The sequence below is a fragment of the Diabrotica undecimpunctata genome, chromosome 2 (assembly GCF_040954645.1).
Source record: "Diabrotica undecimpunctata isolate CICGRU chromosome 2, icDiaUnde3, whole genome shotgun sequence".
Taxonomy (NCBI): Eukaryota; Metazoa; Arthropoda; class Insecta; order Coleoptera; family Chrysomelidae; genus Diabrotica; species Diabrotica undecimpunctata.
This window is the reverse complement of record NC_092804.1, coordinates 26,323,070-26,449,424: the sequence shown is the minus strand read 5'-3', so window position 1 is coordinate 26,449,424 and position 126,355 is coordinate 26,323,070. Positions and strand designations below refer to the sequence as shown.

General features: G+C 33.3%; 1 long non-coding RNA gene across 1 annotated transcript; it reads left to right on the top strand.

The window, feature by feature from the left end:
- The first annotated feature begins 10,141 nt into the window (after positions 1-10,141).
- LOC140433250 (uncharacterized) lies at positions 10,142-121,618 on the top strand. The gene is made up of 4 exons (XR_011949899.1): positions 10,142-10,241; positions 100,331-100,537; positions 116,601-116,749; positions 121,222-121,618. It is a non-coding gene; the product is annotated as an uncharacterized lncRNA (long non-coding RNA).
- Positions 121,619-126,355: the final 4,737 nt, after the last annotated feature.

The following is a 126,355-nucleotide window of genomic DNA, read 5'->3' as shown; positions in this document are numbered from 1 at the left end:
CACAGAAGTTGGCAACTGTTTTGGTGGATACGTGGATGCACAACTTTGGGATTATTTTAGTTCTTAATTAAAAAATCAGAGAATAATGCAGAAAACCGATATAAGCCAATAAATCAACGGCGAATGAAAAATATTTTAAATATTTTTGAAAAAAATTTGATCTTGATAAATGTAGAGAAAACAATAGATAGGTATTACGAAGAAACAAATGCTATGACATCTTCCCCCAACATTGCATCTTATTAAAAATATAATTGTTCTTAACAGTTCTTCTCTTCTTTAGATGCCGTCTTCTTAGCGAAGGTTGGCGATGACCTCTGCAAAGTCTTCCCTATTTTGGGCTTTCCTTATTAAACTTTGAAAGTCTAATCCTGTCCAATCTTTGATGTTGCGCAGCCAGGTCATTTGTCGTCTACCCGGGCCGCGTCTGAATTCTATTTTCCCTTCTATAATAAGCTGAAGGAAGTTATACCTGTCGTGTCTAAATATGTGTCCAAGATAAGACGTTTTACACTTCTTGACAATTTCTGTGACAAGTTCTTAACACTTAACTCTAAAATATTATAAGTCAAAAGTTAATTTTGTTTGTATAAGGATTTTGTGAAGGTTGAATTCCAGCTTTATAAAATTGTAAGATTATTAATTCCAACTTTATAATCTCTGCTGTAATTATAAAATTGTAGTATTATGAATTACCCTTAATATAACCTTTTTTTATTCTCTTTTTAAGTCCATAACTCTTGATAATCTTGAACTTAAGATTTGGTGTCGTTCGAGCCTATATCTGTAGCAGTGCCATCTATAAGCTACTAGCTGAATATAGGGCACGGAACTCACATATAGAACACGTATGTGCGATACAACAGGGGATATGGGATTAATTTAAAAATATGCAATAATTTTAACCTAGTCTTCAAATGTTATTGTGTTGATCAAAAATGATTATCAATGGAAGAAACTAAGAATAATAGATAAATATTATTAAAAGTACCTAACAAAAGTACCTAACGGATTTATGGAAAACTAAACATACTGTTAATACTGTTACAAAGAGATGTGACCAAATAGATGAACAATAGTTGAGATGTCTATAAATCGGTAACTTGGAATTAAATTATACAAATTTGCTAATGAAATTAAAAGAAAATGTCAATAAATCGAAGGAAAGCAAGAAGTAAATTAAGAAAATGCTACCAAAAGATAAATTTTTACTCTATTGTCAGGTCGAAAAAGAATATTATCTTATTTCGAAAGTTCGTTTAAATTATATTTTCTATGTTACTTATGATCTAGTTTTTTTATTTAAATCCTATTATGTAATACTGATTTTGCTCTAGTATTCGACTCTGTTTCGGTTGCTCGTTCAGTACCTACTTTAGTTTTTTTTATAATTCATGCTACCTTGTACATTTTTACATTTATGATCTTTGCAAAAGTCTGTATCTGCATTAATATCATCTTAGATATTGCTGATAGCTCGATTTTTATTCTTAGAAATAGTTCTCTTAGAAATAGTTTTTTTACAGTTGAAATTGTGTCTACAGCTACACTTGATTTCATTTTTTACGATCTAGAAGTAAATATTATAATGAAATAATAAATAATTTTAACCTATCTCCTTATAGCAATGTTACGTAATAGTGGAACAATGTGAAAACGCATCTCAAAATAGTTTGGCTTTTTAATCCTTTTAAATATTCATCAGATCGTGTAGGTCGTAGGTAATCCTTCAATTTATTTCACGTATTCCAAATCTTTACCTTGACTAAAATTTATGAGTTTTTGTTTAATATTGAATACAAAAAAAATACGAAAATTATAGAGGATTGAGTGTGACGTCATCTAGTTGAAGACTGCATGAAAGAATTTTAAGATATTGACCAGAAGGTGTAGAACAGCCGAGTAGATTTAGAGCTGTTAGGTCTTGCACACACAACTTCTGTCTCAGACAGCTAATCAGAAAAACTAAAAAATTTGATAATATACTAGACTTAATATTTATTGACCTGGAAAAAGCTTATGGTAGCATACCCCTAAATAAGTTGTGGCTTGCCATAAAACAGGAAAATATATCACTAAACGCCGTTAAAGAATTATATGAAGGCACCTTTAGCTATGTAAGAACACGGAACGGCTGCTCAAAAATGATTTGATTTAACTAAAGGCTAAGACAGGGTTGCTTTATGTCATCAACTCTTTTCAAAATATACGTTAATGCTGCGAATGCAATCCTATGGGCGTTCGAATTGAGATCAGGCAAATGGACACTCTTTTAATTGCGGATGACCAGGTTGGCATTGCTTCAGATGAGAACGATGCAACCTACATGACAAGGAAATTACTAGAAGAATAAGTACTCAAAGTGTGGTCTGGATATTAATGCTAAGGAAACTAAGTATGTCACAATAGGAAAACATGATGCAAAGGGTTAAAGAACTGATGCAGGGATTGGATACAGGATACTTAGGATTTCGGTTAAATGAAGATGGAAAGGATAATGCAGATATATATAAAAAAAGCTGTAACAAGAAAGTTACATTCCCTACTATAAAATAAAAGTTTGTCAAATCAAACCAAGAAAAAGTTGTTTAGATCGTTTGTATAAAGCACTGTAAGATACGGAGCAGAAGTGTGGAGATTATCAGAAAAGAATAAATAAAATTAATACGGTTGAAACAGGTTCTATAGATGTTGTCAAGTTACATTATTAGATCGATAGATACAAATTTATAATTTGGTCCCACAAAGAAGAAGAAGGAGAGGCCAACAAAAAGATCGAAAGAAAGTATCAAAGGTTCTTCTTCCTGGAACGATAAAAAAGAATGGCGTAACGGGTGCTGGAAACGGCCAAGATATCTGATGTAATAAAACTTATACGAACAGATATGGTTATTCCATGATCCTCCTTTATTAAATGCTGTATTCTGTCCTTAGCCGTTAATATTTTTTAATTTATAAAAGAGAGACAGAGAGAGAGAGAGACAGAGAGAGAGAGAGAGAGAGAGAGAGAGAAGAGCTAGTTTGGGCAGAAACAGAGTCCATGACTAGGGTTTTCTGCTCGTTCCCTCTACACTTATTGATTGACCCATTCCTGAGGTCACTCCTGTCCATTTTATTAGTACGAGTCACGACAAAATGCTGTCAGGCACAGTAAAGCAAAAAACCTCACAAACTTGCAAAGGCCATAATCATCTTGATGGCACTACATTGATGAAATTATGGATGAAGCCTCCAAAGCAAAGAGAATTAACATTTATGCAGATAGTCAAGCGGCCGTTCTGGCAGAAAAGAACCCACTAACCCAATCAAAACTGGTGAGGAGCTGCAAAGATCCCCTCAACAACCTGGTTAAAGATAATGAAGTGTCTTTAATATGGGTGCCGGGTCATAAAGGGCTGCATGGGAATGGGCGAGCAGATTTATTGGCAAACCAAGGCTTGAGGGAAACCTTTGTAGGCCAGAACTATTCTGTGTCATCACTAAAGATGCTTCAAAAAACGAGGTTGAGAAATGGCGGTTAAGAAATCATCATAAGAAATGAGGAGCCGCTCACGGGCAAATCCAGACTAAGAAAATAATCAAGATTATTGATAAAAAAATCTGGGACAAGTTGATGAACTTGCTGTTGCTGTTTAAAAAAACACCTATACAAACTAGATAAGGTGAATAGTACATCTTCCAGAAAATACAAAATGAAAGAAGAGACTACCATACACATTCTATGCCATTGCAATGTGCTAAATTATGTGAGGCAGGAATTCACTGGTCAACTGAGGATTGAACCAAAAAATCCTATACTATGAGATGTGTATAAGAGATCTTAAAAGAAAACTAGTGGCCTTTGTTAAGATCTCATTACTTATTACAGTGTAATGAAAAAAAAAACAAAGTATGGTACAAAGGTCTTACGACCAAGTGCCAAAGATTAGCGAGTCCTCTAAGATGAAGAATCCTCCGTAGTTTGTCAGCTCGCTAGTGCATCCTCTGCATACAATGGTGTTGCACCTCTAAATTGGGGAGCGCAGTCATCACCAGACAATCTCACCATGTGATGAGTCACTTGCGTCGCGGCTCTCTATTGATTTGACAATTGAGCTTGGTGTAGGTATGCATGTGGACTCATTTTTATGTACTCTCAGTTGATCTGCGGGTGTTTATCTGATTGTACCTTATTCACACATGTCCTGTGGTTCCATGTATCTGCAGAGCATATTTACTAGTTCTTGGGAGGCTAATAATTATTGTATTGAAGATAAGAACTTCCCCACGCATTCAGTGCTGCGAAGTGTACTCGTAAGGTCAGACTCAGCCTGACACCGACACGGGGGGCAATGCCATAAGTTTTTCCTAGTCAAGTCCAACTGACAGATGACTATATACTGAGAGATGATGGATAACCATTCTAAAATATTAAAGAACGAATAAATTGGTTACTCTAGATCTAGATATTAAAAGCAAACAAAATCAAAACCTCCCAGTCGCAGGGTTAAAGAATTGACTGCTGGTTACAATAAAATAACAAATATACTCTCACAATCTGCAGTAGCATTCTCACAAATATGCAGTAATAGAAGAAAGCATACTACACTAACGTAACATCAAGAATTTCGAAACATCTCAGAGATACCTCTCAGGACTGTTGAAATATGGACGTCCAAGTTACAACGAAATTAATTGTCTTGTCCCTTGTATTTTTTACGTATCACATGGACAGAGTAGAAACCATCATTTTTAATAACCTAAAAGTTGAACAACAACATCAACTTATAACAAAGTGTAGAGAAAAAATAATAAGCAGTTTGCCAAGCAAAATAGATTGCCTTGTTAGAATAAACTTGTTGTTCTCTGTAATAAATGTATGTTCTCCCTTAAAGACTCAGCAGTTTAGGGTCATAAAATTATTTTCCATACAATATTCAACAACACTCCCATGAATTACTTAATTCCATCTTGTAGAAGAATTTTAAAAAGTGCACCTTAATGTACGTGACGGAAGTTAGTTACAATGAATGAGTACGAGTAACGTTGGTTGTCTATCTGTCGGATACGAATGCAGGGCCATGTGGTTTTCCGTGGTCGTCTGTTGGTGAACTCAACTTTACTAAATAACCTTAATCGTTTAAAAGGCGGATCTCACGTTTCGAGTGAGAAGACAACATGTTAAACAATAGGATAGAATTCTTGAATTAAATAGTATAATATTTACATATAACAACAAATTAGAAATTTGTGTATATGATTAGGAGTGTACGGACAAAACTATTTATAAGTATTTAAATAAAATATATAGGTAATAAGATTAGATAATTTTTTTATATTTATGTTAAAGAGTGGATTTGTGTTTTAATATTTTAAAAGCTACTTCATAACAATAGCTGGGAAGATTTGGCAGATGTTTTGACAGAAATAGCTGAAGACAAACTGGGTGAAAAGAGAAACATAGAAAAGACTGGATGTCAGATGAAACCTGGAATCTTATCGAGGAAAGAAAAAAAGCAAAAGAAAGATATTTTGCAAGCAAGAACTGTAGAAGAAAGAGCGAACCGACAACAAGAATATGAAACAATAAATAAAGCAGTCAAAAGGAATGCAAGAAGAGACAAAAGAAGGTGGGCTAAAGAACTGGCAAAACATGCTGAAACAGCTGGACAACCCAACAGAACTAGAGAGCTATACCAAATTACTAGATGACAAAAAAAAAATGGGCGTAACTTTTCAAACATTGTAAGATCCAAGACAGGCGAAGGCGAATTACTTACTACAACAAATGACCAAGTAGAGAGATGGGAAGAGCATTTTCAGGAGATGCTAGGCATGCCCTAAACGCAGATAATAACAGCTATCAAATCTCTGAGAAATAACAAGTCTCCTGGAATCGATAACATTGCTGCCGAAATACTTAAACTGATCTGCATCTAACTGCTGAACTTTTGCTCCCCATAATCCGAGAGGTGTGGGAAACAAACCGCATTTCAGTGGGCTGGAAAAGGGGTAACATTACTAAGATTCCAAAAAAGGGTAACCTCACACTGTGCAAAAATTGGAGAGGAATAATCTTGCTTACCGCAATAAATAAAATCTTCACGACCACCATACTTAAAAAATTAACAAACAAGAATTTCGAGCTGGTCAAGCAGGCTTTAGACCAGAATTGTCCTGCATAGACCACATTAATACTGTGAGGGTAGTAACGGAACAATCGGTTGAATGGAACACACCCCTATACATGGTTTTTGTTGACTTCGAGCGTGCCTTTGACAGCTTATCTCATGCTGCTTTATGGAAAATTTTAGAGCTAAGAAACATCCCGCATAAAATAATTTCCATTATAAAGTCACTGTACACTGAGGCGAAATGCAGCGTGACACACAATGGAATCAACAGCGACGAATTTGACATACTTACTGGAGTCAAACAGGGGTGCGTGCTTTCTCCGTTTATTTTTAATATAACAGTAGACTATGTTCTCTCCAAACTAGACTCCGACATAAGAGTGATGCAATGGACGTTAACCACACGCCTAAGCGATCTGGAATACGCCGACGATATCTGCCTGTTAGGTTCCAAAGGTTCCAAGATGTAGCTGATCAATTGGAAACACTTTCCACTAAAGCCAATAAAGTAGGTTTAAAAATCAATATTTTATCTTTCAATCAATATTATCTTTTTCATTTAACGTGTTACACGTACTACTCTGACTAATACTAACAGAGATACGATATAGTGCCGCTTTGGCAAAGTACTTGCGTTTGTTTTTTATCTTAACATATTCGTTACCACCTCCCCTTTTCATCGATATCCAAAATGAGCCAAAAATTACCAGAATTGACCTTAGCGGTTTCTTATGGGATTTAACATGGGGAAATAGCCAGAACTCTTGTTGCCCCTTTAATGAAGGCACTTAAAGCCGTCGGTCCCGGCTAAGCGGTTGTTAAGTCATCTTTCGCTTGCGCAACCTCAATACGATGGCTGAGGTAGAAGGTTAGTGAAAAATATACAATAAGCCCATTGGCTGTCGTACGACTGGTGTAGACTGATGAGATAGGCAAGACAAATGTGTGATGATGATAGATATTCGTTTGACTCAAGGTAGAAACTTACGAATAAAGATATTTAGGGAAGCCATCCACTTAGGGATAGAGGCAATGAGAATGATAATGATGGAGACATTACGTAATTTAATATAACATTACATAATAAATGAGACTTTATTCGTGCGTTTTGTTGTTTTTATTTTTTCTCCCTGAAACTGTTTTATTGTATTAGGTGTGTTTCATAATTAGGTATAAAAATTCATTACCATACACGACAGGAATAACCATACACTACAGGAAAGTAAACAAGAACAAAATTGAACAGGAGAAGGTAGCAGCTTCCACAAAGATAAGATATAATATTGATAGCCTTAAACAAGAATCAGTACAATTCCTCTACAAACTTAGACTAGCCTCAAAACTAACTCACTTAACTCGAAGAGAAACAGCCGAAAAAGAATATCAAGATATAAAAAATTGCATTCATCAGGCGGCCAAAGAGGCATTGGGGTACGAAGAAGCTGATAAAAGAAAAAATCCTGAGTGGTGGAACGAAGAAGTAGGAAAATTAATTAATGACAAAAAAAAAGCTTATCAAACATGGCTATCCACGAAAGACTCAGAAGACCGCAGAATTTACAGCAGGCTCAACAGGGAAGCAAAGAAGGAAGTCACTAAAAGAAAAAGCGAAATGTGGGAAGAGAAATGCGAAGAGATGGATCGATGCTTAGGAGGAACCAAAGTGACACAAGCTTGGAAATTCATAAAAAGTATTAGAAAAGAAAGAAAAGATGAGGGAAATATAAACCTGATTAAAAAAAAAAAAGTGGAAAAAATATTACGAAACGCTATTAACAGAAAGTAGGCACAAATTTATGGAAAGACCTGACCATATCTCAATGACAGAAAACTCAGAGGTGCATAAGATAAACAAAGAAGAACTGAAAAAAGAATTGAAACAAATGAGAAATGGAAAAACACCCGGGCCTGGAGACATTCCCATCGAGTTGGTGAAACATGGACCGGATGCTCTTTTGGAAAGCTTAGTGAATATTTTTAATAAATGCTTAATTGAAGGCCAAACGATTCCATACGATTGGAATTTGGCCCACATTAGCCCCATTTATAAAAAGGGGGACAGAAAAGAATGCGAAAATTATAGAGGCATTAGCGTAACTAGCTCGCTGGGAAGGTTATATGGTCGTATATTGAAAAGAAGAATAGAAGAGGAGTATAAAGAAATTGAAGAACAAAGCGGCTTCAGAACAGGAAGATCGTGCGTGGACAAGACATTTACCCTTCAACAAGTTTTTGAAAAACGAACAGCTCGAAACCTCCCTACGCATCTGGTATTTATAGATCTGGAGAAGGCTTATGATACAGTTCCTTTAAAACTCTTATTTAGTGTCTTGACGAAAACGGACCTTAGTAAAACATATCTAAAAGCAATACTGAACATCTATAAATGTCCTCAAAGCACTGTAAAAACAGGAAATACTTTCTCAAGGGTATTTACAGTAACGAAAGGCTTGAGACAAGGATGTTGTCTTTTCCCCACCCTATTTAAAATAAATATCCAAGAAGCACTGCACCAGTGGAGACAAAAATGTGCGGGAATGGGGTTGAAGCTTAACAACCATTATCTGACAACGCTTTTCTTTGCAGATGATCAAGTACTAATTGCAAGCTGTGAAGAATATGCAGATTACATGCTTAGAAAGCTCAAAGATGAATACGAAAAATGGGTGATGAGTATGAATATGTCTAAAACAGAATATATGCGAATAGGCAGTGAAGACGAAGACCCGGATTTGGAAATTAGACAAATGAAAAGGTGCTACGAATACAAATATTTGGGAAGTATTATCTGCAGTAAAGGAACAACGGAACGAGATACAGACTATAGAGTGCAACAAGGCAGGAAGAGTGTTCAAATTCTGAATTCGATACTTTGGTCCAACAAAACTACTATGAGATCTAAAATGACTATCTACAAAGTAATTGTAGAGCCCATTCTTACATATGGAGCAGAATGTTGGCAAATGACAGTAACAGGAAAGAAAAAAGTTGACACGGTTGAAATGGACTACCTGAAAAGAGCTTGCCGTATATCAAGAGTAGAACCTATATCTAATTCTGAAATTAGAAGAAAAACAGATAAAGTACATACAACTTCTGAAAGAATAGAAACTAGACAGTTAATATGGTATGGACACGTACAGAGGATGGACGACAACAGATGGCCAAAAAGAGCTATGGAATACAATCCAAGTAATCGAAGAAAACGAGGAAGACCAGCCAAGTCTTGGATACAAGGTGTTATGGAAACGATGAAAGACAGAGCCATTGATGAAGACACTTGGAGAGATAGAAAAAGATGGCGATCGAAATGCGGGAAGCGGCAGAAGCTGTAAGATCCCCGCTTATATATATATATATATATATATATATATATATATATATATATATATATATATATATATATATATATATATATAAATTCATTTACCAAGTAGTGGCCATGTTGCCGACATCATCGCCAAGAACAGTACTTTTTTAAATACGTCATTAATATCGTATTTTTATAAATTGTTAAAAAAATATAAAATAAACATACGCATATCTACATAACCCATATAACTGTAAGAACAGTTACTCTATAAAAAACAAATATAGACAGACAAAACGTCTTAAGGTGGCCATATTATCTGCACATACCTTACATAAATAAGCACTACTTTATTTTTTAAGTGTTTACTATTTTTAAATATATAATAATAGAAAGAGATCGTAAATTAGGTATCCAGATATCCCTAAGTTTTTAAACTAAAAATTTAAAATCAAATGAACAAAACATGTTAAGTGATTTATATATTTTATTTATAAAATTTGTCGTAAATCTTAAACCAAGAACAAAAAATTTTCATTCTTTTTAAAAAATAAAGTATATGGCATTAACAACCCCAGCTACCTGCTAGTGAAAGTTGCTCAAATATATTATGTAACTTTTGAAACTACCTCTAAAGCTCGAGAATAACCAACTTTCTAAAAAACCCTTAGCAGATTCTGTTACGTAAAATAAATCAGTTAAAATTCAGAAACCGAGAAATCACAAAGCAGTCTTACAAATAATACTATTGACAGCTATAAGGGAACCGGGTTAACATGTGTGTGGTGTTTAATTATATAAAAGAAGTTAAAAACTTGGTGAGTAAACAAAATGTTACTTTTATTGATAGATAAATGTTTTTAACGCTTAATCTATGATTGATCGATTGCTTATATTTACTGTGTGTATTTTCTTTAATATTCATAAGATATAATTAATTATTACCCCCTTTATTTTATCCCTGACCATAATCTTCTAATACACAAGGAATCTAAGTTCCTGTAAGGAAATCTTCTAAGTTCTTATTTTTCTTTCTCTTTATAAACAATTCTGCTTATTCATTGGCGAATTAATACCTTTGTGGAAGGTTGTCACTCCATCTTTTGCGCGGTCGTCCAATACTTCTGCCGATTGGTGACCTATCTCTTGTTGTTTTGACGACACGGGTTTCCCCCATTTTGCTTATGTGGTTATTCCATTCTTTTTGTCTATTTAGTGTCCATTCATTTATAAACTGTACGTTACATTTTCTTTTAATATCTTTACTTTTCTTTCGATCTCTCAGCGTATTTCCTGTAATTCTTCTCAGTACTCTCATATCCGCAGATTCCAGTAGCCTTTGTGTTGTGGGTGTGTCGAGTCTTGTTTCTGAGGTATATGTCATTATTGGTCTTACACTGGCTTTATAAATTCTTGACTTAATCTCAGTTTTAATGTGTCTGTTTCGCCATATAGTCTTATTAAGGCAGTCTATTTATTATTATTACTATATTAACCTGCCAGTTTGCAGGCAGGTTAATGCCATGAAGCATTTGAGATTTGGCGATATCGGAGAATACTTAAGATCCCGTGGATTGACCGAGTCACAAATGAGGAGGTCCGCAGAAGAATGAATAAAAACCGAGAGGTAATGACCACCATCAAATCTCGAAAGTTACAATTCTTCGGACAGATTATGCGAAATGAATCCAGATATGCTCTTCTTCAAGCCATCCTTCAAGGAAAAATATTTGGAAAACGAGGTCCAGGAAGAAGAAGAACATCTGGGTTAGACTTCAGAATCTGGTTCAATACAACATCTGTGCACCTTTTCCGCGCTGCTGCAGATAAGATAAAGATTGCCATGATAATCGCCAACATTCGTAACGGATAGGCACATCAAGAAGAAGAACCTGCCAGTCTATTAGCTTTTTGCACTTGATCTCTCACTTCTTTGTCCAGGTCTCCATAGCTGAACAGTGTGATTCCAAGGTATTTTATTTCCATTACTTGCTCAATTCTGATGCCATCAATTTCTTTTACATCTCGTTGTAATGTCATTTCTATTTTTCTTACATATCTTACACAATTGAGTATATGTACTGGCTTTATTGTTCTTAATGCTTGATGTCAGTTGTATAAATAATATTTTTTTAAAATCCACAAATAAAAAATCAGGAAGATTTAGTTGTGGTGAACGAGGGGACCACTTACCAGGACCATAATTTTTAATCCACCGATTATGAAATTTTTCATTTATTTAATTTCCAACGAATTCCGCATTATGGACAGGTGCTCCATCTTGTTCGAATCAAAATGTATTCCTTTGTTAAATATTTCTCATCAACGATGTCATTTAAATTCGTTTCTATAGCAAATATATAGAAGGTATCTATATATCCGGCAGCAGTTAGTTTATCATTAAATACATATGATAAATTATTTTATTATGCTACACGAAACAAATAACGTTAAAACCGAATCTTCCTTGCCTCCTGAGCACCTCAACTAAGTGGCGATTTGATTTTAATATAGTTCGGTCGGTTAAATATTTCTACACTGACTTTTATTATGCTGCACAAAAGAACTAACGTTAAAACCGAATCTTACTTGCATCCTGGTCACTTGAACTAACTGGGGATTTAAGTCATGCCAATATAGTTCATTGTTAAATATTCCTGCTGGATATGCGAGCTTCATCGGTAAATATTACTTTTGAATAAAAATTTGGATTTTAATTACATTTTTCTATATACCATTCTAAAAATTGTATCCTTCTTAAAAATTCCTCAGCTTTTGTCTTTGGAATACCCATTTTCTTCTCAATTTAGCATAACGGAGTTTCATGTTATGCTTGTATCTAACCCAAGGTATTTACAACTCCCGCTTCATTATTTTTTTCATACGGCGACGTCCTTATTTTACGAAACATCCATACTGTAATAAATTTGAATCAACCTTTTTAAAAATCCTCCTGTCTGGTTGCCTACTTTCTGGATATCGTTGAAAATATAATTCGGTTTTATATTTTCAATTTCTATTTTTCATAATTTTTAAAATTCATGTTTTTGTTGACAATACTTTACATCGCAATAGTAGTTGTGACAGATTGCGACAGATAACCCAGGTTTTGTTGTATTATTCATGCTAAAATTACCAAAGTCAAAACATTACAACATATCCTTTTGAAGTTTGGCTCGAAGTGTGAGTCCTGTATCAGTAGCTAACTCACTATCCATTCGTTTTTGACGCCGAATTGTCTTTCGATGGGAATGTCGTAGTCCTCACATTTTTTCGTGACAAAATCTATTACTTCATTATATAATATGAGCACGTTTTTATTCAATATAAAGACGAAGTGCCTCGAATTTGGTCGCTGATTGGTCAACGGTTATGCATTTACTATTCAATTAAGTCTGACAAAAATTGGTTTCTCTTAGTACATCATTCCAAAAGAAAGGATAACAATGAAAGGTGCAATTGCACACAGCGGGTATAAGGTTATGTGCAGCACCTTTGGTGTCTAAATTTTCTTGTTGACGACATAATTCCTTAATTGCAGTAACAACACTATCAAAATGTTCTGCCATTACTTTAACTGAAGCATAGTGAGCACTCCAACCCGTTGTAAAGAGTCTTTTAACATATACTTTGCTGTGTTTAATAAGCACTCCTCAGCGGCTAGTGGAAGCAGAAAAAAAAATAAAAATTTCGGTTTGGTGTGTTTACAAAATTGAGTAAAGTTACAAATTAATGATTAAATCTTTTGTGATTGGGTCTGACCCTGAACGGATAACACCCGGGGCGGACCACACCTCCCGCCCTACCCTAGCTACGCCACTGGGCGGGTATACATTCTTTACAACAAAATCCTGAATATTTTTGAGAACGATTTCCAGAGTAGAAATCGAAATGTCATGTGTTTTGTTGTTAAAAATGTAATTATCAGTAGTAATATCCCTAGGACATTGATAACAGATGAGATAATTTCATGACAATCGAAAACTCGTTCCTTGGTAAGTGCTGTTACCAAGCAACGAGCTTGAGAAATTTGTCATGAAATTATGAGGCATTCATCAATGTCCGGGGGATATTCGGCGGATAATTTTTCGAAAAAAAAAATCGTAACGAAACATTTATTTATTAAAAGTACAGTTAGTGAAAGAACAATTATTAAAATTTAAGTTAACATTAGATTCGTTGCGGTTCTCTACTATAGAAGATCTATTACCACGCATAATATTTATAATCTTGTTGTGGTGTTCTTGATCGAGATTCAAGTATGGTTTTATAGACTTCTGATTGCCATGACCAGTAATTTTTAGCAATTGTTGTTCTTCTACACCACTTTTTGCTAATTCGCTAACAGCAGTTGATCTATTCGAGTGATTTGTTATCTTTTTCTCCTTTACATTCAAGCCAATTGCTTCAGCAGAAGATTTAGTCCATCCATTCATTGTATTTCTTCCAACAGGTACATTATCGTACCATTTGTCAGTTTCATTTTTCCAGTGTCGATTTGGTTTTAAGAACAGTCGTGGTGAGGTAATATTGTCGCCTCGTTTTGATATCAGTTTATGAAAAAGACGTACAGGACATCTTTGTCTCTCACTATTGATAACCAACCATTTACTACTTGCACAGCTTTTAGAACCACCTTGGCACGTTTTACTGAATACCGGATTGTATTCAATGCGATTTGTTGGAGTGCCATCGTTATTTTTCTCGATTTGAAAAAAATCCACCAGACAAGCTGGCAGAAGACAACTGCCTCTCCTCCTCGCCACGCTAATACAGCAGCAATATGGTAAAATTTACGCATAAGACCTTCAGGGGTATCTTCATCCCAAAGCAATATTATTTTGTTAATTTCAGACCAATTTAACGAAACTGAACTGGCCTTACGTTTACATGGATCTGCTTGTAGTTTCTTCCAGATTGCATCGCGGGCATCTCGGGCTGGTTTAAACACTATATTGTTAAACGGGTCAATCATAATATTATAGTCATTATAGTACTTTTCTTGCAATAGTTTGCACGAAACGTTCCACATTGTCTTCACCGTTGCCTCTTTGAATTCGTCCCCGTTTTTCTTTCTCATATTGACGGCCCAATCTTTTAGTATCAACGCCAATTCTTCTAAGCTTCTATGTTCATTCAACTCATATTCTCGTCCGCAGCAAAATTCCATGAATATTCCCCATATTTGTGACTGTAGGTTGTATTTCTGGGAATTTTTTCTTTGATTAGCGCATTTATACTTTGAACATTCTCATTGCCGAAACGTGACATTTTGAAATTTATTTGGATGAAGTTGTCAAACTCGATCGTGTTGTCATAGGGATTGAAAATTGCACTGAATGCAATTATCAGTCTAATGTTGACATGATTGGGTGAAATTGTTCCACATGTTTGTTCCACACAAAATGACGAAATTTGAATGATTGTTAGAACAGTCGAAAAATTATCATTACAATAAATTGTGGCATGATCTCATAAACACAATATTTAAGATCTACAACCCTGTCGTTTTCGACGTATTGTAGTAATCGCCCTTTATCTCGCTAATGTGGGGAACTCTTAATGATTTGATTGGGCAATCGTTACTGTAATGAAAAAGAGGTCATGGCATTTTAACAACTTTTTTTCTATCTCCTCTTCTTCTTCTTCATGTGCCTTGTCCGTTCCGAACGTTGGCAATCAACATGGCTATTCTGACTTTGTTTGCGGCAGATCTGAATAGTTCAGCAGATGACAATCCGAACCAATGCCGCAAGTTTTGGAGCCACGAGTGTCTTCTCCTCCCTGGACCCCTTCTGCTGTCTATTTTCCCTTGGACGATCAGTTGTAGTACTCTATATTTATTATATCTCATAACGTGACCCAAGTATTCCACCTATCTCCTCTAGTTTTCGATATATCCTGCAAAAATTTGGGACACCTTGTACAGTTCAGGATAGGATACAACCTATTTACAAATTTTGTTAGGAATATTTTAACTTAAGGCAGCAAATTAAACACAAAAACTAAATTTATAATAATTCTCATTCAACAAATCACGATGGTAAAGATGTGATGCTGATGAAGTTATTTTTAGCTCCAAAATTAATAGCTTTTACTCTATTGTATCATGCGGTTTAATGGACGTTACAGTGTGTTTTACTCGGAGTGATTAGTCTACTGATTTAAAATTGCCTGTTGTTTACAGCAATCAAGTCTTCATACTTCATAGGTTAAGAACAGTTCATCTATGACATGTTTGCTTAAGAAATAAATGCAAATGGGGTGGTTCCCAAAAGTTTTCGAGAAAAAAAATTTTTTTGCAATAACTAAGAAACCTATAACTAATGAGTATTCTCCTAATTAAATATTATTAATTAAATATTATTTAATTAATAATATTTAAATTAATTATATATTATTAATATATTAATATAAAGATGATTAAAAACTATTGCTTTTTTGAATGAGTAGAATGTTTCTGTTTAGTACTGACTATAACTGAGTAACATAATGGCGTTTGTGAGGTGAATTCATATCAGTTTCTATTTTTATTTGCTTTTTGTTTGACATAAATACTCTTGTTATTAAAAGCCTTTATTAATAAGTGGCTTATGCTTTTATTTTGATCTTGGATATTCTGATTTTATTAATAATTCAGTAAATTTGTACTGTAAAGTGATACTAGTAGGAAAGTTTTGGGGAAGTTCTGATTTTTTCATTCCATATGTGTTTTGGGGTGCTAAATCTGAATCTGAGGTTTGCGGACAAAATTTCGTGACGTAACATTAAAAAAAACTCGAAAACTGTTAACTTTTAGTAAATGGTCTGTTTACAGAAATTAAAGTACTTAAAATTTTGTACAAATGTCACTATTTTGGTTATTGTACATACGAACCGTTCGGTCTCAAGTGCAAGTTGAAAATTGGCAATTTGTACTGATGTTACTGCAAAACTCACTTTTTAGATTTGTATTGAAAGGTTTTCAGATAATTTCCCCTAGTATTTAAGTTAATTAAAATAAAGTGTGAGTGGTTGTGATACTACTTCTGCATTGTTTAATCAAGGGAAACTGAAATTTCTTAAAGTCCTGCAGAAGAAAAAAGATTTGCAATCGGTAATTGAAGCTTTCAAAGGCCCTAATTCAAGTCAAGATGAGATTGCCACAGCAGGAAACATGTTTCTCACGGCTCTATATGAAAAAAAAAGAGACAAAACTAAACGATGTAAGATATAAACAATACGTATCTTCATCATTCAAAAATAAGATCAACATTTCCTCATTGCCCCCAACTGAAGCTGCTGCACGAGAACATTCACTGAGAGTTTACTATCAGGTGCAGCAGTGGTTATCCGGTCAAGCCACACCTAACGAGCAACAAAAAGACCCAAGTGAGTGGGGATGGCAAAAAAACTAGTATTTTCTTGGTTGTTGGTCTTGTGCCAGTACCAACTATTTTGGACCCTGCACCAAACTCAATACTCCGGTACATTTCATGTAAATGTAAAAAGGGCTGTCAACGCAATTGTGGATGCAGGAAGGCGGGACTCCATTGTTCCCCAATATGCGCATCATGCGAAGAACTGTGTAACAATGTTGAGCCCCCAAAAGACAGCTCTGACATAGACGTAGAAGAAACTGAAGAAAGAGAGAGAGGTATGTTGGATCTGACAAGTTATTTTGTAGTCATTCATCACTCCTTGATATATGATATGTGTCTCTCCTCTTTTTATTTTTCAGGAGAACGACTCCCGACGCTGACGATGGAGCAATCAGACTCTGAGCCAGGACCCGATGCCATTAAAGAACCTCAGTACGATGCGGAAGGTATGTTTAATCTCACAATCTATTTTGCAATCTTCATCTCTTCTTGATAAATGACTTAACTTTAAACTTTTATTTTCCAGAACAAGCAGAACCAGGACTCATCGTTATCGAAGAACCTCATCCAGGGCCTTCCATATAAATTTTGCATATTATAATTTATAATCATAATAATATACGATCATAAGTAACGAGATTTTAAGTTTTATTTTGTTACGAGTTCTACCTACCTACTGAATTTGCATAATTTTTGTCTTTTTTCTTTTTAATTACTTGTGTGAAAAACCAGGTGACATTTATCAAATGACAACATCCATAAAAATTAAATATTGAAATGTAAAAAGTGGGTTTTGCATAAACTGCTAAAAATTTACAATTTTCGACTCGCACTAGAAACCGAACGATTCGTCTGAAAAAAAAAATAAATACTGGTGTTTGTAGAAAATTTCAAGTACTTTAATTTCTGTAAACAGACCATTTACCAAAAGTTGATAGTTTTCGAGTTTTAAGCAAAAAACCCAAAAAAAGAAAAAAAAACGGTTTATTCTGTTTTTTTTTAATGTTGCGTCACGAAATTTTGTCGGCAAACTCCAGATTCGGATTAAGCACCCCAAAAAACATATGGAATGAAAAAATCAGAACTACCCCAAAACTCTCCTAGCAAAAATACAATTTACGCAAAATTATATAAAAGTGGTCACAGATTTTGATTACTACATTAAATACAATGACTCTATTAACACTGTATGCTATTTTAATATAAACATGTAATGATAATTTTCAATCTTCAAAATTATTAGTTTGTCAGAATCGATCTAATGAGTTGTTTTCGTAATTAAAATTTGATTATGTTAAAAACAAATAATTGCTTACTATTTTTATTTAATCAACAGTAATTCCTATTCGGTCTAATTTGTTAAATGCTGAGGATGTAATTGAAATTTTTATGGCCTTGTTACTATTAATTTATGTCTTGGATTGGATTTTAATAATTTTTATTTACAAACACTAATTTGTTGATATAATAAAATGGCAAACTATCGATTTGATAGCTACTTTATGACATTTTTATTAATTTTAATAACAAATATTGCAACAGACTCTAGAAACCCATAATTGCCCACATCGTTAAAATAAAAAAATCGTGGTGGTCTTGGTTTATTAATCTATTAATAGCGCCACAGAGCATGATTGAATTAACCGCATAAAGCTCCTTTATATTTAATGAATGTGTTTATAAGTCGGCGATTTAATTTATTAAATCGTAAAAATAATACAAACTGCTTTATGTCCAGTAAAAACACACTTCATTTCGAATAAAAGTTGAAATATTCCAGAATATGCTTTATGACTGGTCTTGATCTCGTTAAAAAAAAATGCGTTACGTTTAAAATGTCTGATTGAGACAGTGGTGTTACCTGCGGGACGTTCAACACATTTTTCTTAAAATTTATAAGGATTTGACATATTACTAAAAATCCAAATTTCTTCTAAATATTTTGTTTCTTCCTATTTACCTTCAAATGGTAAGTTACACAGAAAAATACTGAGATAATAAGAAAAATAAAAGAATTATATACAATACAAATTATCATACCATACTTATTATCTTCTTTTTTTTCTTCTTTTTATATAAACATGACTCTGTCTGTTTTTCATGTCTGTTTTCGTTCCATCGTTTTCGTGGTTTTTCTACTGTTTGTTTCCTATTGGGGAAACGTCTCTTGCTATCTTTACTACTCTATTTGTTGTCATTCGGCTTATATGATCGTTCCATTCTACTCTTCTATTTCTTACCCAATTCTTGATGTCCTCCACCTTGCATCTACGTCGTATATCTGTACTTCTAGCTCTGTCCATAGTGTCTTACCATCAATTTTTCTAAGTGTCTTCATCTCTGCTATTTCTAACATCCTTTTTGTCCTCTCTGTGTCAGGTCTTGTTTTTGCCGCGTATGTCATTATTGGCCTGATGACTGTTTTGTAAATTCATCCTTTCGTTTCTTTCCCGATATTTTTATTTCTCCATATTGTTTCATTTAGGCAGCCTGCGGGTCTGTTTGCTCTATTCACTTGATCTTTCACTTCAGTTTCAAGCTTTTCGTAGCTAGATAATGTGATACCTAGATATTTAAACTCCATCACTTGTTCTATTATCTGACCTTTCAGCTCCAATTTAAATCTTAGTAAATTTGCTTTTGTAACCATGCATTTTGTCTTTTTTGGGGAAATTCACATGTTAAATTTTCTGGCATAAGTCATTAGAATATAACATAGAAACACACCATTTCTTCATTGACTTCAAAGCAGCCTATGACAGTGTGAAAAGAACTGCATTATATAATGCAATGATAGACTTTGGGATCCCACCTAAGTTAGTTAAGTTGACCCACCTAACAATGCAAAACGTAAGCTCATGCGTTAGAATTGAAGGAGAAAACTCTACGTTCTTTGACATTAATAATGGTCTAAGACAGGGGGACGCGTTGGCGTGTCTGCTCTTTAATATTGCCTTGGAAAAGGCAATCAGACAATTAAATATTAGAATGAATGGAACTATTTTTAATAGATCGACGCAAATTCTCGCATTCGCTGACGATATAGTTATAGTGGGCAGAAGTATGAGAGACATGGTGCAGTGTTTTACAAGGCTTGCGGACGCAGCAAGTGAATTAGGACCTGTGGTAAACGAGGAAAAAACCAAATATATGTTGGTTTCTAAAAACTCTCGAAATATCCAACAAAGAATTCAAATTAACAACCATACCTTTGAGCAAGTCAACGAATTTACATATCTTGGATCGCTAGTAAACGCAACAAACACGACAAGCGACGAAATAAAAAGACGCATAGCAATAGCAAACAGAACTGTTCACGGCCTCCAGAGACATTTAAAAAATAAAAATATAAAACGTGCACTAAAGCTTAATATATACAGGACCTTAATAAGACCAGTTTTGATATATGGGGCTGAAACGTGGATCTTATCTCAAAATGATAAAAGACTTCTTGGTATTTTTGAGAGAAAAATTCTTAGAAAGATTTTTGGGGCCGTAAATGAAAATGGGCTATGGCGTCGAAGATACAACTTTGAACTGTATCAGTTATACACCGATCCAGATATTGTGAAATTCGTTAAAGTGCAGAGACTTAGATGGGCTGGACACATTGCTAGGATGTCAGATCACGAATACACGAAGAGATTAACATTTTCAAAACCAGAGGGCACAAGAAGCAGAGGACGACCACGAATGAGATGGATTGATGATGTGGAAGAAGACCTACAGATTCTAGGGGTTAGAAGATGGAGGGAAGTTGCCAGGAATCGACAGGAGTGGCGACTTCTTTGATGATGGTGGCACTTATGATGATGATGAAATTTTCTGGCGGTTATATTAAATTGGTGCAGCATACGTTGTAAATCATCTTCACTTTGAGAGAGTAGTATTGCGTCGTCTGCATAGCAGATTATTTTAAGTTGTTTTTCTCCCATTTGGTATCCTTTTTTAGTTCTTACTTATTTTATTATTTCATCCATAATCAGGTTGAACAATAGAGGACTTAGGGAATCTCCTTGTCTTATCTCATTGCCCAGTGTCGGTCAGTTCTTCTTCTACTTTTACTTTTATTGTGTTGTTTTGATAGATATTTTCGATCGTTTTGATTTTTGTATGATTATTAACGTTTTAATCGTTTTATTATATACTTATTATCATATATATATATATATATATATATATATATATATATATATATATATATATATATTAGTAGTGAAGTGAATAGTGATCAGTGCAGTAGTGTCTTGGGGCTCGGGAGACTGGGGAGACCCTAAATACATATGACAGGTACTTCATAATACTAGAGGTTTAAGTTTATAATTAAAATCTCTGCGAATGCTGCATTTAAAAATTAACTCAATTTATTAAATTATGATACATATTGGAAAGATCTTTGATATCATTACTATTTAAATGGCCACAATTAAAGGTTAAAGTACGTTTCAATTTCCACTTCGGAAATCGTTGAAATTGAAAATCAACGATTTCCGAAGTGGAAATTGAGACGTCAATAAACGTACTTTAACCTTTAATTGTGGCTTACTCCCATTTAAATAATAATTACTCTAACGTGCCACAAGAAAATAGCTTCAGAACAATATCTTTGATATCAGTCTTATTATTGACAGATTTTTGATCTTTTTATAAGTGAATCATCTCCAGTATGCATCCTTTGTTGTAGTTTTGATTTTGTTTAAACAAAATCTGTACTTTTTCAAAATAAAAAGACTGGCTATTTCTAGAAAATGCTTGGCTAGGCTAAGGCTGTATTGTTTAATTTGTTTTTTGTACACTATATTTGTGTGCAACAACCCTTCTATGTAGATATTGGTCTGTTTACCCAATATATGTTGAGTTACAGTCTTTACAATGTATTTTATAAATAACATCCGACTGATGATCTTAACATAACTTTTAAATTTTGAAAAATATTTTCCAGGTGTTTTTGAAAATTTTTGTCCAACATTGATATCATATTTTATTAACAATTTCGACATTTCTTCAGAGAATTAATGTATGGTAAGGATAAATAGTGTTTGTCTGATTTAGTGACATAACTACTTACTTGTGATCTAATTTTTTGAACAGTCTTTTTTTAACTTCCTTTATTTATTGCAATATGTCGCGAATATAGCAATATACAATATGTTTGAAAGACATAGACAAAGTTACACAGTAGGAGCTACACCCAGTGATGTGTACCCATTACCTATATTTGGGTAATGGGACTTTTATACAAATAGTAACTTCTATCTTTTTCTAGCGGTGGAGAGATCTAAAGGATCTAAACGATCCAATCTTTTAAGTCTTTTAAGCAGTAGTGGCGTCAGGAGGTCATTGATGATTGAATTCTCTTAAAGTAGTTTTTACACTGAGTGGCGGTGCTTCTTTAATAGTTTCAACATTCAGGTTATGATGAATAACATCGTTTGGCACATACCATGGGGCATTGCAGAGATTACAAAGGGCTTTGGATCGGAATCTTTGTGGTCTTTGTATATTTGTATTACTGACAGTTCCCCAGATTTGAATACCGTACATCCATACCGGTCGTAGTATTGCCTTAGAGAAGAAGTTAGTTTGTTTGGTGGACACTAAACAGCAGACAAGATTAGTTCTTCATGCCAGTTTGCCAGTTTTCTATTAATATCAAGGTGACCTGTATGTTTAATTCTCTAGTTTTGCTTGTTTCATGGTGACTAATACTATTTCTTATTATTATTGCAGTCCCGCCTGTGCTTTGACTTGTGGATCTTCAGTGGAGTAGGTTTGTCATATTTGTCTCAGAAATCAGCATGACGTCAATGTTGTGTTGGGTAATAAATGTTTTGATTTCTTGACTATGGTTTATCAATCCATTGGCGTTCCAGACTCCAATCTTTATATTTCTAAACATTTAGTTTGGAGATAAGAGTCATCAGGATGTCAATCATTTTGTCCATACGCTCCATCATTCTTTGAATTAGTTGTTTAAAGTTGCCACTGCTTGATTGAGGTAGTTGTAGAGAGGTTCGAAACTGAGGTTGCAACATGGTGACTTGTTAGATGTTTTGTTGTTTTATGGATTGAGTACTTGTTTTTCCAGTTATATAGGTGTTACTTGGTCGTGATTTTGTGCTTGTTGAGATTTCTACTTTTGGCTTGGATGAAGATTTGTCTTGAAGAGTTGGTAACATTTTCTTTTGTAATTCGTTTATACTAGACAGCCTTTGTAATTTTCAGGATGATTTTCAGAACAGTTGATAAATTTTACTTTATTATTTCGACTTTTCTTGGGTACTGGCTGGTGGAGTGATCTCATATACACATGACACAACATGAATTTCTGTTACAGTACTTTTGACATAGTTGATCATAATTTTGACATATTTGACATAAAGGAATATATATCACGTTTAAAATGTGGAGGTTCGATTTTAACTATTGAGTTAGTCAGCTCAGTAATAGTTGTGTCATATCATTTCCGTAAATTTTACTGCCAGGAAATACGTCGTCTTTTTGTTTTTTTTTATTTTTAATTATATGTCCCAAATATTTCAGCTCTTGAGTTTTGATCATCATCAGAATAGCACTTTCATATCCCATTCATATCCCAATATGCACAGGACTTAATTCTGATAACGACTTTAGCACTTCACATAGTTATCATAGTCAATGTTTATACTTTCATCCTGTTTATTATTCCTATCTAATAAACTACTAAAAGCAAAGCGATATCTTGATAGAAAGGTATCTTACGGATATCGTTTGTACTTTTTCGATAAGGTCTATGTGTGTGACGGCTGTTGGTATCCAAATTTAAAAGCCACAATTAAAATGCGGTCTCCACTCCACTATGGTGTTTCCACACAATTATTTTGAATTATGAAGGATAGAATATATGTCTGTAATGTTTTTCCAAAATTGTTCATTTCGCTGTTTCGTACTAAATTAATTCCACTGATACTATAATTATATTTGGTGCTGGTGGTTTTCCTTAAAAAACTTACGACTGAGCATTTCTATATGTTTAATATCATTTTGTTTTGTTTGATTCAAGACACTACATTATTTATATCTTTCTGAAGTAAAATAAAATCTTGGGTAGACAATACAACTTCAAAAAAATAACATCATGTATAAAAAAGCAGACCTAACGATTGAGAAAGGCTGTTATTATACGTGCTCAGTTTCTTCTCTTCCTTTTCTTCTTTTCATAGGGCCCTAATTTGACGTTTTTGCTATCTTATATAGTGTCTATCTGATATCTTATTTGATCTTCTCTTCTGACGTATCCATACCTTATTAAAGGTTTTTTCTTCTCTATTTTCTTTTTTTTTTCTATGTCGCTACGTACGTCTTATTTGAGTGCCATTAGTCTCAAATTACCTAAATTTCCCAGTACCTTTAAATTCTTTATTTTCGCCCACTTGTTCCAGTTTCCATACATTTTGAGCTTTGACTTGGTCAGTTACAACTTTTATTTATTATTGTTCAAATTTGTTAATGCATATTTATTATTATTCTTAACCACAGTTTCTTTTGCTCATATGTTAAAATTGTCTTTTTTAAAATTTTGTTTTTTATTATTAATTTTAATGGAATGTTCATGTTCGGTATATTTTAATGATAATATGGTTGTCAATTAATCACTTTTTTACCGAATCAATAATAATTTGTTACTATTTTGCATATACTTATAAAGAAAAAAAGCACTCACCGTAACAATAGTTGTCCAATTAACATTTTTTTCACATTTACAAGAATGGGTACGTCTTCTAATCCAGACAAATTACGGGTTACATATAAGCAAAAAACAACCATTATTTAAAGTGAATAAAGTCATGCAATAATTTTGTCAGTTCTTCTTAACTGTAATCCTTATATTTATTACATGACGAAGTTGTTTTGTTTTGCAAAAATAATGTGTTGATATAATCATTATTGTTTATTAGATTGTTATGCATTTGATGAAAATTTTGGTACTTTATTTTGGCGGTTTCATATATTTATTTTCTATTTTTTGCTCGGTTATAAATTTGTAATGTGCAAGTTTATTAGGATAAAAAATCAGAAATAGTCGGAATTACCGATTTCTAACATTTTACTATATAAAGAGCACGACAGATAAAATTGGCAGAGTTCTAAGGAAAAATCAAATATAAACTATATTTCCTATATAGAATATATTGAAAATCAAGGAGTATACAAGATCCCTTATGAGGACTGCGGCAAAGTGTACATCGGACAGACCAATCGAAAAATACAGGTTAGACGAGAAGAACATCGAAAGAAAAGAAATGAGGTCATTCCTAACACAGCATGTCTTAAGTATAGGACATAAAATAAACTTAAATAAAACAACGATATTAGCTAGTATAGAAAATAGGACCAAAACTGTCATCAGGGATGCAATAAAAAATTCAAAAACAACCAAATGATGCCCAAATACTTCCAACTGAAAAGTTGGACTTCCAAAGCGCAGCAAAGTATTTAACCCATTAATGCCCAAAATTAAATTTTTATCAAAACGAAATCAAAACTTCAGAAGTAATGTTTTTAATAGCAATGTACAAAATTTACGTTTCTTTTTTTCTTTGTAACTGTCTTTTTTTGATATAATACGTTGGGCAATGAAGGACACAATATTTCATAAAACATTATTTATATTAAAATTTTTACAACGTGATATTTGAAAAAAAATTGCTCGGGATGAAGTCCTACATTACATTTAATGCATCGATTGGTACACTTGCCACATTTGCCGCACCTTCGTTGTTTTTTAATTTTGTCCACCAAATAACCCACATTATCCAAACGAATTTCTTCAGCAACATTTTTTACGGTCCCTATGTGGCGTTGGAATATCCGGAGCTGTCAGCAGGGCCTACATAATTCGCCTGTAAAATATAATAAAGAAATTGCGTCAATGTTGCAGTAAAGAAGCCAGAAGAAATATACTGAATATTGCCTCATTTAGCAAAATCTTAATATCGCCCAATACCATTTTTTAGATCGACTTCGAATTCTATATAAACCTCTTAATTATCGAATAAGTCTACACCCCCCATTCCCTGTGCACAACGTTTGGTTGATGGACCGCTATAATTTTTCTGTCATTTCAGGACCATCTGTTACAGTTTCCTATACATAGTAAATATTTCTGGAGTTGATGTATTAGTTGCCATAATATCTTCATTATTGTCATTCCAGCGAACAAGAGTGAACTGATGTTTTTCTCTATGTAAAACGTGGGCAGTTCCACGAATTTGTTTTTACTATTTCTTTTAATGGGGCTCTTTCAATCCTGTCTCTTCTAATTGTGCCGATAAAGTGTATCTTTTGATCTCTCAACCTTGTCATTAAAGGTAAAGATGAAAAAAAATATCAATATAGATAACAGATTCTTGTGGTAAAAATCTTGTACACTGTTTTTTGTTACAGAACTTCCTTTTATCTCCCCTTCCAGTATTATAGGGATAATTTTGTAAGGTAATCTTTATTGGTCGGAACGCACCAGAATTTATATCCGTAACAGATGGATTTTCCTCGAATAAACTGCTTCATTGAATGATGCACATAATACGGCTCCATGGCTTCGTCCACTTTTCCACTTGTCCACAATGTTTATTTTTTTTTCTGACTAGTAGATAGCGAAATATGTAGCAGTGTGTCGCGTATTACATAAAATATAGTGGGCATTAATGGGTTAAGCGAAGCACACAGTATCCTAGACCTAAGTCCTCTTATAATATTTAAAAGAAATGCAACGAATATACAAAAACTTTGTTGTATGTAAGGCGCTCTACGTCTAAACAGTACAACGTCTGAAAGGTTTTCGTATTTAACTTTGTATACATAAGCATATTATCGCGAATTAGACGTCATTGTCAATGGTCAGACTTATATCTACAACCCTGAGATCATACTCTTGAGATCTACAAGATGCATATGTTCTCACATTATACATATTCTGCTATAAGCGTTTGACAGCTGTACTATATATATATATATATATATATATATATATATATATATATATATATATATATATATTTATATTTATATATATATATATATATATATATATATATATATATATATATTGTTATGATATGTAAAATCAAGAAAATATTGGTTTGATTAAAATATTTCAAAGTTCAAAAACATTAAAATAATTCAGATAAGTAGGAAAATAACCAACAAACATTTCGAAGAAGGAAAGTTATTAAATTCTTGGATTACCTGTACTAAACAAAAAAAGCTATGCATAAATTATTTCTTTGTTATACTTGAGTGACCCGCATAATTTTAAGTGAAATCCAAAGACAATTGAAACGGGTTTTCCGAATACATTAATGCAGTGATTAGAGACAATAGAAGAGATTTTAGAAAGAGGTTTTTGTTAGTTTTTAAGAATTATAGAAAAATATTATTTGTAAATAAGTTTTAGGAAATTTTATAATTATAGGTAAAAATTTGTTTGTTATCGAAATGAAAAAATGGGGAATTGTGACAAGTTTTGATTGGCGGAGATTGAAAACGGTGGGATAGGTATGTAGGAATGAAAGTTTAGCTAGATTTAGGAGAGAGAAAAGATAATCAGTTGGTTTTCCAAGTCTGTAAGACGAACAGTGATTGTTCTCTGGCGGTTCCCGAAATGTAGCAAGCAGTAGTGTTGAATGTTAGTGAGTTTTTGTGGAGTTAGTGTATCTGACAGAAGCTGAAGCACCAAAATATTGTAAGTCATATTTCTCTACTTATATTCCAAGAGTCACTGTTCAGGCCAACGAGAGATTCAGTTTATCGTAAAGAGAAGATATTCCAAGAGTCATTTTTTCACTCGGGCCAACGAGAGATTCAGTTTATCGAGAGGAGAAAGGCTATCATAATTTGAATGATTTGTGCTTTTGAAGGAGATCATTAAGGACGATATACTTGCAACAATCTGATGTAAGATTGCTGATTACATAGGGAGCGGTTGAGAGGAGATAATATAGTCTACAAGGAACAAGGATTTGGACCACTCATCATCAGAGAGAGATATTTTTGTTTCTGCAGTTTTTTCTTTTATTGATAACAAAATTTTACACTTAATTTAGAAAGGATATAGATATTTTGATTAGGAGAGTTAGAATAGTTTGGGATTTTGAGATTTTAATTAATATTGTTTGTACCATTAATTTTGATTGTTCACGTACGGAGAACAAAATTTTGAGAATCCTTATATGAGATTTGTTTATTGAAAACTTTTGAGTGTGAATTATTTCATTATTTTTATTTCAATATATAGTGTTAGATCATATGTGTTTTTTATTATTCCGGTATTCTCTGGACCTTACCTTTCACATGTAATAGCATAGATATTGAAGCACGAATTTAACCCTGAGATAAAAGAATTAAAAATTGTGATAGAGTCATAATCATATCATTTAAATAATTTTAATTAATCAAAAAATTAATTAGCTAATTATTGCTTGGCGCACCAAGACTTTAAATATCACAATAACTGGCTTCCAAAACGTGGGGCTTGAAAATATCGCAGCTTTACATTTGAAGGAAGGGAAAGAGATCTGGAATAAGTACAGGTGATCCAGAGATAAAAACATATAACATTGAGGGAATTTGAATTTGAAAGTATTTTGACAATTTTTCCAGGGAATATAAATTTGATTTATTGATTGATCGTAGTTAGTGGATATTTACTGCTATTGAATTATTTGATTTTATTTTCTTTACCAATCGTACATTTGATATTTATTTTGAATTATTTGAATTTTACTGATTGCATATTTGATATTTGTCGTGAAAATTTAATACATTTGGGGAGAAATATTGTCGTGTTCTGAAACATATAGAGTGTTGTAAAATTTCACATTTGGCGGGGACAAAAACAATAACAAAAAGTAACAACATGTCTGTCACAAGGAGACAAAGTAAAATGCAGGAAAGGAAGGAGGATAACAGAGAAGATGAAACAATTTTGGAAGAAGTATCGGATAATGAAGGAAATGTGACAATAGTTGAGGAGAGAAAAGAACTATCAGGAATAGATAAAATATTACAACTAATGCAACTCCAGTCACAAAAAATGGATGAAATAAAACAAACAATGGCAGAAACAAAACAAACAATGGAAGAAAACCAACGGGAAACAAGACAAGCAATAGAACAAAATAACAGGAATATAGAGCAGCGTCTGGAAAACTATGAACAGGAAATTAAAGGATGTGTTGAGGGGATAAAGAAAGAACTGATACAACAGATAGAAGAAATAACCCTAAAGAATGCAAAACAAGAGACAGAGATTAAAGATATCCAAAATACAATGAAGGAGATACAAAATTGCCAGAGAAAGGAACTAGAGATGCAGAGAGAAGAAATAGAAACTAAAATGAAGGATATTAAGACTGTCCAGAAAAAGGAATTAGAAAAATTAGAAACAAAATTTGAAAACGTGTTACAAGAAGACATGCGAGAAATAGAAAGAAAAATGGAGGAAATCAAAAAGGAACAAAATTCCGGGGAAAGAAGGGAAATGGTCATCCATGGAACAAGCGAGGCGAAAATACAATTTGGCGGGGATATTCGGAAAACACACCCAGTACCGTTTGTTAAAAATTTGAAAACCAAATTACAACATATTAGATATTTTGACGATTGCAAAGAAACAATTAGAAACCATTTGAAAGAAGGAGCAGCGTTATGGTATGAAAGCAAGGAAGATGAGTTTGAAAATTGGACAGATTTTGAAAATAAATTTCTCAACTATTTCTGGGGGAAAAATAAACAGAGAGAAATCAACCAAGAGCTACAGAATGGAAAATATCACGAAAAAATGGGAATATCTGAAGAAAGATATGCTTTGCAGATATATAACAATTCAAAATATCTAGAATACAAATATTCTACCGAACAGCTGGTAGAAATGATCAGCAGACATTTTGAGGAAACGTTGGAAGATCACGTGATTTTGAGAAACTATCAAGATATTGATAGTTTGTGCCAATTCCTTCAATTAAAAGAATCGAAAAGAAAAGAAATGAGAAATAGAAGACAACATGACCAATATAATGGACCGGAAAGAAGGTATTCATCAAATTATGACCAGAGAAACCGACATCCCAGATCAACAAACGAATATAGGCCGAGAAATTACAATAATTACAATAGACAACAAAATTACGATAACCGGAATGATACACAAAATAGAACAAATGAAAATCACAACAGGAATAGAGATGCACAAAATCCTCCGAATAGGAATACTAACGAACAAAGGGATGATAGAAATAACCAGAGCTTCCAACAACAAAATAGAAGGGAGATGAATCATGTAGCAATAGGAAACGAAAGACAAATCTCTAATTCTAATCTAATATTTTTAGATGCATTTATAAAACATAAAGCAATTAAAATTGTGATTGATTCTGGCTCGGAGATATCGCTAATCAATAAAAAACTAGTAAAAGAATTAAATTTGGACAGATTTGTGTATAAGATTCCTAGGGTTGATTTAGTGGGTGCAAACAATAAAAATTTGACGACAGTAAACGAAGGTTTGGGAGTACAGATAAGAGTGGGAAACAAATTCCATATTATGAAATGTGTGGTGATTGAAGATTTAAATCATGATATGATAGCGGGAATTGATGAATTGAGTGAAAAACATATCACCATCAATTTTTCGGAAAATCAACTGGAAATCAGAGCAGAACCAGACAACATAGAAGAAGAAAAGGAAACAGATAGGAAAGCAAATTTTCTGAAAGGATAAATGGACAAGAAAAACATAAAGAAATCAATATGACGGTAGAGGATAAATCGAAAGCTCAAGAAAAAAATCAATCCGAAGAGGAAAAGAGAATAAAAAAAAAGAAGAAGAGTTCGAAAAGAAAGCAGGAAAATAAGATGGAGACCAGAGAAAAACAGGAAATAGAAGGTACAGAAGAATTGTTGGCAACCGACGATAAAACAGAATGGAAGCAGGAAGAAATAAAAGGTATCATCAGAGAAATGAAAGGAATAGAAACATGGTGCTCGGAATACCAAAGGGAATTAGAGGATAAAAAGAAAACAGAAGAAAAAATGGCACTGATGGACGAGAATCCAGAATTTTGTGAAGAAGTATTATGGACAGTGAACACATGTGAACAAACTGAGGATGAAAGAAAAATAAATTGTGGAGAAAACATGGGAAAGAAAATAGAGAAGATTTTAGGAAACCATGGAGATTTTGTTAATGAAGTAAACCGAGTGGCTAAAAATTATGAACTTTCTTTTAAGGGAAAATACTTGAAAATTTTAAAACGAAAATATATCCAATCCCGTATAAAGACAGGCAATATACGGGGTATTTTAACATTCACGACATTTATCAGTATCATAAGTAGATTTTAATAACATAGTGAAATAATTTGATCCTAGAAAACTTTTGTCATTTTTAAAATTTAACAAAGAGTTTTCGGCAGATCAAATGGCGGGGATTTGTTATGATATGTAAAATCAAGAAAATATTGGTTTGATTAAAATATTTCAAAGTTCAAAAACATTAAAATAATTCAGATAAGTAGGAAAATAACCAACAAACATTTCGAAGAAGGAAAGTTATTAAATTCTTGGATTACCTGTACTAAACAAAAAAAGCTATGCATAAATTATTTCTTTGTTATACTTGAGTGACCCGCATAATTTTAAGTGAAATCCAAAGACAATTGAAACGGGTTTTCCGAATACATTAATGCAGTGATTAGAGACAATAGAAGAGATTTTAGAAAGAGGTTTTTGTTAGTTTTTAAGAATTATAGAAAAATATTATTTGTAAATAAGTTTTAGGAAATTTTATAATTATAGGTAAAAATTTGTTTGTTATCGAAATGAAAAAATGGGGAATTGTGACAAGTTTTGATTGGCGGAGATTGAAAACGGTGGGATAGGTATGTAGGAATGAAAGTTTAGCTAGATTTAGGAGAGAGAAAAGATAATCAGTTGGTTTTCCAAGTCTGTAAGACGAACAGTGATTGTTCTCTGGCGGTTCCCGAAATGTAGCAAGCAGTAGTGTTGAATGTTAGTGAGTTTTTGTGGAGTTAGTGTATCTGACAGAAGCTGAAGCACCAAAATATTGTAATTCATATTTCTCTACTTATATTCCAAGAGTCACTGTTCAGGCCAACGAGAGATTCAGTTTATCGTAAAGAGAAGATATTCCAAGAGTCATTTTTTCACTCGGGCCAACGAGAGATTCAGTTTATCGAGAGGAGAAAGGCTATCATAATTTGAATGATTTGTGCTTTTGAAGGAGATCATTAAGGACGATATACTTGCAACAATCTGATGTAAGATTGCTGATTACATAGGGAGCGGTTGAGAGGAGATAATATAGTCTACAAGGAACAAGGATTTGGACCACTCATCATCAGAGAGAGATATTTTTGTTTCTGCAGTTTTTTTCTTTTATTGATAACAAAATTTTACACTTAATTTAGAAAGGATATAGATATTTTGATTAGGAGAGTTAGAATAGTTTGGGATTTTGAGATTTCAATTAATATTGTTTGTACCATTAATTTTGATTGTTCACGTACGGAGAACAAAATTTTGAGAATCCTTATATGAGATTTGTTTATTGAAAACTTTTGAGTGTGAATTATTTCATTATTTTTATTTCAATATATAGTGTTAGATCATATGTGTTTTTTATTATTCCGGTATTCTCTGGACCTTACCTTTCACATGTAATAGCATAGATATTGAAGCACGAATTTAACCCTGAGATAAAAGAATTAAAAATTGTGATAGAGTCATAATCATATCATTTAAATAATTTTAATTAATCAAAAAATTAATTAGCTAATTATTGCTTGGCGTACCAAGACTTTAAATATCACAATAATATATATATATATATATATATATATATATATATATATATATATATATATATATATATATATATATATATATATACAATACAGTTTATTAGGGTTGCAGTCAGAAAATTGGCCGAGATGTTAATGAAACACTCTTTTGACACTCTTATTAATGTTGAGTGTTCAATGCTTTTATAAATAATCTCAACGACTAGTAAGTTGCACTGAAGAATTGTGATATTTTATAAATATTTACATATTTTTCTTATTACAGTGTCTTGAAAAAGGAATAAAACCATTCCGAAAGTTAGACAAAAAGTCAAAAGAGTGTTTCATTAACATCCCGGCCAATTTTCTGACTGCAATCCTAATAAACTGTGTTGTCTGTTTATATCGACAGTCAATAATATCCAGTACTTCTTGTATATATATATATATATATATATATATATATATATATATATATATATATATATACAAAAAATCGAAAAAGGAGTACGACAATTGAATTGAAAAATTTAGATAACCGAGAGTTATCGGTCACAAAAGTGGAGAAGAAAACAAAAGGATATTGCCACTTCATCCTTTAATGAAAACGGTTTGTATATGAATCCATACACATCATCAATTCATCTAAAAGTGAATTAATAAGCCTACACCTATAGAGAAAATTACAAAGAAAATTACAAGAATTTGCGGCTTTTAATTAGATGTTAGTGAAGCATAAAATAAATCTTTCCTATACTGTTGTACGGAGTTGAGTCGTGGACTCTCACAGACGCTACCTGCAAGAAAATTGAGGCTTTTGAAATGTGGCTATATCATCGAATCCTGAAGATATCCTTTACCGACCACGTTACTAACGGACTTTTTATTAAGAATGCAAAAAGGAAAAGAGTTGTTAACCACAATAAAAACAAAGACAAAGGATTTCCTGGTTGAAAAATCTACGTACGTGGTTCAACACAATAATCACAAATATTTTCGGAGCAGCAGTACCAGAAGAAGAAGAAGCATAAAATAGTTCAGATCTAAAACAATGGACGACGTTCAATGTTTTTGAGGAAAAAATAGATCTAACTTTGTTTTAATGTAAGTAACAGAGAAGAGAAGTATTTAAAAAGTGTGTAGATGAACATTTAACTTTCTAACATGGAGTACAAACAGAATCCAAAATCACTGATAGGTATGGTCGTTGAATGTATGGTCTCGAATTCTTGGAAATTATGTCATCGGACCCTACTTTGTCGAGGATCGCGTAAACAGAGAAATGTATCTATATTTTTTGGACAACGAATTGCCGGAATTATTGAGAGTAGTACCGTTGAATATAGGTACGTCAGAGAATGTGGATATTATGACGGCGCTACAGTATCACAATTTTTTGGTGAATGAGCATTTCGATGATAATTTTCCTGGAGGATGGATTGGAAGGGGAGGAGCCAGAAGGTGGCCTCCACGATCTATAGAGTTAAACGCTAGACATTTTTTTCTGACCCTGTATAGGTAGAAAATAAGGTCTATAAAACACCACCTACAACTAAAGAAGATATTGACAAAAGAATTAGAAATGGATGTACGAGATTTAATAAAGTGCACTAAAATAACAGTTCATGACAAAACTAAAATACAGTGTGTTGCATTTAAGAAAAATCAGAAATTACTCATTCCAAGTGTCCACCAATCCTGTATACCAAAATTAAATACTTCGCTATGTTAATAATTTTGGACAATAGAAGACTATATTAAAAATCGTTTGAACATAAATAGATTTTTGATGTCAAATCTCTACAATTCTACATGATGTTAATATTGCTGCCGGCCACCGATGGTTCAATCAAAAAAGTAGCTCAACGATACAATATTTTATTAGAAAATAAAAAATATTCGTTTTTAGGGAAATTACTAATAAATAACTTACCATTTTGAAACAGCTCGGTATTCAAAATCTGAAATAAAAATAAAAGTTTAATAAAACAGTATTTTAATTTATCTTATTACATTGGGTCGGTTCATTACGGACGCGTGCATTGTGTTGCTTTCTTCAAAATTTCATAAATTTTCTTTTTTATTTTTTTCACTGGTTTAAACTCTTCACTACTATGTTTTTCTTGGAAATAAGCCACAATAATCTTAATTAACATTATTTCATATTTTATTCACGTTTCGAAATAATCAACCATAGCTATTGAAGAAAACGTATGGTAAACAGAGAAAGGGTAACAAGCCACTCCCATTTTACCAAATTAAGCAAATTGCATACAAATGGCGCTGGTCAGGCCATATAGCCAGATATAGACACGAAGAATCCTAGAATGATGACCAAGGGGGACGACAAGAATCATGGAAGACCTCAAAGAGATGGATATATGACATAAGAACAGTAGCAGGCAAACAGTGGAGTAAATTGACGCAATATAAAGATGGAAGCAATTGAGAGAGGCCTACATTCAAGAATAGGTGGAAAATGGTTGATGAAGAGGGAGTGAGAGATCTTAGCCAAGTCTTAGTAGAATGGAGCAGGTTCTGGTGACATTTAAAGAATTCGCTATAAAGAAAATACCAACATTGATATGGTAACAAGATATCGAGGATACATCACTTATACTTAAAAAAAAAGTGGTACAGTAGGCGGTTGTAGACTATCAATAAAATTTATCACTTCCATTGACCAGTCACTATAAAAAATTTATTGCTAGAGTTTACTCTTCAAAACATAAAGCATGAAATGTGGATTTTGAGTTTTGGCAACAAATAGGAGATGTTTGAAATGTGCCTAAAAAACGCTGAATTTAAACTTTCATATACAAAGAATTTAAAACATTTAAAACTGCTTCTTTTCGACTGTACCAATACGTTTTCCGAAACTACATAACCTGAGCTACACCGGAAATCATCACAAACAGATTGCTCAAGAACCTGCCAGCGAAAGTGATAGTATATATCACCAACATTATCAACAATAGGTATGCTAAAATTAAGATATTTCCCAGATAGATGGAAAGAGGCTCATGTTATGATGATTGGAAAATCAGGAAAAACGGGACCTCCACACTTTCACAAAATTACAGGCCTATTAGCTTATTATTATCAATAAGCAAAATTGCAGAAAGAGTAATACTAACCAGGCTGAAAAAGGAATCCATAGCAATAGGAACAATACCTGAAGCACAGTTTGGATTCAGAAAATAACACTCTTGTGAACTACAAATACTGCGATTAACTGAATACATAACGAAGAACTTCAATGAAAAGATGTATACAGCTGCTGCCTTTTTAGATGTCAGTAAAGCCTTTGACAGAGTATGGCATGAAGGCCTGCTGTACGAAATGAACGACCATGGATACAGTGAGGCGATGTCTTGTTGCATCGTACCTAGTAAACAGAAGGTTCCGAGTACGGATAGGCTGAACCCTGTCCGGGGTCGGAATCATGGAGGCTGGAGTACCGCAGGGAGCGGTGCTGTCGCCTTATTTGTACACCATCTACACAGCCGACACTCCAACCGACATACCGACATAAATCGCATACAAGCCTGGTGCATAAGATGGAAAGTAGCAATATACCTGGAAAAAACACAGGCCGTCATGTACCAGCACCGAAAAGACAGACAAAATAGGGATCTAACGTTACTTAACACTCCAGTAGAATGGACCAGCAAAGCTAAATACCGAGGCATAACGCTTTACAAAAAGCTGACGTTTACAGAACATGTAAACCAAACGGTCTAGAAAGCCAAGGCATTAAGGAGTCAACTCTCTTCGTTAATTGGAGGATAAGTAAGCTGAGGTTCAACACAAAAATCAGAGTTGCAAATAGCATTATCCTGCCTACATTAGAGGATGCCTCTGCAGCATGAGGACAGATCTGTAAAACAAACAGGAAGAAGATCCAAACAGTCCAAAACTCCATAATGAGAGTAGCGCTGGGAATACCAAATTACGTACCGTTAAGGTTCGTATATAGAGACTCAAATCAAAAGAAGATCCTACGAACAATGGATGAGAGAGCATAGGAGATTTTCACGCACACTTTTTAGCATTTAAGTAAACATATACACGGGGTGTGTGAGAGCACTATACACGGGGTGTGTGAGAACACCTTCAGTCATCACACTAAATTCTCTGTTCAAGTTCGACTACATACTGATGCTCACACTAGAACTAAATGAATAAGTATAAAATGCTCATCAGACCTTTTACACAGCTGCTTAGACGTAGGCCCTTATGGCAGGTCATATAGAGACCCAATCGCGAAACCTGAGCATCGAGACCATATGTGACAAACATGGGCTCGCTGGCCAGGCTACTCGGATGCCCAGCCGAGTGGAAGAACAAAATTTATTTTGCCAAATCAGCAGCTGAGTAACCGAGCACACACAAAGTTCGGACAGAGAGTAATTAACTTAGGTGGGTGGTTCGAACTCTGTTCGAAACACACATCTTTTTGGGGACTCAAGTCCCGAAGTCATGCTAGAGTAACTTTTATATAGAGTCAATAAAGTAAATACGGAGAAAAATCGATATGTGTGCTACCCTACAGATAGGTCTAACTACAGTCATGAGAAACAGGGGGTGTTTTATTATCCAGTGCTCCAGAAGTAACTTTCAAGATCATAAGCCTCCTCACGTAAGTCACACGTTGGGGAGGAGTGGAAGAAAAGCTTGGGGGTCAGATAGGTACCACTTCACCGGTGAGACTACTACCGGTGAACCGGTTTGATATTCGGTTATCTGGATGCCATTATACAATGGTATACACATGTTCCTAGGGGCAGGATTGATCACTATGTGTGGGTGTGTGTTGCCACAACTTAAAATCAAAATTTCATATTATAAGTTTTAAAGATTAGGCTCTAACAATGACAATTCTACAGCGACCGCTAAACGGAAGTGATACATTTTATTGATCTCATGGTAAATCATAAAAAATTGCAAAAACCGCGCAACGTTTATTTGTTTAACAGCTTTATAGAAACTGATTTCATTTTCGGCAAATTACAAAAATCGCATACAAAAGCTGCACTCTTCACCTTTAAAATGTATTATAATTTTTGTCGATAGAACACTCTGATCAGAAGATATCGAATTTTTACGGTCGAGTCGATACAAATTGATGTCGCGCGCGTAACTGACATTCAAAATCGCCGGTCGTTCCAAGCATTATTTTTGAGAGAACGGTTCATTCTACAGAAAAGTTGACAATAAACATTTTTGTTCAAAATTATCTTACTTACATTTCTTATCCGAAACATTTTTTTTCTACAGCGTAGAGAATTTTGGTAAATCGATGTTTACGAATTGGGTTTTAATGGGAAACCTGGGCCCATGTAAGTGGGCCAAATACCAAAATTGATATTCTCTGCAAAATTCAGCTTGTTCATCTTTTTTTTTTAGAGATCAGTTCTCTGACGACTGGTATACTAAGGCAGTTACACTCATCTCTCAGCTTCATATACTGTTTTTGTATTGCATTTGTACCATAAAATCTAAACTTAAAACTTAAGGAAGTCCCAGTGTAGGTATGTTTATTGAAAAGTGACTCTATCACTACCAAGCAAAAGATACAGTAGTGCTGTAGAGAGCATATGGAAAATATTTAAAACATTCGCAATACTACCAATTTTCTGAGCACTTCATACGACAAACATCAATAAAGCGCTTGTACTATACAAACACAACTAAATTTAAATATTCGTTATTTCTGGGTTAACTGCTCAACTCATCTCGGAATTTTTCTGCATGCAGCAAAAATTTATGAAGTTTTTATTTTAGAAAACAACGCCATATCACCACCCAAAACTTTGCCAGAACAGAAATTGCTATACAAACACGTCTCGCTGTCCTAACTTAATTAAACATGACGACGACAGTTCCTTGCAGCAGACGGTATTAGGAATAATTAACTAATTTGGTCTGTGTTCTGTAACGACGCTTGAAACATTTAATATTAACAAATTTCTGTTGGATACGTCTAAGTTGTTGCCAATTTTCAAAGTGTATAACGTTACTTAAAAAAGTTGGATCAAATTTAGACCTATAAACGTCAGTCAACAAATTTTAAATATGTAACATCCTTACTAAGCTTACAAATAGGTATTAAAAGGTAAAGTACTAAAAGGTTAAAAACCGAAGCTAAAGATAAAATACGCAACAGTGAAACAAATGTATACATACAATACAAAATGCAACCAACTAATAAAATAAAGAAAGTAGAAAATAAAATGGGAGATGCCAAGAAAGTTCCTAGCATCCAAAAGAACAGCAAATGAAACATATAGGTGCAAAAAACAAGTTGAGAAATTAGCAAGATGAAGGGATCAAATATATAAAAGTAGTCCTAAAAATAGAAAATGAAACCAGAAAACAAGCAGGAACTCACTCTTTTTGTATTTCTGCAAATAAAGTGATTTGATTCGCTATAAAAACTGAATGAGAAAGATTTTTTGCTTCATTATTGAATAAGTTGTATGTATGGTCATTGGTTGTTTTCGTGTTTTGTCTTTTTCTCTTCTGTTTGGTCTCACCATCCTTTAGGGAGAAGTCATAATTTTTTGGCAATGTTAGGTCCCCTTTATAATTCGCGTTACTAACCGTGACTATAACTTCTATTTTCTTATTAGGGATGCTAATCATTGCACTACATATTCACATGTTTCAAACATTAAAATCAAACATGTTCATAGAATGACTGGATTAGTTCAAAATAATGATATATCCAAAAAAATTCCTAGACAAATGGTAATTGTTAGCTTTGAGGGTAAATTAATTCCCCAGTATATTTACATCAATAACCCAATGTAAGTCAAAAAAAGATGTAAAAAATGTGGTAATGAAGGTAAAATTAGTTGCCCCGATAAATGTAATGCATTTTGCGTTTATTGTAAAAATAATAACCACGTGTCAATTTTTAAAGAATGCCCCGAATACTTGAAACAAAAGAAAACTAAAGAAGCTATGGCTAACTTAAATATTTCGTTTAAAGAAGCTGAAAAAGCTATTGAAAATCCAAGTTATTCCAGTTTTGTTCAAAAAAATAAATTTGCACCCTTTACTACCTCTGACACCGACTTCCCTCCATTAAAAAGCTCTTCTTCTAAGCCTTCGAATTCTAGCACTGCTTACAAAAATAATAATACTCACAAGCATATATCCTCCCCTACAGTTAGTCCCCCCAAAAAAAAGAAAAAATTGTGATACAACTCCTAATTTTCCTCCTATTCGTAGAGAATACCAGACCAGCTTCTGTTCGAGATGTATATTTCAGTTTGGAAACCCTCCTAATGAATTCAATAAGTTTATCAGTCAGCTCAGTGCTTCACTCAAAAATTTGATCCAACAAAGTATCCAGGATTATTGCAATTCTTCCTCAAATATAGAATCTAATCTTAAAATTAACCTATTTTACCGCAATTATTTTACCTTCTAACCGTGACCTAATGTACCTATAATATTCTTGTCCCTAGACAAGAAGCGAGCGACCACGTCTGCATGATTCTACCTGCCATGCTATTAATTTTTAATTTTTTAATTTTTGTTGCAATAAGGCTTATTCTCTCTAATTACTGTGTCTACAGAATGCCAGTGTAAAGTTGTGTGGAACGTTAAAGAAAATAAATAGGTCTATGAAAAAGTCCGTTCAAACTTAGTGTAATAATGTAATAATATTAATTCCAAATTCCCTTCTTAAATTTCACATTATCCTTATCCTTAATCTGTATAATCTGTAACCAACTCAAACAAAAATTAAAAAATATATTTACTCGTAGAAGTATTTTAAAAATTCTTCCCAGTCCAGCAATTCTAAATCTCTGCTGATTAACAAATATCCATCTCCATCGGTTCATGCAGTAATATTCTAATTTCCACAGAATTTCAGAGAATAGACCAGGAGGTAGTGGTAGCTATTGATTTTGTATTCAGCGGTGCACTTTGGGACGCATGTGCATAGTTGTCAGATCTACTTCTACAAGGAGTAGCAAGAATTCCTCTCGGGACACGGATCTATCTCTTCAGATAATCACCGTTCTTTTTAAGTGCACAGAAAATGGAAAAGAATTTATCTTTTTCAAGAAGATCAATAAATATTATTCATGATAAGAAGTAATATAATAAGTATTAAGTATATAACAGAAGAAATATACACTGTAAGTCAATTGAAGTGGACACTACAGACATATTTCCATAAATTTTGTTTTTTATAATTTTTGTCTAGTTCAGTTTTTTACTACACCTTCAAGTGTCTTTAATGTGGTTTTAAGATGATTTTTTTCTGTAGCCTGATTGGTTATAACAACGAAAAAAAAAACGCATTCGCGCAATCTATAATAAATACTTCCATTAGTATTCGGCTTCTTCTTATTATATTTTTTAGTACGAAAATGAAAAGTATTGTGAGCGATGGGCAATCCTTTATTTAACACGTTCCGTGCGGATGCCATACATGTGTGCCACATGCTGCTTTCACCAATGTGCGGACGGCGCACATGTATGCCATTGTTTACACACTGATTGATGTGTTTTTTTTGTCAATAGTACCGAATGATTTAAATTTACTATCAGGTTGTTGGATAAAATATTTTTCACTTATAACGACATTGGTTCGCGAATATATAAACAAACTGAAATATCATACAAACAAATAAAAATAATGGTTGTCCTGGGTAATATTTTAAGAAATATATTTTAAATTATATGAGATTTTAGTATATAATTATCGAACAAATATAAACGCTAAATAATATGCCAAACGAGAGTCCACTTATGATTAGAAAAGGTTGAAACCACTAATGATTTTTGAGTCGACAAAGGGTCTCGGCCAAAAATCGAAAAATTTTGGCAAAATAGAACTATTACACATCTTGCTCGAAAGTGATTATGAAATAGATGAGTTAAACTGAGCGATGTGTCTAACAAACCTAGTAGATACTGCTTCCAAAACAAAAAATAAAATAAAAAAAGAGTTCTGTCATTATATTATCATTGCCTTGTGTCAGGAAAAACCAAGCTTGTGTGTTGAAACATGTTTTGTAAATTTTCACAAGACCTAATAGTATTTTACTTATAATATATTAGCTTTTTTTATTTGTATACGAATATAACAACATATTTTAAAATAATTAATGGGAAAAACCCCGTAGTTGGCTGTATACCATCGTTTAAAAAAACACAGAAGTTAAAACACTTCACACTTGTATTGTGGTATAAAAACATATAGTTAAAACTTTATAAAAAGTGTCGTCAAAATTTAAATACTGGCATAATGTTTTCGATCTGGACAGATCATCCTCAGTGCCTTGTGTAATTGTAGCTAACAATAAAGTTAAATGTGTGACCTCCTATATGGGTTTACATCATTCCGAATGTTACATTTTGTTTATGTTGTGACTCTAGGTCGATGACAATGGATAAACTTTTAAAATACTTTAGGGACTACACGTCTCCCTGCTCGATTTTAAACGCATGGTACTTGTCAGTTAAAACGAGACAGACATATTTTAAATCTTCTCCATAAAACCATTTTACGAAGATCTAATGACAGATTTCTATTATACAGAACTTGTTTCCACGTCATAAATGCCTTACGAGATATTTCAATCATTGTTATTATCTCCTCAGCAGAGTCTTTATTTGTGTTTAACCAGTCGTATCTAGACACGTTCTAGTTTCTTTCCATATGTCCAAATTTGCTGTTGAGCTATATTTATTTTACCAACTGTCATCCATTTTGTTTTCTTGGCACTAATTTTGAGACCTTTCCTTTCGCTTGCTTCATTTACCAAGTTTAACAATGTTTGAAGATCTTCTAAACTTTCTGTAAGAATGACTGTATCATCAGCAAATATAACATTACTTATTGTTTCTCCACCAATTTTTATTCCTTCTGATCTGCCATCCAAAACTTTCTTGAATATTTTCTCGAAATATAAATTAAAAAGATTTGGCTATAATACTCACCCTTGTCATACTCCAGGTAATATGGGCAGTTTCTTGGTGCAGCCGTTTTCAGTTTGGACAGATCTTAGTAGTCTTAAATTATAGTTATCCAATCCTGCCGAACTCGATCAAATTTCTTTTCGTAATAAATGACACAGATATAGACTTCTTGCGAAATTCACAACTTTTTTGATTAGAAAACACACTATCGTATGTTTTCGTAAAATCTAGAAATATCATAAACCGGCTTATCCAGTACTCCTAACTAATTTTTTGTATTTGCCTCAGTAGATCTATTCCATTTTCTACTAATATAGTATTTAATCAAATAACAAATAAGCGTCATCATCGTCATCATCATTCGGCCTTCTGCGTTCACAGTTGAACATGGACTTACCCTAATTTCTTTCAGTTTTGTCAGTCTTAAGCTTCCTGCGGCCAGTTCTTAGCGATTGTCTTGACGTCGGTCGTCTATCCATCGTACTAGTGATCTAACTCTGCTTTTTCTATCTGCTAGTGGTCCCCACACTGTAATTTTTGGGTCAACCCTCTCTCTAAGAGTCAGTGTTACATTCAAAAATGTCCGTACATCAATGTATGAGTTAATATATCATCTGGTGGGTTGATATACTTCAATGTATAGTGGGCTGCATAGCATAAGGCTTTTATTAAATTTCTCTCCCTTTCTTGTGTGTCAAGTTCAAGGTTTCGAATACTGGTAAGTACTTAATTTTGGGTCATTTGTCTTGTTTGGTCACTTGAAGTAATCATATACAGACCACACATTCGTATATCAGCCAGATATAGTTGAGAAGTTTTATGAAATTTCTGGTAAACTGTTTAAATACGGAAATTGATCTAGAAGCAAATTTGAAGCTAAAGCCATAAGCCAAATATATGGCCTAGGAGGACAAATTCGTTTAGCTTCTCGTGCTCGAATCGGTATACATAGAGTGTTATTTCAGTAACAGTGCTTCATCAGACACTTGGGCTGATACAAATTTAAACTCGGAAAGTCCAACGAATGTTTCCCAAATCTTTACCACTGCAGTGGTTAGCGTACAGAGGTGCCATCTACTTTGGTGGCCGATTTAATAATATTATTTTCTGTCCTGTGGGCTATACTAAATGTGTAAAATATTAAATATTTTAGCAAAGCTGCTATCGTTTTGTTGAATTGAATGGCCAAATATATAGGAGGACAAATTCGAGTTTGAATTTTTACCAGCCCGAGTGGCTGATGAAGCAGGGATGCTGAAATGAGTCATTACACTCTATTAATACCAATTCGAGCACGGGAATTTTAACGAATTTGTCCTCCTAGACCATATTATTCAATTCAAAAAAGCGATAGCCGATTTTGCTAAAAGATTGTTTTAAATTTGTGTTGACTTATAAAGTCAAAAATTGGCTATTTTAGTTTATAAAGATTTGGGTTGAAAATATTGTTTCGAAGGCTCTAGCAAAACCCCAGATTCATAAAAAATATGTTTTGGCATGTTTTTTTTTTTAACTAATAATTAAATAAATACCCAGAAAGAAAAAATATGGACTAAGCATCGAAGTTTTTTTTGCTTTCCTAAAAAGATGTAAATTTTGACTTATGAGGTTTTGACATTTAATCATAGATGGGGTCCATCTAGCCCAGCTGGAAAAAATCCATTGCACATGAATGAAAAAATCGCAAAATTTACTGAGAATAGATCATTTTAGGCCAGAGTAGGATGATTCCTACCTTTGCCTTCTAACTCACCTCAGAGAAGTAAAATCTTTAGTTGTTTTTTGTTTTTTTTTCGTTTTGTTTTGAAAGTTAATTGTCACAATCTAAGTTGTTATAATTTATTTTGGCGCCCAACGTGGGACTCAATTTTGTTCTTTTTGTCTGTGAGATAAAAAAAATATGCTTGGTGTGGTATATGATTTATTTTTTGGCATATAAACGTTGCTTTATAAGAGAAATAAGCATAAGAAATGTTTAGTCACAAATTGAACGATGAATTTAAAAAGAATTTTCTTTTTGAAATATCTCAGTGGCGTATTACTTTTTTTTAATTCAGACCATTACCGTATGTGCGCCAATGATAAATATAAAATTCTTAATTGTAAATCAAGAAATGAGCAATAACTACCTCTTAAAACTTATCAAATTTCATTTTTATATCTCAACTGGTTTCACAGTAATAAATAAATTGTAAGAAAAATTGTATTGCACTTATTTACTAACACCCTGTATATGACACACCTTTCGGTTGACCTGTCAGATACTTGTGCTTATCGAAAACGCTTGTCAATTTTTTAAACTTCACAATGAATGAAGTGTAAAAATTTCAAGCTTACAGCAATATGATTTTTTCAAATTTTATCTACACATTCAAAAATATAGGGGTTGATGACATGCAAGGCTGAGCACTATAAAAATTTCTAGCCTTACAGACATACCATTTCTCGGGGAGTTCCCTAGCTCTCCTACTATAAGAGCATTCAGACCAATTCATTCTCAAATTTTCGTGTTGTTCTTACCCCCATTAATTATCCGGAAACGGCGAGATCTAACATTATCGTCTATTACAAGAACGTCTATGTTTTACTGTGGAAATCAAAATAATTGATATAATGACCAGGGCTGTGTACCTTGTGCATTCATTGTCCATCTCACTAAAATTACAATTTCGATTTTCATTCAATTTACCAAAACGAATTCGAGTCCAACATGTAATTGATCCACCTCGGAATGTTATACTAGGATCCATGTATACTTCTAAATATCGTTAGATTGGCTCTTCCCGTACTCGAAATTGCTTATATAAATGAAAAAGACAAACTAGGGACTCATCAGTAAACAGACAATTTCGAAAAGAGTCCGAGACCATTGTTGCGCAGTTTCTCTTTCAATTTTATGCTGCATTGTCAACCTCGAAATTATAGCACGTCTTCTACTTGCCTTTAAATTAAATTGATCAAGGCCACTTCTTGTCGTATAAAGTAAACGTTTATGTTAGTTAACTCTTCTTGTTGTTTCTTCTTCGTGAATACTGAATCTGATTCATTCTTTTGTATACATTCTCAATAAATTTTGTAGTTGATTTCGAGTAAAATATATTAACTTTTCAAATTATCCTTCATAAACGTAATAATCAAATATTAAACAGTTATATTATAAGAATTGCATTTTAAATTTGCTTGGTTGCTTCGATTTTCAATGCTGAAACCATTTTCAACCTATAAATGATAAGAATGCCACAAGAAAACTTTATGATTTTTAATGATTTGCATTTTATTTGAAAGCTTGAATGCCCTTTTCCATGTAAAAAAATTCAAGCATTGAAGACTTTTTTTTGGCTCTGCATCATTTTAAAAATTAATATCTTTTTTTCAAAAATTTATGTGGCAAAATTATTCTGCGAAAACTACTTAATTGATAAAATTTTGTGTATTGTTTTTTATATTAAATAGATTTTCAGTATGAACTTTGAACGTCCAATGTGGCTTTTAAATATCTGAAAAAGATTATTGAAAAAAATTGATTGATTTGAACCTTTTTTAATGGTTTTTATTAATTTTGCAATAATATTAATTAGTCTTCGATTTGCAATTAATTTTAACGTGTAGGAAATTTAATTCCAAAACTTTTTGTCTTTACAAATTTTTGTACAATGTATAGCTGTTGAGATATAGAAACGAAAAGAAGAAAAAATTTTTCACAAATAGCTTAATAAAAAATTTAGCCCAACTTTTGAAGTATCTGCATATTCTTCGTTCACAAATTGTTGAGAGCACGAAATATGCCTCAAACTCATAAAACGGTCGTAAATCATAGGCGTTCCTAAGGTGTTTATTCATTAAATAATAATATAATGTTTTAATACTATTAATAATATTGATAATATTTTAATACTAATATATTTAGCAAAAAAACAATTAAAACTTTCACGACTAATGTTGGTTATTATATTATATTAATAAAAATAAGAATTTAACCATTAACAATTTTGTAAATAAGAATACCTTATCTCTTTGGATATTTCAATAATAATCTTCGCGTTTAATCGCTTTACTAGAAAACCTGGAATTCATATCCGAAGGTACTATTCGTTGCAAGATAATTAAGATGAAATTCCCCAGATTTTTAATAATATAATTATATCCGAAACTTAACTTGAAAGGGTGAAGTTATTACGAACGAAAACAATTTTTTTGTTTAGTACGTTTTTGATCGCATGTAATTTACGGCTCGTCGGTGTTTCCGCGTCTACGGCAGTAATTAGCGTCTCGAATATTTCTTTTGCGAATTATATGCAGTGCGTGAGTGATTTTTTATTCCATATACCTAAGAAACATATACGTACCTTTCGCCCGTTCTCGTTTTGTTGGATTGTTTGTGATGGCTTCATCATCAAGTTTTACACCGGTACTGTTGCGTACAGTCAGTAAGTCTGTCTATTCACCAAGAGAGAAGACTATTGTCCTAAATGTTCACGATGCTCTGGTTTCTCAGAATCCCACAAACACTGTTCGCAACATAGTCGAAAGTTTTGCCAACATGACTGGCGTAGGAGAGTCAACTTTATATAGGTTCCTATCAGAAAGAAAAAAACACGGTATAGCTAACCCAAACACAAACGAACACTTAAAGAGAGGGAAAAAGCCTATTGAAATTGATGAATTTGCCAAAAATGGTATTCGAAGGAAAATTCATGGATTTTTCTTCAAAAAAGAAATACCAAACCTAAACAAAATTTTACAAGAAGTTAGAGACGACCCGGATTTGCCTCATATTGGACAAACTAAATTGTGGCAAGTTTTAAAAGAATTAAATTTCCGGTGGGAGAAATCAGACCAAAAATCACTTTTGATTGACCAGGAGGAGAAGATGATGTTGGAGAAGAAATTATCTAAGATTCATACGAAAATTCCGGGCTGAAGAAAGGCCCATCTTCTACCAGGATGAAACGTGGGTAAACTCAGGTCATACTCTAAAAAAAATTTGGTCAGATAAAAATATATTAAGCTCCAGGCAAGCCTTTATGGAAGGTTGGTCTACTGGTATCTCCCCACCTTCTGGTAAAGGCAGTAGATTAATAATTTCTCACATTGGCAGTGAAAAAGGATTTGTTAAGCATGGTTTGTTGAAATTTCATTCCAAAAGCACAAAAGAATATCACGAGGAGATGACAGCTGATGTTTTCGAAGAGTATTTTGAGCAAATGATTGAACACATACCACCAAATTCAATTATAGTATTAGATAATGCACCTTATCATTCACGACTAGTAGAAAGACTTCTAATGAATGAGTGGAAGAAACAGGATATTCTTGACTGGCTGCGGAATAAGTATCTGCCTTACGAAGATGGAATGGTAAAAGCAGAACTTTTAAAAATTGCCCGGCAACACAAATCTAAGTTCAAGAAATACGTAGTTGACAAAATGGCGGAAAGGCGAAACATCACAGTCTTTAGACTTCCACCCTACCACTGCGAAATAAATCCAATTGAACTCATTTGGGCACAAATGAAAAGTTATGTGGCTAGAAAAAATACGTCATATAAAATACAAGCTGTACGTGAATTGTTATACGAGTTATATAACATATTACAAAACAAAACTGGAAAGATGCAGTAAGACATGTAATAGAAAAAGAACAAAAAATGTGGGATCTTGATAACATAATTGATGCGATCGTGGAGATTATTAACCTAATTATTAACCCTCAAGACGACTCGGATTCCGAAGTTGATCCTATTTATTTTGAATTTGAATAGTTTTCTAATCGTAATTATATAAGGCAAGTAATAGTAGATGTAATCGGAAGGTATTAAAGGGGAAAGGCGCAAAATGTCGCCTGTCAAAATGTTCAATGTGTTTTAAATGTATCCATTTTTTTTTTCAAATCCTGAGAAAACTAAAAAGCATTTTTGAAAAATTTAAAGGCAGAATGAAATATTTTTTAGAATAAATAAAAAGTTTCTTTTGCATGCAATATTTTCAATTAAAAATTATACTATATTTTCTCTTTTATTTTCACCCCTGTTACATAACATATTAAAATAAACATTGTAGAAGTTTTCAGGGACTTTCTGCCCTGAGTAATAATGTAATCTTTCATTCTGCGTTTAAATTTTTCAAAAATATTTATTAGTTTTCTCCGGATTCGAAAATAATGGATACATTTAAAACACATTGGAAAAAATTTGGTCAGATAAAAATATATTAAGCTCCAGGCAAGCCTTTATGGAAGGTTGGTCTACTGGTATCTCCCCACCTTCTGGTAAAGGCAGTAGATTAATAATTTCTCACATTGGCAGTGAAAAAGGATTTGTTAAGCATGGTTTGTTGAAATTTCATTCCAAAAGCACAAAAGAATATCACGAGGAGATGACAGCTGATGTTTTCGAAGAGTATTTTGAGCAAATGATTGAACACATACCACCAAATTCAATTATAGTATTAGATAATGCACCTTATCATTCACGACTAGTAGAAAGACTTCTAATGAATGAGTGGAAGAAACAGGATATTCTTGACTGGCTGCGGAATAAGTATCTGCCTTACGAAGATGGAATGGTAAAAGCAGAACTTTTAAAAATTGCCCGGCAACACAAATCTAAGTTCAAGAAATACGTAGTTGACAAAATGGCGGAAAGGCGAAACATCACAGTCTTTAGACTTCCACCCTACCACTGCGAAATAAATCCAATTGAACTCATTTGGGCACAAATGAAAAGTTATGTGGCTAGAAAAAATACGTCATATAAAATACAAGCTGTACGTGAATTGTTATACGAGTTATATAACATATTACAAAACAAAACTGGAAAGATGCAGTAAGACATGTAATAGAAAAAGAACAAAAAATGTGGGATCTTGATAACATAATTGATGCGATCGTGGAGATTATTAACCTAATTATTAACCCTCAAGACGACTCGGATTCCGAAGTTGATCCTATTTATTTTGAATTTGAATAGTTTTCTAATCGTAATTATATAAGGCAAGTAATAGTAGATGTAATCGGAAGGTATTAAAGGGGAAAGGCGCAAAATGTCGCCTGTCAAAATGTTCAATGTGTTTTAAATGTATCCATTTTTTTTTTTCAAATCCTGAGAAAACTAAAAAGCATTTTTGAAAAATTTAAAGGCAGAATGAAATATTTTTTAGAATAAATAAAAAGTTTCTTTTGCATGCAATATTTTCAATTAAAAATTATACTATATTTTCTCTTTTATTTTCACCCCTGTTACATAACATATTAAAATAAACATTGTAGAAGTTTTCAGGGACTTTCTGCCCTGAGTAATAATGTAATCTTTCATTCTGCGTTTAAATTTTTCAAAAATATTTATTAGTTTTCTCCGGATTCGAAAATAATGGATACATTTAAAACACATTGGAAATTTTGCCAGGCGACATTTGACGCCTTTTTCCTTAATTAAATAAATGTATCTTTTACAAATGGCAAGAAACTTTTTATTTTTGAATAAAATAAATAAGTTTTATTAAAAAATACAATTTACATAAGTACAATTTAAAAAATATATTTATTTAGTTCAAATAAATGTTTCAATCATATACTCTACGACACTGGTCGTTTATCTCTAACCATTTAAAATACCCCCGTAATAGGATTATAAGGTATTGTATTCCTTCAGATATAAGGTGGGTTAGTCGAAAACGTCTTAAACCGTCAGTTTTAGGTTGATTTTTACTATTATATCGTATTACCTATCCTCTCTGTATTTCAGTTTTCTAATTAGGGTTAAACTTGTAGTGAGCTATCAACAAATTGTGAACCGACTGTAGTGAAATTATCATTTTTAATAACTAGCCGAGCAGTTTATAAGCAGAGCACAAACCGACTAATTTTTTTTGCATTTATACGCACTAACCCTTTTTTATTCGATCTTGTATATATTTTTTTTAAGTTTAATTGTATTTTTTTTTAAAGTGGGCCGTAAATGATTAACAAATAACGTGAAACAAACAATTTCCCAAATCGCTTCGATTAAAATTTTTTAAAGGAAATCGAAAGGACATCGAAATAAATATTTTTTCTATCTTTCATTTTTCGAAAAATGCTTCCTTTATTTGCAATTTTTTGTTGAAAAAATGCCTTAATTAGTGATTTTGTCTATCGTGCTACTTACTGAATTGCAATTCTATAAAAAGCTTTATAATCTTTGAACCTTCAAATACAACGAAATATTTCAAATATGCGAGCATATTCGAAATATTTGAGTCATTTTTCGCTGTACATATAAGTAAGGGTGTACGATAGTGGCGATACAGGCGCGCGGCGCTTAGAAATCTTTGTTTAAATTTAGAACTATGTTTTTAGCAAGATATAAATCACTTTTTCAAATATTCTTACTTATACGTGAAGGTTTAAAGATTATAAAGCTTTTTATAGAAGTGTAATTCATTTGGTATTTTTTTAGGAAAAAAATTCCAAAAATCACTATTATTGTATATTATCACTTATAATTAAGACATTTTTTCAACAAAAAATTGCAAATAACTCGAAATGGAAGCATTTTTCAAAAAATTGCCAAGAGAATAAAAGTATTTACTTCGATGAGGTACGTCTAAAATAATTTTACTCAAAGCGATTTGGGAAATTGATTTTTTGTTATGTTATTTGTTAAAAACAATTTCCGCCCGCTTGAACTATAAAAAAAATACATTTGAACTTGAAAACATATATAGAATCGAATAAAAAAGGTTTGGTGCAGTAGAAATGCAAAAATAAATTTAGTCGGTATATTCCGTTTATTTCGAAGCGATTATACGATTTACTCAACCCAAAACAGATACCGTCTTATCTAAAACTAATTACAATTACAATTAATTCATTTTTTGCATATTTTTATACACAAAAACATGATAAATTGAAATCCACAAGGAAATTAAATTCCTGTAGTTGGCCGTATACCATGTATCACAAAAAATTTTCATTTAAAAATTTTCTTTATAAAAGGTATAATAAAAACCCTATTGGGCTACATCACAGAACGTTTTCGAAATATCTGTTCCATCATTAGTGCTGTTCCAAAATAAGTATAACCACTTTAATTATCAAACGTGAAAGTTAAAATTTTGAATGGGGTTATTCCAAAAGTGTGGTTAATACTTACTGGATGTACATGTTTGAATATGTTTGTATTGTATAAAGTTTGTGAATTGAGTATACCTATATAAAGCTACATTACTAGTGTTCATAGTTCTTCTTCGCTCTTCAAAGTACTCGTTGACGTAAGAGGCAATCGTTTTACGGTTTCCCAACGGAACGAACTCATCAACTTCGGGGTTCAGGACATCAGCGAACGCATGTTCACCGTACTGATCAGCGTTGTTGTGCCCAGGGGTCGAGAAGGTGTCCAATTCACCCTAAGCTGTCGGTCTCATTGCCTTCTGATGAGGGTAGTAGAAGAACCGGAATTCTCGTACTTATAAGCGGCTGGGTGAGCATGGTGCACGTGTCTTCGTACTCCCAAGTAAGACTTGAAAGTACGGTCACATATGTTGCATTCTCGTCAGTTTGTATGGGCCCTTAGCAGCGTAGCTGAAGTGTGTGGGTATTCATACCGGCTTGCGTGGCGAAGCTAGTGCCACAGACACAGATAGCCATCTCGATTGATGGTGGTGAATTAGCTGGATAAGTGGGAAATAAAAATTCACTCACCTCTGAAGTTTTGGGGAACTACGCTAATTCTAAACTAAGTTCTCAGGAAACTGGGAGGGTGTCCAGTCTTAGGAGAGTTCAAAAATCTGAATGAATAGTAACTATACTGGTGTGCGACTCAAGAGATCCAAAATGGAACAAAGGCTCGAATATGGCTTATACTTTCAATCAGGCATACGATGTACAATCAGCTATCACTATTCGCCGAATCAGAGTACGTTTTCTAATAAGTGCTCGTATTACTGATCCAATGATTCCAATACTTTGGTAGAGTGGAATACTCTACCAATACTTTACTAGAAATACTGGGAATCCAGCTCTACCAACAAGGAGGTCTGTATTAGGATGATTTTTGTGGTAAGGTGAACCACGACGTTTACCCAGGTGCAAATAAAACTGAAGAAACTCTTACAAAAGATTTGGACAACTCAAGTACAACGCAAACTTCTTACGTCTGGCGAACGACGGACCAAGTACAACCACTTTGCAGAGCCAAATGAGAGCATGGTAAATTGCCTTTAAATTTTAAAATTGGTCCAAAATAATAAAAACATGTACTAGTATGAAAGACTTCAAGATTTCATATAAATATTTAGAAATACGAATGTGACAAAATTATAAACACTATTCATATATTTATTTTGAGTCTTTTGCTGTAACCGTTTCTGACCGTAAATTTTTAAATATACCTAAACTTTTTTAATTCCTGGGTTTGTCGGTCTGTTATAAATAAAACACTTAATTATTGCTTAAAAGTTTCGGTTATTTGCCATTTTCAGTAAGTACCTACTCTATTTATATAGACATTGCATTTATATTTATGTCTGCAATTTTTACTAGTTTGCGATGGAATGCAAAGGTTATATTTTGACCATAAAGCCACATGGCAGGTACTTTAAACTACGACCGGATCAGTCTTGAATTTAAAATATCTGCCAATGGTGCATTTACGAAACAAACTCAATTTATAAATTTTGATATATATTGGGTAGCTCTCTTTTATATCGGTCTTATTATTAATGTAATTTTGATCATTTTTTATGTGAATCATCTCCAATATATGTCTTTTGTTGTAGTTCTACTCTTTTTTCAAACTCTGTACATTTTCAAAATCAAAATATTGGCTATTTTTTATAGAATGCTTAGCTAAGCTTAGCTAAGTGTTTAATTTATTGGTCTGTACATTGTTTATGTGCAACAACCCTTCTATGTAGATATTGATGTGTTTTCCCAATATAGGTTGAGTTGCAATCTTAACACTTTATAAAAAACATCCGACTGATGATATTTAGTAACATTGGGTTTAAATTTTGAAAGATATTTTCCATTTACGTTTTTGATGATTTATGTCCAACATTGACGTCATATTCTGCCAACATTTTCGAAATTTGTTCAGAAAATCCATTAATGTATGATGGTAAAGATACATAGTATTTGTTTGAGTTAGTGATATTACTATTCTTATTGCTAGGTATACTTTGGGTTTATTTTGCATTGTTATAGAAATTAGATTGGTTTTTAATAATGCAACTTCTTTAATTAAAATTAGACGATCGTAAAATTCTGGTGAATAATTATAATAATTTTATATAAATTACAATATCTCTCACAAGTTAGTCCGGATGTATTTTTAAAAGAATTCTGCTTATAACTTCTGATTATGTGACAATCAACGAGTCATTCATGTGCCCCAATATTTCACGCTCCAGTAATAAATCACTGTTTAAATGTCTTCAAAAGTGGGACGGTAGAACAGTTCCAGAACGACCTTCTCAATACCAATCCTTCCCATCTCTACCGATAGAACAGCCGTCGAGCTTGGTCAGGGGTTAGGTTCGAGTTTCGTGGAAAGAGACAGGCTAAATAATGCTATTGCTCCTTGATTGGCAACACAACCCCGGTTACCATGGTAACACCGGGTGGGGTCAGAGCCATCTTGAATGAGAACTATGATCCGGTTATACCCAGCTGATCGAGAGTTGCATTTGTCTTGGGTGAAAACTAGAAACGAAATCGTTTAGATATGAGCAGTCTATGTATGGGCTATTTTAATAATTTTTAGAATAGTTTTTTTTTAACAATCACTACCGCATGATATATATGTATATGTATATATGTATGTATGTACCTATGCTATTAGTAATGGAAAAAAATCATCAAGCCTACTTTGAAAGTAAATACTTAAAATCTAAAAGGGCTTTATTGTGTTTTAATTTGAAAGTCGAGACATTGATAAAATACATGGTTATTATCAAACAAACTTCTCTAAACAGATTTTAAATCGGCTAAATTGACTTATCTTTATAAAACGGTGGGAAATTCACGAACCTGGATTCATTTAGGTATGTCTAGCTTTATGTGGCCTTATTGCGGTTGCTATAAGTGAAGAAGTTTTTATTGCATTACATTGTTAACATAATTTATTTTTCTCTTATGGATAGGGAAAGTGTGAACTTTGAACCATTTTTTTTTAAGTCTATATTTGGGTAAATATAAATAAGTTATGGATAGATAAACAAGATTCCTTTATTTAAACAGTTTTGTAATATGCATTTACAATTTTGATATAAATGAAATAAGTACTTAAAAAATAAGTAAATAAAATAATCACTCTCTGGTCTGAGGTACGACATAAGGTTGTACCTTGAAACAACTAGGGTTGTCTTGGAACAACTCCTTATTGCACATATTTTCTAAGAGAAAACCGTACAATGTAACTTAAAAATAAAATTTATTTAACAATATAAATAACCAATAAACTAAACAACTATTGTCGTATTGAATAATCAACTGCAAATATAAGTTTTGCCTCTTGCCGTTTTGACAAATCTGCAGATTTAGGTTCAGGAAGACCCAGTATCACATCAGAATTGTTGACAAAAGAAGAGTCTTCATTAATAGGTATGAAATTTCTAGATGCGACCGTAAAATCCAATTTTCTTGTAAAATGTAACGTTATAACCCTCTTCTGTGACATTAATAACTTTAGCTACAAAATGTCGCATTTTCTTTGTCTTCCGCATCTTCTATAAATTTCTCAAAAAACTCTTCTTCTTCATCTGATGACGAACCTTGCAGTGTAAAACTACTTCATACAAACATTAGTTATGGGCCCAGCGTTATTCAAAATTTTCGGAGATTGGAAATTCTATACAAGAAATTGGCACATTGTCAAAATTCAATCAAATTTTTACGAAGATGTAGAGACAACAACCTTATACCAAAAGGCTTGAAGTTACGTCCAGCATATTCAAGCAGAAGGTTGCAAAACATTATACATAGAGCCAGCTTGTCCATGATCCGCGAAAGGTTACAATATCATAAAACTACTTCACTTTCATCTTCGTCACTTTCATTTTCCTTTTTGTTTATTATTTTCCTTTTAGGAATTTCTTTTGGTTCTTCTTCATTAGATACTTTCCGCTTTATACTGTTCTATTTCTTCTTTAACAGGTGTATCTGCTAAAATTGCACTTCTTACCTTTCTTCTCTTCCTCTCAGTTTCCTTTCTTGGTGCGGCCTTCGGAAAAGGCCTAATTTCGTGTGGATAAACTACAGTTTCGTTGTCTCGACTTGTAGATATTATTTGCTCGCAGTTATTGTCATCGTTATTAACATCTTTGTTACTGGCAATACTATTAGAAGGTTCTGGTTCGAACTGTTCAGGTCAGTCGGTGACGTAGCCGATAAAAATTCATCCTCACTAAAAACAGTGTCATTAAAGGGCCAAATTCCTGTCACAAGAAAACCTTTCACAATTATTTGTTAACCACTGATTTGAAACTTGGTTAAAAAATGTTTTATATGGACCAAAAACAGTTCTGTCAAGTGGCTGTAGCTTGCGAGATGTATGGGGAGGTATAGTTAATAATACCACTCCATCCACTTTTGCCAAATTTATTGCAGGAACCGAGATATGTGATTCATGGTTGTCACATATAAGAAGCACTTTGTCATTTATGGATGGCTTAACGTGTGCTATAAAGTGTTTTAAATATGTTACAAATAAAATTTCGTTTATCCATCCTGAATGATTTGCAACCCCTATTACTCCAGAAGGAGCATTCTTTAGCATGTGTTCCTTAAAGTGTACGCGAGAAAATATAAGCATAGGAGGCACCTGATTACCAACTGCATTTATAGCTGCCACCATAGGTATGTTGACTCCTCGTTCTCCAGAAGTTACGCTTTCTATTTGTTTTTGACCGTTTTGTGTGTAATATTTTTTTAGGAACATGAACGGTAGTATTACCAGTTTCATCAACATTATATATTTTGTTTGCCTTAAAATGGTAGCGATCGTAACAACTTTTTATTTTTGGACAGAAGTTTAAAACAGTGTTTTTGTTGAAAAGCAGTAGCTTCTGGTTGTCGTAAAGCTACAGTTGGATGTCTATGTAAAAATCTTCGTATCCACCTCCTCCCAGCTTGTTTTTCTTCTAACCAAGGATTTGGAATTTTCTTAATATTTTCGTTAGCAAATTCGTATGCAAATTTTTGAAGTTCTTTCTTTGGTAGGCCATAACGTAGCTTGGCCGCCGTTTTTAGATGATCTATCAAAAGATGTTCTTCATCATCTCTAAAAATTCGCTTATGTGCAATTTTACTTTTATAATTAAAAGTTTTCTTGATGATGATGATGAAGAATCTTGAAATGCCCAAGCAAAGTGGTTTTTGGAAATATTATTTTCTTTCCCTGCTTCAAATATGGAAAGATGCCGTACAAGAACATCTTCTACAGTTGCTTTATGGTTTTCTAGATTAACTTTAGGACGTTTACTTCCCATCTTGCTTCGAGGAATTTTCTAAAAACAAAAAAATATTTTATTTTTAGATCAGTATTTCGTCTAACAATGAGAGCATGTACCAGTCCAAGGTAAACTCTCGTTTATTTTAAAATGCGTTAATATTGATTGTTATAGTTTTTTGTATGTTTGTAATAGTAAAATATGTTATATATAAAGACAATTCTTATTTTATTTGTATATTTTTCTTTAGGTTTCCAAATGTTAATGCATTTTTGTTGCATTAACAAGATAGGTGCTTTTCTCTAAAAGAAATAACGAGCAAATTTTGCTTGCACTGGCATTTTCAATATGTATTTCGTATTTTCAATAAAACGTTTTCAGCGCGATTATAGACATTCTTCTTCTTCTTTCAGTAGCCTGTCCAATTATCGAATGTTGGCGATCATATTGGCAATAATAACTTTGTTTACGGCGGCTCTAAATAAGTTCGCGGTGGTCTCTTGATACCATTCTCGGAGATTTCGGAGCCAGGATGTACTTCTTCGACCTGGGCCTCTCCTTAGACATTAGACATTAGATCATTAAATTTTTCGCTACTTATATGATCAAGATGATGTATGGTTTTCAATTCTTCAGAAACATTCCGCGCTTATCCGACGGATAACTTTTTAGAGAAATGAGATTTAATTTTCTTATTCAATCAAATATTTGGTTAAATTTGAATGTTTTTAGACACATAAACTAGTACGTATGTTTTGATTTGATTACTTATTACAATTTTTATTAACTAATAAGATTGTGTTTACTGTTTATTTTATTCATTATGCAATTTTCAATGTAAATCAAAGAGTTACGGATATAAAGATAAATATACCTATTTATACACTGCTCTATTCATTTGAAAAGCACCCACTCTAAATATTGCAGAAATACATATTAGAACGAAATGTCGAAATAAGTCTACTTTTAAGTTGAGGGGGACACTTTTTAGTACTAATGTCATAAACGGCTGAGATACCCCTTACATTTTTTCAAATGATATTGGCTTTCAAGACATAAAGTGATTAAAGAAGTAAAGACTCGTTAAAAAGGTCTGATAAAGTTGTATTCAATCATATTGTTTTTCCTTTGATACAAGCCTACATTCTTATTTAATCACATAATGAATTGGTTGCCCATGTGAGTCCATTTCAACAAGGTTGCAGAAACAAATTACAAGCTTACTTACAATCTATTTATTTAAGAACTAGCGACAACCGGTAAAGTACAATCTTCAAAATGCTGAAATATTATATATTATATACATATTGTTATTAGAACAATTTAAAAAATCGTTCATCAGGTATGTTTGTGTCAGGTAAAGTTTTGTATGTCGGTGTTCAGTTTATTATATATCGACCCATTTTCTTAAATTGTTCGAATTACAATATGTAATTGTTTCAACATTTTAAAGATTGTACTTTACTGGTAACCTGATCATAACCAGAAAACTATTGGTCGAAGCCGGTTGTCGCTAGCTAAAAAATGGATTTTGAGTAAGTCTGTAGTTTATTTCTACAACCCAGTTTGTTATTTAATCGTTAACCATTAAAATTGGCTCTCTTTGAACTTTTCACATGCCTCTGTATTATGTTAACAATTCAGAAAGTCATAATAATAGTGACAAAACAATAATGATAATGAAAAAAGTTATAGTGATAATTACAATCACAGGATTCAGTTTTGTGGTCTGTTGACAATAATAAATAAAAATGTTTTATACCTTACTGAAACAACCGAAATTATTTTTGATTGCAAAAAATGTGACGAAGGTGCTATAAGAACAGCTACGGTATTTATTGAAAGATACCCAGACAAACATGTCGATAATAAGTAGGTACGTGTTAATGCTAGTCCGAAAATGTTTAACAAGTCTTGAATATGAAGCGTAAGGGGAAAAGAATTTTAGACGAAAACTCACAGATGGAAGTAACTGGATATTTTGCTATGGATCCAAAAACATGCACGAGAAAAGTAGCAGTCTCAACGAATCTTTCCGCAGGTTCTGTACATACGCTCTTCATATGCACAAATTTCATCAATTTTAACAAAATTATTAAGGCACGTGGATTAAAGTCATAAAGTGGCCACCTATATCCCCAGTATTAACACAACTCGGCTTTTTTGTGGGGATATTTAAAATCTGAGGTCTACAAAACACAACCAATATCTCTGGATGATTTAAGACAACGAATTATTTAATTTTGCAGATTTAAATTCTTATTGTACTTTTTGCATCCAAAAAGTACAATCAGAATTTAAAAATAGACTTTATTATTGCAAGAATATAAATGGATAAATGACAGTTATTTCTTGGTAAAACTTGTCTTTATATTAAAATTTTACTTTTATTTTGAAAATTTTAAAGAATTTGTCATAACATAATACGGATGCGTACGAAAAGATTAAATAAAGACAATTTTAAACAACGATTAATTTACAATGGAGGTTTACAATATGACTGAATACAGATACAGTATAAACTATCAAAATTATCATTCCGATAAACAATTGAGGCAAATAAAATATGGATCTTTATTCGCACAACTGCTGTGCGCCCATTTTCTACAGTCGGAGGAGTGTAATCAATCCTCCCTACTCTTAGAATACGGTTTGCAATATACAATACAAGGTAAATATCGGATCCACCTTCCGGGAAGGTGTGCCGGGAATGATAATACAGCAATAAAGGTTTCTATACACAAATTATTGAACATAGGTAAGGTTATATAAGAGCACCGCCAAAACAGGATTTTCTTTAGTTGGTTTTGCAAACGTTCTACGCAAATCTTCTGCCAGCATCCAGCCACTTTTATAAGCAGAACCGTTACAATCAGTAGGACCATTTTTTATAAAATTCTGGTGAAATTTTTTTCTGGGAAAGACAAAGAAGGGAGGTCCAGCATTGCCAATGGCATTAAAAGCTAAACAACCTGTGACTAAAGTCCCTCTTTATTGTGATGTGACTGACCCAACTTGTTTTGTGCCTTTTTCAGCTAACACTTTATGCGGTTTTTGGCTTGCAGTTACTTCAGTTACGACAATATTATATTTCGAACTAATAGTTCAGCTAAATTACAATATAATTTTTTGACATTAGGCCTATTAAGTTGCTTGTGGCTTCCTAACTGATCAGCTAGAGTTTCTTTGCATAAAGACCCTATACCAATCAATACTAGCCATCCCGATTCTTTCTATTTGTCTGTGAAGTTTAATTTCAAATCTTAAGCATAGCCGTATGCTAACTTACCCCTTTGTGGTCAAGCCAAACTATAATTTGCTGGTAGACTTGTTTTGTAGGGGGCGGTAAGTCCGGCGGTAGGAGTGGCAAACTTTTTGCATCTTTTTGGGGTTCCAAACTTGACATTCTCAGCAAAATTGAGATTATTCGCATGATTCATTCATTCACTTATTCGTTCAATGGCATTTTCCTCTATAACGACTGGACTAAATAGGACTATTCCAGGTTGACATTACTACGACTGTCCTGGATAACTACACAGATGCCTTTAACATTTCGTGGTTAGACAGCATTAAGATATCGGTCGTTTACAGAATTATTCATAAAATTGTTCACAAATTTCCTTATTCTAATATTCCCACGTTCGAATCAATTGGTTAGAGACTAGTTAATGTTAAATGCCAGTCAATAAAATACCTGTATATAAATATCAACATATTTGGATGATGCAATATGTTGATTTTCTTTGTTAAGGACACACAGTTTTTTGTCACAATCTAGTTCACGTATTAGAAAGAAATGGACTGAAAAAACTATTCTTACCAGTTTATGCATTATGAAAGGATCTTCCTGTATTTCAAAAATTTTTATTTAAAAAAATCCTTTATAAAATGTATCTTCTTCTTCAGGTTCCTTCTCCTATCGGAGGTTGGAAATCATCATCGCTATTTTAATTTTATTGGCTGCGCTTCTGAATAATTCTAAGGATCTGCAACCGAACCACTCTCTCAAATTTCTTAGCCAGGATATTTTGCGTCGTCCTGGGGTTCCCTTATATATACGTACTTCTCGCCCCTCATTATATGACCCAGATATTGAATCTTTCTAATTTTAACAGTTTTTATGACTTCACATTCTTTCTTTATACTTTGTAACACCTCTATATTAGTTACTTTTTCAGTCCACGATATTCATTGTATTTTCGATTTCAGACTGTTTTATTGTCCGCGCTTCCATGCCGTATGGTAAAGTAGAAAAAACGTAACAACGTAGCATTCTTGTGCGGATCTCTAGATTAAGGTTACGGTTGCAAAGTAAGTTCTTCAATTTTATGAACGTGTTTCTTGCCATTTCTATTCTATAACTGATTTCTTTTGTTTGATCCGCATATTCGGTTAGCTACGTTCCTAAATATTTATATATTGTTACTCTTTCGATCGTTGTATTATTGATGATCAGGTTATCTACATTTTGTGGTTTTTTTGAGAATATCATTGATTTCGTGTTCTTGAGATTCATTTGCAGTCCGTACCTTTTACATGCATTGTATACATGTTGTATTATGTACTGTAGGTACTGTATCGTCCGCATATCTAATATTATTAATGCTATTTCCGTTGACAATAATACCTTCCACAATATCCAATAAAACTTCTTGAAACATCACTTCACTGTATACGTTGAATAAGAGTGGAGAAAGTATGCACCCTTGTCGAACTCCTCTAAGTATACTTACTGCCTCTGTCAGTTCTCCTTCGACTCTTAGTCTTACTTTCTGATTTTGATACAGATTCGATATAATTTGTAGATCTCTACTATGTTTTTGGTCTTAAGAATACTTAAAAGCTTCTCATGTTGAACTCTGTCAAAAGCTTTTTTAAAATCTATGAAGCAAGCATATATGTCCTGATTCATATCCAGACATTGTTATGTCAGAACATTGACTCCGAATAATGCTTCTTTAATTCCTAGACCCTTTCTAAAACCCACCTGTGAATCACTTATTTCTTATTCTAATTTTATGTGGATTCATATTCATATGTACATAAAAGGTATACATATTCTAAAAAGACCCTTTAGGGCTATCTTTCAGAATGTTTTCGGACTAATAAGTCCATCATCAGTGCAGTTGCCAGGTGTGAAGGAGTGCCAGGAGTGAAGCTACTAAATATGTAGGTAAAAATCCTTTAAATGATATTAAATGTATTAATTAAGTCATATTTGACACATTTAATATCATTTAAAGGGTTTTTACTAACATGCAAGTGGCTTCACTTATGTATTCCTGGTAATAACTGCACTGATAATGATCTTATTAGTCCGAAAACGTTCTGGGATGTAGCCGAAAGGATCTTTTTAAAATGTAATACCTTTTATAAAGGATTTTTTTAACTACAGAAATTTCATTTTTCTCGTGGACTTCCTGTACTCATTTCCACTGTTGTTGACTGTTTAGGCATTAAAAAGGAATTCTTAGTAACGATTCACATCGTTTAACGTATAATGTATGTCTTGTTACAAACACTTTGAAAAGCAATTGTACAATTTATTTTTAGTTCCCTTTAAAAATTTTTATGATCCGTAAAACAAACATATTGCATAATATTTTTGTACTGTGTAGGTTGACTAAGAAAAGTATCGTGCATTAAGTCTGTGCAATGTATTATAATATTTGCTATGCAGAAATTGCTTGAGTAAAATTTTCAAATGTCTATTAATTATTTGTAGTGTATCATCTCTGACGCACCATAACTGAACAATGCATTATGTATGTATGGAGAATAATATGCAAAGCAACAAACCTACAGTTATCGCCAGTTTTGACAATACTTACCATTAATCACACCAATTATCTTTTCGAATGGTAGGGGGAAGAGTAGAACACACACAAAGTGACATACACATTAACAATAAAGATAATGTTATTTATTTATGGTTCATTGTCAGAAATAAGTAATTAGCAAGCTGTTTGAATAATAGGCATATAACTACTGTTGTATAATATATTACAATATGTTGAAAATTGTTACATTTTACTTAAATTGTTAACTATTTAACTGGTTTTTGTTTTTTCTCTAATTTTAATAATATTAAGGTTGTTTTTCTAATATTACAATCTCATCAAAAGATCAATCATTACGAAATTTGTTTCTAATAGATAAGTTTTAAATAGTAATATCCTACCTTCTACGGTGCGTTCATCATCATCATCACGGTGCTGCGGCCCTTAAAGGGTCTCGGCGTTCCTAAGCTTTCTGCGCCATGCTGCTCTGCCTCCAGTAGATTTTCCAGTTGGCAACACTGATATTCTCAGCATTCTGTGCTAGAGGTAATGTATTTTGACAAGAGCTATCAGTCATGCCGATGCAGTACACAAGTTTACCTATTATTTACAAGGTCATAGCTCTTGTCAAAATCCATTAACTATACATCGCCTATCCAACTGAGCTTTGGTCTGCACGTATTCCTTTTCCTACCGCCTGCGCAGTTAAAATCTTTTTTACCATGTTCGATTTCGGGGTCCAGGCTACATGTTCTGCGCACTTCCCACAAACAGTTTCGCTTGATTATAGTGATAATATCTTTTCCATCAAACTTATGCTTCTAGATATTCTTTGGTTGGCCCGTTTAAATTACCGTCGAAAAAGTAGGGTCTAATGATTATATTTCTTACAATGCCAGCGCATGTGTTTACCTTTTGCAGGTATTTTGTACGATGTTCCCGAATCCAGCTGGGGTTTTCTTTGGGCCAGTTTCTACAATTCTGACGGTTGACCTCGCCATTTATTCTGAATGTAGCCTGATCAGAAAAAATAATATTTTGAACCAAGAGAGGGTTTTGGTGGCAGTTATCCATCATTGTTTGCCAAAATTGTATTCTTTTATCTGGATCATCCTCGTGTAATTCCTGTACAAGTGTGCATCTAAAGGGGTGCCATTTTTTAAGTTTTATTACTTTTTGTACCGTTGTTTTGCAAACATCAAGATCACGACTAACCTTACGAACAGAAGTGTGCGCATCTTTTTCAAAAGCAAGTAGAACATCTAATGTTGTATCATAATTTACAGACGGACAACCTGATTTGCGTGCATTTTCAACCATACCAGTTTCTCGAATTTTTTTTTCAATCTTACTTACTGTTGACTGTGTTATGGGTCTTTCTGGATATTTATCATTAAATAAATTACACACTTCCATCTGAGTTCGCGATTTGCCTCCATATCCAATCATCATGAGTATACACTCTAAACTAAATTTATTTCTACTTCAAATTAATTCTAAGCAATAATACAGAACATTCACGAATTAGTACAATTATTGTACTACTTAATTATTATTGAACGTTATTAAAAATAAATACATTTCACTAGTAGTAGGCTACTTTTTTGCAATTGATAATAAATAATTTATTTTCTAAGCGCATATCGTTCAAATTATATCCAAGAGACCCCGAGTATTATACTTTTTTGGAATCAGCTCATTTTTATCGATCTATGTCATAAAATATAGGGTGTTACTTTTAAAAAGAGAGCCGATCACGTCATCACCTTAATGTGTATAACATTTTTTTATAATGAAATTTTTGTTGTACAATGTAGAACATTAAATTTAAAAATCGACGTGTTTTAGATTTTTTTAAAAAGGTTTTTCATTTAGGAAATAATGAATTTATTCCATACTTTGCGAACACACTGTATAATTCACTACTACAACATGTAATAACAACTTTAGACACTATGCCGCCAATTTTTATCGGCGTTATTTGCGTTTTGATGACAATAAGAGGTTTGATTCAATATAAACCTGGGCAATTATGAAATAATTTAAAAACTACATAGTTTTACTGAGTTACAGATATACATAACTTATATTCGCTCCGTGCGAATTTCTATTTTCTCCATAATTATTAACAGTGGTGGCTGGCGAGGAAGAGCAGTGGAGGCCTCTTTTGTTAGAAAAATTATGTTAAAACAAATTAATAACTTTATTTTTTTAAAATATTTTTACCTGGCTCAACTAAATTTTATAGTAATCTCATTTGCTTTAAGCACTATTCGCTCCGTGCGTGACTGACGCGACACCTACCGCCTTCATCTGACAGTTTTGGACCTACCAATTTTCAGGTTAAACATGACATATGTTTGACATTGTTAAATACATGCGAAATTAACAATTATTAATAATTAACTTTTTAATTATATTTTTTCAGTTTATGTACAACATAAATGTATTAAAAACTGGGTTTCTCAAAATTCATCATAATATATCTTTTTAACCACAAACGGAAAAGAAAGGAAAAAATCTAGTACTGGCAAATCAAGTTTTTCACGTGAAAGAGCATATATTTAAAAACAGTAATAGTAAAAGTTATGATATAAAAACTAAAGTCATCAGGCACTCTGCAGTTAGCTTGAAGCCTTATAAAATATCATTTAAGGTAAATTATTTAAATTTTTCCTATTTCAATTGCATAAAAATGAAGTTATGTGATATTAACTTTTTCATATTAATAGCACGGATCCATCTTTTTCTTTTCTCTAATTTATATGTAATCTTTGGGAACCTGTAAAAACTACACTTACTATTTTTGCTATTATTAGCACAATTAAATACGCAGTATGTATTTGCACACATTTTTGATAAAATTTATGCGTAAAAAGGTAGGTCCAATTGTGTCATATTTCGCCGCTACGCACGCTGGCATCGTTTCAAAATACCCCTACCATGGTCACGCACGGAGCGAATAGGTACTATATTTTTATACCAATAAACTAAGACTAATAAACCACCTAAAATATGAAGATGATGTATCTTCGAATGGAATTTCTGTTGCAATTTCAAATACAAATTGATCTTCAATTTTTAAATACAAGATTCTACAAAACTGTTATCGCTATTTCGTGTTTCATAACTTGTAGTGTTATATATATTATAATCTTTATTCCTAATTAAATAAATAAATACCCATAGCAATTACTAGCTGCACGAGCCACTGTCACAGATGTCTGGGAAGTTGGATTGTTGGAAGGAAACAATTATCCTACTCAATAAAAAATGATCAATGTGTTATGAAGAGCCATTCGATCGACGAAATTTGGAAGTATCTGTATTCTTATCGCATATCAATTGACACGTTACGAAGAAATGAAAATCACATTTATCACTTCACTCGAATTGAATTAATGGTATTACGTAATGAGTCGAATTCCGATGGCAATGACATTCAAAAAAGAATATTTTAGTCAAGGCCATTATGTTAAACAGAAAGACAATATTTATTAATGACTATATTTAGAATACGTATCGTATTTACTGTTATTGCTCTTTTTGTTACTTTGTGAGTAAAATTATATTCCAGAAAAAACAGTAATGCAAAATGCAAATAAATTTTTTACATAAAATTAGTTGTATTTAATCGGTAATCGACATTATAATCTTTACCTTCATTGGTAGCTATTAGTGTTATTTTACTTTACTCCATACATTTTTGGACACGCTGGTCTTTATCTTGACATTTAAGATCATCGCACCGACTTATTCAAAATCGTCCTATTCCTTCTTTGTATATCTCTGGTTGCTAATATTAATCATCATCATTCAGGCTTTACAACCCTGCGTGGGTAATATCCTCCTCAAGAATTTCTCTCCAGTCGTCCCTATCCATCCAATTGGTCTATCAAGGAGCGTTTTTCTAGCTGGGTCATTTTGTTCCATCCGCATTACATGCCCTATCCACCTCAGACGTCCTATCTTAATATGTTTTATGATATCAGGTTCCTGGTATATTCTATAAAGTTCGAAGTTTGTCTTCTCCACACTCCATTGTCATTCACTGCTCCACAGATTCGCCTTAATACCTTTTTCCGAAACATCCTAACATGTTTTCATTATTTTTTGTTAGAGTCCAGGTCTCTGAACCATATGTTAGGACTGGACGTATTATTGTTTTGTAGAGTTTAATTTTTGTATTTCTCGTGGATATAATTGTGGATTTAAGGAGAAGATTGCTTGTGGATATAATTGTGGATTTAAGGAGGAGATTACTGCAGTAGTATTACTTTCAGTGTTAAAGAGCGCTCCCAGGTATACAAAATCGTTCACTGCTTAGATAACGTCGTTTTCTATAACAAGTGGTCGTAGGATTTGTGGTTGCGTGCTTATTTTCATATACTTCGTTTTGATGGTGTTTATTATTAAACCCATTAAAGCATAGGCCAGGATTTGCACTGATTTGGTAGCTTTTTAACTGCATCTTTAACTTCAAGAATCGTTGGTGCTTTTTCTTCTCTCTCGTCTGTTCCCCTTACTTCAACTCTATCGTTTTCCAGGTTTTCTTCTTCTTCCTCTATATTAATTTCCTGGTTAAAGTATCCCACCGATCTATTCAATACATCTTTCCTTGTTGTTAATAGATCGCCATTCTGACTTCTGCATTATCTTGTGGTTGCCTTGAATTCTTCTCTGTTAATGTTAACTTTCTAAATGCTCTGAATTCTTTCTCTCTGTTGAGGTTTTCTATGTACTTAAGTTCCTCATTAGCTGGTTTAGTTTTTTTCTTCTGAGTATCCACTTTTCTTCTCTTATTTTTGTCTGGTAATTCTCTACAGTTGTTCTAGTTCGTCGGGTAAGCATCTTTCTGTAGGCTTCATTTTTTTCCTTTGTTACATTCTTGCATTAATCGTCAAACCGATGATTTTTACGGGCACAAATTTCTGTTACCAATTCTTGTTCCGCTGCTGCTTCAATGTCTTCCTTTATGTCAAGCTGGTTACTTCAATCTCTGCCAATATTATTACCTTTCACTATTTTTGTCGACTGGTTTGATCTGGGAATTTCTATGTAAATTTTACCAACTGCTCTAAATGATATTATATATGTATCCTTTAAATATCTAACTAATCTATTTACTTTTCGAACTTTATTTTACATGCACTGTTTGGCTTTCTATAGATCTTTGCGTCTTTACTACTATATGGATTAATATTTGTCGTTGTGTTTATCCATGTGAATCATTCTACGAAAACTTTTTTTTTAATAAATCCTTCTCCTGCGAACGACAAATCCACTCAGTGCCAAGACCTACAAAGGACATAAATGGATTATATATTAATTGAAGTAGTTGTGTAAACTATTAGAACTTGAGCTGTAGACTCCAGAAGGCCCCGGCATATGGGACTTAGCCTGCCTCATATCTCCTAGCGTACTGGCACGTTAGCGCGAGAGCCTTTTTACACTGCCCTGGCCAGTAATTACTGAAATATGGAAAAATAATAACTACCAGTGTGGACTAGTCCAATCTTGTAAGGAGATGGGCTCCCTCGATCCCCCCTCGATCATCATCATTCTGACTGTACAACCCTGCGTGGTTCCTGGTGTCCTTAAGAATTTCTCTCCAGTCATCCGTTTCTCCGCCAAGCACGTATTCCCATATTTCTCATGTCTTCATCGATGTTATCAAGGAACTTTGTTCTGGGTCTTTCTCTTCTTCTCTGACCGATGAGTCTATCAAGGAGCGTTTTTCTAGCTGGATCATTTTGTTTCATCCGCATTACATGCCCTATCCACCTCAGACGTCCTATCTTAATATGTTTTACGATATCAGATTCCTGGTATATTCCAAAAAGTTCGAAGTTGCCTTAGTACCTTAGTACTTTTCGCCTTAGTACTTTTCTTTCGAAATATCCTAACATTTTTCATTATTTTTTGTTAGAGTCCAGGTCTCTGAACCCTATGTTAGGACTGGGTGTATTATTGTTTTTTTATAGAGTGTTATTTTTGTATTTCTCAATATAGTTGTGGATTTAAGGAGAATATTGAGCCCAAAATAGCATCTGTTGGACGTGTAAATTCTGCGGTTTATCTCTACGGTAGTATTTTTTTCAGTATTAAGGAGCGTTTCCAGTTATACAAATTCGTTCACTGCTTCGATGACGTCGTTTTCTATAACGAGTGGTCGTAGGATTTATGGTTGCATGCTTATTTTCATATACTTTGTTTTGTTGGTGTTTATTATTACACCCATTTTTGTAGCTGATTCTTTTAATGCTACATACGCCTCTTGTACAGCGTTTTCCGTTCTCCCAACAATCTTGATATCATCAGCATAGGCCAGGATTTGCACTGATTTATTATATATTGAACCAGTGGTTGTGATTTGTGACATACGTTTTATTTTTCCAGAGCCAGATTGAACAGTATACAGGAGAGGGGGTATCTGAATTGGTACTCTAAATTCAACTTTGTTAAGAGTTAGTTTTGTTAAATTTACCAACTGATTTGGTATTCCTTCACTGCTTCACTGCTTTAAACATTTCTCTTCTATTCACAGAGTTGTAGGGTGCTTTGTAGCCTCTAAATATGTGATGAGTATCAATGCGGTAATCCAGTGTTTTTTCCAAAATTTGTTTCAGGGTTGCAATCTGATGAATTGTCCATTCCATTTCGTCATTTTGGATATCTAGCATTCTAGATATAATCACTCCTTTCAATTACTCTTTTAACCATTTTTATTTGAATTTTTCTGCCCACTGTTCCAGTATGTAACTGTTCCTGCATCATATACATGTTTCACATCTTTTACACACTCAAAGAGAGAGCTGGTTTTAATTTGACTGGCATCTTTAAAATATGTAAAATAAAAGAAGTTATTGTAAAACTGCTATTGTTTACCTGCAATACTTACTTTCCGGTTTCGTAACGAGAAATAGAGAGGTCGAACCTGTCTGAACCTGTGTGAAAAAGTATATTCCACAACTTTTCTAGCGAAATTACTAGCAAATTGTTGTTAAATAACTGCTAAAACTCATTGTGTTTTTACCATCAGAAAACTATAACAATTAATGTGAAGGGAATATTGACTTTCCTTTTAAGATTCAGCAATAAACAGGTGTATTGATTTATCTTTTTTTGTAAGATATTTCCAACTATAAAATATGATGACCTAACACGGCATCCATTTAACGACTATTTAACATGGCATCTTAATGGGGATTTAAGGATATAACCTTCTGGTTATATTTGTAGTTATCTACAATTATAAATATTTTACTATATAAAGAAGAAAAACAAAAATGTCTAAGACAATGAATTTAAAATGCAGTAGAACAAAGAATACTATTACAATGTTAAAAATAACTTAATTAAGTAGCTATTAATTAGGTTTGGACCATACTTTGTTATTTGTCAATGGAATTATATAAAAATACATATAATACATATAGTAAAATTAAATTATTGTTAGAAAGCTCTTTGTATGTGGTATGTTAGTTTTAAATATTTTTAAATAGCTAATCCAAGTACCGAAGCAGCCTTTTACCACAATTTGCTTGAATCTAAAATTTTAGAATCATCCTAAAACTAGAGACAATTAAAAAGCCCTTCATTAAAAAGAAAAATGATGAACAAAAACTCAAACGAAAGAAGTTAAAACATAAGGACACATACATGAGGAGGGATGGAGAACAAAAACCAACCACGAAGTATTGGAAGTTTCAAATTATGACAAATTCAAGATACAAAGAATGAAACGGCTGGTTCCTTCCCGAAGAATGCTATAGATGGTTTTATATACGAGATCCATAAGAAGTAAATGGAGAGTAAGACCGAGGGCAAGATGGCTAGAAAAGGGAAAAAAAGAAGAACTATGGGGTCTTAGACTGGAGAAGAAAATCAAAAGAGGGAACAATATGGTGAAGTATCGCCAAAACTTTAATGAAAAATAGCTTAAAATAATACAAATATGTGCATAGAGAGAACTGTCCACCCATCGATTTGCTTTCCCATATGTAGTGGGATACATGTGTCATACATTAAGTTGCTAACATAAATAGGAACCAATCGTTTGACAGTAAAGCTTGATCTTTATTAACCGGTCGAGCAAGTTTGATTTAGAGAAGGCTTTGCTTTTGGTAAGAAGGTTGAGTACCTGTAGACACTTGTATGTATGAGTACCTATGAGTATATAAATACCTATCTTCTTCTTCTTCCTCCTCTTTATAAACAACTCTGCTTGGTCATTGGCGGATTAATGCCTCTATGGAAGGTTGTCACTCCATCTTTTGCGCAATCGTCCGATATTTCTTTTGCCGATTGCTGATTTATCTATTGCTATTGTGATGACATTCCTCCATTCGGCTTATGTGGTTATTCCATTCTTTTTTTCTATTTTGTGTCCATTCAATTATACACTGTATGTTACATTTTCTTCTAATGTCTTCACTTCTCTTTCGATCTCTCAGCGTATTTTCTATAATTCTTCTCAGTACTCTCATCTCTGCCGTTTCCAGTAGCCTTTGCGTTGTGGCTGTGTCGGGTCTTGTTTCTGATGCATACCTATGTCATTATTGGTCTTAAACTGGCTTTATAAATTCTTGATTTCATCTTTGTTAATGTGTCTGTTTCGCCATGTAGTGTTATTAAGGCATCATGCCAGTTAATTTATTTTTTGTACTTGATATTTCACTTCTACCATCAGGTCTCCATAGCTAGACGGTGTAATTCCCAGGTATTTTATTTCCATTACTTGTTCAATACTGATGTCATAAATTTCTATTTTACTGGGTAGTTCTTTGCTGACTACTATTGCTTTAGTTTTCTGAGATGAGATTGTCACAATAAATTCTTTTGATCTTATGTTAAATCTGTTGATCAGAGTCAGAATCTGCGTACCAGAATATTTTTATTTCTTTGTTTCCCACTCTGTATCCTCTTCGTTTGTTAAAGCTTTTGATGATTTTATCCTTGATTAAATTGAAGAGCATGGGGCTCAATGAATCCCCTTGTCTTATTCCGTTGCCTATTTCTATAGGTTCTGACATAGCTCTTATAGAATATCAAAATGCTTTTTACTTGATGTCATTCTGATCATTTTTGTCAAACATGAACAACGGGAGAATAGATATGCCATTCCCATTTGTGATAATTACAGAAATGCTATTTTTTTCTTTAATCTCGCTGAGGACCAGGAACAGATAGGAACAGGAAAAGTGAGATGGGAACGAAAAGGACTAACTATCAACGGAAACTTTCTTAATCGCAACTACGTAAGGTTTCATTATAAGCAAGTTAAATAAAGTATCAAAAAAGATAGAAATAATAAAATAGAAGTGCTAATATTGTTTGGAGTGTTCAACCTTTGGAAAATTGAACTTTTTATTTAAGCAAAGCCTCAACATATTTTTAACAGCTGCATATTACCGGTACCCACATACAGACTAAGAATTATGGCTTTGGCAACGGAACAAGCAATATTAGGAATATGCTTTAAAGAAACAATTACTTAGACACAATTAAAGACTGAGACACTCAGACACTAGACGAAACAAAAATAGTCACTGATGCAATTCCACGAAATGCTAGTCATAAGTGAAAATGGACTACATGGATACAATGGATACTACTGTGAAAAAGTAGTTTAAAAAATAGTTTTGACAAACCGGACGAAAGTCGCAGAAGACAAAAAAGCATGAAAAGCCAGGAAGAGCCCTATATCTAGCCTATAGAATAGAATAGAATAGAATAGAATATTCTTTATTAATCCCATCAGATCACATTGTGATATAGGACAAGTCATATAGTACATAAAGCATGATCAACAAGTTATATAGGACAATTACATAAAACAAAATCAATACAACATAGATTAATATAAAAAAAAGATATGCGATATAGAGCGTCTCTGAACCCGTCGGTCCTCATTCCCTGTAGTCTTTTATTGAGTCAAAATAATAATTTAGGTTGTAAACGCATAACTGGATCAAGCACGCTTTTAATTTATTTTTGAATTTTTGAATATTATTTTCATTTCTTATATTAAGTGGCAAACAATAATTGTAAAATTTAGATCCTGCAAAATCAGGGCTAGTTTAAAAGGGAGTTGTGGAGTGTTTACACACGCTTATCAACCTCCCGTGTGGGGTAATCATGAAAGTCAGAGTTGAGGGTAATAAAGTAATAGAGTAGTAATGAGGGTAATAGAGTTCAATAAAATATTTACGACATGATTGTCTATTATCAATATTGAATATCAATCTAAGAATTCTCTTTTGAGTTATAAAAACTCTAGAAGAGTTTCTAGAGTTTCCCCACAAGACAACATTACAGGCCATATATGAATAAACCAATGCATAATACACACTTATCAATTGATTGGTGTTAAATAGAGTTTTCAACTGAAGGATCGCATAGTAACCCTTATTCATTGTTTTGCAGACTTTAGTGACATTTTTATCCCATGTCATATTACTTTCTAGAATGCTCACAAATACCAAATACCAAAATAGTGTTGTATCACTAAAGGGTATTTCCTCAGAACTAACTGTGATTTTATAACCATGGGATGGCTTACAGCGCAAGTAGAACTGCATACAAATAGTTTTCTTTGCATTTACCATTAAAGAGTTCATTTTTGAAATGAGTTCGACTTCAGTTGACTCGTCAACTACAATTGTTGAATCATCTGCATAAAGAACTGTATGGTCTGCAGTTAAAAAATTTATCAAATCATTGACATATAAAAGAAATATTAAGGGTCTCCATACGGAGCCTTGCGGTACACCTTGATCAAGATTAAAAATAGATGACTTCTTATTATCGACTTTTACTAGGAATTTACGATGTTGTAAGTATGACCTTAACCAGTTCAAGAAATGACCCCGAAAACCAAGGGCTTCTAATTTATGCAGTATAATTTCAATGTCAATAGAGTCAAAAGCCTTAGTTAAGTCAAAAAATCATACATAAACTAGAAGCAGAAGAAGTGATCAGAAAAACCAGCATGTATCGATTAGGTACTTACTCTAACTATCTTGATTTAAATGAAATTAAATAATACATCAATATACTCCGGAAATTAATCATACATTTTGTTTATCTATTCTTATGGTATTCTAGCTATAAGTGTATTGGAAATAGAGTTAATCGGGGAAAGAGTTTGAGATACCACTTTTATACATATATCACAGTTTTATCTAATTAATCTAAGGATCGATACGAAGAGCAACCGAAAAAAAACACATTAAGAAGAAATAACAGTCACCCAAAAATTCTACTAAATTATCAAGGTTAGTTAATGCACCTAAGAGCCGCTTTTACAAAATGTTTTGATTTAGTTAAGTCAATACCTCAAGAAAGATTGAAAATCGCTGTAGTTTTCTACTTAAAATGAAATATTCGAGGGGGGAATGTTTGATGTATTTATAGGCTTTAGGTGAGACGTTTTATAGCTTTCAACACACGTGTTTTTATATTCCTAAGTGCCATGGAATTTGGGTATGTAACGGATTCTTTCATGAATTAATTTATTATTCATGTTAAATAAAGACCTAGCACAGTTTTTTGGATCACTGGCCTATATAACATAATAGTTTAAACATAAAACTCTTATCTTAATTTATATTTAAAATAGTAAAAATATTCTACTACTCCACTAAGTTTATGGTGTCTCGTCTCATTCTTTGATTTTTTATTGTCCTTTACACAATGCCAAAATGACAAAAATCGTAAGAAGGTCTAAGATAATCTTCTAAGCTAGATTGTTATAATATAGAAAATATATTTTTGCATTTGCTTTAAGCTCTTAATGTATATAGATTGCAAGTTAGTTTTAAAAATCTTTGATCTAAATGAACCTAACTTACACATAATATTAAAGCCTACTTGTTACTGTACACAATCGAGCCGTTTGATGATTGTAAAGTCCATGATATTTTAATCATTTTGAGGCATTCTTTTAGGTAGGCATTTTGAGGTACTCTAAGCCCAAATCACTTACAGACCAATACAAATACACTTTTGAAAACAGTAGAGGACAAAAATTTATGATAGACTATAGTCTGTCGAATGGAGAGTTACAACCCTCTCAAATCTTGGATGTAAGAGCACTAACATCAGCAGAAATTAGAAGCGATCATAAATTGGTATTGTGCAAAATTCCAATGAAAACACATATATGTGATAACAAAACACCAGAATTCATTACAAAGATAAAAGTCGAAAGCTTACAGGATGACTCCACAAGCACAAGATACCTATTACAAAAAAGAATAATCGAAAAAAGCAGAAACACATATCACAGAAAGTGATGGAGTTGAAGAAAGTTGGAAAGCAAAAATTAAGTCTAATATCTTAGCCTCGGTCAAGGAAGTTCTTGGTGAAAGAAATATAAATAAAAATAAATCGTTCCCAAGGCGAAGAACTTCACTGTTTTGTACAGAAGTGAAAGAAAAATGTAAAGAAAAGAAAAAAGCTTACCTGAAATACGTGTCGTACAAAACACAAGAGGCATACCATAATTACAAGACAATTGGAAACGAAACACATACACTTGTAAGAAAAAAAAAATGATCTCTGGAAACGCTTCTCGAAAGAAATAGATCATGATTTTAACGGTCTACAAAAGGAAATATGGCGCTACATAAGAGGTCAAAAAATGGAAGTAAAGGAACTAATAGAACCAAAACACATAGAAAAGGATACGTGGATTGATTACATAAAAGAAAACTCTATGCAAAGGAAAAACAAACGACACTAGAACTGGAAGCACCAGAAATTACCACAAATGAAGAACCTGATATAAATGTACTGGAAGTTCGGAAAATACTTGAAAACCTGAAGAACAGAAAAGCAACAGGTAAAGACGGGATACCAAACGAGTTACTGAAATATTGTGGAGCGGCAATGACAGAAAAATTAACAACATTAATTAATCAAATTATTATACACAATGAAATACCAGAAGAATGGAGAACAAGCGAACTAGTTCTACAATTCAAAAAAGGGGATAAAAACAGCCAGAAAACTACAGAGGTATAAACTTGTTACATACTACGCTTAAACTTACAATTAAAATTTTACGTGCTAATAAATCAGAGGATAATTTTACCAGATAAACAACAGGGTTTTCGCAGTGGAAGATCGTGTACAGATGCAATATTCTTTATAAAGCAAATTACTGAGAAATTACTAGAATACAATAGACCAGCATTTCTGTGTCTGATTGACCTAAAGAAAGCGTTTGACAGAGTAAGACTCAAAGATGTAATCCATCTTCTTTATAATAGAGGAGTTTCCCTAAATATTATAAAAACTATCGAAAATATCTACCAAAATGAAAGTCAGAATGGATGAACCACTTACAGAACCTATAGAAATAAGCAGCGGAATATGACAGGGGATTCAATTTGATCATGTATGAAATCATCAAAAGCGTTAACAAAGGAAGAGGATACAGAATTGGAAACAAAGAAATAAAAATGCTCTGTTACGCAGACGACGCAATATTGATAGCCCAAGATGAAGATAGTCTGCAAAGACTGGTCCACAGATTTAACGTAAGAGCAAAAGAATTTAATATGACAATCTCATCTCAGAAAACTAAAACAGTAGTAGTCAGCAGTAGTCAGCAAAGAACCAACCAGATTAGAACAAATAATGGAAATCAAATACCTGGGAATTACACTGTCTAGCTATGGAGACCTGAACAAAGAAGTGAGAGATCAAGTACAAAAAGCAAATAGACTGGCAGGATGCCCTAATAACACTATATGGCGAAACAGACACATTAACACTGAGATGAAGTCAAGAATTTAAGCAGAGTAGGCGCCGGTTGGGCTAAACAGTGTGACGTCACTGTCGGTAAGCATTGGATCTACATTAGCGACCAACGCGTCATGGTTCCGAACCTTTAGTCGAGACCGAAACCTAAGAGGGGAGGGGATAACGAATACGTTACCACAAAAAAACATAGATGGCGGCACTGCCAAAAGGACACTAAGCTATGCTTAGTTACGCATTGGTCGGTAATATAGATCCAATGTTTACCGACAGTGACGTCACACTGTCTGGCCCAACCGGCGCATACTCTGCTAATTTATAAAGCCAGTGTAAGACCAAGAATCACATATGCCTCAGAAACAAGACCTGACACAGTGACAACGCAAAGGCTACTGGAGACGACAAAGATGAGAGATATTAGAAGAAAATGTAACGTACAGTGTATAAATGAAGGGACACAAAGTAGAAAAAAAGAATGGAATAACCACATAAGCAGAATGGAGGAGACCCGTGTCGTCAAAATAGCAAGAGATAAGTCACCAATCGGCAGGAGAAGTATCGGACGAGCGCGCAAAAGATGGAGTGAATCTTAGGAAGATATTCCTTAGCTTTCGTTTTGTGTCTTCTGCCATCACCCGTGTCTCGCATCTATAACATACGTTTGGTCTGATAATAGTTTTGTAGACCGTGATTTTCGATCTCCGGTGTGTTTTTGGAGCGGAATACATGAGCTACTGAAAAGTAAGCTTTGTTTCCCTTTACAATTTTTCTTTGAATTTCTGGCTCTTCTGTTTCATTTGTGTCTAATACATCTTCCAGATATGGGAAACTTTCTACAGTTCTAAACTTTCAACGTCGTCCTCAAATTCAACTGTGCGTCTATTTCCCCTAGCTCTTTGCTGTGTTAACTTTTTGTCTTTTGAATATTTATTTCTAGTCCGCTCTCTTTTGCCTCTGCTTTAAATTGTGAACATATTTCTGCCGCCTCTTCTGTTGCGAGAGACATAATGCTAATGTCATCGGCATAGGCGGCAATCTGTATTGTTAGAAGATCTTCCTATATTCTTCCTATATTCAGCTTAAAAGTGGGTATATCCTCAGTATAAATAAAATATTCAAAAACCCGAACTACCATTGATCAAAAGAGTCTATCTTATAAAAATAATAGCAAAAAGCTGATTACAAGGCAGCCGATTGGAGAAGAGAAAAATTAGAAAAGAGTCCAGTACTTATCCGACTATTTCATAAAGATGATTGCGATTTAGCTGAAAATCGTATTTACTGGAACCAATTACATACATCAAAATTGTTCGTCATTGCACTAACTAATCAGTATATTTGTAAAAGTAAGGTGTGATTCTCGACAAAATTACTTTGGCATCCCTCCAACTGCATTAGATGTCCTCGCAGACAAACTCCAATGTAGGTCGAACCAACATCTTATATTAAAACACCTACACCGAAAAATCCCCCTTACAAAGTATCTTAAAACTGAAAACTTGTGTATAATATAAAAAATAAAAATTAAGTTTGTATACAAATACTTCCATCTCCCAGCAAGTAAGTGAAGCAATATACGATCCAAGTCGCGGGTGATAAAAGCAAGCTCACAGTTTATTTCAGAAATTTTGAAATTCCAAACAAATAAACTTACACTGAAATATTCGAGATTTATGGATCATAGTCGTAATTCTTTAAGTCGTTTGATGTGGTGATATTAAATAAACAAGTAGCTTATTTCATAATAAAGTTGTGTAAATCTGAAAATACTTCGTACAAGCTTTCGTAGAGACCTATTGTTTCATTTAGATAAAAATGAAGGAATTTTCAGGTACAGCGAATATATAGCAAAAAACTATACTACAGGAATATCTATTGTTTGAGCAAAATAAATTTGAATAAATTATTTTATGGCAATAAATTGTTATCGCATAAAAAAAAATAAAGTGCTAAATACAAAAATGGTCGAAAAAATGGTCCTTGTCTGTTTAAGGATCAGTTTGCCTCCACTTGGTTTTTAAATTTTGCCTTGGGTCTATTCATCTTCCTTTTACTATCCGATCTTTGGTATTATGTGTATTTTTTAGGTTCAGTATCATGTATTCTCTCTATATTGCCTCGCTGTCTTAGCCTGTTAATTTTGATGGATTGGATATCAGATTCACTGTAGAAGTAAAAGAATACTTTTCGCGTTTCACGTGTATGTAAGGACGGGTTTAATAAGTAAATATCATAAGTTCGTTTTTTCCCATTTCCATTCCAGATATTATTCCAATTTGTGAACCCAGATGAATAAACCCTCCTAAAACTTCGAACATAATGTTCCGATCACTAGATCTTCGTGTTTCCTTACATGTCATGTTACATGTTACATGTCATTTATAACCTCTATTTATTTTGTTTTTCTAATCCGGAATTCGCTAAAATAAACAGTACTGAAATTTAGACGACTGTTAAATTGCGAACACGATACATATTTATTTGATTGGGCTTATTTATCATCAACTGTCATATTAACAATGCTCTATTATTACAACCGCCATGAAAATGGGTCTCAAAACTAAGGAGAAAGCGTTTATAGTAGTTTCCACTCATACGAGAATGGACGAAATAATTCAAGTTTTAAACAAGTGTCTAAAAAATATCGACAAATGTTTGACAAGGCGGTCCAGTAATAGTGTAATGTTAAAAATAGTTTAGAGTGTTGTGTCAGCTCAAGGACTCTCCCACTTGTCTAAAAACAGTGCTTACCAACTGAACAAATCCCCCTTCGTTGGCTCAGTGAAGATGTTCGTTCAGTTGTAATGGAAACACCAAATAATAGTAGCAGAGTTTATTGATGAGACATACACTATGGGTGTTGACCCGGGATTACTTTGAGTAGAGACTGATGAAGTTGATCGTTGAAGACTATCAAGTTTGTTGAGTGAATATTGATTGAATGCTTCTCTAGGCAAGAGATCTTAGTTTTATATAAGTTTTAATTGGGTCAATATTTTCGCGGACCTCGCGTGATATGTGTATCTAATTTATGTAAATTGTTTAACTTTGTCAGCACTTTTGACTGATGTCCAAATTATATTATTGATAATTGACCAAATGTGTATGTAACCTAATTAACTACGTGTGTGTATTTAATAACAAATAAATTCATTCGGTCTACTGGGTGATAAAATTATACTGTCCAATTTCGGATATGAATTCTGAAGATTTTATATTGGACACCAACAATAATCAAGGACGCGTTCTCGATCAGATCTTACAGTCTTTAAAACTGAATATCATCCACACGTCGACTGTTAAAATTTCTTGGCAGTTATATGGTAATAGTTATATCAATAGACAAACAACTCGATTTCTTGGATTTGAACGCCTAGATGTCATTGTAGAGAAACTATTCTAGAGTGAACGAGTTACCATTTGGTGTCCTGTTCCTAAAGATGAGATTAGTTCCGTATTTTCGTGAAGGTGAGAATGAGCATCCAGTTACTGTTAAACAAGAGCGTTGCATTATTACACCTTTTGTTAGAGATTTTCTGCAGATGCGCAGACAATGGTTTCAACAGGATACGCTTTCATACAGCTATACGCTTCCTAGCCTTACTTCATAAATATTTCGAACAGAATAATTTCTCGTAGAACAGACCTCAAGTACTTAACTGCTGACCTGATCTGACAACACTTAATGCATACATTTGGGGCATGCTGAAGGAATCAGTATTAGATATAATAACCTGTTTTTTCAATAACTGCGGCAACCACTCTTTATAAACATGATGAATAACCTGCAGAATCGTTAAGAAGCTAGTTGACATTTCAAATGGAGCACATTTTGAACATGTAATTATGTAAATTCAAAAATAAATACAATGATCACTTTCGATACTATTTATTTTGGCGAATAGGTACTAGGTACTTAGTTTGATTACTTTTATTAGACACTTATAAATTTATCATAGCCTCATCTATATTCCACAATCAAATGGTTTGTAATATTTCCATATCTTCTAAACTTCTGGTGACGTACACAATATAAGTATGTAGGTGTTCATGCTGATACGATAGGTAGCTTATGTCTTAATTTCACTAGGAAATCCATATTCATGTTTTTTCATAAGTCTTGCATAAGATGGAATATTTGATCGGTAGTTGCTTTTTTCCTTACGAAATCCATGCACAAATAGACGACATCGAAGATATAAACGCGAGCTGGGAGAAAATTAAAAACAACATTGAAGAAGCAGCAACAGAAGCTCTACGAAAACGCAAAGTCATACTCAACAAAAGAAACAACAACTATACACCATGGTTCAGAAAAGAAATAAAAGAGAAATGTAAAGAGAAACGAGAGGCCTCCTTTGGAGAGAAGATCAATTTGGAAGAATAAACACCTAAGACAAGACACAAAAACAAGAATCTATAAAGCAGCAATCTAGACCTATATTAACATACATGGCGGAGACAAGACCTCACACATCTAAAACGAGACGACTGCTATAATAACTGAGATGAAAATACTCCGACAAATATCAGGAAAAAGTCTGTTGGATAGGGAGAGAAGCGAAAACATAAGAAGAGCATGCAATATAGAAGACGTAAATGGATGGGTGACAAAACGGAAACAGGAGTGGAACGAACACATTAGTAGAATGACAGAGGATAGGATAGTACGAATAGCATGAGATAAGTCATGAAATATACGAAGAAGTATTGGCATACCAAGAAAAAGATGGTGCGATATAATTAAATATTTCTGGTTTTGCTCTCTACCCCGTTGCTTTATAGTTTTGATTTCGGAATTTTTTGAATTTCAGAAAAAGAACGATTGAGGGAAGCACCGGTAAAAATGTACAAAATGCGACAGTACTTATTGAAAATTTAAAAAAAAATTAAGTGTAACGTATCTGAATAATCCTTGCATTGTTTTTCTCAATAATGCCCAAATACCAACTTTCCTAAATCATTATTAAAATAGTTAACATATTTCCAAATCCAAAGTGTAAAAGTTCAAATTATAATCTAATTCAAATATAAAGTGTTTTTTTCACATCTTGCCTTGTGTTTGACAACTATGTAGTTAATATTAGATTACCTATTTACTTTAAAATTGAAGTGTTGAAAATCTATTATTGACTATTTAGTTTTGTCTATATTTCATTAAAAATATTGTTCTAAAGCTATTTTCTTGTGGCATGGTAAAGTAATTACTATTTAAATGGGAATAAGCCACAATTAAAGGTTAAAGTACGTTTATTGACGTTTCAATTTCCATTTCGGAAATCGTTCTCAAAATACAAACATTAGTAAATTAAACTAAATTTGTTTTTTTTTATTACTTGGTGAAAAATTCTTCTAATAATTTAATTTTATCTGATCTCATTTATATTGAAAATTCAGACATAGATTATACATTTTGAAGTAGACGACTTGATATTGCCAATATTGTTGAGTTGCGTTCCTGGGACGACTTTACTTGTAAGATAGTTCATTCGATTACATGAAATTAACTTTGAGAATATCCGTCAGAAAAAATCATAGCATGTAATTCGTCTTTAAAAAGACAAACACATTGTTGGACACATTCCTGAATGATATAAACGATAAAGAAGAGACAATAACATTTACCATGGAAAAGGAATATAATAACACACTACCTTTCCTGGATGTTTTAATCTCTAAGAACGATACTCAGTATGAGACTCAGATGTATAGAAAACCAACCCATACCAACAAATATTTAAATTTCAAAACAATATTAATATTAAAAAGGAAATCATTAAATCCTTATACGATAGAGCCAAAGTTACCTGTTCTAACGAAAATTCGTTCTTGGAGGAAAAACATTTGTTAACATCTGTTTTATTAAAAAATGATTATCCTTTATCGTTTAGAAATAAGGAATTTTCAACAATCGACCGAACAGAACAGAACAACTTAGAACGAAATCCTACAGCATACACAAGAAATAATACGAGGAAAATAATAATACCATACATAAAAGGATCATCAGAAAAACTTAAAAGGATAGGAAATAAATTCAACATTTCAACAACATTCAAAACAACAAAAACATTGAGATCTATTTTGTCTAAAACCAAACCTAACAATAAACAAGAAAGGACAAAGAATTGCATTTATAAAATACCTTGTGAATGTAATCAGTTTTATTTAGGTGAAACATCAAGGCCATTAAATGTTAGAATAAGTGAACATCAATCTTATATCAAAAATAGAGAATTTGATAGATCTCAAATATGTAAACACGCATGGGATAATGAACATAGGGTTAAATGGAATGATTCAAATACAGTCCTAAAAGAAACGGATGGTAAAAAGAGACAAATCAAAGAAGCGGCTCTAATTATGCTAAATGAGACCAATTGTGTCGCAAATTCCTCGGCAGAATGTAGTAAGATCTGATTACCCATATTAAAAGAGGAAGTTATTAAAAGGAAAATACCAGTATTAGTAAGTCGGTAACATGTACAGGATACATCATTTATGTTTTTTAAATAACAAACATATAAAATCAGAATTTGGTGATTATTGAAAGTAAACTAAATGCATGACCAAATACTTACCATGTCGGGATAGTATTACGAGGTTTTTTTCCTGGTTTTTCCCTCATAATTTATTATGGAATCTCACGGGAGATTTTTACTGTCATCACGGCATGTGTTTGTCTTTTTAAAGACGAATTACATGCTGTGATTTTTTATGACGGATATTCTCCAGTTAAAGTTGATTTCATGTAATCGAATGAACTATCTTACAAGTAAAGTCGTCCCAGGAACACAACTCAACAATATTGGCAATATCATTTTAAAGTCGTCTACTTCAAAATGTATAATCTATGTCTGAATTTGTCAATATAAATGAGTCAGATAAAATTAAATTATTAGAAGAATTTTTCACCAAGTAACAAAAAAACAAAATTTGTTTAACTTACTAATGTTTGTATTTTGAGAACGATTTCCGAAGTGGAAATTGAAACGTCAGTAAACGTACTTTAACCTGGTTATTCCCAGTTAAATAGTAATTTAATTAAGAATAGTATAAAAAAGCAGAATAGGGATAATCATAAATTCTTCATATCAAATCATCACGTTAGTTCATAAGGTACATATAATACGCGTACTCTCTGCATAATTATTATTTGCTATTTAATCACTGGTTAGTTAAGTACATTTAGTGCTACTTATAGTTGTATTTATTCGATATTTTTGTACAAATTTTTCGCTTTTTCTATATTAAATTGCTGTGTTTCTCTATTTGACAAGAACCCATTACATTATTTTATTAAATACATCATATTGATCTAATAATTAAATGAGAAAGTCTATGTTCATCCAAAGTTACACAAGCGCACGGGTAAGGTCGATTACTCCATTGTGTCAAATAAAAAATAAATATACAAAAATAAAATATAATAAATAAAAGTTGTATAAATTTGTTAATTCAAAAAATAAAAAAATCACTTTTTTATAGCGAGTTGAGTGACATTCCCACTCGTCCAATGGAGGGTTAGAACCGAAAAATTATGGTATTTTGCGCCCATAACCTGGCATTCAGGTCATTACACATTATTACACCGTTGAATGGATACGGCAATCCGAAAAGAAGATATTTTATATAGTATATATTTATAGAAAAGTAAATACTTAAATCATTATAAAAGGTGACAGCATAGGCACTAGCACCATTTTGCTTTCACTAGACATAAAAGAATACGAACATAGGCATAGGCACACATATCATTTCTCATTACTCATTCTGGGATTTCTGCTTACTTCTGTACATAATATATTTTGTTTTCCCCCCAAAAGTTGGTATCTATGCTAATGAAATGTTATGTAAATGTTTTAGTTTAAACGTTCATTTTTTTATTTCCAGAATAGTCAGTTAAACAGAATATTTTTTATTATTGTCACCACCACAATTATTTTTAGCTTTCAAATTATAGACAATAAAGAGCTTCTTCCAAGATAAACAGATACTATATTTTCGACCCAAAACTTTCGGATTCACTTAAAATTCTTGCTTCGTCCGCCATGAAAAATATTTCACCGTCCATAACCTCAAAACCTTCGGTTTTCCTATACAGTTTCCGATAAAATAAAGAAAATGTTATTCTGCAACGTTACCCCACATCAAGATCAATTTACAAACATTCCGAGGGTATTCTGCACACGACATTCTCATTTTTCTCGGTAATGCAAGCAGGAATTTACTCCGTCGCCATTATTTTGTCTCGATCATCGCCGAATCGCCGTAGAACATCACAATCTATTCAATCGTGGCATGGGATTCTACGCCCTAATTACTATTGATTTTACGTACAGTTTCGCTAAAAATTTTCGGCAGCTAGAGGTAGTTTCGAAGAAAGTTACATCGCCATCTGTTTGCTTGGATCTTATGCAACGTGTATATAAGTGACATTTTTGGGAACAGTACGTTAGGTGGATTAGTTCCATTACTTCTTGACACGTCACAATATATTATCTGTGGGATGTCTGGTTAGAGTGCACATATTTCGATTTTTTGACGGCGGATTTCGGTGTTGGGTTAGGTCTGGTTGGCTAATGGATAAAAGTCTGCTGACTACGTTTTTGTACTCCGAATATTGAACCTTTTTAAAATCACCACGGTTTCGTGAATAGAAAATATGGCATTTATTTTAAATTATAAACGGGAAAAGTTGGAAACATCTTTATGACATTAAAAAACGCGAAACATTTATAGATTTTATAGATTGTATTTTTTCGATCGATTGCGATTATAAACTCGCCAAAAAACGTCAACAGTAGCAACAGTACAAAAAAAGTATACGAGCTATATTTAAACAGAAATTTAAAAAAATTGTATTCAACATAGCAAAAAGAAGCATTTATGGATTACTGTATCCTATACGGTCAAGTTGATAGCAAGTGGGATGAAATAAAATTACAAAATAGCCAAACATAGAGTAAGGAAAGCAAAATTTAAAAAAATATAAAATACTAGTTCACGAAAAGATATTATACGAAATACGAAATCGTTTACAGAAAACCTGATGAACTATCGGAAACAAAAATAGCAAGTATCACAAAAATAAACAAGGAAGTTACTCAAGCATCTAAAAAAAATACAGATAAAAACTTGGACCATATTATACACTCATGGACAAAAATATCAAATATTTTGGAATTTTCCAATTTTTTTGTAGTCACTATTATTTCAAAATAATTTTAGATTACTGATAATACTCATATAGTAGGCTGATGTACTTAACTGGTTTGAAATATTTTGATGTTTATTTTGACGTTCATTCAGTGGTTAGTTTCATTCGTACATTTTATAATAAAAATTTTTCTTCACGTAAAGGAAAAATCATACTATTTCGGTTATTTTTAGTTTAATTAATTATGTTTAATTAAATATTGTTTTGATTTAACTAAGTTTAAAACAAGTATCCCACCAATTCGGCATTGCGATGAATTCCAAGTAGCACATATTATAATTTTGTTCGAGGAAGGATATGCACAAAAAGGTATCGCACGACTTCTCAGCAGAAATGAATCTATAGTTTCAAATACTCTAAAAAGGTACTGCGAAACAGGAAATTTTGTGCGAAGGCCTGGTCAAGGACGCCCAAAGTGCACAACCGCAATTGATGTCCGTTTTCTGGTTCTTAATTCTACACGAAATCGTTCATTGACATCGATGCACCTCAGAAATGAGCTAATAAATGTTAGACAAGTTAATGTGAGTTCACAAACAGTTAGACGAAGATCAAAAGAAGCAAACTTAAAGCCGAGACGCCCCGCCAAAGTTCCACGTCTTCTCCAAAATCATAAAGCTCATCGTTTGGAATTTGCAAGAACACATATTTAGTGGAATATCGACAACTGGAAAAACGTTCTTTTCACTGATGAGACCAGAATCCTATTATGGAAGCCAGATGGTCAAAACTACGTCTACAGAAGAGTTGGAGAACGATTCGCCAGATGCAAGTCTCGCCCCGACCGTTAGTTTTGGAGTTGATGGCATAATTCTTTGGGAAGGTATTAGTTGGGAGGTACGTACCGCACTGGTGGAAGTGATTGGACGGATGACTGGTGATTCTTACGTTTAAAACATCCTGCAAGATCATGTTTTGTCATATTTAGGTTACATTGGATAGGAAAGATTCACGTTAATGCACGATAATGCTCGACCACATGCCGCTGCCATAGTGAGTAACTATCTTGATGAGGTCCAAATTCTAAGATTGGATTGGCCACCGTCTAGCCCGGATTTCAATCCAATAGAGCACATGTGGGATCACTTAAAACGCAGCATACGACAAAGAAATCCCGTTTCAAATACGATAGAGCTGCTTCGGCTTGCTGCACAGGATGAATGGAATTTATGGAATGCAATTTCCCAAGGATATGTCCAAAATTTACTTGCAAGCATGGTGAGAAAGATGCAAGCAGTAATAAGAGGTAGAGGGGAAATACTCGTTACTGATCATGCACTTCTTTCAGTTTAAACCAGTTGTTTAAGCAATTTAAATTATCATTTAAGTTTAGAGTAAAATAACCTTATTAACCTAATATTAAACATTAATTTTTTTCACAATTTTCTCTGCATAAAAACTTAAAATTGTTCAATCAACATTGTTAAAATAAACTCTATTTTACAATAAACGACTTGTTTGACCAGAATTTATTTTGAAAAAACAAAAATTTGAAAATTCCAAAATATTCGATATTTTTGTCCATGAGTGTATATTTATTAAAGTATGAACAGCGTTAAGAGAAGCGTTCAGTACCTGTTTACATATAAAAAAAAAGATGTTCAATATCAATAATATATACACTACAGAACAACTAGTTAGTCACACTATGACAATATTGGAGACAGTAATTGGTAGAAGAAAGTTCGTCATACTAATTAAAAAACGATTAAAAATATATATGGAAAAGACTCTAGGAGAATACCAGGGAGGATTTCGCAAGGGAAGATCAATGAATGAGTCGGATAAAATTAAATTATTAGAAGAATTTTTTACCAAACAATAAAAAAATGTTTAATTTATTAATGTTTTGTAAAATTATGGCTTATTCCCAACAAAAATAGTAAATTAAAATAATATTGAGCTATTAATAGTGACAGGTAGGAATTTTTGCATTGTGTTTCCAACAATGAATCTGTCAAAATATTCCCGAGCTGAGCGAACGGACTATAAACAGTTTATCTGATATTCCTGTGTTATAAAACAGTTTATGTAGAAACATATATAACTCATTCCTTCAATTATCTGTATATTATAAATTATGTTTCGCTGGTTTGATTTGTTTAAACTCTATTAAAACTCTCAGTATATTTTCCTGTAAACTAATAGATAACAACGTTAATAGGTCACGGTAAAACTTCTCTCTGAGTAATCTTATGATATCCTATATATTACTTAACGATTCTGTGGAGTTTCGTTCCAATCACCATGGCGCCAAATTTTATTTCTTAAGTTTATTTCTTTTATTGGTGCAGTAAGAAGTTTGGAACTAATAAGCAACGTAACTTTTAAGAATTTTAGTAAAACGCTATTAATAATATTACGCGGAGTGTATAATTCTTTACGAACTACTACTTTCCTTTATATTGAGTGTTTAGTTTATTGACGTAAAGCATGTATTAGCGTGACTTGCGAGTAAAACACGTCAGTACATGTTCTGGTCAATCATGATCAACATGGATAAATGGCGACTATTGCCTACTGTCTGCAATACCTTGTGTGAATGTGGCGCGGTAGAAGAGGATTCAGTACATCTACTTAGTTGTCCTCTATTGGAGAAAACTTGCACTGAATACGACTTCCAGCACACAACTGACACGACCATTCAGACCGCTCTTTTCTAGATGGACAAGATTTAATTGTTTGAACTGGACATGTACAGTAAGTAAGTGAAGGTGTCGATTAGTTTTTAAATTTTGCTGTCTGCTTCCAATGAATATTCGCTATGACTCTAAGTTTCTGGTGTTGGACTTTATCGAATGCATTTTCGAAGTCTATAAAGCATACATATAGGTCCCCATTCACATCCAAACTCCTTTACGGCAATACATTAATACCAAACAAAGTCTTTCTGGTGTCTAACTGCTATTTGATTCTCGTTGATTTCTTCAGTCTTTCTTAAATATTTTATTGTCAATAAGTAAGAACAATCTTAAGAGTGAGGAGCAGGAGAAAAATTGTATGATGGCCGAAACATTCTTTGGCGTTACATTATTTGGGCAGTGTTACGAACGTCGATAATAACCAAGTTTTGGAATTGTTCTCGTTAAGTAAATTAAGTTCAAAAAGTCAACTAAAATTTTATTGTTATATACATCAATAAGTTTAAGGAGCTCTACTGGTAGCTCATCAGGTCCGTTTGTCTTGCTTTCATTTGCTTGCTTAATCGCATAAATAACTTCCTTGGGCGAAACCGGTGGGTTCGTATCTACAGAAGGTTCGGGAGTCATCGGTGGTCGATCATCATGGAAAAGGTCTTTTATATATTCTCACCAGCTGTTTTTTAAAGCTTGATATCAATAGACCATTCTTGTCTTTAATTAAAGTTGTTTGCCTGTAATCTGTAAGCCGGAAATAACGAAACATAGCGAGGTTTGAAGTGGAAAGCCGTTTCAATTACTTAGGTTCTGTTATCACAAACAATGGTGAATGCGAAGAAGAGATTCGTCGACGCCTTACAATGGCCAGATCAGCAACGGTCAAACTTACTAAAATCTGGAAAGATACGGACATAACCAGGAACACGAAACTGCGCCTAGTACGAACGCTTATCTTTCCTATCGCTACCTATGCGTCAGAAACTTGGACCATTAAAAAGTCTGACTCACGACGTATAATGGCCTTTGAAATGTGGGTATATCGTAGAATGATGCGCATACCCTGGACAGCACATCGCACAAATGTTTCAATATTGACAAAACTCGACATCAATACTAGGCTTACCACAATCATCAACTAAAGTATATTGGGGTACTTTGGACACATTACCAGACGAATGGAAGGCATGGAGAGGTTGGTGGTTGAAGGCAAGGTAGATGGTAAAAGAACCCGAGGAAGATCGCCATGATCAGACCAAATAAAGTGCGCTACCGGTTACTCTCTGTCTGAGGCAGCACATCGCGCCCAGGAGAGAGAAGAATGGATAGCAACCATTCGTCAAATACCATAACGTCACTACATCCTTACGAAGGATAAAGGATAGAGGAGGAGGCCTGTAATCTCTTGACATAGTTATCTCTTTTATCTTTTTGTGAAGGTTTAAGCTGTCATACTTCCGTTTGCATTGTTTAATCTCTTCACATTTTCTGAGAATTCAGTCTTTCTTGGTGCACTTTATATTTCTTTTGATTTATTTCCTTGTATTTACTTGAATCTCACTTATTTAATCTTCTTTCGTTCATTAAAATTACGATTTCGTCTGTCATTTAGTTCTGTATTGCTTGTCGCTCCGAAAATCAATAAATTTTCTCCTACTGTCATTATGATATTTTTTCACGGTATTTGTGATCACTAAGCATAATGCTGTTTCTTGTCGAATATCCGGATATTTTAGTTTTCTCATATCTAACATGTGTTTTCTGTTTGGCCTTTTAGGTTTTTTTAGGATAATTTGATACTGGACACCACCTTGTTATGCTCAGAGTTGACATCAGCTTCTGAGTACTTTTTACAGACTTAACGTTCTTATATTTGTCACTAATTAGAATAAAATATATTTGGTTTCAGACCACTTTATCCTTATAATCTGCTGGAGATTTTCACGTTCACAGCCTACGTTTTGGTAAGTTATATGCATACAAATTGATTAAAAATTACGAATCTAAAAAAATACGTAACTCTCTCCCCAAAAGTGAGATATCAATACTATTTAATATGCAGGAGAGACCTGGGTTTGTTGACTTATTTTTTTAATCATTTGTAAAATAGTTTGTTTGTAAATTTGTTAAATATAGTAAGTATGTCAGCTGGTTCTATACTTCTTCAGGTATTGTATATCATCATCATCTCTGGCTCGACAATCCTCTGTGGATCTTGGTCTGCTCTAAGATTCGTCACCATTCTGTTCGGTTTCTGGCAAAATGTTGCCATCTTCTGATTTTTAATATCCGTAAGTCGGTTTCAACTCCATCTAAACACCTAATTCGCGGTCGGCCTTTGCTTCTTCTTCCTAGAGGTGTTCCTGTGGTTAGCTTTTTAGCAATCGTATTTTCTGGCATTCGTATTATGTGTCCAGCCCATCTAAGTCGCTGTGTTTTAATGAACGTTATGACATCTGGTTCATCAAAGAGCTGATACAATTCAAGAGCTGATACAATTGTTCAAAAGGTATTGTACATACATTTTCAATTTATTCGAATTCTCCGTAGGAAAAAGTCTTAAGCAAATTTGGACTGCCTTGCAAAATAAGTCAACTAGCCCCGAGTGTGAGTTTACTTGACCAACGGCCTGGGGTTAGTTGACTCAATATTTTCTTAGTAATGGCATAAGCGTAATAATAGTAACACAATCCAAAAACAAATGCAGATTAAATTTACGTCACGTACAGTCACGTTTATTGTGACTATTGAAATTAACAAAATCTAACAATTAAAAACAAAACTCACTCAAAACTCAAAAAAGTGATATTACTTTTGTTCGTGCACTTAATTTAAGCCCATCTGCTGCAATTTGTGCATTGCAACCAGTCATCACCTCTAGTGCTATTTCGATAGGATTATTCATATTCTAAGTATTCAGTTTCACCATCAGATTCCGAGTATGTAGAGTAATGATAAGCTGCAGACGTAGATGAAATCGGGCTTTCTTTCTGGAAAAGAAATTTTCGACCGTCTCTAATTTTCGTGTTCTTAATGTCTTTCTTTTGGTTGAGTGTTTTTCTTTTATGTGGACCTTTCTTTCCTTTCGAATTCTGTGTTTCTTTTGCTAGAGCATATTGTTGTATTCCTCTTGAATAAGATGTATACCAATCTGGACCTGCCATTCTACTGTTTGTCCAGCTATCTGGAACTCTTAGATGGTTTGCACTGGCATACTGAAAGACGAATTTTTTGAGCCCCTTGGGGGTTAAACCGTAATATGAAGCTTGTTTCAGGCAATTTGCTGTGTCTTTTGTTCCTCAGAAAAAAAACTGCGCCCATTGAAATAACCTACACGTTCTAGCTTTACATTCCCACCATGTGATCTGGCTTTAACTACCTAGCGCTGATGTATTTTTATGGTATTATTGAATATTCTTTTGCGATAGTAATACACGCCTGCCATCATTTAAAACTGTTGAAACTGACCGTTGAGTGATACCAGGTACTCTCTTGCCCTTATCCCTCTTCCTCTTGTAGGTTCCCATTGTTCTGTTGTAACAAAAATAAAGACGATTAACGCTTCAGATAGGTTTACATTTGGAGAAACATGTGCAATATAAACGTTTTTAATAGATGCCTCGATATCACTATCAACTTATTAATCCATTGTAAAAGGCCAACTAAGTTCACAAATTCTGAAATTTGCGTACATGATGGGGTTTGTCGACAAGTCAACAGACTTTGGCACGGTTTAGTCGATAAGCCCCACGAGTTATCCTGTCATTCAAAGGTCCGTATGATAGACATGCGTTAAAAATATTCAGTGAAATTTTTGACGAACGATTTTATATATAATAATACGAAAATGTTGAGAACCAAAGTAATTACTTACCAAGGATAATCCTAGATTTATCTTTCTCACCGACACAAAACACAAGTGACCATAACAGCGGTATTGTAAAATGGAGGCGCAAGAGTGGGTAGTTTAGAGGTTCAGATAAGTTTATACAGGTGACATCTGTTACACATTTGAGGAACTAGAGGCAATTAGTCAACTAACCGTTTTATTCGATTAACCCTGGTTCCCCCTACTATGGAAAAAAATAACAGATCAGCGGTTAAGTATATCGATACAATATCTCTGGATACCATATAAAATATATAGGCATATTATATATTCAAATAGTATCGCAGGTACTACATTGCTAAAACTAATGTTATTTTCAACTGTACTTTTAAATACCTACTACTACTTCTCTGAACCTAATTACCACCGACGTGGAAATGACATTTAGATATATCAAGTAGATAAGTTTAGAATGTGCATTCTTTTAAACATTTTTAAACTTTTAATGTGTGCGTTTAGTAGCGATTAAATAAATAATCAGGATAATAGTACGTAAAGCTGCATCTGACAAGCACTTATTCCAGTTGAAAATTCCAGTATATAAAAATATGGTGAAAGAAAGTAAAATGGTGCATAAAACACTGTGATCTGCACCATATTTTTGGCTAATAAATAATATAAAATAAGATATGATTGAATGCTTGAATATATAAACTTTTCAAATAAATGGCCGATATCGAGCACACTTCTTTTATTAAATCTTGCCCAAGTACCTTCGCTCTCCGAGCATCTTCAAAGGCATTTCGTCAAAAAATTTTGGCTATCCAGTACATCATTGAATGTTATAAACATTTTAATACGTTTACACAAAAACTAACACTAGATAAAGGATAAACAGATTAAAAATTCTTTGGGTCCTACATTGTGGGCAATGGCTCCTTCTTCTTTTTATATAGACATGGCTCTGTCTGTTTTCAATGTGCTTCCAGTAAGTTGTCGTTCCATCGTTTTCGTGGTCTTCCTACTGATTATCTTCCTATTGGGGAACCGTCTCCTGCCGTCTTTATTACTCTATTTTTTATCATTCGGCTGATATGATCGTTCCATTCTACTCTTCTATTTCTCACCCAGTTCTTGACGTTCTCCACCTTGCATGAAGTATTTTCATCTCTGCTGTTTATGACATGCTTTTTGTCCTCTCTGTGTCAGGTCTTGTTTCTGCCGCGTATGTCATTTTTGGTCTGATGACTGTTTTGTAAATTCTCCCTTTCGTTTCTTTTCCGATATTTTTATTTTTCCATATTGTTTCATTCATACAGATTGCGGCTCTATTTGCTCTATTCACTTGATCTTTCACTTCAGTTTCGAGCTTTTCGTAGCTAGATAATGTGATGCCTAGATATTTAAATTCCATTACTTGTTCTATTATCTGACCTTCCAGCTCTAATTTACATCTTAGTAAATTTGCTGTTGTAACCATGCACTTTGACTTTTTGGGGAAATTAACGTGTTAAATTTTCTGGCGGTTATATTAAATTGGTGCAGCATACGTTGTAAATCATCTTCACTTCACTGCATAGCAGATTATTTTTAGTTGTTTTTCTGTTAATTGTTTCCTTTTTTGGTTCTTATTTTTTTTATTTCATCCATAATCAGGTTGAACAATAGAGGACTCAGGGAATCTCCCTGTCTTGAGTGAATGACAGAGTTGAATGACAGAGTGTTAAAGAGAGTGTTTTTTAAAAGACCAGATGGTAGAAGATCAGTGGGCCGACCGAGAAAAGGATGAAAGGATGATGTTAAAGCCAATTTATCTAGAATTGGGGTACAACAATGGGAAATAGAAGCGCAAAATCGTAGAGGATGGAGGGCGATAGTGAATTCTGCGAAGACTCAACCCGAGTTGTAAAGCCAGTAAAGAAGAAGAAGAAACCCAGTAGACGATTCTGTGTGTGCCTTTATAATTGTAATAGTATGATCCTGCAGATATTGGTGCATTAAATGTAATGTGACTTCCATCCAAAGCACCAACACAATTATTAGGGAAGTTCCATGGAGAGTCAAAATTTGCTGCTACTTTCAACCATTCAGTTGGTCTATGTGGGGTTTGAAGAAATTGCTCCTTTAAGCTTTTAAAAATAGCATCACACACCTTGGGAATAATTTTGGAAATAGTACTTTTATGTACCCTAGTACTATACATTAACGTCCTGAATGATTCACCAGCAACCAAAAACGAAGTGTAATATTGAATCGATGTTCAGCACTTATTGTTCAAAAGATTAACAAAACCGTTTTCATCCACCTGGACAAAATTTCCATAGCTACCGGGATCTTCTATGCTCAACTCTTGATTTGGAAGTTTCAGCGTTCCTTTACCCTCTTGCCTTCTTAATAGCCATTCTTTTGTCAATGTAGATCGCTTTTTCTATTTATTGACCAAAACGCCAATGTCACTTGGATATTGACGAGAGCTGTTTATTTCTATACTGATTATCCATCTGTAATATACAGAATAGAATAGTTTATTACTATAATTATCATTCTGTTCAAAGGTAGAATATACTTTCAAATTAAATATTTCTGCACAAGAATTTACCTCTCTGTCCAAACCTGTCTAAGTGATAATCTTATTAAAGATAATGTCAAAAATGTAATTTCTTCTTTTCTTATCTTACGTCTTACTCTTAGTCTTCTTTTCTTATGTTACGCCTTACATAGTTTTCTTTTATCAGTGGCCTTTATTTATAACAAAATTCTTTTTAATATCAGTCACATTATACAAGACGCATACGTTTCACAACAATTATGTTACGATTTAACTGTAGGTGTCAAACTAGGAGCAATGGAAAATTTGTATAATTTTTCTACAGAAATTATCATTATTATTCTTGAAATAATTTTCGAAGTAAATCTCGGTCATGTAAAACGATAGTCATGAAAACTGCAAAAATAGTTTATAACTAGGTGATAACACAGTATGTGACATATTATGAAGAATTTGTCTGATTTTCTTCGGGTATTTTCTTAATGTACAAAAATGTATCGTAATATAAACGTAATTAATTTAAGAAATGGGTTTTACTAAGGGTTTTACTAGCCTTTAATTATATTGTCTGGTATATCTAATTCGCAAGCGTTTTAAACAAGTTAGCCTTAAAAGAATTAGACGCAGAATAAAAGCTTTCAGCTGGACTCCCCGCGTTAGGATCCCAGGTGGCCATTTTTTCCTTTTTCCATGGGGCTTATCCTTTAATTAAGTTTCCAAAACCACATCCAGACAGACACGGTGCCCGATTACGTTCGCGAAACGAAGAACAATCGGATTACAGCTGTCTTTTATCGCTTAAGATATCTGGAAGCAATTGCGCCCTCGCCAACGAACGGCTGGGGCTAAATTTCACCATTTACCTGTCTCTCCTTCACGTCTACTTGCAACTCGCTATTGCTTATTCCCTTTATTTATTGTCTTGTTTCGTGTACGTACCCTAAGTTCCTTCGGGGAGGACAGAGAAGGACGCGCGACAATGTCATATGTGGCGGCTTTTCACAATATTACGAAAAAATTGAACTACACACTTTTAAATTGATGCTTGCAATCAATGAACTTTTACGGATGTTATAATTTGTTTGATAAACTTTTAAAAACATTTTAATATTTGTTAAATTCAAATTTATTGAATAATAGTTCCGTTCGTGATTGCTGTCTTTATAAGAAACGTTTTATTCAAAAACTCTTATTATGATTGAGAAAATTAAATATGAAACATTGTAATCATATGGAGAAAAACCCAGTAGATATGGAGTGTTAATATTCTAAACATAATTGGCTAATTTTTGTGAAGAATACTTTAAATTTGTGTTTAATGAAATTCTTTTTAAATTTTTTTGACAAATTTTATACAGTTATTCAGGGAGACAAAAGTTTTTTAGCAAATTATTGATGAAAATCAAAAACATCCATTGGAAGATTGCTGTGAAATAAATTGTAAATAAAGTTTTTGATAATTGAGTAATCAATGATTTTACAGTCATTGAACAAAAAACGCTTCTCAAAAATTAAAGAAACTGCACTATTACTATTATTAATTGAAATAAAAGCATATTTAACAAACAGACTGAGTCATGCAAATACCAATAATGATAAACGGATTTACAAGAAATTAAGTCAGAATTATTGCTGGCTAATGTCCTGATCTGGATAACGAAGGCAAATTGCCAGTTGCGTGAACGCAACTGATCTGGATAACAAAGACCTTCGAGTAATCAGTAACATATACTACAACTAATCAACAACCATTCGGGTGAAAGACCAACTAACAGAAGAAGTTGCAATAAAGAGAGGAGTACGACATGGCTGCATACTCTCTCTCCAATTATTTAATGTCTATTTGGAACACGTCATGAGTCAGGCCTTAGAGCATATCGAAGAGGGTATTCTCATAAATGGTGATCGCCTGAATAACATCAGATATTCAGACGACACCATCCTCTTTGCAGACAGTTTAGAAGGTTTACAGACACTAGTAACGCGTAAAATTGTAAAGAATTAGTCAAGAATACGGGCTCGATTTTAACATCAAGAAAACAAAGTACATGGTCATCAGTAAGAAGCATATTCCACCTAGTCAATTACTGGTAGATCAGCAACAAATACTCTAAGTGCCCCGTTACTGCTATTTAGGAACCACCATAAACGACCAATGGGACCACTCAGTTGAGATAAAACAAAGAATTGAAAAAGCCAGGTCAGCATTTGTCAGAATGAGCAAGATATTTAAGAGCCACGACCTACCCTTAAAAACGAAAATCCGTTTATTGAGATGCTACGTGTTTACAGTGCTGCTCTATGGGGTTGAATCATGGACACCAACCAAGGCATCGATGGGAAAACTCGAGGCGTTTGAGATGTGGTGTTATAGACGGATACTGGGGATCTCCTGGGTGGACCGAATAACAAACATTGAGGTTCTACGTCGGATGGATAAAACATGTGAAATTATATCCACAGTGAAACAGCGCAAGCTAGAATATCTTGGACATATAATGCGAAACGATCATAGATATAACCTGTTGCAACTTATATAACAACCTATTACAACATCCGTAACGGATAGGCACCGCAAGAAGAAGAAGAATGTCCTTGAACCAACCTATGTTTATTATATCATAAGCGATTCTCCTGGCTTTTTTGCTTATGCGGAGTCGGCTTGATTACATTCCTATAAAAATGTCTATCTTGGGTCATTCCCCTTCCAGGAAGTTGCAACTCAGCAATTCATTATATTAGGTGATTAACATCTCTTACTTGAACATGTTATTCTTCTTCTTCACGTGTCATATCTGAGTTATATTTCTCCCGATTGCAATGGGAACTCCCGTTATCATTGCAAGAAATGGAAAAGAACTGGCAAGTACAGCAAAAAGACTGATTTGGGAAAGCTCTAAATTGGAACAGAAAGTTGATATTAATAAGTCCAAGTACATGGAAATCTCGAGCAAAAAAGAATAAACACCAGGAGCTCCTTCAAATTGAAGGTGGGATTGATGATCCATCAGTTGTAGAATTCGAGAAGGTGGATGAATATACTTAGGCACTTTTATTCATCAGACATCTAAGAAAGAAACTGAAATCAACCTAAGACTGACCAAGAGCAACAGATGTGCTGCAGCTATGGAAGAGTCTACAAAATTACAATTAGACCCACAATGCTATGAGTTGCCCAACACATGGACTATGAACAAAACCATACAGAACGGATTGGAAGCATGGGGAAGAAAGATACTTCACAGAATGTTTGGTGAAAAAGTAGTAGAGGGAGAATGAAGAAGACGAACTAATGCAGAAATGTACCATTTGTATGCTAACTCTACAATAACAAAACTGGTGAAAAAATGTAGACTAGAATGGCTCGGACATCTAGAAATAATGCAAGGTAATAGACTAGTCAAGAATACTGTTTGGAGAGTACCCGAAGGCAAAAAAAGAGAGAAAGACCAAGAAAGAAATGAAGAGATGTAGTGATGGAAGATGTCAGAGAGATGGGAATCAGAGATGGGAAGCTGATAGCTAAGAACAAAAAAGGATGAAAATTATCCATCCAGCAATGGGCCTAAAGACCTGATACATTTCTCCCGGTGTCCCCTCACTATATGTTCCAGATAAGACATTCAGATAAGACATGTTTAACAGTCGTTGGGAATTTTCTATCTTTGTTAACCCTCCTTAGTACTTCTTCATAAGTTTTTCTTGCTGTCCAAGGTATCTTCAGCATCCATCTATGAATCAATATTTCCAATCCGATAAATTTCCAAATTTTGAAGATTACGAATATACTTCTCGAAATATTCCTATATTGCAAACTAATGAAATCATGTGTATGTAAGACGCAAATTTCCAACCAGAAATGTTGTTTTTAGAATAACAATCAGTCCAAAACCTTTCGCTTGATAATAAAATTTATCCCATAAACTACTTAATAAAATATTTTACAGAAAACTTATTCAAAAAAATGGTCGATTGTACCAATATTAAATATTGGTAAATATTTTATGCTCTTCAGAAGAATGATGATCATTTCTCGCCAACCAATTTGAAAGAGCTGAAATCTTTCTTTGGATTACATATAATTACTGGTTGTTTGAAGTTTCCACGTCTAAGTATGTAGATGTACTGGAATAAATTATTGAAGGTGGCAAGCCAGTAGCATTGGCTTCAAACTATGTAGGAATAGGAGACCAAGACAAAGTAAAACGTTGGGATAAAACTACAAGACAATGAATTGAAATAAACCGACCTCAAATAGTGAATGAATACAATACTTCAATGTTCGAAGTCGATAAAGCTGACGCCTTTACATCATTATACCAAAGAATATAGACGCATATATGTGTCTATATTGTTTGATTATACCGAACAAAAAAATCTCTATAAAAAAAGTAGACACTGAGAATGATATTTCACGCAGTGGATGTGACACTTATAAATTCTTGGTTAGAGTATAGAAATGATTGCCATTTACTTGGTTGCCCAACGAAAAAAACTAGATTTATTGCACTTCAGATTGGAGGTAGCGGAGATACTCATCAAGCAGGGCAAGGACATTTCTAGGAAGAAGGTAGGGAGGACTTCAAAAGATTAGGTTCCTGTTTAACTGAGTCGAACTAGGACTAAAGTAAGACCTCTTGAAGCTGCCAGCTGCCTATAAAATAAACCATATGCCTGAGCACATCGGTTTGTCTTTTCCTGGAAAAGGCAAGAATATTCGCTGCAAGGGTAAGTTGAAATGGACTTGCACTAAATTTAAGGTGTGTTTGTGCCTTCAAAAAGATCGCAGCTGGTTTGTGAATCTCCATGAAAAATAAATACTTACATTTTATATTACTTACTTACATTTTATTTAAATCTTTACTGTATTTTCATTTTAAAATAAAAACCATAATTTAGTTCACTTACTACCAATTTCTACAATTGTAGACACTATTTTTTTTGTATACTAGGGGGCAAAATAAAAAAAAACATTAACAGGGTGTTAGCTATTATATTTTACGAATGCATTACCCAAAAAATTATTTTTATCTGTGAAAACAAAAACTTGTGAGTAAAAGGGTTAGTGTGTAGTATGTGTGTGGCAATCTTAAATCGACTAGTGTTTATACTTTTTTTTTTATATACTCCCTTGAAATCGTACATTGAAAACCACGCGAACAGAGTCGTAGTTTTACAAGGAAGAGTGAAGACCAAAAGAACGGTAGATAGATGACTCATGGTGAGGCCTTTGTCCAGGAATTGATGCAAACAGGCTGAAGAAGAAAAAATAGATATATTCTTCCATGAACAATTACAAGAAAAATTTAAGAGTTTGACTTAGTAACCAGATGGTTATATAGTCCTTAGAGTGTACTATAGTATATTTATAGTACACTCTTTTATTTACCTTCAAATAAATACACTTTGAACTTTAATAATTATTTTGTAAAGAACATCAAACCCAAATTATTATTATTATTAATTAATAATATTAACATTCTAAAAAAAAGCTACAGATAAAAATTCTACAGAATTTTTTCTAACCGTCCCTGTTCTCATTTTCAGATACAGCCGTAGTAAAGCCATCTTCTTTCCGCCCTTCAATATACAAACATTTGAACATCTGTAGATCTCCTGGATGACCTCTTGTATGGGTTTACTTCGCCCTCGGGGAATTGGAAAAGTGTAGACCGTTCAGGTGACTCGCCCTTAAGGACATATCCAATGACTCATTCATTAGGACATTGTGGCCTCATAACGGGCTTTGTAAAGGTAAATTAGTTTTCATACAAAACACTGGAAAATTATGTTTGCTAAATTGATTGATAACATTTATATTTATTGATAAATACCATGCACTCTTTTTAGAGCATGCTCTTTCGTAATTACATCATTTATATTGAAATAATCATTCATAATTTTGTTATATGTATTTAATAGAGCTGTGATGTTATTGCATGTTAGTTATAATGCATTAGGTGATAGATAAAATAAGAGTAGGTAAGCCATATGGTAAGTCCTTAGATTTAAGTATTTGCTATTTATTAAGTTAGGTCAGAAAATAACTGATAATTGGTCATTTGTGACAATCGCAGTATACAAACATCGCACAGGTGTTATACAAAAAAAAAATAGTTTTGTTTGAGTTGACTTTTTTTACAAGCATGTACGTAGTAGAATCTAGTCACAAATGTTTTAATCAAAAATAATATTAAACATTTAAAGAATTATGTAGATTATATTTACACCAGAAACTGCAAGGTTTTATACAAGGCAAAAACAGTTGCAATTTTTTCCATCAGATGCAGCTGATGGAAAAATAGTCGTATTCATTGATATTGAGAAAGCATATGATAGAGTTCCTTAACGAGATTCTGTGGTGGGCGCTCAATAAGAAAGGAGTTCTCGGTGAGTTACCGATCCATAACTGTTAGATTTAGGTATAGAAAGTAGTTAACCAAACTTAAACAACAATTAAAGTTCTTTCTAATAACGTTATAATATATAGGGTGATCCATTTAAGTGCTAAAAGTTGTGCCATTAGCTTTATTATTAACAAAAACAAAATAATATCAAGTTGCCTTTCGAAACAAAAGTTTGTTTACTGTCAGTTGAAATTAATTTATTTTAAAGTTTTTGCTTTAAGAGTCGTATAAATTGGAAATAAGAAAACGTATCTACAAGTTGGTTGGGCGGGTACCCAAAGCTCTGTCAGATAAATATGTCGAATATTCTAGAATGAAAACATTTTCTGTAGAACCATTTAAGTATAAAATAATAGCGGAGTATAATCAGGAAATACCATTTTTAAATCTTCCAAAACGTGGAAGACCACGTGCATTTAACGCGTAGAAGTCAGAGAGATTGGTGAGAAGAGGCTATCTAGCCAAAGAAAAACTGTCTAAGAGTATGATATCGTTGGAATTAAGGAGGAATGGTCTTAGTCTTAAATATCGAAAGCGATGTAAGTGCCCCAAATACTCTTAAGCTCAACTCCTTCGTGTATCAAGATGCTATCGTCAACTGAGGCGGGTACACTTTGCAAATGAAAAAATTATTATTTTAGGTGACGAAAAGTATTTCACTTTGAGTAATTCTCAAATAAAGGAAAACGATGAATTTTATACGGATAATGTAGAAGAATGCCCTGAAAATGTTAAATACAAACAAAGCGAAATTTTCATATAAAATCCCGACCAGGGGTGTATCCCAACCTTTTGTAGGAAGAATGAGGGATAAAGCTTTGAATATCATCATCATCATCATATAACGGGGGTCCTACGGCGATTGCCGCTTCCCGCATTTCAGCCTCCATCTTTTCCTATCTCTCGAATCTCCCTCTTCTAAGCCTCTAGATTGCATTGTTTTTGTAATTTCTCTTCTCCAGGAATTTGGTGGTCTTCCCCTTTTCCTTCTTTCTGGCGGAACATACATTAAGGCTTTCTTTGGCCACCGCTCCTCCTCCATTCTCATCACGTGACCATACCATTGTAATTGCCTTCCTTGTATTCTATCTGAAAGAGTATCTCTAATTCCTGTACGGTTTCGTATTTCCTCATTCCTGATTCTTTCCATTCTCGATACTCGACATGACCTTCTAAGATAATCCATTTCCACAACGTCTACTTTATCTCGTTCATTCTTTGTCATCGTCCAACATTCGGTACCATATGTAGTAATTGGTTCTACAATTGCTCTGTATACGCGAAGTTTGGTATGCATCTTTATTTTATTAGACCACAGTAAAATAAGCTTTGAATAACTACCTCCAAATTGCTTCAATTTGTCCACGAACATTATGCTAATGGCGTTATTATGTTTTGACCAGACCTAACATCATGCCATTTCTCAAACGATACCCAACACTGATGGGTGTCGTGTTGTCGTGATGGGTAAAAACGATATTCGTCCAAACTTCCTCAGGTTCGTTTAATAGAGGATATTTGAGCTTTAGTGTCTAGGAAGCTTTACCACGAAGTCTGGAAAGCCCAATATGAAGAAAAATTAAGAGGAGGAATTTTACGAAAAACTGAGAGTAAATGATCTGAATTCCGTCCCGCATCTCACGAGAAACGTTCAAAGAAATTTACGTGTGGTAGAGCAGAATGGTCCACTCCACATAATTCGATACAATAGTTTAAGTTTTAGTTATTAAGATATAATTTTATGATAACTAGACAGAGTTTAAATAAATTTCATTTCTTCATTAAAAAAAAATCCGATAAATAGTTTGTGCCAAAACTTTTAGGACATACGTTAAAATAGACAATATTAAAAAAATTGTACTTATGTACTATAAAAATACAGGATGTTAAATCGAACACTGTTTCAAAATAAAATTGATCATATATCGTAAAACACTCAGTATAAGGAGTATAATCTGATATTGAGAGAATTCTCAAGAATTTTTCTAGTGAAATACGTAATAATATACACAGCGTTAGATAGATTTAAAATAAGGAAGTTGTAGTCAACTTCCGGTATATCCGGAAGTGTTGTTCTTCTTGTTGTGCCGTCTCCCTTTGAAGGATGGCGATCCAAATGGCAATTGTAGCTCTGGAAACTGCTGTACGAAAGATCTCTATCGATGAGCGGTCAAACGATCTCCTCAGGTCTTTCAGCCACGAGTTCTGGCGTCTTCCAACTGATCTTTTGCCTTGCATTTTACCTTCCAATATGACTTGGAGTAGTTCATATTTTTCACCTCTCAACACATGACCCAAGTATTGTATTTTTACGCATGCCCGAAGTACCTCACCTCACCGTTGGTAACTTTTTGTATCCATGGAATTGTCAGCATCCGTCTGTATATATACATTTCAAAGGCATCTATTCTTTTTTTTGTTTCAGAGTCCATTGTCCAACTTTCACAGCCATACAGCAAAACAGAGAAAACTTAACATCCTATTATTCGAATTGTGAGCTCTAGACTAAGGTCTGATCTTGTAAATAATGTTTTCATGTTCATGAGTGCTTTCCTCGCTTGTTGATAGGATTTCTTGTTTTGGTTACATTGGCTGTTGATATTTGCTCCCAGATGTTTTATAGAAGGTAGCTGTTCTACTATTTGTCCCTTGGCATACAAATGTACGTTTGTTGGTATCTTTGAAAATATTAGAATTTTAGATTTGGACACATTTAGATGTAAACCGAACATTTCGCTATGACGAACTACCGCATTTATTATATTTTGTAGTTCTTGTGCGTTGCTTGCTATTAAGACGGTATCATCAGCATACCTGATGTTGTCTGTGCTGATTCCGTTAATCTTAATTTCACCTTGAACCTCGTCTAATGCTTCTCTGAATATAATGACTAATGTTTGTATTTTGAGAACGATTTCCGAATTGGAAATTGAATCGTTGATAAACTTACTTTAACCTTTAATTATGGCTTATTCTCATTTAAATAGTAATTTCTGAATATAGATTCCGAATACAGATTAAATAATAGCGGTGATAAGATGCAACTTTGTCGCACTCCTCGTCGGATTCGTATATCTTTGGATGTTGTGTGCTCTATTTCAATTGTTGCCGTTTGGTGTTAATACAGTTCTGAGATAATTCGCAAGTCTTGTTCGTCAATTTCAGTTGTTCTCAGAATTTCGATCATATTTTGATGGTTAACGCAGTCAAATGCTTTTCAATAATCAATAAAACATGCCTATACATCTACATCCATGTCTCAGCATCGTTGTGTTCACACATTGAAGGTAAAAAGAGTTTCTCGTATTCCCAATCCATTTAGAAATCCGAATTGAGTGTCACTCATCTGAAACTCACACTTCTTGTAAATTCGTATATGAACGATTCTGAGAAAAGTTTTAAGGACATGAGACATCATGCTTAATATTCTATAGTCATCGCAGTGTAAGGCATTGGATTTTTTTATAATGCTACGAATGTTGATTTTAGCCAGTGTGATGGTATTTGACCTGTGTTATATATCTTATTAAATATTGCTGTTATTGAATAGGGCTGTTATTACGTCGAGGCGGTTAGTTTCGTTGTCTGCAATTAATTTAAGTATTTCGTTTTTCGTATTTCCGTTCTTTTGCGCTTTTACTGCATAAATAACTTCTTCTTTTGTTATTTTTGGATGTGTTTCATTTATTCGATCATCCGTGGATGGTGGAGAACAAGGTCTATCATTGTTAAAAATTGTATGAATATATTTTTTTCATCTCTCCAGTTTGTCTTCTGTACCTATAATTGTCTCGTTATTATTATTTCTTAATATTGTTTTTTGTCTCTTTCTGTAACTACCCGTCATTTCTTTCACTTTTTTATGCACATTAAAGGTGTCGTATCTTTTCTGAAGTTGTTCAATTTCTAGGCATTTGGTTGACATCCAGTTTACTTTAGCTTGTCTGCACTTTTTTCTAATGATTTTATTGACTCGTTTGTATTTTATTGGGTTTGTTTTATGTTTTCGTCTGACGTCCATGAGGTCCATGATCTCTTGCATTATGCAAAAAAATGTGTTTGTTGTATCCATTAATAATGATCTCTTGCGTTATTCATTCGTGTTTTCTTTTGTTTTTTGTGAACTCGATGTCGTCTTCTTGTACCTTTGTTATTTATACTTTTAGAGCAGTCCATGTTACTTCAACGTTTGTCTGTACCAAGTTCTCTAGCGTTTCTATTTCTTTCTCAACCTTGATACTTATTTCATTTTTCTTTTCAGGGTTTTTCAGTTATGAGATGTCTATTTTTCTTGACCTTTTTTCCCTTTTAACTTTAAGAAACACTTTTAGTCTAAAATCCGTTATAACTGGATTATGATCGCTGTGAATGTCAGCTCCAGGATATGTTTTAGTAGATTTTATGTACTTCTTGAAGTTGTTATCGAGGAAAATGAAGTCAATTTGATTTCTAACAATATTATCTTTTCTGTCTGCAGGTGATTTTCAAGCGTATATCATTCTAGAATGTTGTTGGAAGAAGGTGTTGGCTACTAACAGGTTGTTCTCTACGCAGAATTGTACCACTCTGTCTCCCCTATTGTTTCCGGTACCCAGACCGTATGCTCCTAGGTTGTCCGGAAGTGTGAGACTCTTATTTTAGAATTATTTGGCATATCCAAAAACCCCATATTCAAAATTTTCAGATTTGAAATATGTCAAGTTCTTCTAGACTTCTAATTAGAACTCTTAAAAATTCACCGTGAGAATAGAATTTAAAACTAAAAGTACGACAAAAAATTAAAAGATAAATAGAAACAAAAATTGTAATCCAAAGAGGGTCCAAGAGAGTTCTAACCTGATTATTGAAAATTTAGGAAGAATAATAAAGAAAAACAAATATTTAAAAATAACAGTTTATAACTGTAAGTGCTACAGTTACTATCTGTTAAGAAAATCCTTCATTTAAATTTTTTTATAAAAAAAAATAAAGTAAAAAAAATAAATAAACATTTCATATTTGAAGGTAAAAATCAGAAAGCATAATGCTAAAGTTGTCACATTTACAATTGCATTACACTTAAATAACAACTCTACTAGATTTAGTCTCTAGAGAGTTAAAATACTATACCTTAGAAGTCGTAAAAAGTCCGGCAATAAATTCTCTACATTATAGCCTATAAAATACAACCCCCAATTAAAGTGAAAGTTAACCCTTTTAGTCTGAGACCCAATTATATAGCGTTTAAGTGATATTGTGCAACGTTGGACGGTCTTTGTCCACGCAATTTCTCTTTCAGAAAGTTTTTCTTCGAAAATTGTGAAAAAAAAGGGTGAAAGGTAGTGACAAGCCCGTCCGTTTATGGGCTTTCAAAAATTCATACCTACACATCCTGTACCTATTTTTTACTACCAGGGAGGCTGTTTGAATAAAATATTATATTTACGCAGAAGTGAGAGTGGTTTCGGCTGTTGCTTTATGTTTTTATAAAAAAATGTGTTTGTTGTATCCACTAATAAGGGATATAAAAAGTTTATAAATGGATCTAAATAAGGACAACTCGAAAGTTCTTAAATTAACGCTACCTTATTCTTTATAATTAGAAATATGTTTCCATTATAAACTCATTAATAATTATTAATTATTAGTATTACACCTTAGTAATTAATAATTATTAAGGTGTTTTTTTAAGATACCCGTTGATAATGATCCTGCTCGCATAAATAAAAAAAGAAAACTGCGAATGAGGTGGAAGCTCACTAGGCATGCAGATAATAAAGCAAATCTTAATAGACTTGTAGACTATTCAAAAGAAAATTGATCCAACATAAAAATAACATAAAGACAATGAAATCAATAAATATTTAAATTATTCCCTGTGGAAATTAACAAAAAAAATTAAACAAAACGAACAAATGAATATAACAATGTACTTTTGAAAATCATTATGCGAAGTATTTTAACCGCAGTAGAGGGAAGTCTCAGTTGCACCATATCAAATGCATCCGTCTATTAAAACTGTAACCAATCTGAAATTAAAGACGTAATTGATAATCTGGAAATTAAATAGTCGCCTGGATATGATATAATCTCTGGTTTCATACTAAAAAATCTACTCAAAGAAGGCGAAGTTTTTATCAGTTATACTTATATATTTATTTCAATAATAAAAACAGGTTATTTTCCACTCCAATAGAAAGTTACATTTCAAGATGTCTTTCAAACATTCGACAAAGTATGGTATGTAGGTCTTATATTAAAAATGAAATCCGTATTTCCTCATCCCATAAGTTCATTGTACAAAAAGCAAATAGACTGGCAGGATGCCTTAATAGCACTATAAAGCGAAACAGACACATTAACACTGAGATGAAGTCAAGAATTTATAAAGCCATTGTAAGACCAATAATGACATATGCCTCAGAAATAAGACCCGACACAGTCACAACACAAAGGCTACTGAAATCGGCAGAGATGACAGTATTGAGAGAATTACAGAAAATACGCTGAGGGATCGAAAGAGAAGTGAAGACAGAAGAAAATGTAACATACAGTGTATAAATAAATTGACACACAATAGAAAAAAATGGAATAACCACAAGCAGAATGGGGAATACCTATGTCGTCAAAATAGCAAAAGATAAGTCACCAATCGGCAGAAGAAGTATCGGACGATCTCGCAAAAGATGGAGCGACAACCTTCCATAGAGGTAATCCGCCAATAAACAAGCAGAATTGCTTATACAGAAAAAGAAGTAGATAAGTTCCCTTTAAAAACCCTACCTGACAGGTCGATTTTTTCAAGTCAAAAAAGGTGAGGAAATCACTAACCTGTTTCCAATATGTTCTGGAGTCAATAAAAGGAAGCATATTAGGACCCTACTTAATATACACATCAGATCTCCCAACCACCAACAATAGAACAATCGCTAGATATGCCGATGATACAGTTAGCATGGCTTCAAATTCTACAGTAATTGAAGCATCCCAGATAATGCAAAAACACCTGCTTTAACTAGAGAGCTGGCTTAAACTATGGCGACTCCAAGTCAACAGTTTAAAATCAACACAAATACTTTTAAAACGTTTTAAAGTAAACTCAACGTTTACTTTAAAAAAGGTGTCGACCCAGCTTCTATAAACAACACTACACTACTACCGTCGTTAAATACCTGGGAATTTTTTGGATCGCAAACTTAATTGGGGCACCCATATCTGGAAAAAATACCTTTAACTCAGCTTAATCCACAAGAACATGTATTGGTACGTAAGTCGAAAATCAATTCTTAGCCTGGAGAACAAACTTTTGATTTATAAATGTATTTTAAAACCGATATGACTATATGCAGCATAAATCTGGGGTTTAGTAAAGTCATACCAACATACAAAAACTTCAACGATTCTATACTTTTTTAATTTTAATTGCACTTGTCCGCACTTGAATAAGTTTTAACTGATTAAAAATCCTTATTTGTGAGGACTACAATCTCAATTAAGAAGAAGGACAGAATGGATTCCAAGCAGGAAGGTTAACGATAGATAAAATATTCACCTTGTTCCAAATAATGAAAAAAAAAGGGTCGAGGTATCATAGAAATATCATTTAATTTTTGTAGATCTAACTAGACTCTATGGCTCTGTACAGGAAAGCAATCTATGGAAAGTATTCGAAGAAACAAATATAAGTATAACCACTACAAATACAATAGACGATCTGTGATAGTCTCTAAAATAAACGAAGGTAAAAACATATCTAACTAAGAGGATTCAATGTTATTTGTTTGATTCGTTGTTTATTATAAACTATTGTCAATAAAAAAAACCAACCAGATGTATCACGAGTCAGATTTTAAAGACTATCATATATAGTACAAATACATTAACATTTGTATAGGAATAGAGCAAGTGTGACAAGCTACAAAAGAGGCTATAACTACAGCAAATGATAAAATTGTTCCACAAAAGAGCCTAATCAAATGAGGGAAGAATTGATTTAATGATGAATGCCTTAAAATAGCAAATTAAAAGAAAAGATTAAGACAATTGGCACTAACAAATAATAGTGATGGTATGAACCAGGGTTACAAAGATCAAAGACGAATAATGAGAAGGATATGTAGACGAAATGAAAGAGAATATAATGAAAAAATAATACAAGAAATAGACGAAAGATTTCAGAAAAAAGAAATACGGCGGTTTTATCAAGAAGTTAACTGAAAGAGCACACCAGAGTTACAATTTATACATGAAAAAAGAAGATACAACACTAATGAGTGAAAAAGAATCAGTTATAAGTATATGGGAGACTCATTTTAGTGAACTACTGAATTGGCAAAATGGAGATAAGAATTAAAATTTCCTTATACAGGATGATGGCATAATAATAGAACTGCCTAGTGCAGGAGAGATTAAAAATATAATTAGTAAGCTCAAAAATAACAAAAAGTCGGGAGAAAACAAAATAGTAGCGGAAATGCTAAAGAATGAAGGGAAAGAACTGCAAAAAAGAATGTATAGTCTTATCAAGAAGATATGGAAAGAGAAAAATATGCCCAAAACTTGGACCAAAGCTTTATTATGCCCCATATACAAGAAGGGGGATATATTGGCATGTGGAAATTACAGAGGTGTTGCCCTGTTGAATACTTGTTAGAAGATATTAGCCAGGATGCTAAGAGAAAGACTCAACAGATTTGCTGCTAGCTGAGTATCTGGCCGGTTTTAGAGTTGATAGATAAGTGACAGATCAGATCAGATTTTTACACTAAAAGAAATCCAGACTACCTGCTATAAATATAAGGTGACCCTTCATTTATTGTTCATAGATTTTAAAGAAGCTTATAATAGGATAAGAATGAATAAAATGTGTGAAGCATTGAGTTCTTTGGGCATACCCGCAAAACTAATTAGGTTAGTCAGAATAGCACACAGAATCATGTAGTATGGAGACCAGATCCATCTTCAACAATGAACATCAATAACTGGCTTTCGCTGATGACGTTACTATTCGAACGAAAACAAGACAAGAATTACAAAGTGTTTTAAAAACATTATAAAAGGAGGCAAAATCTTTTGACCTAGAAATAAACCACGAAAAGTCAATGTATATGATACTAGGAAATACAGAGCAAAAAAAGAGGGACAGTTTACTTTTATATCTAATTAATCAAGAGAATATAATTAAGAGAGAGTGATCCATTTTAATTATCTGGGGGTTATTATCGAAGAGAAAGGTCAGGAAGAATGGGAACTGAATGCCAGATTGGCAAACGAAAATAGAAAGATGGGAAGCCTAAGAAATATAATGAAACCCAAATATGTATAGAAAAAAACAAAGCTAGGGATATATAAAATAGTAATAAGCCCCAGAGTGACGTATGGTGGAGAAGTATGGACAATGAAAAAAGCAAATATTGGAAAGATGGGAACGGAAAATTCTCAGAGGCATATATGGAGGCAAAAATATGGTGGAAGGTTAGGTGCGACGAACAAACAGGGAGCTAGAGGAACTGTTTAACGAACCAAGCATCGGTCGGTTCATAAAAGCACAAAGAGTGAGATGGATGGGATACGTGATGAGAATGGAAAGGAAAAAGGTGTCAAAAATGATTCTAAAACGGGGCCTAATCACGAAAAGAAGGAAAGGGCAACCCAGACAAAGATGGTTTGATTCTTCTTCTTCAGTGCCTTATCCGGTCCGGATGTTGGCGATCATCAAGGCTATCATGGTTTTGTTGACTGCTCTGCGAAACAGCTCCGCTGAGGTCATCCCAAACCATTGTCGGAGATTTTTCAACCACGAGATACGACGGCGTCCCGGTCCTGGTTGGATGGTTTGATAGCGTACAGATATCAGAAAAGAGGGAATTGATGGTTGGGAAGAATCAGCAACAAACAGGAATTAATGGAGGAGAATACTAAGCCTATTTAGTAGGCAAGGAGCATGTTTGGACAAGAAGCCAGCCCAGTTAATACAAGTTTTGTAGAATTTAAGCAATATATTACTTGTATTAATTGTATTTTAGGCCTAGCCCTTTGGTAGGCCTAGAGTTTAGTAAATAACATTAATATTTACACAGCCGAATTATTGCACCTGCGAATACAATACGAAATTATAAAGCGAACAATAAAACCATAGAAAAACAGTCTTTATAAAATAACCATTTTTTTACCATTTGAAAATATACAGATCTTAAAAAGGAAATTTACTTATACTAAGGGATCTAAGATATAGGAATATAGGTGCACCGTAGATTATACATATTCAAAAGCAATAAATCTGTATCCATAATAAGACCGGCATTAAAGATGGTATCAACATAATGAAATTGGCACTGAAATGGACAATGGCAGAAACGTATATCTTACATAGAAATAAGGCTCACGCTCCAATGTTCTTAAAGAATTCGACTGTTCTTGTACCATTTTAACTATAGCCTTAGTTGTTTAGTAATTGTAGAACATGTATATAGTGTAAGTTCCACTATTTAATAAACTGTCCATTGCCAATGGCGATTCGCCGAAACGTTTGAACAATTGTTTTATTAATCCCAGACCGAAAACACAAGGAAATTAAAACAAAAACTTATTTAAAAGTCATGGTCAGGAAATAACGAACCTCCGTTCAGACTTTTCTGTTTCTCCATCCCCTAAGGTTCATCAAGGTTTGCATTTAATGCTTGATGAAGGAAATTCATTGGTTTTTAGCAAAAGGCGTTAAGATGCTAGAATAACGGTAAAGTAACAGTTGATTCAATAGGTAAATATAGAAATACCTATTTGAGTTCACACAGCCAAATATAACCCCACAATATCAATATATTTTACCAACTTATTTCTGTATGGGACGAACAAGAACTGAAAAAATGTGATACTAGATAAATCACGTACTTTGCAATTACATGGTGAAGACAAAGTGGTTACTTTAGTTGAAGTAAGTGAGAATAATATAGAACAATAGATAATTATCTAAGCAATTCTCTACTGTTGTTCATTATGAAGACCACAAAAATGATAACAACAGTTGGCATTTAATTTTCTAGTTGAGATTTATAAGTGTTTAAATAAATGAAACGAAGAATTACTAGAGACAATAGAGGTGGAATTACAACAGTAATAAACAGTAGTAAAATTAAAATCCGCTATATTGTTTAATGCAATACGGACTTGTGCAATTCATAAATTAGAGAAAGATTCAAGAAACTACCATAAGGTATACAAGAATAGTACAGCTACGTAATTTAAAACAAAAAATATCAGATGATAATTAAAGATAATTAGAATGGAAGCAAACTTTCCGAAGATAGGTTATTAGTTTATTATAAATTTTCCTACATATTCGTGTAATCAGATTTTTATTATACAGGACTACTTACGGAGCTGAACCGACAGCTTTTCTGCTTTACATACCCTCCAAAGGAAATTGGTAGCTGAGATAAATCAGTAATTAAAAAGTTTCTGGTGTCTGCCGTAGTTGAACCCGGCCCGTCCTGCTTGATAAGCCACTGAACTATGAGTCTCTACGAATTACAGTCCTACTGGCAGAAATAATACTAAAAAATTATACATTGATCATTTAATAATAAATTGCTAAACGATGGCCTCTTAAACAATAACCATAGATTCCAACTCTTCGGGAAAAGTTGGTAATAATTTCTATAAATTCTTCTTCATGTGTGTTCAGTAGATGAAAAGCATGTCTTCAGCATATAATGTATACGTGATATATTTCATTATTCAATATATTATGTGGCTACACTCCTTTATATATTTTACAAAAAGAAGTTTTTATACTATGTTTTATTTTGAAGCCGTTTTGGATAACCACTTCAAAGATCTACCTATTTGTACCTCTCCAAATTTCTGCCCGTACAATTTTCCTCCATCTACTATGCCACATTATATCTTCTTTTTAATCCTGTATTCGCGTAGCATTTACATCTTTTAAAACTTAATCTCTACACATCGATCTCATGAGTCTAGGTCTACTTAAGAGTCTTGTCAACTAGAATCTCGTCCCATATCAGTATGGTATCTCTGCATATGTCCTGCCAACCTAAGATTTTAAGCTTTTATATCGTTGATTTTATGCTTGATTGGTTAGACATACTTTACAATTCTTCATTGGTTTTAATTTGATATTGTCCAGTTATACCATCTCCTGTAGGTCCATATATTTTTCTCAGTAATAAGAGAAATCATACGATTTCCTACTTGGCGAAACTAAATTCAAATCTTTACCACTATGCTTTCTACAAGTTGCAAAGCAGATAGATTGATAAATTAGTCGGCAAGGGAACCTAAAATATGCATTCCACATGCCGTTCACCATGGTCAAAATTCGTAGTGAATTCAGATTCTGGTACTCCAAACAGAGTAAAGAAATAAAACATAATGACAGTATAAGATTTTTATTTCGATGCAGGGCAGCGGCAAGCCGCTTATACGTATTTCAACCTCTTTATGTCTCATATGCCGCTCTGATGACAGAGCATTTTCAGAATCTCTGTAATGTATATCTACTTGTGTTGACTGTAAATGCCTCTCAGATTCTTCTTTTTTGTCTCTGTGTGGGGTAAGTATATGAGTTCCTGTGGTTAATAGTATTATGCCCTTTCCTTAAAACTACAGGAAAGATTACATTGATATTTTACTTTTAGTACATTACAAGTTAATAAGCCATTCAGATAGAGCGAATCTTTTATAAAAACAGTTATTAGTATCTTATTATACAAATACTTATTTAATGTTTTAAATTATACATAATTGTAGTATTTAAGGTATCGCTAAGGCATTATTATTATCATTTAAGATAGCAATACACCTGGTTCAATAAAACTGGCATTACGAGTACCAACGTCCATTCCACAATCGTCCACTTACGCAAAATTGATGATATTGGATCGCTGTGCCAATATTCTACTTTAATTATTGATTACGCTCGAAAAAATGTGTTTATCTCTTTGAAAAGTATACAGTAGCCAGTATTTCGTGTATTTTATGTCTGCAGTTTAACCTCTAGATGGAGAATAAAATGAGAGACAGTTTCTGTTTCTTATCTGCAAAACGCCCCATCCTTGTCCAAAGCAGTGGCGGATAAATGGAAACGAAATATTTTTTTAAACCAAATAAAATAAGAAATTTTCTAAAATATAAAATAATTTTTATAAGGGATAAAAGTTATTTTTATATTACACACAAGTTCCATTATATGCTACAATTGTGAAAAAAAGTGAAAAAAAATTACAAAACTTTATTATTTTTTAGAAGACTACGAAGGTGTGACAGATTAAACTGAAACTGAGCTTTTAGAAGTTTTTCATAATCTGGTAAAAACTGAGATGAGCTGATTCATAGTATGTATTTAAACTAAATGGTGGTCAATCAAGCTGTTTCTAACTTTGCTTTTGCAAAGCTTCATATTAGAAAACATTGATTGAAGGTGAAAACTTCGTAATCATGTTCTGAACGTGAGATATTGTGTTAGAGAAACTTGATTTTGACAGGGACTTATAGAACTCAATATTAGAAACGTTCAGAAATAGATCAGTGCGAAACCGGCCCCTGCGGCTTGGTAAGCTAGTACCTGGCTACTTCTCTAGGGTTCCCATCCAATTCAGTGTCACATTATAACTCAACCAGTTCGAGTTTTCGAGTTCTGGTTTAACTGATTCACAATCCACACTAAATGGCATGCTAAAAATATTTAGCTCTTTTTTGCTGTATAGTTTTGGAAAATGAGTAAAGGATTTTTTGACTAGTTTCTAAAAAAATATCTGATCCTTTTGTCATTTCCTCTATCAATGCATGCAAGCTTATTCTTTAGTAATACAGAAGTTTTTATTAATAAGACAGAATGACAAACGCAAATCTATTAAGAACCACAAGAGTCAAAAGAAAAAACTCTTACACAGTAAAGTATACAAATTTACATGTTGATACTTCATCGGCTAAACGGGTAAAACTTTTAACAAATGAATGGCAGAACACAAAAAGGGTTTCAATAATAGAAAAACAGATTCTACTTACGTACTTCACTTTCTACATCATAATCATTCTTTTAATAATCAATTTCAAATTCTTCACAGTCAAAATAAAGGCCTTAAGCTATTATTATTACAATCCATGGGAATTACCAAATTAAAAAATACAGATACAATTCTGAATGACCGACTTGAGACAAACAGTTCTCCCCTCATCAACTTATATAGTTAAAGACTATAAAGTATTCGACGCATAACAAATATGGCTCAATTTAGAAAAGCACTCAGCCGAAACAGCTGTCAAAAACAAAAGTTCTCAGAGTTTTATTGCTTGATACAATAAACCTCCAACAAGTAAAGGTCGAATCCATTACATAATTTGACATAACTTGTCTTACAGATATCAGTACCTCAAATGTATCAGTTTTGTTCATACTTTCATCTACAGCAAAGAACTGAATTTAAATTCTCCTATCTTTGACTCTAGTTGTGAGACAAACTACTTCTATTTTAGCAATCATTGTTTTTGAGAAAAACTTACTCTCTCAAAATCCTTCTTTCTTTAGGACACAAAAGGTCACATACTTGAAACAAACATTTTTTAAAAATTCGTCATCTGACAATACTTTGTTAATTTTTGCAATATCGTATGCTACAACGTAACTGGCATGTGTAGAGCTTTTGAGAATAGCTTTCTTTTTTAAACCTATCTTGCTGACCTGACAGGTTTTTACGAGGAGCTCCTGCCTTTGCTGTAGTTTTTTTTGGTCATAGTTCCTTGAGTGGTCTTATTAAACTTTGTCATAAAGTGTCGCAGGAGTTTAAATTTCTTGGCTACAGATTCATTGAAAATGAGGCACATAGGTTTCTTTTTAAATTCGCTATATCCGCTCGTCCTTCAGAAACCACGAAAATTAATCCGCTTTACGTTTTTTACTTGCTGTTGTAACGATCAAAATTGTGAAAAAACATTACCAACAAACCAAATATAAGAAACACAAGCCAGGCACATATCCGCAGAAGTGACTCAACACTGACTACGTGATTGTCCGAACTCCACTGACTTTGAGAACGAAAATAGTAGCGCCCAATATAGACCTTAACCAAGCAACACATATAATGTACTCCACATCGTCATGGTACCGATCTACAGATATCTACTACTAATACTACTATTATAGCTACTTAAAAAATAATTTTGTACTAATTGTAAGGGTTATTCAAAACTAAAAAATATAATCAAATAACTATTATAAAGATTTATTGACAACAAAGAAAACAGTAAACAACAAAGAAAACGTAAATATAATGAAGTCCACATAAAGAAAATGGACACACTCAATTCTTTGAAAGTATATAGTAATATTAAGTATGCCTATGATAACGAATATGAATGTTAAAAAATAAAAGCAGTCAATAAATTGATATTTTAACTGATATTATTTTTAGGTCTTCGATATTTCCTAGAATCAATAGGTTGAGCACGACAATATAAGACATCTAAAACGAACTAACTGGATCAATATAGGAGCAGCGTTCAAAAAATAATTAATCTTTATAATATTAACATCAATATAAGGGTTTCCATCAAACTGACGGTAAGATGATTAATATACTATACTTTTTTGTAAGTGGTTTCTTAACTAATAAACAGTGTTTCGATCAACCTGTAGTTTTAATCAAGATTTGGTTGTTTTTACTAATTCGAAAATTATCAAATTTGATATATTAGTTTATTACATAATGTTCTATCCAATTTTGGGATTAGACTGTAAGTCAGACTACCTTTTTATTAATACAATATGCCATTATTATTATTATACATAGACCCAATTTCTGGACTTAATAATTCTCAACATGTTACTGCTCCATCTCCAACACAATAACATTACACTCCACTGCTGTGAACCAATCTAACAAAAAAATTCCAAGCAAAAAACAAGCCATTTTGTATAAATCACTCCCAAATACTAAAATTGAAGATTTTTTAAATGTCGTAGTTACTAAAATCGATCCTAATAAAATTTTTGCCATTTCCAGAATTTTAATTGATCGTATTTGCATATATTTGACTACTGAAGAAACAGTCGTAGAATTTTTAGGAACAGATAATGGAACAATCAATCAAGAACGTATCCAAACTAGGAAATTGGTGACACCAAGAGAAAGACAGACAGTTTCTAATCTCTTCCCAACGAATAACGATACCTCACAGTATTACAGAAGCTGAACTACAAAATATGGGAATTCATCAAATAACAATGGATTTTCTAAGAATAGGAACAACTAACCCTTTATTTAAGCTTGAGCTTCCGAAGTTAGACTTACATTGCTCTTAAACAGTCATGCTATATTTGCAAACACTAATGACATCTAACATCACAGTGCACGAATAACACAAACACACAAATATCTATCGAAAATACAGCGCCTACTTCTCAAACAAATTGTACTCAAAATTGTGATCTGAATATACCTAACAGATATTCAGCCAGTTATTTATTTTTCATAATATCCACAACAATCGACTAGTTCACTGTCGGAAGAAACTACCAGTATTCCTCCATTAGATTCAAATCCCACACATACTTCTATCCAGCCAGATAACGTTGAAATGAATGATATCAGTCAAAATCAATCAATTGTTGTCCGTTCTGAGCAGCTATTTCCCATTGCTGTATTCCCATTTTACGTAGATCACTGGCTACTGCGTCCTTCCATCTCTTTCTTGGGCGACCAACTGACCTTCTGCCATCGGGCCTTTCCCAGAATGTGGCGTTCAGAGCATCTCAGAGCCTCTAGAATTTGGGAATTATTTTAGGCGATTATATTGCCCACAATATACTTTGGAGGCAAAAAAACAGATTCCTTGGGACGTAAAATTAAACAAATTGTTACTGATTCTAATATGAATATTCTTAATGATGGAACAATCACAAGATTTACAGTCGCCACCAAATTATTGTAGAATTTGTTAGCTGCATGTCATTATTAAGTCGTTTCTATTTGATAGGAATACTAACAAAAGTAGGTGTAGCAGATATAACCATAAATAAATAGTCCTTTATTTTGGTCTATTTTTTATGGTAGATATCTTTCAAAATTTAAGAACTACTCAATTACAGATGACTTTGTAACAAGCTTAAGATAAGGTTTTCTGCAATAATTTGTTAGCAACTATAATATTTCCTTGTGGATTCCTTTTACCTGTGGATTTTCTTTTACTTGGTGATTTTTGTCAAAATGAACATTTTACAATAATGAACACAATGTTCCAACTACCGACAGAAGATTATACACTTGGAGATCTCCTGCAGACAACAAAGACCGCATAGTCAGAAATCAAATAGACTATATATTAGTCAAAAATAGGTACAAAAATTCAACTAAAGCAGTAAAAGATAGTTAGAATGCACGTGAAACTCAAAAATATTGTAATACCTAAAAACAAACCAACGTTTGGCTATACAAAATTAAGAAAACGAGAAATACATTAAAAAGTGATCCAACAAGTCAACTCAAATCTAACAGAAGTAGGAGAAGAAATCTTAAAATCAGAAGATATCAATGAAAAGTGAATCAATACTCAGAAGGCTTTACTTAAGGCTGCAGAAGAAAATTTAAAGCCTAAAACGACAAATAAAAAACAGTCTGTGGATGACTTCAGAAATTCTAGCATTAATGAAAGAAAGGAGAAAAGCCAAAGGGAGAAATGAGCCAAAATATCAAGAACTACAAAGTAGAGTATGACAGAAAATATGACAGCTTTAATATGTATAAAAAAATAAAAGAACTAACAAATACCAAAAAGCGAGCACCCTATGGGATAGTCAAAGATAATAATAGTAAACTCATTACAGACATCAGAGATAAAGTAAGATTTGGCAAGAACACATAATGAAACTATTCGACAATGATAGAATGATACAAGAAGAATCACAGGAACAAACAGGATTGAAAGTAATAATGTGCGAATTAGAACAGGCAGTTAGAAATGCAAAGACCGCAAAATCAGTAGGCCCAGATCAGATACCCACTGAGCTAATTAAATGCATTGACGAAGAAACACTACATGTACTTTTAGATCTGTTCAACAAAGTATATACAACAGGAGTAATACGCGAAGATTGGTTGCTGTCCACGTTTGTAACACTACCAAAGTCAGTACATGCGACAGAATGCTCCCAGTACTGACAATTTCCTTAATAAGCCACACACTTAAGATATTTCTCAAAATAATACATGGAAGACTATACAAAAAAATAGAATAAGATATAGAGGACACCCTGTTTCGATTCAGAGGAGGACTAGATACGAGAGAGGCCCTGTTCGCGTTTAACGTTCTCGCGCAAAGACAACTCGATATGAACCAGGATCGCTATGTCTGCTTTATAGATTATCAAAAGGTTTTTGATAGAGTACGACATCAGAAACTCGTAAAACTGTTAAAAGAAAAGAATGTGAATAGTCGAGATACACGGGTTATTGTCAATCTGTACTGGAATCAAAAAGCAAAGGTTAAAATCGAAAATGTCGATACAGAAACTATAGAAATCAAAAGAGGCGTTAGACAGGGTTGGGTGCTGGTCTAATTGTTATTCATTCTGTACAGCGAATCTATTTTTAAGGAAGCAATATTAGAGAAAAAACAGAGTATATCAATAAACAGAAAAATCTTGAAGAACATAAGATTTGCAGACGATACCGCTGTGTCGTCAGACAGTCTAGAAGCACTTAGTGCACTAAACGATTAGTAAATAAATTACATCAAGTCAGTATAAAATATGGACTACAAATGAATGTTAAGAAAACCAAGTGCATGATTATTTCTAAGCAACATACAGTAGGATGGCTAGATATCGAGGGAAAATAAGTAGAAAGAGTGAATAACTACAAACATCTGGGAACCTGGGTAAATGAAAACAATGACCAAGGTAGAGAAATAAGGACACGCATTGAAATTGCAAGACAAGCATTTACACAAATGAAAACAATGTTTGTTAATCGAGACCTTCCTCTGGAGCTGAGGATAAGAGCCTTAAGATGCTACGTGTTCTCGACTTTGTTGTATGGAATGGAAAGCTGGACACTAAAAGTGGACAATATAAAGAAGTTGGAATCATTTGAGATGTGGTGCTATAGAAAGATTTTAAAAATACCATGGACCCAACGAGTTACAAATGCAGAAGTGTTAAGAAGGCTACAAAGAAATCGAGAGGTCATAAAGCACATCAAAACAAGAAATCTAGAAAATATAGGTCACATTACCAGAGGTGCGAAATATGAGATATTAAGGCTCATAATGCAAAGTAAAATCAAGCTTAACGGATCCATAGGAAGACGAAGAATTCCCTGGTTAAGAAACCCAAGAGAGTGATATAGTTGCAGCTCAGTAGATCTTTTCAGAGCAGCCGCCAATAAGGTACGGATAGCTGTGATGATATCCAACCTCCGATAGGAGAAGGAACTACAAGAAGAAGAAGAAGAATATTTCCACTGGCGATAAATCCCCAATAGATTTCTCCCTATGTGACCCTGTGTTGCAACCATCTCTGTTGGATGGGACATCCCATTTGTATGGAAGTTGCCATTTTCCCATGCTAATTATGAACAATAACCATATCTTGTTTTTCATTCATATCAATATTCTCAGTTGGTACAGCCCTTCGATACAGATATTGATATTAACTCCCTAAAAACTAAGCTTCCTAAAAAACTCTAAAGCTACCTAAATACATGCTACAGTACCAATTAATTTCTTATTATTAGTTACTACCAAGTTACCAAGGAATACATTTTTATTCTGCTGTTTCAGAAAGTATATAAAAGTTTTCAGCTAGTTATTAAAAACCCCCAAAAGAATCTTGATAATACAACTTATATTCTTTTTTTTCTTTTCTTTTTTTTCTGTACTTTTGATCATTTCTTGATTGTTAAATTTCATTGCAAAATAGTTTTATTGCAAAATTTTGCACTATAAAGTGTGGAAAATTTTGTTTTAGGTACAATATTGTAAATTAAAGGCTTTTCAGAAATAATTTAATTATAATTATATTTTTTTAATTTACAGGTAAAATTGCATGAGCAATCCTTCAAAAAAGATTCTCGTGCCGACACTGTAACAACGTAACCCTCGAGAGAAACTTCGCAAAAGGATGGTCGGGCCAGAAAAGGCCTTCCTCGAATAAAACCGCTCGAGGAAATTGACTCTTGGAGGGAGTTTCTGCAAGAGCGAAGTTTCCAGGAAAGCAATTTCGCTGTTCGTCGTTAAATTGAATCAAGATGTCTCTGCTAAGTTAAACATGGTTCGTTTGTCCCAGACCGCAAATACGTGACTCGTGATGTTCCTTTTCCCGAAGCCTCAAATTTTAATATTAAAAGAGAAGAGGAGGTTGGCTCGTAATTTTTCTAGGAACTGGAAGAACACCGCTAACGGCGCCGGTTTACTTTACTTTAATTAAAATGAAATTTGTATACAAACACGGTCACAAGTTATTATCACAATAGTCTTCTATTGCCTTTAATATGACTTGGTCTTATTCTTCTTACTTTGTTATTATATATTCATTCCTGTACAGCGGCTGCTAATTATTTAAGCTAGACGATTTAACATTATATAGTAGTACTTTACCAATATCTATTTACCACACGACTGTCAATAAAGTAAGAATAGCCAACATTCGGTAACGAGTCGACACTTACCGAAATACAATATGTATATACTAGATCTTCGTTAGTTTTCTTCTTTCTGTTTCTATAATCTTACAAGGTCTTCATTGGATAGTCTCTAACTTGAAGACTTTAGCTCCCCATGATATATATTTCCTGGAACTTGCTGTCCTACTAAAATTCTTCTACTCAGTTTGATAGCACTTTCCTCTAAGATCATGAATTTGAGAGAAGCGACGTCTCACTCTTACAAGAGCTTCTACCTGGCTTCTACCGTTAAAAACTCTCTTCGTTAAACTCTCTTCGGTAACGTTAACCACCCTCGTTGGGCAACTATTACAAATAGTAGGAACTAGATTAGTCATTTTTGCTGCTACTTTAGACTTTTTATAAATTTCTTACTCTTTCTGGCAACAACCCACACATCGTTTTCTGTTTTTTCGATTATCGTTTGTGTTTCAATCGTTACTGGTTTATTCTTATAACATGTGGATCTGTGATGACCAGAAGCAAATCTCTTCTAAAAGTTATTCCAGTATCATATTTAAGTCGTCCAGAGCTACACCTATGAATCGAAAAATAAATTTACAGCCGCAATGTGCTTGGTACTAGATAGAAGTCTATGCAAATTTATGCCAGTATAACAGCGGCGATCAAGAACGAGAGACAACTGGATAACTGACAAAATACTACGCAGTATGAACCAAAGAAGACAAGCCAAGAAGAAAGACAGTCACAATTACAAAATCATTAACAATGAAATCAGAAACATGATAAGAGAGGCAAAACAAACTTGCTACGAGGAAAAATGTAAAAAGATAGAAGATCTATAGAAGAACAAACACGACCTATTCAACCTACATAAAAAGGTTAAAGAAATGGCAGGGCTGCAAAAAAGAAACCACAAAACAACTCTTTTAGATAAAAATGGAAAATTGTACTATGATAACGACTGACGAAAAGCTAAAACGATGGAAAAAGTATATGGAAGAGCTCTTCGACGACGAAAGAAAAAACCTACAAAACATACGAGTATCTTTCGAGGACAGAGAAATAAGTATGGAAAAGTAGAAAGGAAGAAATATTGTATGCACTAAAGAACACCAGAAACTGAAATAGCCCGGGACCAGATTAACTGCCTATTGATATCCTTAAAATAATAGAAAATGTGTACTTGGATGTCCTCTTAAAGCTCTTTAATGAAATTTATCAGTCGGGTGATATACCCAATAAATGGTTGATCTCAACATTTATTTGTCTCCCAAAAAAGAATGTCTCACACTCTTAAAATGTTTTTAAAAATCATCCATAAACGCATTTACCAAATACTTGATATGGATATTGAAGCAATCCAATTTGGATTCCGTAGAGGCATAGGTACCCGTGAAGCTCTCTTTGCATTCAACGTATTAATCCAGAGATGCTTAGATGTGAACGAAGATATGTACCTCTGTTTCATAGATTACAACAAGGCTTTCGATAAAGTCAGTCACAAAGAGCTAAACAATTACAATACAATGACCTTCGAGTTATAACAAATCTATACTCTAAACAGCAGGCACACATACGCATTAATGAACACACATCAGAAGAATTCGAAATTAAAAGAGGAGTGCGACAGGGATGTGTACTGTCACCACTACTATTCAATGCATACTATGAAGAAATTATGAAAAGGGCTCTTGAGGGAGAAACAGCAGAAATAAATGTCAGTGGAACACCTATTAACAACATTAGATATGCGGACGATACTGTCATAATAGCAGACAACCTCCGCAACCTCCAAAAGCTAATGAATAAGATAGTTGAGTATGGAGAAGAATATGGATTATCAATAAATATCAAGAAATTTATGAGGATATCAAAAACCCAAAATAATGATGAAAGCCTGACAATTAACGGTAAAACTTTAGAACAAGTTGAAAACTACAATTATCTTGCAGGCATATGCCATTATTGGGCCTATACTGGCTTTGTAAATTCCTGACTTCATCTCAGTTTTAATGTGTCTGTTTCTCCATAGAGTGTTATTAAGGCATCCTGCCAGTCTATTGGATTTTTGTACTTGATCGCTTACGTCTTTGTCCAGGTCTCCATAGCTGGACAGTCTAATTCCAATGTATTTTATTTCCATTACTTATTCAATACTGATGCCATCAATTTCTATTTTACATCTGGTTGGTTATTTGCTGATTACTATTGTTTTAGTTTTCTGAGATGAGATTGTCATATTAACTTCTTTTGCACTTTTTTTAAATCTGTGCAGCAGTCTTTGCAGACTATCTTCATATTGAGCTATCAATATTGCGTCGTCTGCGTAACAAAGTATTTTTATTTCTTTGTTTCCCATTCTGTATCCTCTTCCTTTGTTAACGCTTTTGATGATTTCATCCATGATTAAATTGAAGAGCATACGATTCAATGAGTCCCCCTATCTTATTCCGCTGCCTATTTCTATAGAAACTGTAATTTGTCCATCTATTCTGACTTTCATTTCGTTCTTTTGGTAGATGGTTTCGATAGTTTTTATAATATTTAGGGGAACTTCTCTATTATACAGAAGATGGATTAAATCTTTGAATCTTACTCTATCAAATGCTTTCTTTAAGTCAATCAGACACAGAAATACTCTTACTAATATTCAATATGATCCTTCAAGAACTATTGATCTGTACACGATCAATAGTTCTTTAAGGATCATATTGGAACCACTGGAACCTACACCTTGTTTATCTAAATGCTTGTGTAACTGCTTCAGTATAAGATATTTTAGCAGGAAGATCGACCGAACACACAAGAAGTTTGGAAATTTTCTGTTCGGTTTAAAATGGCATTTCCTAAAAATTGAGGAACTGTTCGCAAATGCTTTAGCCCCGAATATACTTCATAAGTACAATATGTTAATATGAACTTCTGTCGCAATATTATTTTTAGTTTATAAATTATTTAAACTAATAATTCCACACGTTCTGGCACCAACATAACGGTATTTAAAAATCACGGTTTGATTTATATTCACTAAAAAGCAAAATTGGTTGATAGTTTTAAACGCAAAGTTATCCATACCTATCTACCATACCTTTTGGGACATGCTTAAGAAAATGCTTTTTTATTTATAAATAATTTTCTTTTGTTTTACTTTCTCTTCTGTAACCCTATTTTGTACCATACATTAACTATACTACAGTGGTAAAAAGAAAACTGAACCAATAATACACAATCTTCTCTACTTTCCATAAAATATATCAAATTTCAAAATAAATACTAAATTCTTTGATTGACAAAAAAATCGAAATTGTGGCAAATGTAAATAGCCCCCCATGAGCAAATAATCCTCCAGCTATACTACATCAAACTTGTTAGGTAAAGTAAGATCACCAATAAATTATGATATTAAATGTTTCAAATTAGCCGTGTGCATATTTTATGTGAGATAAATTTCAACTTGATCCGTCGGTTCAATTAAAACAAAATTTATATGCGGTAGTTATTGCATGCCTTCATAATTTTAAATTATTCATACATTAAATCTCTTATCTCTATAATCTCTGCGTAAAAGAAAAGAGGTGTCCACTAACATATTCATATTGCTTCATGTTAAATGCATATCCACGTGACTTTTATAATATCTGCATAATGTAATTAATATCCTTCTTTTTCTACAAACAATATTATTAAAATTAATTTTTTTCTTTTCTTTAACCCACCATCGTCACGTTTATTAATTGTTAAATATTTTTTAGCTATTTTTCTTTTTGTTACTTTCGAGTTTGTCTTATTACATTATGTATATCTAGGTCATGTCATCAAACTAGGAAAACCAAATCAAGATGCTGAAATTAAAAGAAGAACACAACTGGCATGGGGCGCTTTCGGCAAACTAGCATATATGTATCTTGAAAAACACCTCCATTCCTGTAAACTTAAAGAAAAAGAAGTATAACACATGCATACTACCAGTTTGTACCTACGGCTTGGAGACAGTAGCCCTTACCAAAAAATCTGCTAAAAAATTAGAAACAACGCAAAGAGCAATGGAACGAATTATGCTTGGAATATCACTGAGAGACAAGGTTATAAATACCGAGATAAGACATAGAACGAATATTAGGGATATTGTGGAAGAAATTACAAAAATGAAACGGCGCTGGGCAGGTCACGTAGCCCGATATAATGACAACAGGTGGACACGGAGAATTCTAGAATGGAGACCAAGGACGACAACAAGAAGCATGGGAAGACCTCAAAAAAGAAGGGTAGATGTCATAAGAGCAGTGGCAGGCAAACGGTGGATTAGATTGGCGCAAGATAGAAAGATGGAAGCAATTGGGAGAGACCTACATTCAGAAGTGGATGGAAGATGGTTGACAAAGAGAGTTTGTCTTAACGATTCGAGAATAGCAAGCACAATTATTATAATTGTAATTTAAAAGGGAAAATGACAGTATACCATAGTTTTAAAAAACTTACTATGGAGTAAAAACGTCTTGAGTAAAATGGTATAAACTTCTTAAAAACTATCCAAAATAGATTTA